The 144,179-nt window shown below is 39.5% G+C and overlaps 1 protein-coding gene across 2 annotated transcripts; it reads left to right on the forward strand.

The window, feature by feature from the left end:
- Nucleotides 1–12,274: 12,274 nt before the first annotated feature.
- UHRF2 (ubiquitin like with PHD and ring finger domains 2) lies at nt 12,275–110,097 on the forward strand (the record flags this gene model as incomplete). Of its 2 annotated transcripts, none has more annotated exons than XM_082013478.1 (16): nt 12,275–12,427; nt 27,640–27,882; nt 32,908–33,170; nt 49,435–49,653; nt 74,217–74,326; nt 84,523–84,709; nt 88,593–88,716; nt 89,095–89,202; nt 93,734–93,838; nt 101,945–102,051; nt 104,087–104,249; nt 104,773–104,910; nt 105,735–105,858; nt 106,266–106,429; nt 108,093–108,191; nt 109,502–110,097. In XM_082013478.1, the coding sequence occupies 16 exons, from the start codon at nt 12,275–12,277 to the stop codon at nt 109,646–109,648; spliced, it is 2,454 nt and encodes an 817-aa protein (XP_081869604.1). In that variant the 3' UTR covers nt 109,649–110,097. The 2 variants fall into 2 exon arrangements, with proteins under 2 accessions (XP_081869604.1, XP_081869605.1); XM_082013479.1 differs by having other exon boundaries at nt 106,269–106,429.
- Nucleotides 110,098–144,179: the final 34,082 nt, after the last annotated feature.

The following is a 144,179-nucleotide window of genomic DNA, read 5'->3' on the forward strand; positions in this document are numbered from 1 at the left end:
ATGACTAGCAAACTGGCAACAACAGATGAGAAGGCTGAGGTACTCGACATTTTTGCCTCAGTCTTCACAGGCAACCTCTCTTCCCACACCTCTCGAGTGGATGGATTGCAAGGCAGGGACTAGGGGAGAAAAGTCTGTCCCACTGTAAGAGAAGACGTGGTTCAAAATCATCCGAAGAACCTGAACATGGTCTATGTGACCTGATGAGACGCACCTCAGAGTCCTGAGGGAATTGGCTGGTGCAGTTGCCAAGCCACTCTCCATGATATTTGAAAAGTCCTGGCAGTCAGGCAAAGTCCCTGGAGGCTCGAAAAAGGGAAACATTGCACCCATTTTTAAAAAGGGAGAAAGGAGGGCCCTGGGAACTACTGACCTGCCAGCCTCAGGTCTGTGCCTGGGAAGATCATGGAACAGATCCTCCTAGAAGCTATACTGAGGTGTATGGAGGACAGGGAGGGGATTTGAGACAGCCAGCATGGCTTCACCAAGGGAGAGTCCTGCCTGACCAACCAAGTAGCTTTCTATGATGGAGTGACTACATCAGTGGACAAAGGAAGAGCTACGGATGTCGTGTATCTGGACTTCTATAAGGCCTTTGACACGGTCCCCCACAACATCCTTCTCTCTACACTGGAGAGAGATGGATTTAATGGCTGGACTGTTGGGTGGATGAGGAATTGGTTGGATGGTCGCATCCAGATGGTAGTAGTCAATGGCTCAAAGTCCAGATGAAGATCAGTGATGAGTGGTGTCCCTCAGGGGAGCAGTTCTCTTTAATATCTTCATCAGTGACACAGGTGGTGGGATCGAGTGCACCCTCAGCAAATTTGCAGATGACACCTAGCGAAGTGGTGCAGCTGACATGCCTGAGGGATGGGATGCCATCCAGAGGGACCTGGACAAGCTCGAGGAATGGGTCCGTGTGAACCTCATGTCGTTCAACAAGGCCAAGTGCAGGGTCCTGCACCTGGGTGCAGGCAGCCCCTGGTATCAGTAAAAGATGCGTGATTGACGGATCGAGAGCAGCCCTGCTGAGAAGGACTTGGGGGCACTGGTGGATGAAAAGCTGGACATGAGCCAGCAATGTGCGCCTGCAGCCCAGAAGGCCAGCCGTATCCTGGTCTGCATCCAAAGCAGCGTGGCCAGCAGGTCGAGGGAAGGGATTCTGCCCCTCTACTCTTCACTAGTGAGACCTTATCTGGAGTCCTGCATCCGGTTCTGGAGCCCTCAGCAGAGGAAAGACATGGACCTGTTGGAGCGGGTCCAGAGGAGGGCCACAGAAATGATTAGAGGGATGGAACACCTCTCCTGTGAGGACAGGCTGAGAGAGTTGGGGTTGTTCAGCCTGGAGAAGAGAAGGCTCTGGGGAGGCCTTACTGCAGCCTTCTTGTACTTACAGAGGGCTTATAACAAAGATGGGGACAAACTTTTCAGCCAGGCCTGTTGCTATAGGACAAGGGGTAATGGTTTTAAACTGAAAGAAGGCAGATTCAGACTAGGTAGAAGGAAGAAATTTTTCACAATGAGGGTGGTGACACACTGGCACAGATTGCCCAGAGAGGTGAGAGTTGCCCCATCCCTGGAAACCTTCCAGGTCAGGTTGAACGGGGCTCTGAGCAACCTGATCTAGTTGAAGATGTCCCTGCTCACTGCAGGGGGTTGGACTAGATCACCTTTGAAGGTCCCTTCCAACTCAAACTATGCTATAATTCTGTGATCAAACTCTGCATGTGCAAGCACTAGCAAGAGCACATTTCAGGAAACCAGTTTCACGTCTAAACCTAGGCCTAACGACATGTCTTAATAATCTATAAATATGTAAGGAACCACTATTAGGATGGATCACATCAGTCTAATTCTAGGTCTTTTTCTAGCTCAGCAATGCCTGCTAATCCTCCCTGAAATCCTAGGGCAGCGAGTCAGCTTCCAACCTGATCTAGCCTTTCACCCACGGCAGACCCAGGCTTTACCATAGAACATCACCTTTTGCCACTTTATTTCCAAACTGAAAAGCTAACCTCATTTTACTGTCTTTAATTGCTTCTTATGTGTCCGTTACCCTAGCACTGAATGTTCTGGTTTTGCAATTATGCTAGTGCATATCTTTACCTCTTAAAATTAGTGCTGCTCTGAAAAAAACAGCAGGACCTGCTTGGCCCCATCGAAAACAATGATAAAGTTGGGAGCTCTCAAACAATGCATTTGATATTTTACCAGTTTACCCAGAAACAAACTTAAAAATACTTGAAAAATCAGGCACTCATATTAAATCCTACTTGCCTAGCAGCTTAAAATAGTGAAAAGTGCAAAAAGGAGAAATATTTCAGGTAATTGTAGCTTAATAATAAATATATATATTTATGAAAGCTGAAGAAATTAGTCTTCATTAGGGAGCACATGCTTGCCAAATTATTGGATTTTTTAAGTACAGCTGGTTTTAGTTCCATAATAAAATATATTAAATTTGATCTGCTGAAAATTTATTCATATATAAGGGTGTTATTCTCCTTATATAGTAGTCAGCTTATTAATTAAAAGTCAAAGAGAAAACTACTTCAAAACAGAAACTGTGTGTACCAAGGCCAGAATTTTTTTCTCAGCAGGATAAGCTCCAGAAAACATAAGTTAGCAAATGAACTAGAATGTCTTTCATAATCAGTTTGTCCCTACTGTATATTGCTTCAGCATGAGGAAATACAACAATCAAGATAGCAAGGATGTGTACTCAAAAAGACTAAATGCTACAAATATTTGAGTAATATAAGGTCAGTTGAATTACACTATGCCTATTCTTGCATGTTTTTAAAGAATCATAGAATAACAGAAGGGGATTGGAAGGGACCTTCAAAGGTGATCTAGTCCAACCCCTGCTCACTGCAGGGACATCTTCAACTAGACCAGGTTGCTCAGAGCCCCGTCCAACCTGACCTGGACGGTTTCCAGGGATAAGGCACCTACCACCTCTCTGCGCAACCTGTGCCAGTGTTTCACCACTCTCATTGTGAAAAATTTCTTCCTTCTACCTAGCCTGAATCTGTTGGGATAACCCTGCATGGCTCAACCTTAAGGAGAAGGAGCTGTGGCGTTGATCTGCACGGCTCGATCTTAAGGAGAAGGAGCTGTGGCATTGAGAAGCTGGTAAACAGCTGGACATCTGCTCGGCTCAGCCTTGAGGAGAAGGAGCTGTGGTAAACAACTAAGAGGAAGCAAAGGAGTGCAGGAACACCTGCAAGCAGCGAATCCTGACTGTGTGAGAGGTGCGTGGACAGCGTGTGATATTTTGTATACAGCCAATTGCAATAGTGTGTGTAACAAGCTGTAACCAATCATGAGTGTGTGCACAGTGACTAAACAAAAATTATGATATATATTGGAGTCAGACAAGACAATAAACGGCTTCGGAATATAACTCTCATAGAGTTGTGAAGTCCATCCTTTTCCCTCTTTCAGAATCTATCCTCTTTCAGTTTAAAACCATTACCCCTTGTCCTATAGCAACAGGCCTGGCTGAAAAGTTTGTCCCCATCTTTGTTATAAGCCCTCTGTAAGTACAAGAAGGCTGCAGTAAGGCCTCCCCAGAGCCTTCTCTTCTCCAGGCTGAACAACCCCAACTCTCTCAGCCTGTCCTCACAGGAGAGCTGTTCCATCCCTCTAATCATTTCTGTGGCCCTCCTCTGGACCCGCTCCAACAGGTCCATGTCTTTCCTCTGCTGAGGGCTCCAGAACCGGATGCAGGACTCCAGATAAGGTCTCACTAGAGAAGAGTAGAGGGGCAGAATCCCTTCCCTCGACCTGCTGGCCACGCTGCTTTGGATGCAGACCAGGATACGGCTGGCCTTCTGGGCTGCAGGCGCACATTGCCGGCTCATGTCCAGCTTTTCATCCACCAGTGCCCCCAAGTCCTTCTCAGCAGGGCTGCTCTCAATCCCTTCATTTTCAGCTTGTGCTGATACTGCGGGTTGCCCGGACCCAGGTGCAGGACTCTGCACTTGGCCTTGTAGATTTGGTGTACTAGGATCATAGTTACATTAATTTAGGAAGAAAGTTTAGGACTGATGAGCTAGGGTTAGTGCTGTCTTACTGGGAGCTGTTTTAACAGTTAGGGTTAATATTGTTTTTTTGGCTGACCAGATCCAATTGACATCCAGACATACCTAGATCCACAAGAAATTGCTGACTTGGGTTAAACATGGTACCATCGCTTCAAGCTTGGAAAAGAACACTGAATTTGGTCTAAGTTGATGAGGTAGGGTTATGCTGAGATCATGGGACAGCTTCAGTCCTATAGTGATAATTTCATAGAGAAATGGTGGTATCTTAGGTACTAAGAGTACAAGCCACCTGAATATTTTTAAAGAGAAAGTGGCACTTCAAATTCAAACTGGAAACGATTTTGTAGTGAGAAGTGTTTTGCCACAAAGAAACGATGGGATTCTGGGTCTAGCTTAATTTTCTGGGTTGATCTACAGTTAGCTGATCCAGTTTGACATAGCAAAGCCATCAATCATGCAACTCCTTTCCCTATTAAATTATCTCACATGTCTTGGAAAGGTACATATGTTGAAAAAACATACAGAATGCTACTGCTGCATGATAATCTAAATATAAAGACCTCCCTTCACTTCTCAACTTCTGCTCATTAGAAACCAACTCTTAGTTGCTAGCCGTCCCAGGTACTTGCCCATCCTATTCCATACATCCTGCCACTCATAACTATCCAGCCTTGGGGTAGATCTCTATGATATTCTTAAATAGTTGTTTAACTTTAAACAAGACCTGAAACATACTGAGGAATAGGAGTAACAGGCACATGCTAGTTTGAACAGCCCAAGGATATTAAAAATTCTCAAGATTCCTTTTGTATGTATGGCAAAATAAGTCCAGTAGAAAAAATAAGATTTATATGCTAAGTTATGCCTTCCTAAACTTTGGAACCTTTTCCTGAGGGATGTGAGTGACAAGGCTTCCACACATCTTTTTTTCTTAATATAACCACTGAAAAGATTACTTTCTGATTTGTTTTTTTATAAAGTTACCTGCAAAACTGCTGAAATACACTTTTTTTTACATTACTGGGAGTACAGAAGAATGCAGGGGTCCCCTGTTACATGGATAAAACAGTAATTGTCCAAGAAGTCTACAATAGCTTACAACAAATAAATTCTTAAACTTTATTGAAAAATAACATTAGCATTGGATATCACAACACCCAGGTAATTAACTTTACCTTGATGTTTCTACTATTAGCCTGGTTTTGTACGTTTATTATCTTACAGTAGAAATTCTCACTGTGATTATTTTTCACATACTCTGAAGATGGAAATATATTTCCACATTTCAGCAAATTCACTAAGTAAAATACAGTTCATCACAGAGTCTTGAGGGTGAGATGAGTTTTTTTTATTGACTATAGAAGAGTTGAATGGCATGCCTAGAGATTTCAGAAATATGAAGGAGACCATGAAAGGTTCTTCAGTGATCATTTTTGCAGGATCTAGTTCTTTAATCTAAACTAAAGTTTTGGAGTAATCTTTTAAAACAATTGGGAAACTGAAGCTGAAAGCCCTGCCATTCTACATGTCCCACATATAATAAATCTATCTTCTAAATTTCTTCTACTTCATGAATCCAACTTCACTGAAATGAAAGGAAATGAACTATAGATTTGCCACTTTGGAAAATTCAATACGAATGCTCCACTGGTTTTCAAGGAGTAATGTTACCAAATTCTAAGTCAAGGAAGCTTTATAAATATTCTACTGATTTTAAATGAGCTTTTCTACAAAGCTTGGTTCAGAAGCAATACAAATTTTCCTTCGAAATTAACAGAATATTTCTATCACAACACCCTAATTTATGATTCCCTGAAAACGTTCAAGTAAAACTAATGGAGGACTTGATTCACTATACTTCTATGAATTTTACATAAGCTGCTTCCAGTTGCTAATGCTCCAGATTCAGTTATTCTGTCACAACAGTGTCTCTTTACTTGTGCAATGCCAACAACAGTGGCATGTACACAGCCGGTACCACAGGGTGCTCACGTGAAGCAAAAAATGTATTAGTGCAATAGAAATTGATTATGTAAATCATACAGGTTCAGATGGAAATAGAAATATGGGATTATCAAGAAAATTAATGTTTTTTATAAATCCTGCAATCGAACAGTAGCTTACAGTAAAGTTCAAGTATTAGTCATATCAGGACTCTATCAATTGCTATCATATTTATTTATTTATTTTGCTAGCCTGAGTTATCTCATAAGATCACAAGCTGCAAATTCAAATAGCTTTAATTCTCACCAACAGTAGAGTGACAGCATTTGGGAACAAGGCAATCTATTAATACTAACTCCAGGCCTACCACAATAAATTCTATAGCTTCATAAAAGGTTTCTGAATTTTCCTTTGTAAAATTTTGTAACTTTGGAAAATATTCTGTCACATTGAGAAAAATTTAAGAAAATATCATTAAAAAGTATATGAAAAGAATCTCACAAGTCTGAAACCATGGAGAGGAAACATACGGACTTCCAAAAAAACCCAAGGCTTTGGTGTTTTTTCTCCTAATTCAGCCAAGTTTTGAGGACGGGATACAACTGTAGGGTAACACTGTGATTTACACCACTCTGTCTTTGCTACAGAAAACTGCCTTGCTATAGAATACTGGCTTTATCATACATATAAAATACTTCTCTATATTATAACTATACACTATAGAACTATAATTACTATATTCAACACCATAGTTTTGCTCTTAAGCATCTTCTTAGAAGGATGCATATAAAGAATGCAATATGGTTAGATCTGGACATAATATCACAGAATTTATAAATAAAAATTTGAGGGAAAATATAACGTCTCATTACTCATTTCAGTAATGCAGGATCTGAAACACAATTCTAATACAATAATTCTTGATAAAATCACTGTGTTTCCATTAAAAAAATCAACTGTTCTTACACGTTGTAATATATCATATTTATACCTGAATTGAAATGAACAATTCAAACTAAGAAAAAATCTCAAATCACATACACAGAAGAGGCTGTAATCTCATGAAGTGTTACTTTTCACTGTAGAAATTACTGACATCTGAAATAATTAGGGATGACAACCTTACTAAAATGAACTAGCTAACTTTTACAAGACAAAAGCATATACTGAGATAAATTAATTCATAAAGCACTTTGCTAGAATCAGAAGAATTACATGAGGAAACAATGTGGACTTTTGACTTAACTCTGGTTGGGGATTATTAGAATGATTTACTTCTTTTTATCTTTTTCACAGTAGAAATTGTATAAAATTATATCAATACGATTATATAAAATATTATTTAAGGCTCACTTCACTGTGTTTTAAGTACATCACTCCATGAACAGGTACAATGTATTAATCTGTTCCGGGCTGTATGGTCCTTTGGACAGGGACTTTTCTCACTGTAAATAAAAATAGACACTTATTTCTTAATCAGGGCAAAACACTCACTGCTTTGTTGCACTGAACTCCTACCCTGCTTAGGGAATGTCTCTTCTCATGCCAGGTGCCATAGAACTCACACTTTCTAAATGCCTGAACCCTTCTGGCACAAGAAACATTGCTACATATATCATCTTTAATAAAGCAGAGTTGTTAGCAGCCCTGTTCCTATCATAGTCAAATAAAAATATTTATGTTATGAACTCCTACTGTCACAGCTTTGCTGTCTTTCACAACTCCCCTTGCACAATGGAAAGAACAGTCAGCTCTACATATAGGATACCATTCTTATGCATGTTTGCTGCATTATCCGCAACAATTATATTCCATTTGCTTTTGCCCTCTTCATCAAGTTTAAATAAGGTGAATTAGGTCAGCCAGGGTGGTTTTCTCTCCCAACATGTTTATGCTGGAATAATCGCATTGACTTCATGGGAGTTAAGTGACACATTTCTACTAAGTTCAGTTGATGGATAATTACAATTTCCTTCTTCTCTTCCCCTTCCCTGGAAGGTACACCAGCAAACCTGAGCAAAATAGTAACAAAACATCCACACAGGTTATTATACTGCCTACAGGTCATTAAAAGGCTCTCAGCTGTAAAGCTCACTAGAAAAGTAAGCCTGTAAAAAGATTTCCTGTCTTCTCCTTCCTGGCTTGCTGCTCCTCTTGCACAGCTCCTTCTTGAAACTCAGTGGCATGCATTTCCCTCTTCTGCTGGCTTCTTTCTGCTTCCTTCACTTCGTATTACGCTTCCATTCTTGCACCCCCTCCTCCTGTGCCCTACACATTTGTCTGTCAAGCTCATCTCTGGCTGCTTCTGTCTATCCCTATGACTTTATCCACATTAACGCCATTCAGTCAAGAGGTCCACTTCTGACAAACATAAAATATGTAAGACAATCTCCAGAATTTTTAAGAATTCAGACAGAATTTCAAATACCAGAACAAATATAATCTCAAGCAAGTGATTATTTACATGCTACAGCAACCTACCCATGGACATTATGAAAATGCCTGCACATGCAAAGGCCCCATTCTAGCAGCTCCCATATTACACCCCATAATTTTAAACCTTTGACTATTTTATCTCACCAAAAAAACCCAATTTGTGTCATGGTTTTGTCTTGAACATTTAATAATAAAAAAATCTCTTAACTTCAGAACAAGTTCATGCTTACCATTATGTCATTCTCAATTTATTTAAGTTTAATTTTATTTCTCATTCTTGTTCTATAGTTTTCCTCTAGGAAAACTAGCATTGTCTTTTCTCTTAATATCTCATTTCAAATTTTTCTTTCCTATGCACCTTTATGCTTTTTTGCCACCAATTTCTGATTTTGTCTCCAGTTAGAACTTTGCACCCTCCTCACTACTTCTATGTTTTACTTTCATATTCTTGATTCCTTTCCTCTCTGTCCTGCTCATTCTAGTAATTCTTCTGCTACCATCACCCCAGGCTATCATGCATACTCTGCTGCTCAGTCAGTTTCTCCATAGCGTTACCTAATTTCCTCATCAGCATAACCCTATCCCAAAGAGGATTTTATTGACCTCTAAATAATTAGCTTTCTTTTCCTCTAACCTCCTCAATAACTGCCCCTTTTCACATCCTTGTTCAGACACCCAAATGAGAATTTTTACACACTCTTTTTGGTTTTTCTGGTATTTGAAATTCTGTTTGAATTCTTAAAAATTCTGGAGATTGTCTTACATATTTTATGTTTGTGAGTAGGGGACCTTTTGATTGAATGGCCTTAATGTGGATAAAGTCATGGGACAGAAGCAGCCAGAGATGAGCTTGACAGAGACAAAACTGTAGGTAGAGTTTTATCAGCTAAGGTAAACCTGCAGACAGCTTGATTCACTCCTTTTTTCAGATGGGACTATTAAACCACATTCTTCCTGTACTCCTCTGTGTCAAATTATCATTGAATGTTTCAGTGAACCCACGAAGGCTGGTGTCGAAAGATTGCAAAAGGTCATTTGTGCTACAGCCTTTGAGTCTGAGCCTGTGTTACTACCAACAAACTGAAAACCAAACTCTGAAGTTGTGTAAAGGGCGATTTCGTGACATGCTGTGACAGCGGCAGTAAAGAAAGTTCTGCACTATCACAAGAGCAGAGGTAGATTAGCAAGGGTGAAGAGGAAAGGAACAGATCTGCAGAATAATCAAGAAAATTTTAATTGTTCTGCTGCCTGTGCACATGCTCAATACCTCAAAATCAAGCCTTAAGAAACTCACTCAAAACTGCAGTGGGAATTCTCAGACCGGAAAGCAAAGTACAGGAATCTTTGCTGCCATACTGTGTCATAAAAGCCGTGTTTGTGCATGTGGGCTCTACAGGTGCCTCTACGTGTGGATGGACAAATAGTTACCAGACAACAGCAGGACGAAGAGAGGAAAAATACATGCTGGGAGACAGCATATGAAAGCCTCCCAAGAACTCATAGTTGTCTTGGAGCAAAAATTGGTAACCTCGGGAGAGTGGGGAGCTGCTGAGCCTGCCCAAGGCCTCCAGCACACACTGGTACTCATGACAGGTCATTGTAAGCCACACCACATCCAAGAAAGCAGCGGCTGCTATAGGTGGATGAAGACTACAGGGCAGTATATGTGCACACAACTACTGAAATGAAGGACTCTGTGTGTGATATCCTGGAAACCCCCGGAGTGTGAGTATGAGCCGCTGCTCCTGAGTGAACTGCTGGGGTTGGCCTCTCTGCTGCTGCTCCAGCTGGGCGACCGTGAGCGTGTGTACTACGTGAGGCAGTAACTGCATGTTCAACGCAAACAGTTATCTGCTATTAATAATAACAGTCTAATTATTACAATGTTCTAACAACTCTTGGTTGTGATCTGTTTCTTTCCCTGACTTAATACTCTATCAGCAATATTTACACCACCTGCTACAAAAAAGCCACAAAAGTACATAGGAGTCAACTGGATCTTGTAAGTCTGTATTTTAATCCAGCTGCCAAAGTCTTAGACAATAAAGCTGCTCAGAATTCCTCCCAAAAGCATCCATTATTACATCTCCTGGTTTCTAGTGAGCCCTGTATCAGATACATACTTATAGTATTTAACCAGTATTCATGTGTACTGATTTTGGCTGGGATGGAGCGAATTTTCTTCATGGCAGCTGATACGGTGCTGTGTTTTGGATTTGGGGCCAAAACGGTCTTGATAACACTTGGATCTTTTAGCTCTTGCTGAGTACACAGGATCAAGGATGTATCAGTTTTTCACATCACCCTGCCAGTGGCAGACTGGGGGCCTGCAAGAAGCTGGGAAGGGACCAAGCTGGGACGGCTGACCCCAGTGATATCCCAGGCAATACAATGTCATGCTCAGCAACAGAAGCTGGGAGAAGAATCAGGAAGGGTGGGAAGTTTGGAGTTATGGCTCTTGCCTTCCCAAGTCACCTTTATGTGATGAAGCTCTGGTTCCCTGCAAATGGCTAAACATCTGCCTGCTGATGCAAAATACTGAATTAGTTCCTCATTTTGCTTTGCCTACGTCCACAGCTTTTGCTTTACCTATTAAACTGTCTTTATCTTGACCCATGTTTTTTCACTTTTGCTTTTCCGATTCTCTTTCCCATCCTACTGTGAGGGAATGACCGAGTGGCTGCATGGGACTCAGCAGCCTACAGGGGCTAGCCCACAACATCATGGTAAATCCAGGTTTTTCTAACGTTAATTTGCAGAATTACCCAATTTAGAAAAATACAGAAAGCTGAAGCCACATCAGATTTTAAGGTTTTTAATCATTTATATGAGGCTTGCCTTTTTTTTTCTTGGCCCATGTTTTCATATATCTAGCGTAATGGGCACAGCCAGACTTAATCCGTTATTTTTTTGGTAGAGCTAAATCTGGCTGGGGCGAGATTTTACGTCGTTGGAAATGCTGGGGCCCGGATTTCACTAGTGGACACCCATCTCCTGGCTGCCAATGGATACTTAGCCTTTCTAACGCCTGCCAGTCTCCGGGACGGGCTACGCCGCAGGCCCCGCGGGCCCCAGAGGCCAGGGAACACTGCCCCGAAAGGCGGCCGGGGAGGCCGTCCCGCTTGGCCGCCATGGAGACATTAACCGCCGCTTCCCCAGCGCGCCAACCCCTCCCCCTCGCAGGAATCGCGCCAGCCAGCGGCCAGAGAGCGCGGGGGGGGAGGCGGAGCTCGCGGCCGGAGGGGGCGGGACCACGCGTTGTGCCGAATGCGGCGCGAGGGCTGCCGGCCCGAGCGCAAGCGGGAGGGGGCGTGGTACCGCCCGCTCGCCTCGCTCCCTCCCGCCCCCGCCCTCGTGTTGTTGTCTCTTTACGGCCGCGGCCGGCGGCTCTCGCGAGATCGGCGTTGGCGCCGTGACCTCCATGTGAGAGCGGCGGCGCCTGGTAAACACTCCCCGGGGTCGGGAGATGGCTCCCGGAGGCGCCCGTTAGACCTGGCCGCGGCGGTTCCCGCCAGACTCCGCCTCGCCTTGTGCTGCCTCGGGGAGCTCGCGGCGCGGGCGATCGGGAAGCGGCGGGGCAGCGGCTCAGGTCTCCTTTCCTCCCCGCGCCCCTCTGAGGGAGGACGGCGGCCCGGCGGGCGGCGAGGCTTGCGTCCGTTCCGCGGGATTTAAGAACCCTGCCCCACTGAGCCGAACAAAGAGCGGGGGAAGCGCCCGGCCCCCTCCCCTTCTCCCTCGTACGCCGCAGACGCACAGCGGGGGAGCGAACCCCTTCTCCACCTCCTGCCCCAGCCCTCCCTCTCTTCCCTGTGGCTGGCTGAGCGAGAGGAAGGGCGCGCACCATGTGGATCCAAGTCCGCACCATCGACGGCACCCAGACCCAGACCATCGACGACCTGAGCCGCCTTACCAAGATCGAGTGCCTGCGGGAGAAGATCCAGGAGACCTTCCGCGTGAGCCCCGACCGCCAACGCCTCTTCTACCGGGGCAAGCAGGTGAGGCGGGAACGCCCCTACCTGGATGGCAGGGGTGGAGACGGAGGGGGGCTTTCCCCTTCTCCCGCCCCGCGCATCCCCTCTTGGTCTCGGCTCTTTGTGTGGCCCGCCGCGGCGGTACCCATCCCCGCCCATGTGTCGTTCTCTCGGCTTTTGTTTACTCCCGTCCCGTCGGGCCTAGAGGGAGGTGAGGGGCAGGAGGAAGCCAAGGCGCCAGGCCTGACAGGAGGCTCTGGGTTTCTTCCGCGCCATCCTGTCCGCCTTTTTGCCCCGAGGGTGAGCGGCTGCTGGAGAGGCCCTTTGTGTGTGTTTGTTTTCCCACCTGGACCGCGGGAGGCTCCTCCCACGGCCCCTGCCGTTACCGCACCGAAGTGACAGGGCGGCCGGCGGGGTGCCGGCGGAGGAACCCTCTCCGCTATCCTCTCACGGCGTCCCCGCGAGCGCCCAGGCCGCGCTTCGCCCGTCCCGCTCCCTCCGCCCGCCCTGCCGCCGCCGGCGAGGGGGGCAGCGCGCGGCGTGGGCGTACCGCGAGGGGTTTCCACGGCGGGACGCCGCCCCCGGGGCCCGCACGTGGGGCGGGGGGCGGTGCGAAGCGCGGTGTCCCGTCACTACCTGCTACGGGGCCGAAGCGGCGCCTCCCGCACCGGCGTCCGGCGCCGCGCGCGAAGTAACGGTTTTCGGGCGCCGCCGGCTGTGACTCCCCTCCCGCCTCCTCGCGGGTCCGCCCGCCTTCCCGCATGGGCGGGGCGGTGGCGCGGGGTTAGTTGTGCGGGCACAACTTGCGCGCCTCGGCCCTCCTCGGCACGGGGACTTAGTGTGTCGCGGGTGGGGCACTCCGGCGAGGCGCTTCGTCCAGCCGGACGCCCAGTGGGAGTGGAGTGACTGGCGGAAAGGTCCCTGTGAGCTGGTGCTTCCCCTCCCCTCCCGTGCCGGCTACGCGCGGATCTGAATAGATTGCCCGAGGCTGCGTCTTTGTTGCTGAAGGGTGTAACCTTTCAAGCTGCATTACATAAACTATGAGGTGTACTCGGTGCTTGAGTCGTTAAGTGAGGCACAGCTGTTACCTGACCAGAAAGGTATCAGATGTGTGGTACATTTCTGTCAGCGTGGCTCTAAGATGCACCTTCTTAAAACAGATGAATGTTGCAGTGGCTGCCTGAAGTAAGTAATGCGAGGCAGTGAGATTTCTGCCTCAAAACAGGTGAAGTGTGTACCTTTACAAATAAGGGGAAAAAAAAAAGTAGGAATTTAAGTATGACCAGGAAGCACGCATTAGTGGCTAGATGCTAAGCCTAGATTGTGAACCCAATAGCAAATTAGTAGATTTTTGTTTTCTGCAGATTGGTGAGAGTGAACCTGTGTCTATTAAAATCGTTATGGACAATCTCATGTTTCTCTGCAGGGACCGAATCAAGGAACATCAGTCCTGAAGTTGTGTAACTTGTTTAGCTTTGTGCTGTGCCAGCACACCTCTTCTTCCAGCACAGTGCTTGATGTGGGACACAAGGTTTACCTGAGAAGCAGGGAAGATGAGCATGTAATGAGTTGTGCTTTTCTGTGTAGTCTGTCAGTGGCCAGACCAATTAGCTGGAACGTTTTAGTTAACAGATGTCCTGCTTAAAGAAGAACAGTGAAATATTGTAGCTCAAGTTACCTATATGAGCAGCATTTGTGAGTTTGGTACTTAGTTTATCCAGCTTAGGACACAGTGGGATCATGTTCAGTGAAGAGTTAGGATGTTCTTTTTTTATTGCTTCACTCACCATTTACATCCATTTTCTTGCAATTACTGTAGTTAATTTTGAAGTTTCCTTGGTGGTTATGAATAACTTTTCTGATCCCATGGTGCTAGTAAGTAGGAAAAAGGTCAGAAGGATTGCTCTTGCACAAGTAAAACTGGATGTTGAGAGAGACAAGGAAAGGAAACTGTGAACAACTTCAACACTCACAGGCTTGTGATAGAATAAAAAAAGGCATTTCAGTTAAATGTGAGGTGACTAGAAAGCAGTATACTAAGGTAAAAAACATGGAAAAACTGAAGATTTCTGCATGTGTTGGAAAAAGCATTATCTACTCCCAACTGTCTTCCTATTTTGTCTGTTTAGCACTCAGTATGGTTAAATCTGTGTGGTCTGCTAGTAGAACTGCGATCTTGCTACTGAGTACTGCTTACTGTAGGCTATCTGGGAACTTCTAGAAATACTTGGACCTTGCAAGTGGTGGGTACCAAAAGACTGGCTAAACAACCTCCTTTCTTCTAAAAATGGGAGGTGTATGAAGTTATAAGGGTACAGAAACCTAAGTGAGTTACTGTTTGCGGCTGGATTTCAACAACTTCATGTTCTTAGCGTGCAGTAGAGAACAGCTTCAACTAATATTTTGAGTTAGAGCAGTTACTCTGCAGTTCTTCAGGAGTCTCGATGTCCAATTAACGTAGTTTGTGTGGTATACTGTAATTTGCTGTTGTCTGATCTTCAAGCACAAATGCAGAACCTCAAGTGAGCGGTACTTCACGCTTCTGTTCTTAAGGGTTAAAATACCCTAGAACGACTGATGACAATCTAGTGTTGTGATTAATGTAGCATTTTGTGTTACTATTTTTCTCTTGTAAAACCAGGAAATGCACTACTTGGCTGAAGAGACTAGTTTCTGGTTTTTAACTTACTGCCAGGAAGACCTACTGTTCACATCTGGCACTGAAGATTGAGCAAGATAGTATTACTGTATAACTTGGTCTGGTCTGTGAGGACATCCTGGACTTCCTAGAGATCCACACTTCTGCAGAGCTGAGTAACTGTCTGTCAGCCAGAGAAATCAAGTCATTCTGTAGGTTGAGGTAGAATTTTCTGAGGTAAGGGAATAGTAGTGCATGCATCATTCTTTCCTGTGGTGCAGTAATACAGTCTGCAGTTAGCCAGGGAAGTCTACTGAACATTGAAATCCATGGTGATGTCTCTCACTTTTTTTTGTTGAAGAAGTTGGATCATTGGCTGGAAGGAGTGTCTTGTAAGGACACAAATACATCCTTACACTGGAATAAATCATATTTTAACCTTGCTCCACCATAGACTGTTCCTATCTAATGCTTTATCTGTGCTGTTCTATGCTAACTCTGAGTAAACTCTTAAGTTACAATGCATTTTGTGGAGTCCCTTTAAAATTCAGAAAAGCAAGAGAAGACAGTCTGTCTTTTGGCAGCATACTCTCTGTCCTAATTGGAAAACCTGTATAGCACTACTGGATAAGAATAGAAGTTCTCAATTTCATTCATGAAAGTGAAGGATATGTTATAGTAGACAAATTCTTGGCATCTTGACCTACCAGAGTGGATTTTCTATAAGAGCAAGCTATAGTCACTGTGGGGTTTCTAGCTTTCAGTTACAATGCTGTAAAAATTGAGCAATAAAGGTATGTTGAAGTTTATTTAAATTTGAAAACTTGCCAAAGGACATAAGACTGTAGAGGTATTAACACAACTTACGTTTCACATAGAACTAAACATGCACACTGTTGTATTTCAGCAATATCTCTTGTTTATGGAATAGATAAAATAAAATAATCTTGTGTCAGCTTCTTCCGTAATCCTGTCCTACCTTTTGGAATTTGAATTCAGTGAAAACTGGTAAATGGCTATTGTTGTTAAAAACCCCGTCATCTCAAGTGGCTTTTCCATAATCCTTACTTACCAGAGTCAGGGAAGAAAAGGCACAGGAGCCCAAACATTTCTTCCCAGTATATGTAAAAGGCAGTGACTGAAATTGCTTTTGAAATTGTTAATCTTGTTGGTGAGGAAGACACTCCAAACCTGTTTCGTGATAACTGAAGTCAACAGGTGGAAATGAGAGTATTGAAGCCATTTATTTACTTGATGTGAAAGTTGTTGCAAATCAGGCTTACTTCATTAGAAGAAACTCAGCTCTGCTTTTATGCACAAAAAAGTATGGTAGTATGCATTGTGTTACTTAGCTGTGCAAGTTGGCTGTTAAGCATAGTTTGTCAGGTCTGTGCTGTAATGCCCAAGTGTTTAGGGTTTTGCTGCAGTAAATTGAGCTGAAACAATAGGGGGGTAGGAGGGCTAGAGGAGCTGCAGTTTTGCATGAGAGCATCCTTGTGATAAAGCAGCCCCAGTAAAACACCGTTATAAGTCTGTCAATAGGACTTGCCTTTGTTTACCTACAGCCTTTCTTATGCAAGATCTCTAACTTCTGCTGACCTCGGCTGGCATGTGAGCAGTGGGTAGAGTTTCCTGTGAGTTTGAGCTTTTAAGCGTCAGTTTTGTAAACTGTATGTTTAAGGGCTTCTTAAATACTTACAGCTTGGGTGAATTTCCAGAAGGATAGAAAAGCTTTATTTGTGGAGTCTTTCCCCAAAGAATGGGAGTGCTAGACCTGTTCGTAAAACAGTTCAGTTTCTTAACACAATCTCTTCCAAGCTTTATTTTGTTTGGAAAATGGTAAATGTTTTCAGCTGAAGCTGTCCAAACCCCATCTACTTCAGGCAGAATCTGGGTGTGAGAAATCCTTAACTGGAGCAGTTGAGTTTATATTTTGGAGAAAATAGTTTGAAGAAGTCTTAGAAAAGAAAGAATTGACATTCTTTGATGAAGCTGGTAGCAAGTAGCTGTGTAGCTTGATGAGAGTGTGTCATCTGGAGTCTTAGGACAGCTGTGATCAGACTGCATTCCAAAATTCCGGAAAGGTTCATGCAGTATACTTCAAACTTAACTGGCAGTAGGTTTGGTACCCTATTAGCAAGCTTTTAATATGATTGCAGTTATTGTTTACTGAAATTACCTTCTTCTTAAACTTTTATTGTAAAGCTACTAATGCAACTTACCATTCCCTTGGTACCTTTATCTTTGTTATTCCAAGCACCTAAACAATCGGAAGGAAAAACTGAAGCATATGTGAAAGTGTAATGCTTTATACTGTTTTACATGTATGAGTTTAGTATTAGGAAGCTGGGAAACCATAATATAATGTGTAAGAAATTGCAGACAGCTTTAAGGCTGTATTTTGTGGCATGTATATTTTTTCATGTAATGTAGTTAGGATAGTTTAGTACTTGTGCTTTCTTAATTAATCTGGAAGCTCTTGGAAACTGAATGTTTCTTTTTATATACAGCCCCCCCCTCCCTTTAGATGCAGAACACACCTGATGTGTGGCCTACACCGACAACTAGATCATGAGAATTTCCAGTGATGAAATGTAATCAAATGTTGGTATCATTTATGTTAATTGAAGTTATGAGATAATCGTTTTCTTTAAAAGTCATTAACTGGATCTCTATTCCTAATTATTTAACTGTTAAATTATGTTAAAATAACTAGTCTATTGTGTTTATTTTTTTAGACTGTTGTCAATTAAGGTTCAGATAAGGTTCCGATAATAACCAGTTCTTCATTACAGGTATCCTTACAACCTGCAGATAGTCATTTTCTCTCCTTGATGTCACTGTTGCTGAACTTCAGTTGCCTGGGCTAGAGAAGCCGATCCATCATACAGGAGGCACTTGACCACTCTCATCTAATCAGCACAGAAATGGAATCAGCACAGAAACAGAATCAGCACAAACAGCCTTTCCATGCTTCTAAGGATTTCAATGCAGCTTTATATTTTGACTTTTTTTTTATTACAAAAGTATCAGGTAATCCTAAATATCAGCCAGAAGATGCCATGAACTTTTATTTACTTGATCAGAAGACTCCTGGGAACTGCAAAAGAAGAGAAACCTTGCTGCTCTAACTTAATCTTCCAGCTAGAATTTAATGAGCAAGTGTTCCTTTAATAGGATTTAGAGTTGCATCCAAGAAGAAAATGTAATAAATTTATGTAAAATAATGCTTTTTTTCCTGTATCTCACCTAGTGATAAAGGAAAAAAATAACCTTCAAAACCTGAACTTCTTATTAAAAAGTTTAACTTGCAGGAGGTGCAGACTTTTAACCCTGTAGAAATCATTAGTTGAAATTTCTTCACCGAGAGGGTGGTCAAGCATTGGAACAGGCTGCCCAGGGAGGTGGTGGAGTCACCATCTCTGGAAGTGTTCAAAAAACGTGTGGATGTGGCGCTTCAGGACATGGTTTAGGGGGCATGGTGGCATTGGGTTAATGGTTGGACTTGATGATCTTGAAGGTCCTTTCTAACCTTAGTGATTCTGTGAGACTGAGAATGTCTGCCTTCACCTTGATCCTCTGATTAAGTAAAGATGTATTTTCTTATAGCTCTTGACTTTCATCTGTTTTCATGTTGGCACTAATCTTGTACACTGGAATCCTTTTTGGATTGTAGTAGCCCAGATCAAAAGGTAAAATATGCTGGTACCACCTGTACACTTTGCAAATAATTTTGTAGTAATGGGATTAAAAAAATGCTGTTTTGTTGGAGAATGTGGCCTTAAAATGTAGGCTTCTATACTTAATTTTAGTTACAGAACTTCAGGAAAAGTGTGAATTTCTCCTTAGAGAAAGCTAAGATTGAATATGGAGATGACTAACATGCATCTATCATGGTGTTTGTACTGAGATTGATGTGTGATTACAGACAGTGTCAGCAACAAGATTCTGTAATTTCTTCCTAGGTTGTGTGGCTTTGTGTAGCATGCCAGACTTCCTCTTTGTGTGGAGAGTTGGAGAAGCACAGCATATTCACGCTGCTATGATCAAACTCATTGGTTGTCACTATTAATTGTAGAAAAGCCTTTCTCGGATACTGGAAGCTTTCATGTTTTTCTTTCTCTAGGAGTTCCTCTTGCTGTACGCTTTCTATTGAGTAACGTGGGAGTCTCTTGAAGACTATGTTACTGATCTAGATGATGATTTATTGAGAGTAAGACATCTGATACCATCCAGTGTCATGACCGCCTTTTTCCTTGAGTCCAGGGCAGATAATTAGCTGTTGTATAACAATAAGCAGTCAAAAGGGAGCATGCTTTCTGATATAAAGACTAATTCCTGATACCGTGTTGTTGGGATTTTTATTGGCCTAATGGTCATGTCTTCAAACATTGTTGTAGGCTGCTTTGCTTGTGGCAAAAAATCAGCAGAACTGAGTCTAATTTGGACCATATTCTCCAGACACTAATAACTTGTTTGGTTACTGGTTTTTAAAATGTTGTGATCTGCCTGTATGCTGTTTTGGAGGGACATGGATCTAGAGTCTGTCACAGAACTTCTTTGTCCAGATGTTTCAATGACTCATGTGTTCCATTATGATTTCATCTCTGAAGAGTACTATGAGAGAGTGAATAAGACAGAGCAATGATTTTTATCTTTTTTTTTTTTATTGATGAGTAAATTCTCCTTCGTGAAATGAGGGAATGATCTGCCATGTGCGTCTGTTTATTTTTAATAGCAAGCTATGAAGTCCAAACTATTAAGAAATAAAGTTAACATGCATCTTGGAGAACAGATTGTCAATGCTAGGACTTCTAATGAAACCATGTAAATTGAAGTGCTTCTAGTGGCAAGCAAGAAATGTGTTTGTAAAGTCTCAATCTGTTTCTATTTGGGCTTTCGTTTCATTGAAGAACTTGTTACAGCGTGAGGGACTGACAGCACTGATAAGGGAGGCCTAGGGTCTCTTCAAGCGAGATTAAAGTTATTTCCCGTTTAGGAAAGTATTCCTTTATTATAAGTCATTTTGTATGAGACTGATAGGTGTTGCTGTTTAGTTTCTGTTAGGATCTTAGCTAAAAATGCTAGCAGCAGTACGGAAGGGAGAATTAGGAGAAGACATTCCGGAGTGCCAAGGTGAAAACAGTATGAATGGGGTGTCTTTAAGATTGCACAGTGTATATGCAAAACACAATTTAAAATGCGGAGATAATACAGTTAAGCCTGCACTTCAGAAACAATCTTCTGTAGACATGTGAGAAGGAGCCACTAAACCTCGTGGATGTGCAGTCTTTGCTTGAAGATGTCTGCATGTGGTTACTTGCCTTTTTATTCTCTTACTATAATGGATTGTTGGAGTGGCTTTTCATTGTGCAGGGCCAGGAATATCTTTTTGGACCCTCACCAATTACTGATACATCACTCAGAAAATGTGACTGATAGCAGCAGAACAGTCCCATGTGCAGGAAGATGGGATGTTTCAGTAGAGTGATCTCTAGACAAAATTTTTTTTTGATGGAGCAGCCTGTATTGGGAGCTGCAACAAGTGCTATTGAAATTAGAGTTGCTTGAGGAGGAAGTGGATCTCCTAGAGTTCCAAACACTTTAAGGCAACACATAGTAAACATTCCAATTTATATAAAGACAGTCACTTTCTTTATGTGGTTGGCTACTAAATTCCCTTTTATTTAGTTTTTGTCTCTGTTGCAATTGAGACAACTGTACTTGCTTGGGAAACAGTTCCAGTACAGTTATTGTAAAAACCCGACCATGTGCCTACTACTCTGAATGTTGTTAACACATGAATTTAAAGATCCTAGAATCCTGAAGCATTCTCTTCAGATAGCAGATAATCCAGGTGTAGGCTACAGTTTTCCATGTGGAATAAAAAATATTGTTCAGGTTCTCTTTCTCTTTTGAAAGTATAAGCAAACTTACATGCTTTGTGAGTGGTTGAAGTCCATGAGCTAAGTGTCTAATGTCATGTAGTAAAGTTACTGAAATTTTCTTGACCTGAGTTGGTTCCATTGGCCCAAAACTTACTGTTATATACCGAAAAGCTGATTCTGAATTTACAGTTAGGCTTTCCATTACTAGATGCTGGTTGGAGATATGTTTCAATGTTTCTGTAAAAATAGTAAGTGGAATTCACAATTCCATCAGCCTTCTTGCAGGCAGGAAGAAGTTATGTTTGTTCATCAGTCTTGAGATAGACTTCCAGAATTTCTAATATTCTCTACTTTGCTTGCTTTCAGTGAATCCTCAGCTGGAACTTAAGTGTTCTTGATTTCTTCAGACTAATTTACCCTCTGGGTTACTCCTGTAAACAACTCTTAACCAAGCTTTTCTGCTGAACTTGAGCTTGAAGCTCTTTACCCATATGCATGTCTTTTTAACAAGAAATTTGTACGGTGCATGTAGTAAAAGATTGTGCAGAATAAAAGATTGATGTCACTTAACTTTTCATCATACTGTGTTAATTAACGAGCTTTTCTGTATTCATTATAGTTCCTTTCATCTTTATTGCTAGATGTAGATTCTGCTCTAGTTTTTGGAAAATAAGACCTCAGAAGATGCTAAAAGGCACACTACCATAAGTGATTAAAGATCTTGATTGTCAATTGGTATGGCTGGATTAAGGTGACCCAGGAACTTACTCTCTTGGATCACGCTTTAAGATAAAAACAGTGGGCAGTGTATTCTTACAAGAATGATTATGTGCTTGTTTGGGAGGCCTCTGTACATGCCATACAACCTATAATGAGCTGTGCTTCTGCTGGGACTTGTAGACAAGTTAATGTGATAGTAATTGATGAATTACTTGTCGGGCATATTTTTTTTTCCAAGTAATGTAGTATCATACTGCACTCTTCATGATCATTCACATTTGTCTAAGTGCAGATTCTACATGCTTTTAAAGTCATTTGTGGCTTGATGTTACAACACAGTTTTCTAACAGTCATAGTAGATAGGTATCAATTCCAATACTGCATTGCTACTACTACTCTTGCGCAGTAGTATAAGCACAGTGTTACCATATCTTTTTATAAAAACCTTCTCTAGAAGTATTTTGAAGTTGATAGTGTCTATAACACGTGAGCTATGAAGATATTTGAAAGATGTAACCTCTTTCTCTACTTAGGGATATTTAGTATAGTGAAAGGGTGTTAGATACAGTAGATCTAGCTGCTCTTTAGTGTCACTTCATTCAGAATGTGTTAATGAAGCTTTAAATGTTTTTGAAGCATGCCAGTCATTAAGAGGAAGAAAAATTGAAAGGGAAATCTACTTCTAAGGAAATAAATGCATCTTGTTTTAATGACAGTAGGATCAGAAGAGCTAGCAAAATTTCATAAATGAAATTGCCTGTTCAGTTGTTTTTTTGCTTTAATACATGTTCCAATCATCCATTAAGACATCTTAACTGACTTGAATAAGATACAGCTTGATTATCTGGTACTTGCCTGATTACTTTTGTTTCTGGTTTGCATGTGTAAACTTGTGAATCACAAGTGTCCTTAAATGCCTAGTGAATGATTAAGTAAACGTAGTATTTCTTTCTTTTCTTTTAATACAGCGTCCACCAAACATATTCTCAGGGAATCTTCTTAGAATCTTTATGCAGCAGAATGGGATGAAATTGTTTATATAAGTAACTATTGTTAGAAGCATACCATAAAGCTATCAGTGGGACTGGTCAGCACCTATTCCCACAAATTGCCAGACTGTTTTTGATGAAGATTTCTATCTTTCTAGGTTGAATATTTAACTTGTTTGTGAGGTTGTTTGGGAATCAATTCAGTAATCCTTTCATGAATGTCGATGAGATAGTAAGGCAGTGTTTGCTGGAAAATAACAGATGTGGGTGTGTGTGTGTGGGGGGGATATGTTTGTGCATGCTGGGTTTTTTTTGGGGGGGGGGGGTGTCTTTTTGGTGTGGTGTGGTGGTTTTTTTTGTGTGTGTGGTTCTTTTGGGTAAGAAATACTGTATTCCAGAATGGAATTAAAATGCTAGTTGTCTGTAGAAGGAAGATTTCGTGCTTTTTTTTCCAACTGCTTGTTCATATCCAGACATAGTGGATATAGATAGGTCCTGAATTTTCTGCATCTGATACTTCTTCAATAATGTAATTTGAAAAGTCATCTTAGAGTCCCTGGCCAGCTTGGAATGGAGTAGGAGTTATTAAGCTATCTGGAGGGACAGGTACACTGTAGAGTGATATACTGCATTACTGCTTTCTTACTCTAGTAGTCTGTGAGGTTACAGCCTTACTTCGCCAAGATCCCATTGTTGTATTAACAGCAGTATAGTGTCAGTAATTCAAGAAACAACATTTTATAGTTCTTCTCTCCTTCTGTTGTGGAGTGGAGTTCTTCAAACACTGGTTAATTTCCAACTTTGTTACTCTAGGCGTTTCAACTGTTGGTGATGCAGTAATGCTGGGTATAGGTATACTTGTAGACAGACAGATTAGATCTTGTAAATCAGATAGCGCGTGAACTTGATTTTACTAGTTGAGGTTTTTGTGTTTCTCCACTTTGTTCCTAGAAACAGGCAGTTGTTGCAGAGTCATTGACTTGGTCTAGAATTAGACGGTTGCTAGTACTCTGGGAGTATATTTTTGCTCATGTTGTAAACAAGTGCTCTTTCCCTATCACATTGCCAAACACTCCATCCTGCCTCATTTAGAGTGTGCTTGTAGTAGTCTTATGTCTGTTGCTGTGCTTTCAGACTTAAGCATGATACCACTAGTTATAGAATAGTCTGTAGTCATAAAACATTCCTGCAAAGAATACTTACTGTAAAAGCAAAAAAAGAACCCCCACAACCACCTGGGTGCTAATTACAATGCTGTGCTAATTAATTGTAAATTAATACTGTTAAGTAGATGACTTTGCAGTCACCAGTTTATTCTGCTGACCATTTAGTTCATGTTCATCAAAGCTGCCACCTTTGATTCCGGTGGTGGTGGGTGGGTGTGTGTGTCATTAGAGAAGGCTTCTTACACAAGGCCTAGCTGAGGTGTGTCATGCTTTCTGAACATGTTAAATATAACTATCCCTGGGCAGATGGATTTTTTTAAGATGCTTTTTGCTTTTTTTGCCTCTTTCTCATGCTAATAGGGAGGCTTCACAGTTGTGAATCGAAGATATAACTTACTCTGCAGTCATAACTGATGAGTACATCACAAAGACTAGACATAGGACATTTTTTATTTGAGTGTTAACACTGATTACCTAGTTATGGTAGATCATTCAGGCTGTTCAGATTCATATCTTGACTGAATTGGCTTTAAACTGCAGTACCTCAAAATATTTTCCTATCAGCCTGCACATGACATGTCCTAAGAAAGAGAACAATGATGGTATTTCTTTGCTGTCACTTGAGTTGCCTACATACCTCAGTCTACCAGGAGCAAGGTTATCCTTTTCTGTCCACTGCTTTAGCTTTCAGAAGATTTCCTCATACCATAGGATTCTGGAAACTGCACACTGGAATCTCTGCCACAGCTTGTCCAGTCCAGTTAGAACAGAAAAATGGAGCAGAAATTATGTTGTCTTCAATAACATCAAATTTATTCATGATTTCAGAATTGATCTATTTTGCAGATGTACTGCTGAATTTTTTTAAACATTTTGCAACAAAAAAAATCACTTGGTGAGGGATTGAATCTTCAAAGTGGGCCTGGAGTAGTGCTCAGAAGCAGTAGCAGCTCCCGAAGTGTTGATCCTCTCCTCCCCCCTGTATGTGTATTATTGCAAGGTGATTCTTTGTCTCTGGTTTGGGTTTATTTGTACTTTGAATCTAATAATAACTGTTTTTAAACTTATTTAATAATCTTAACAGCAAACCCAGAAACTTCCAGTGGTGTGAAAAGCCCCCAAATCTGGATTTTTGTAGGGCTGCAAGAATGCTTTTGTCCCCTTCGTTAAAGAGTTGTCAAAAGTGAAGGAATGTACAACATGGTGGGTCAGGGAAGGTTACTTAAACTTGCTTAAAGTAGCTTGCTACCCAGTATGAAGCCCTAACCTAAAACAGTGTTGGTAGTTATCTGTAGCGTAATACTTTCTGGAGACTTCCATTTTAAGACTTGTGTTCATTTAGTTATATATGACATTTTAAGACTTTGTGTTCATATAGTTATATATGTTCAAATAGTTAACAGCATCAAAATCTTCAGCACAGTTTCATCTGCTTTGTGTTGAACTGGTTTGAAAACAGTCAGCTGAACAAGGGTCTTTCCCATAGCTGTTGACCAGACAGCTGGGTCAGATTCAATTACCTTGAAACTAGGAGTACTTCTGTTTACCCATCCCAGCTGTGGGTACAGTTAGTGTCATGGTTAACCTGTCAGCCAGCTGAATGCCACACAGTGTTCACTTACTCCCTGCTCCCTGGTGGAATAGGGGAGAGAATTGGGTGGAAAAAGAAGTAAAACTTGAGATAAAGATGGTTTAATAGGACAGAAAAGGAAAGTGAGGGAGAAAAAAGGATAAAAGTACATACAAAACAAGTGATGCACAATGTAATTGCTCACCACCTGCTGACTGATGCCCAGCCTGTTCCTGACCAGTGGCCCTCCCCAGTCAACTCCCCCAGTTTATATACTGAGCATGATGTCATATGGTATGGAATATCCCTTTGGCTAGTTTGGGTCAGCTGTCCTGGCTGTGCCCTCTCCCAGCTTCCTGTGCACCCCCTGACTTCTGGGTGGCCCACCAGCATGAGAAACCGAACAATCCTTGACTCCTTAGCAACAATTAAAAACATCAGTGTGTTATCAACATTATCTTCATCCCAAATCCAAACCACAGGACTATACCAGCTTCTAGGAAGAAAATTAACTCTATCCCAGCCAAAACCAGGATGAGCAGTTACCAGCAGTACAGAGAGTAATTTTGTGGTGTGGTTTTTTTTTTACACAGATCTTAAAACTCACAGAAGAACTGATTAATTTCTTGAGTGTCAGTATATGTCGATAACTGTCCTTTGGCCTTTAGAGTTCTTTCGAAAAAGCAGGGGATGAAGGAAGAAATGTGCATTCCACTTTTGTCCATCCTGGGATCACCTGAATGTTACAGAAAACTGTATTAAGAAGCTGGAGAATTCCTTCCCCCTTCTTTATTTTTTCTGTTTCTTCTGGCTCCCTGTGTTTTCTTGTTGTGTTTATACTGCCCATAAGCTCATGAAAACAGATCTCTCTGATAAGATTCCTGAAACAGCAATGTTGAAAATAGCACCTACTGTGTAAAAATGTCAGGTCATTTTTTGTTGCAAAAGTAGTTTGGAAACAGGTGGGAGTTTTTTAGTCATTCATGTTTTTCTCCCACTGCAACATGAAGTAAAAGGTAACTAATCAAATTCTAGTTTTGATGTCCCAAAGCAGTGCATTATACTTTTAGGTAAATTAAATCTAAAGCATCTCTTCAAAATTGCTTTAGGTCATTAAGAATGTTTAAGTGAGCAAAGCAGCAGTGGTCACTGCTGTGGTTTTTTTTCTGTCCTAGCGTACAACTTGACTTTTTTGGTGCTAGTTGCTTAGCTTAATTGTAGGTAGATGAGATCATCGGGTAGAATAAAGATAACAACAGGTATCTTAAAGCTGTGCAGAGTGCGGCCCAAAATAATGCTTAGTAACCCTGTGCTATATATTTAAAAAGTCTACTTCTATTTATATTCTGGTGTTCTGTAGCATCTGATTGCATCTGTAATATCATGGGGCCTGTACAAAGTTGTTTGAGGGAGTGCTACCCAGTGCATGTTTCTTCAGTTTTATAATAGCTTTTAAACTGACCAGTTAAAAGACTTACTTTCTGTGAATAATCTTGTTTTGATCTTGGGGATGGAGAGCTGGGAAGTGTGGAACCTGGCTAAATCTGGAATAAAAATGATTTTGCTTGTTCACAATTTAGGAGATTTCCTTTCATAAACTTGAAAGCCCAGTACATTTTGGTGTTGCTTCCCTCTAAGTGTAGTTGCCCTTGCAAAATACTTTCAGATATTGTAGTTTTGAAAAGTAAATGGAGTTGTGGGTGTATGAGGTTTTTTGATACCTAGATGTTTTATCTAGGAAGTAGATAAAACATCTAGATAGAAGTTTGCAAAATATTATGGAAGTATGAGGTACTGCCTTGCTTTCTAGAAAAGATTGAGAAAGAGCAAATTGTGAAATTATGTAGCTGAAATGTACACAACACAATAATTGTTATTTTAAAATTTCTCACATGTATTTATAGTTATTGCATATATCATGTAGCTTCTGTGTTGCCACTTACCCGTTTTTTTTAAATAGAAAATCACTGCATTATCTTGGATGTTGACACATAATTAAAAGGTCCAAAGTCTGTAAAGGTGTCTGTTTCTAATTTTAAGTCTTTCAGTGATTTTTTTTTTTTTTTTAATTGGATGAAACCATGGCTGCAGGTAACATGATGAGAGTTTACTATTGCATATACTCAAGACATAGGTTTTTATTTACCTGGAATAACTGGCTTACCTCTTCTAGTCTGTAAAATTATTGTCTGTAAAAGGAAAAGATTTGTAAACTACTTATGTATCTCAAGGTAGAATTTTACAAGTATACCTTTCTTTTGACAGCTTGAAGATGGACACACTTTATTTGACTACAATGTTGGGCTAAATGACATAGTTCAGCTTTTGATACGTTCTGAATCTGAAGCTCCTACCACTGCTGCTGTGATGGATCAGGATGGAGAAGTCAATCCTTGTGCTGTTTCCAACTGCAAGATCAAAGTAAAAAAAACAAATAGTGGATCACCCAGTCAGCCATCTACATCATCTCGCTCATTTCTCATTGATCCTGGCATTGGATTGTACAAGGTATGTATAAACTTTAAAAGCTGGAAACTTACCTCACACTTGTGGGTTTAATCTTATTGTTAAAAAAGTTCATTGTTTTGTTGTATGAAAGAGTGTATCCATATTCCTTTCTTTCATGATTTGACATATCTCCCCAAATTGACGTAAGTCAAATTGATCTCATTTAGGCTGATTTTTGCAGAGTAATGAAAGCGTCTCTGTACCAACCTCACTGGTGTTGCAGATTTCAGAAGAGTTCATAAACTCTGACATGTGTTCACCAAAAAGTTCGGAATATCTGCAAACCAGAAATACTTTCTGTGAACAGAAGAAGCTAATAAAAAAAGTCAGTGGAAAAGTGCAGCGTTTCCCCTACTTCTTTTATTCAAGCTTGCCAAATATCTATTTTAATACTAGTGTTTCCGTGCTGCATTAGAACTACATAAACTATGGAAATACATAATTTCTTTAAATTGTATGTGATATGATTGCTGTTTCAGTATAAGTTTTTTGGAATCATATGCATCATATTCATTGTTAGTTTTGTACCTCATTGAATTTTTTGATATTGTCATGTAGGATTAAATCAGAGTACCAGAAGTTCAATTTAAACAGAAAATGAGCAGTTTCAAGATTGCTAGCTCATTGGATATTTAGTAGGATGTGTATGTATAGGGAATAGTAGCATTTTACTTCCTGTTTGGGTGTTTCTCTGAGAAAAGAAATACACGTAACAGTAATTATTTTGCTGGAAAATGTCCAAAATTACAGAGAACGAAAAGGAAGTTGAGGCTGCCATATGTATACAAGTTAATTTAAGTTGGAGGAACACTATCATCCTAATGGGAAGCTGTCTTAGTTTCATGTAGGCTGTTACTTAGTATTTCGGGTACTAAGGACGCATGGTAAGTTAAGTACTCTCTGTTCCTGTAGCATTCTGTGCAGTCAGTTTTACTCATTCTCTGAGGAGCTGGGGAGTTAAAAATTCAGTACCCTGAATATGGAGACACAAGCTTATGTACTTCCTTTTTTTTAATCTCTATTTATTACAGTGGAAAAAACCCTAGTTCTTCAATTCTGATGCTTTACAATTAATCAATGAGTGTAAAAGGTAATAAGAGAAAGGATGGGGAGAATACTGGGGAGATGGGAGGCTGCACAAGATCAGTTGATCAAAGGAAAGGAATATTAAAATGTGTATTTTCAAGGACACTGAAAACTGTATCAGGTAGTCTCTTTGCTGTTTTGCTCAGGATTAAAACAGAAGATAGAACAGGGAATGGTGATCTTTGCAAACACACTCAAGGAAACCGGCTCTGTTGAGTCAGCTGGAATTTTTGCAATCTCTAATACTAGGGACCTAATACTTTCTCCTTCATTACCTGTGAACTGGTTATTTTTTTCAGCCAACCATATATTGTTTAATACGTGTGTGTGTGTGTGTGTGTATATATATATATATATAAAAAAATAAGGATACAGTCATTGCATTCTTTGCTAGTTGTAGATGACAGTAGGAGTGTATAGAGGATTTCTACTTGCAGATTCAGGAAACTTTACAGAATGTAATTCCAAGGTAGTAAACTTGTTTTGATGTCAATAAAAAAGGCCATAAACTAAGCTGTGTTAGATGGCTAAATAGATGGATATATTTAATTATTTTGCATTTGCTTCTTTGTCAAACAATAAGGAATTGTCTAGTTACAGGAAGGAATAGTTTGTTACAGTTTTTTTTTCTGTCTGAGGTAAATCCTATGTATCACTGGATCTGTATCCAGAGCTAGACCCAACAAGATGCCTGTTACTTACTCGTATGTTATGAAAAGCGTCAGCCTCTGTGCCCTCCGTTCTCTTTCTGATTTCAACTACTGAAAGGAAAGGTAGCCAGTATGGAACCTATAATTTAAAAAAAAAAAAAGTGGTAGAGTTGATATTGGAAATAGTTATTAATAATTTATTTTAGCTTGTTAAAATAGTGATTTTTACAGAGTTCCTGTGTGTTGTCATTGTATATTATGTAAAGCAGAATGCTGTAGCTTGTTTTATATTCCAGTTATACCTGACATGTGATCTTTAAATGGGCTCTGAAGGACTAGTAGTGGGTAAAGTTATGTTAAAAGTCCTGTTCCTTGTTACTAAGACTGAGAATTGTTAGTGGTGTTTGATTTAAAAACTGGATGGGGTCTGTCCCAAGATGGATGCAGTATGTGTGAAGGACACCACCTCAGCTAAGCAGGCTACCCATGGCTGGTGTCCAATGACAAAAGGAGGAATGCAAGACAAGTTACAAGAGAGGAGTTACAGTAACACTGGTTGGGCATGCAGGAATGATGTTAGGAAAAAAAATGGATTCAGAAGCTTCTTCTGATTCTCCCAGTCCTTGTAACTTTTCATCCAGGAATCTCTGGCTGCTGTAAAACCAGTTTAGCTGACAACTCTTAACTAGCTTGAAGTAAAAAATAGAAACTGAATCTGTAATTAAAATCAGTATTTGTTTGTTTAATACTGTTCACAAAGACCTGCTAATAACTCAGTTCTCAAAACAGACACCACTAACATAAAATAGTTCTCTGGTATTCCTCAGTGGTCTGTGATAATTATTTGCCCTTACTCTTTGCAAGGGTGGGAATTCTGTTCTGTGAGTATGCACATCAAATTATGGCAGGGTGCATTGGAGGATAATGATTAAGGGAGTTTGCACTGATTTTTTTTTTTTGGTTTTTTTTTGTTCTGTATCTGAGGATGACTTTTGACTTGGATAACATGGCTTCTCTGGCACTTTCATAACTGGTCACAAGAAGTAGCAGCAGATGGGGGAATGCTTAGTAGCATGTGTCTCATTCAGCTCTCTTTTTGAGAGGAGGAAGCAAAGAAGCACTTTGAGCTACAACTGATTCAAACATGTAAGGATGTGTAGGGATGCCTTCATGAGAGTTCCTTCTAGAAATGCCAGAATCCACTGTTTATGTTTAAAATAGATGTAAAATGAGGTTGTCCTTCTGATTTGTTTATTATGTGGCTGAAATTTTTATCCTGGTAAAAATCTGTACTTTGAATACTCCCTCAGTAAGTTTGCAGATGACAACAAGTTGGGTGGGAGTGTTGATCTGCTGGAGGGCAGGAGGGCTCTACAGAGGGATCTGAACGGGCTGGATCGATGGGCAGAGGTCAACTGTATGAGGTTTAACAAGGCCAAGTGCCGGGTCCTGCACTTTGGCCACAACAACCCCATGCAACGCTACAGGCTTGGGGAAGAGTGGCTGGAGAGCCGCCGGGCGGAAAGGGACCTGGGGGTGCTGGTTGACAGCCGGCTGAATATGAGCCGGCAGTGTGCCCAGGTGGCCAAGAAGGCCAACAGCGTCCTGGCCTGTATCAGAAATAGTGTGGCCAGCAGGAGCAGGGAAGTGATTGTGTCCCTGTACTCGGCACTGGTGAGGCTACACCTCGAATCCTGTGTTCAGTTTCGGGCCCCTCGCTACAAGTAGGACATTGAGGTGCTGGAGCGTGTCCAGAGAAGGGCAACGAAGCTGGTGAAGTGTCTGGAGCACAAGTCTTATGAGGAGCGGCTGAGGGAACTGGGGTTGTTTAGTCTGGAGAAGAGGAGGCTGAGGGGAGACCTTATTGCTCTCTACAGCTACCTGACAGGGGGTTGTGGCGACGTGGGCGTTGGTTTCTTCTCCCAAGTAACTAGTGATGGGACGAGAGGAAATGGCCTCAAGTTACGCCAGGGGAGGTTTAGATTGGATATTAGGAAAAATTTCTTCACTGAGAAGGTGGTCAAGCATTAGAACATGCTGCCTGGGGAGGTGGTAGAGTCACCATCTCTAGAAGTGTTCAAAAAACGTGTGGATGTGGTGCTTCAGGACATCGTTTAGGGGACATGGTAGTGCTGAATTAATGGTTGGACCTGATGATCTTGAAGGTCCCTTCCAACCTTAGTGATTCGGTAATAAAAATTTAAAAATACGTCTTGGTATTTTACATAGGAGAAAAAATAAAGGTTTGAGTTTTGGAGGTTATTTTCAGAAGGTGAATGAAAAGAGTAAAATAAGAAGTATCGCTTTTTGGGGATAAACTTGTTAGCTCAAATTGCTGTCAATTGCACTTCCAGATACCTAAGATCTTCCTCACTCTAAATACTAAAAATTACTGACCATGTTATTTTGGCTTGCTCCTGTGAAAATACAGGATTGTTCAGTTTACAGAAACTAGCCCTTGGGGTTAGTAAGAGGAAGTATCTGTGTGCTGCTATGTTGGTACTTAACAGGCTGTGGCTTAAACCAGATATATATCTATATATATATATGTATGTTTCTCATCGGTTATTACAAATGCTTTCCAATTTATTGCTGTGCAATAGTTCTGTTGTAATAATTTTTTTGTACTTGGTGTGCTGTTGGTGAAGTGTTCTTTAAATATCTTTTTCAGTGTTCTCAGTATTATTAAAGGAACATCTACTTAACTAGCTGAAGACTTGAGAAAATGAAACATGATGTAGAATAGTAAAGTGGTTTGGCTGCTTAAGACCAGTATTATGAGTACAGAAGGGAGAAATTCTGGGGTATTTCCATTTCTTACAGTCATAAGATTTTGGCTGACTGTGTGGTGGCAACCTTGTTAAACTTGTTTCCTCATTCTATCTCCTTGAGTCTTTGAGCTAGTCCTTGAGCTAGTATTTTAATGCTGTGTGGGCTTATTTTAGCCATAAAGAATAACTGATGAAGCAAGAGGAAAGAACAATGAAAGAGATCTACCTTTCAGGGTGGGTGGGTGGAGAGGAAGTAACTGAGCCTTTCTTTTTAAAATTACATGCAGATTATATTCATACTAGGCTTTAATGAGGGAATAGTAATAAAATAATGAAAGTGTAATATATTCATGACTGCATGTTGCTTAGACTTGCTTAAGCTCAGCTAGTTACTAGAGTTGATTAACTTTGCTATCAGTAAAACAAACAGTAGCATAGTAAGTTGTTGTATTTATTTTTTTTTCTTAATTGGGATTATGTAAAGTAAGCATAAATTCATTATTGAATTTTCCTTTTAGATAAATGAATTGGTGGATGCCCGTGATGTCAGCATTGGAGCCTGGTTTGAAGCTCATATAGAAAATGTTACCCGAGCAACAAAAGGACATAAGAATGCTAAAGCTCAAGGAAAGAGTGGTAACACTTACAAAAGGACTAATGGAAACTTAAGTCAAGATCATTCTAGAGAAAATGCAAATAATTTGGACAGTGCACCATCCACATCTTATTCAGACTGTATGGACACTGATGAAGAAGCTATTTATCATATCAAGTACGATGAGTAAGTGCTCCTGATACTATTTTGAGGACATCACATATTGTTATTTGGTTTGTATAAACCAAGAATTTCTTGAAGAAGCTTGGAATCAAAGAAAGCGAGTTCAATATTGCAACCAAGAAAAAAAAATTAAATCTATAACACTTTTCGGTTGGATATAGTGAATCTGCTGGGAGTAATGATTTTTTTTCATGCCTAAATACTTGTCAAGTATTCATTTCTTTGTCTTTATGAAACTTAAAATCCGTCCTTTTTATATAAGAAAAAGAAACTATATAACTGAATTTTTACTGTGGGTTTTTCCAAGTAAAGTATTGTTTTAATTTTTTTTAACTATTCCCTGTGTATAGTCAATTCCTCTCATTGGAAGGAGAACCCACACGAGAGCAAATTTTGTTCCTTAATTTAGTTCATTTTTATTCCAAATAGAACGATTGTGCACAAAATTGCAGGTCTGCACTTACAGTAAAGGTTTGTTATAGAGAACTTTGTGACTGAGGGCATGAAACTGATTCAGAACTGGAGAGGAGGCATTAAGGGTGGGTTGTGGTTTTCTTGGTTTCTGTTGTTTCTGTAGTAAAAACAAATTCTGTAGTAAAAACAAATTGCAATGTGTGGGTGGGAAAACCTGAGTTTGGAGGGGTTTCTTATATATGAACAGGTTTTTCACCACTTCATTTGCTTGAGAAATTAGTCTGGATATTTTTTTAAGTAACATCTGTAAAAGCATTAAGCTAAGCTAAATGAATAAAACTGAATGAGTTGAGGGTTTCTAATTTTTGGTACTGAGATTAGTGAAAATATAGTAGTTTGTTCAATGTAAGATTAAGGTAGAAGGATGCAGAGTATATTCGGTGTTAACTAAATGTAGATTTCCAAAATACATTTTTAGACCACCTATTTGAACTTCAGTTACTTTAACATGTAACTGTAACTCTGACTTACATAGAGCACTTTTTTGTTGCTCTTACTAGTAGCAGATGCAACTGAATGCACTTTTTTAACTCACTAAGTTCAGATTCTATGTCTGCAACTGTAAGTTTTCTACTTAAAATGTTGGAGAATTATGAAGGTGGAAGTAGAAATGTAAGTATTTAATTGAATATAGCAAGAAATATGTGAAAAAAAACTTATTCAACCAGTATCATCAAAATGAAAATATTTCTCTCTTGAAATTACATGTCTATTGTGGTGTGATTTCAAAGACCTGGCTTTAAGATTACCTAATTTTACAATCCCGTGCATATTTGTAAGTTAGCCAGGGGCAAACATTTCTGAGAAACAATGTTTGTAACTGTTGCAGTAAAATTATGTTCCATTTTTGTAGATATTGTTGTTTTTCATGAGTTAAAGGTATAGAAGTAGGGAATGTTTCATTACAGGTTTGATTTTTCTTTGGCATATTTGTACTAAAGAAAAAAGATTGACCTCTATTTATATATACTGCAGGATCTAGCCATTACCTTTTAGCAGGTGGAGACAGTCTTTTTATTCTTGCTATGAGATTATGTGTAGCAGTTTTATATTCTTAGCCAACAAAATTAGCTAAGGCACAGAAACAATGTTGCAAGGTAGTCATTGAAGTCACAGTTATTTAACTGATGAGTCTAAAGTTATTGGAAGTTTGAACTTGTGGAAAGAAAAACTGTTTGAAGGCTTTGTGGAAAATGGGACTTGTACACTTACTTACCAGTGATTGGGTTTTTGGCGAATGCTACTGACTGTTGTTATAAATCTTTCAAGGTCTCACTTTTTGCTTTTAGTGTTACCTAATGTGCATATTCATATGGTAGCTATGTGTGCACTCATGTGACTTTGTTTTCATGCATTAGTGTTTACCTCTGGTGTCTGTAGACCACGTGTATCCTGACACCTATCTGCTTGATGGGGGTAGGTCATGGTGTGCCTTGCCACACAGTTGTTCTCTGCTCCAGAAATTGTTTAATCTAATTTATCTCCTGTTCTTTCAGGTTCGTATTTTACTGGTAGCACTATCTTCTGCACAGTTACCTGTTCCTGGGTGTTTTGCTCTTTAGATTTGGACTGTGCATTTTGCTGCTGGATGTACTTGGCGTTCTCTAGTCTGTCCTTGCTGTGTTGTTTTGGAGAAGCTCTTTTCCCTTTTATCTCCTAAAGAAGATGATTCTCTTGGGTGGCATAATTTCAGCTCCGCCTTGCCTACAACAGGTATAGTCTTACAAGACATGAAAACACTTGCCATTATCTGAAACGGAATGAAAATGGCTTACCAATGGATGACATGAGACTCGTGCCTGTAAAGCCATGAAAATTACTTGAATACATTGGAAGTATTATGTATCAGAGGTAGACGCAGGTCTGCAATTTTTCAAATTGTCACTGATGCTCAGTTTCCAGAGTGGTTCTCCCTCTCTGCCTGTTATATCCTTCCAGTTTGGAAAAAAAAATCACCAAAAAGAAGGTTACAGCTGAGGGATAGGTCACCTGTAGTGCACTGAGTTGTTCTACTCCAGCCTCTTGAAAATGAAGCCCCAAGGCTTCATTGTGGTGAATAGTAAATATACTTCACTGTACCATGTGTTACGGCAGACTTAATCTGAGCCTCTGCAAAAAAAAATTTCAAGCAACATCCTTTTTTTTCCTTTTTCCTCTTGATATCTGGAGCCAGTAATACTAATTGTGATGTTTATGTAGGAGATACTGAAAGTCTGTGCAACCCTGTCCCAGGACCAGGTATTCTATCATCATAGGCCTAGTTCTTGCAACAAAGCCCTGTAGGGCAGGCCTGTCTTGCCTCGCTGTCTCCAAAACATGCAAATCCACACCTTGGCTCAAATGAGGGCCTGAAACTGTTCTTTCCTTTCTTTTCTTAGTTGTCCCATGGGTATTCACACTGTATTGATCAATGGTGTCAACCAACACATAACTCGTTCCTGAATCTATCTTGGAACTGTGTAGCTGGGAACTTTATCCAAAAGTGAAGCTTCACCTCGGTAATTATGTCTTGGACTGCACTTGTCAGGAAAGTTCACAGTTAGCCTTAATTGCCTTACTAATTTGTACTGGAGCCCACTTCTGTCTACTTAGAAATTTTTGGGGGTGGTAAGAAAATCTGTCAAAGAGCATTAGAATTAATTAAGAATTTTCATCCAAAATGTGCCCAGAAATTGTGGTGTGTTTACTCTCCCTCCACCAGTTTCAGTGAGGGATAATGCTGCCTTAGCTAGTGGTTCTATGTAGTCCTGTGGCTGCATTGAGGAGGCTGGGTCGGTGCTGGCTTGCTTGTATGTTCTACATCTGATTCTTTGAAAGTAGTTAGAACAGCATCAGCAGATCTGGTATTCATCTGGCTTTGGTTTTCTAGCTGGAAATATTTGACAGTCCCATCAAGTGAAGAATCCAGTAACTCATTAATTCTTTCTCAGAAGGGTAACTTTCAGGTCATTATGCTCTCCTAAGAACAGCTGTTCTTAAAGGATGAAGCAGGACTTGTCTTTCCCTTAGGTGAGAAAGCAGGTTCTAGCAGTGGTGCTGCTAGATTTACATATCACAAGTCCTGTGCAAAACTTAAAAGAAGTTGTTTTGCAGTTTTAGGTTTGGTAAAACCCATTTTCTTCTAACCCTTTTTTTCATAAGACTGTACCTCCTTTAAGGGGCTGAGTTTTCATTTCTTCCTGTCTTTCCACTTCTTGTTTAAACAGAATAGTTAACAGCGAATGTGAAGGGGAAGAATATGGCAGAGCATATTTTTTGGTCTTCTAGCAAAGAGTATGATTAAGAGAAATTTAACCTTTCTGGGCAAGAGCCTAGTTATAATCATTTCAAAGGGGTAACTACCTTATGACTAAACAGAGTTCTCTTACCAGCTGTGACTGCTACAGATAGGAGGTACTACATGTCCCTCCTTGATTTTGTAGGCAACAGGGTAGCTGAGTTGTTTCTGGTTTTGTGGTTTCTCCTCTCTCTCCCTCCCTCCCCACCTGAGGCTGTATGCCTAGCATTTAACTAAATTGCTGCAGTAGTTGTAAGGCCTATGTGTTTTTGCAGAGAGATGGTTTTGCTTATAGAAAACCTGGTGCCATTTGGAGGAACAGAACTTCTCAATTCTGGTTTAAACTGGAGTCACAGTTCTTGATAAGCTCAAAGATTTAAAAGGTTTGTGGTGCTTAAGAGACCAAAGTATCAGTTTTATCAATGCAGACGTTCAGTCAGTACCAACTCTCTTGGCATCCAGTTGTGGCAACTGTCTTTTAATACAGAAGGAGATGTGAACCTGTCTTGAACAGAAGAAAGCCTAATCTTTATTTGAAAAGAGTCATGAGGAGTACAACACATGCTTAGATCCTAAAGTTAACTGAGATAACTGTAGCTAGAATCCTTGCCACAGCTTGCTTGAGAATCACTTCTAGGTCAGGAGCAGGACATTTCAGTAGTCTAATGTGGCGCCATAAGGACATGTCTTACAGTGCTGTGTCATGTGAAAGTTTGCCCTTTCTTCTTATTTCCTTTCATATTTGTTGTTTGTAGAGCAGTAGATATAGTCTTAGTTTCAGGAAGACAGTTCTCTCACTTCAGGCGTTAGCTTCTTGATGGCTAGCTCTTCCATGAAATGGTGGAAAGACTTACTGATTTACAAACAAATGCTGTCTTTTCCTGTTTAAGTCATTTGTAATGAAGGTATTCTATTTAAGAAGGCTCTCAAGGTAGTCACAAGAAGGTTAGACATTTCTGCAGCCTGGGAAATGTCAGTATGCCTACCTGTATGCAAGTATAGATTTAGCATGCCTCAAGTGTAGGTGACTTTTTTCAGGGCCATCGTGCTTGGCTGATATACCCCCCTCAGGTTTTATATCAATCAAGAGAGAAGTTTGACTTAAACCTTGAGGTAATAGCTGCATGATGTGTCATAAAGTACACTGTGGCTAGTTATTCTAGGGAACCAGGTACTTTAGCGAGAGGGATCATTTATTTACTTAATTCTTAATATGAGCTGTGGAGTGATGCCCTCTGAACACTTTCAGATGTGGAAGTAGTCTGAGGTCTCTTTGTTTCTCAGCCCAAGGTATTATAGTCAAGTGTGTGTCTGTGTAGGATGTGTGTTGGATGTTTTTATGGTCCTTAAGAATTTACATGGATATCTTGTCTTTAATGCTGTAAAGAGCTGGTCTGAAAAGCAATGTGAGGTAGCATGCACCCTCAGCAAGTTTGCAGATAACGCCAAGTGAAGTGGTGCAGTTAACGCACCTGAGGGATGGGCTGCCATCCAGAGGGACCTGGACAAGCTTGAGGAATGGAGCTGTTTGAACCTCCTGAGGTTCAACAAGGCCAAGTGCAGGGTCCTGCACCTGGGTTGAGGCAACCCCCAGTATCAGTACAGGATGAGAGTTGAAGGGACTGAGAGCAGCCCTGCTGAGGAGGACTTGGGGGTACTGGTGAATGAAAAGCTGGACATGAGCTGACAGTGTGTGTTCATAGTCCAGAAGGCCAAAGGTGTCCTGGGCTTGATCCAAAGCAGCGTGGCCAGCAGGTCGAGGGAGGTGATTCTGCCCCTTTACTCCTCTCTGGTGAGATCCCACTTAGAGTACTGCTCTGGAGCCCTTGGCACAGGAAAGACATGGACCTGTTGGAGCGGGTCCAGAGGAGGGCCCCAAAAATGATCAGAGGGCTAGAACACCTCTCCTCTGAGGACAGGCTGAGAGACTTGGGGTCGTTCAGCCTGGGAAAGAGAAGGCTCTGGGGAGACCTTACTGCAGCCTTCTTGTACTTACAGGGGGATTATAAGAAAGATGGGGACAAACTTTTCAGCAGGGCCTGTTGCTATAGGACATGGGGTAATGGTTTTAAACTGGAAGAGGGTACATTTTTACTAGATAGAAGGAAGAAACTTTTCACAATGAGGGTGGTAAAACACTGGAAGAGGTTTCCCAGAGAAGTGGTAGAGGCCCCATTCCTGGAAACCTTCCAGGTCAGGTTGGACGGGACTCTGAGCAACCTGCTGTAGTTGAAGATGTCCCTGCTCACTGCAGGGAGGGTTGCACTAGATGACCTTTAAAAGTCCCTTCCAACCCAAAAATTCTGTGATTCTGTGCACTATAAATGAGTTACAAGACCAGCCTGATTCTGGCAATTTAGGTAGCCAGATGGCCATTACTATTCATGAGTATTCCTAAAAGCTTCACCAAGTTCCTGGATCTGTGCAGGCAGAAGTTAGTATTTCTAATAGTAGATTTATTAAGAGTAGATTTTTTTGTTATAGTTCTTAATATTTCATTTTACTAAAACAGACTTTATCATTGTTGGTGAACAGGAAGACTTTAACGTGGTGGACTTAGGTTTCCAAGTACATTAGGGTTCTTGCCCGTTAGTGTCCTTCAAAGAGAAGCTCTTTGGTTGATACTTTTGTTTGCCTGCTGGATCTTGAGGGTTATTACATTAGTCCTTGCTTCTATATCAGTACACCATCTTTCGGAGAGTTTCCCAGGCTTCTCTCCTTGAACTTTACTGAAGTTAATGTTTCTTCTGGGTTTGGTGAGAATGCTGCAGTCTCTGAGGGATCCTCATCATTAATGAAGTAGGAAACTGATAGTTGTTGTTAACATTCAGAGCTTCTGGCAACCAGCTTGCTATGTCTGTTCTTCAGCAAGATGACTTCAGGATTTCTCTCACTTCTGCGGGGAGAATGACAGCTTGCATGTGGGTTTCTTTTTTTTTTAATTTTTTTTTTATTACAGATTTTCTTTTGGGACTAGTCTAGGTTTTGACTTAAACTAAGATTCAGCGTGCTTCTGATTTTGGTTAGAAAACTAGTTTTCCTATATTCTTCTATCTTTCCTATATTCTTCTCCTTAAATTGTGTAGCCGTTCATAAGTTGGATAGATTAGGTGTCATCCAACTTGCTTGGGACCAGTTACTTCATGCAGTCCCTATGTCTCTTTCTGCTGCTAGCTGGAAGATCAAAGGGTACAGTGGTCTTAGCAATGGTCTCCATAGATGCTGGTAATCTGAAAATCTGTTGCAAGACTGCTAAGGCAGAGCTTAAGTTGCAATATACTTTTAACTGACATTATTACAGAATGCCACCATTCTGGGTATCTATAGAATATTAGATGTGTTTAGAAACTATGGTGTCCTTACAGATTACTGTGTAACGAAGAAATCTGAAGCCCACTCTGTCTAAACTGGGTGTGGGGAGCTACTGACTGTGCCTGTAGACTGGTGTGTAGATAGTTAGGAAGGAGTACTTAAGGGCAGCTGGTTTCTCTGAGGTGTGATTTCCATGTGCATGCTCATCACTTACCAATCCTGAAGCCTGTATGCTGTTGGGGTTTTGAAGTCGAGTAAGAAACCAACAGCTGTTTCGTGCAGGCAAAACAGGTTGCTTTGAGTGAACTTTGTTGCTCATAGCCTGGTAAACCAGGCATGATCGTGAATGTGGCTTTCATAGGGTCACACACTCATGCACTCTGGGTATGCTGACCCTTGTTTCTAGTAGAGAACTCAGTTATGTAGTTGCTGCTAGTGATGCATTCCTGTGTACTCCCTGTACCAAACATATAGGGCAGGAGGAATGGGAAAAGGAGAGTGTGGACAGATCTATGCCTGTTATGGAGGCATTTTTGTTTACAGAATAAACAAAAAAACCCTGAGTAATGCATTTCTAAGAAATAAAATTATTGATGGATAATTTCTATTTCATTCTTCAGTGTGAAGAATTAAGAACAGCATTGATTTTACCTCAGTATCTAGTAAGATGTCTGTTCTTACTGGTTCTGTCCTTAAACTGCTGATGCTCTTGCATCCAAATAAAGAGCTTGTATTGGTGTACTATATATACTTTTATCAAATACTAATTAGGACCTGTAGTCCTCAAGAATAAATGCACCTGTTGTTGTGCTGAATTTCGTAGAATCATTTAACAAAATTACATTCTTTATCCCCAAGAGATTACAGCCTACTTTGAAGGTAAAGGCACATAAGAACATGCCATTACCATACATGTATGCCTCAGTCAGTACATCTTTCTCATTAGCCAGTTAGTCTTCCATAAGATGTGTAAAATGTCATAAAAGTAAAAATTATTGTAGAAAATACCACAGTAATTTTAGACCCTCAGATCATAAATGGAATCCAGGAAAAGATTAGTGTATGTGGTAGCTTGTAATAAAAGGAGACTGATTTCAGTGATCAGTGGGACTGCTGTTCATTACACTCAGTTCCTTAGTGTAAATTGAACTAATTTGGCTGTATCAGACTGTCAGTGGTAGCTTTTATTCTGAGATGGAAGATTTGCTGTTAAACACTAGTAAAATGCATTGACCTGTCAACTCAGTACTCCTGTGTTTTCATTTTTGTTTCTGCTGCTGTCTGAGAAGCATTTGAAAGTTTGGCTCTCTTTTTTTACCATTTTAAGCTTATTTGCTTCTGCTTCTGAAGTGTTTGAGTCATGTTAGGGTCATAGGTGACCCATGCGACCTGAAAGAGATACAAAAATAGGAACGTGGGCAACGAACTTTATTTGGACAGATAGGATCCCTCCCAACCTTTTTCCCTATTTGAATACTTTTTTTTTCCCCCAAATGTTTGTTCATTCCCCAGATCTCATTCTCCTCAAATGGAAGACATTTATTCCTGTATTATTTCGTGTTGTAGGAGATTTGAAAAGTTTTTAAGGGAAGATCTTTGAATACAGGAGGAGTTCTCATTGTCAGGAAGGTTACTTTTTTAATTTAATTTTTTTTCTTACACATGTATTCTGTTTATTCAGGACTAATCAGGGTTGCAGACAGTAAGAGAAGTTCACCTTGAAAGTGATGTGAGGAGAAACAGTTCCCAATGAAGGCTAAAGGTATTACTGATCATCCTTTTTATAAAGGGAGGAGACAAAAAAAAAAAAACTATAAGGAATTCTGTTTGAAAGACTGTGATAGCCTAGCACTCTAAAATGCTCTGTCCTGCTGTAGCCATTAGCTTTGCCAAAAAAGTCTTGCCTATTTCAGGTGAGCTTCGCTTGTCATTTGTAGTCCAGACTGTCATTAACCTTTGAAAAACAATGTGTTTATGCACAATTCTGCCTTTTCTTTTAAAGTGTATGTGTATATATATACACATATATGTATTTTCATAATATGTATGTATATTAAGAAAATTGGGCTTTCACTGTGTTGTCATAGAGGTCAGAAATTTTAGTCATCCTGTGTGCTGCATAAGTAACGTGCAAGACACAGGTTGATAGTTGGGGAGCACAGAATATTTTGAGGAAATGAGAAGAAAAATTCTAAGTACTACCTGGTCAAGAAAAATCATCATTTTCTCCTTGAAAATGTCTCCTTAGCTGAAGAGCTTGTCATGAGGATAGTCTTAAACTTGTTATTCCGTTCTCAAGGATGGTTTGAAGATTAGACTCGCTTAACAGGTTTTTTTTTTCCCGAATGTTTTTAATGTGAAATGTTCAAATAAAAATATTAGACTGGGGTTTAATAGAATATATCTGAGAATACACACAGGTAGCACTGTTGATAAATTGATGTTGGAGACCAAATGACATTATGGGCAATTGTCAGATGAGGTGGCCACTGTTTCTTCCTCTTACCTTACTTCCTTACTATGTACACCTGATAGTTAAGTTGCATTGAATTTGGTGGTTGTGTGGCTGTACAGTGAAGTGTTCTTGCTTCCTAATATATCTAAAAACTATTGTTCACTAAGTGAATATTACTGTTTTTTATGTCACTGATCCAATCAAATGCTTTTGCCACTATGATGTAGGTGCACGGTGGGGGCAGAACAAGGGAAAGTATCACTGCTTTTTTTGAGAGGTAGCTGCTTTGGGCAGCATTAGTGACAGTGCGTGATGCACACAGTTCTGTTTTGAAGAAATGCCAAAAGCATACAATGCATTTCTCAAATACCCCTTGTAAACATGTTTACTGAAATATTTGACTTTTTTCTTTATATACATTAAGCACAGGAGATCATGAATAAGAGGAAGGTGTATGCTGTCTAATCCCTGGCAGTAGTCTTGACAGGTGAAGTGAGGAGACTGGGATGTGATTTCTTTTGAAGGACACTAAGTTAACGGCTAGAAATATGAAGAAGTGTCAGGAGCTACAGATCATAGCTTCATTATGGCACCTGTTATCTTCAGTTCATGTTGGCCACTTCAGAATTTCAGAAGAGGAAGAGGAAAGAGAACTGTATTGTCTGCCCAGTAGAATCTTCTCTTAAGACAATCTTTTCCTAAGGCAAATGTGGTTTTTTGATGTTCTGTCAATAACAAATTTCTTTTATAATTGGTCTGAATGACTACTTGGAGCACCTCTCCTAGCTGCATAATTTTGTTTTCTAGTTTCTAGTATTGGTGATTTGTTTACTCATTCGAAACTTTCTCTCATACAGTTTATTAGACAATGCTAAAACAATAAGACCTGCTAGGTCACATATAAGTCTTCATTCTTTATACACTCGTTAGAAAAAGTGTGCCGCTATGATATGGCTGTCTAGGCATAAGAGTTCAAACTTACAAGTATTTTGGGGGAGTAGACTGCATGCTACTGTGCTTAATTTCAAGAAGTTGATTCCTTGTAAGTTTCTTTGCCCCATTTGCAGTGGATTTCATGACTGCATAATCTATCTTTTATAATCTCAAAGTACTTGCATGTATTAGTTTTCAGCATTTTGACAAATGGCATTAACTGTAAGGCTTTGATTTCTAAGGGTGTAGACACTTTCCACAAACTGAAAAGGCAATTGTTGAGGAGAAAATCCAGGTGTTTCTTGTGCCTCTTTAGAAAGCATATGAAATGAAGGGAGGAAAGCTTTGCTGTCCTAGTAGTTTGAGATAACTGAAATGTCAACAGTTAAACTTTTTTTTCCTTTAAATCTGATACTTGGCTGAAAAAAATGATATGGTCAGTGAGAATGTGGTTGAACTCTTTCTACTTCGTATTCTAGTAGAAGAATACTTCGTATTCTACTACTGTATTTCTACAGTCTTTAGCTGTAAGTCTTCTCCTTGCATAGTCACAGGATTGAACACCTGAGGAAAGGTTTTTCAAAAAAATAAGTCAGTAATTGTGTGACTTAGCACATAGCATGACATGTAGTGAAATAAACCTGTTTTTCATTAAATTCACAGTATTTAGACTCGTTCTAAACAGTTTTGTATTAAAAATTCAGCCTTACATGTATTTCTTACAGCTTTTGAACATCTGATTTGATATTCCTGTTTCCAGTTTGTCATCTTTCAGACTACCTGTGTTGTCCACACACGGCAATAGTTTAAGTCTAGCAGTTAATTTTTCTCAATACTCAGGACAAAAGTAATTAGGAAAGTAAGATGTTTCTTTTCAGGCTCTTAATATGGTTTCTCAGTGTTTAAGCTGCTTAATTCTGTAATTCTTGGTTGTTAGGTAAGGTTTTCAAGATCTCGTTTGTGTTCCATGTGACTTGATTTTTATCTTTATTGACATTCATTATTGCTTCCAGTTTGTCTTTTGAAATATGTCACCTTTTTTCTTGTAATAACAGACTATCAGACCTACTCGTCTTCTTTTGGAAGTGCAGACTCACACTTTTATTATCACAGTGATTTTGGTTTTTTTTTCTTTCGTAATTGTGGCTTAGGTGCTCTTCCAGTATAGTCTCATTTGCTTTCTCAAAATACTACAGCAAAATTATGCTCATTATTTCCTCAGGTAGCAAATTGTCAGGGGGTGGTAGTGGTGAAAATGTAGTTTTTATTCAGGTTTACCTTCTTAATCAGATTTACCTCCCCTTAGAGTTCATTCCTTTTTCTTTTATTTGTGCCCTTCTATTCCTTCATTTCTGGGTCTATATTGAATGACTCTTTTCTGAGTTTGTTGATTGGGAAAACAAATAATACTTTCATTCTATTTATATTTGAAAATAACGATTTAAGAAATTGCACATCTGCACTAACATTCCTTACCATACCAATATGGAGATCGTTTGGGGAAGTCTTGGCTATTTCAATACTGACCATAGCCAAGAAACACTGGAATTTTTGCTTCATAGATAATTCTTTGCTTTGGAAACTGTCTGTACAGATAGGAAGTCCTAAGAAATCCTTGCTATGCTAGTGTTAGTATTTGCTGTTAGAAATATTACAGGGAAAAATTAAATTATAGGGCAGTACAGCTTAATGATAAACATGAGACTTCTTTATGGGTGGTATTCATTAAACTGTTATGATTATGCTTACTGTTATTATGTCTGCTTTTCTTAATATTAGGTGCCAAGTGTCATGAAAAACATGGAAACCCAAGGAAATATTTACAATTGTTTTAAGTTTAAAGGTTGGATTGTGTCATATAATCTTAATTTCAACTGTACCAAACTTATGCTAGTCTACTTAGAACACTGCTGTGAAAATGTTTCTGTTTTCCCTTCAGGGTCAACTTAGGATTTTAAAAGTAACTCAATAAATAAGAAAACACTTTCAGTAAACACTTATGTCTAACAGTAGTCCTTTATTACAGCTTGCTGGAATGGGATTTTCACATCATTCTTGAAGGCTCTTGAAAAATCACATTTGTTCTCTTTATGTTTTGGTTTATCTACGTAATTCCACATATTCCAATTTTGTGGTACTATATTTAAATACTTCTCTTGCATATTTAGGAGATAAGATTTTAGGTTAATGTGAGATTTTTACAAATAACATGTTAAACTTTGGTAAAATAAACATGGAGGTAGTAGCATTTTCTAATTCAAGTGTGTGTTTTTCCTATACTTAGGTAAATTGTGGCATTAGATACATCTGAGGGCATAAGTTTACTGTGGAAGTAGTTTACTTATTACTTCCTATATTGAGGAATAGTGGTACTGTGCTTAGCATATGTAGTGTGACTCTGATTTGAGCCTAACTCAAAAGCTTGTGACAAATGCTGCTTCTCTGGTTCTGCCTGGGGTGCCAGTTATGGACAAATGTGAATGTTAAATATCTGCTAGCATTCACTGATGTCCATAAAAGCCTATTTCTGTGATGAAGGCACAGAAGCAAAACATTCATGGTCGGGAACCTGATGCAAAAGAAGGGTGAATTCTGACATGGGAAATCTCACCTGTAAGCTGCTTTTTTTTTTTCCTTTCAAACTTTCCAAGTGTAAGTTTCTGACCAGCCTGTAAGAGGAAAAATTCACTCAGTGAAGAGTCCCCTTTCTTGTCTCTCTTTGGAAAGGAGTTAGTTTCTTTCTGTCTGTAAAGGGAGACTTTGGGCCTCTATTTTGGTAAGTGATCTTGTTCAAGTCATGCTGATAAACTATCTTCTTCGGGTTCTTTAGTCAGATACCTCCAAGAACAGAGGTGGAGTCATTGTTAACAATGACAATCTTTGAAGTTCCTCAGCAGTACAGTAGGAAAGATTCTGTTCTGAGTTGTGTAGGGTGGGAAAGATGAGACAAATCTTAATTTGGGAAAGAAAATATTTCCTATTCATTAAGTAAAAAATATATGTGCCCAAAGGTCTCCCAGGAAAAACAGAACCTGAAGGGATTTTATTTTTGGAAGAGAATAGATTTTTCAGATTAAAGCTAAGTTTCTATGAATATAAACTCTTGCAAGTCACACTTTTTTTTGATAGTGACACTGGAACTTTTCTAATGTGTATTTAATATTTTAACAGTCTCATTGATCTCATATGTACTTCTTACTTGATGGTTTCACTGTATACAAAAATTACCTCTATTTATTTATCTTCTTTAGTTTCCTGATGTTTAAACCCTATTTTTGTTTCGGAGTTCAAGTAAACTGAGTCTCCATTTACTGTGTGCTACTTGCTGTCTTCTCCAAACTTTAGGAAGGGTTTATTGTAAGATGATTGGAACTGACTAGTAGCTTAAACATAGATGTCTTAAGAGTTCAGTAGCCTGTTGTACTGTAATGCGATGTCATTATTCAGGCACTCAATAAAATAGACATTATCTCTGTAGTTGCTTTTTGCTTTGTCTTATTACCTGTAGATGAATCTGTCTTAGGGTTTTTCTGGGTATTACAGTTACAATGTTTATAATTATTGTAGTAGAATTGTATAATAGTTCTTCTAAGGGAAAGCTGCACTACGTAAAGGTAAAATAACAAATGTTAGCTTTGTAGTACACACTCAAATTGGATACAAAACCAAATAAAATGTGGGAACTGTGGAGAGTTACATCATATGAGACTGTCATTTGAATAATGGCTCAATCCCAAGGACCTGTCTTTGTATGATACAATTCCTGTCATGCAGATTTTTATAATTAGGATCTGAAAATGTTGGAGGGAAAAAACCACTCTTTGTATTTAATTTTTTGTAAATAGTTATAGATGTGTTTTTTTACTTGGCCATTGGTTTATGTAAAGCTACAGCCACTTTTAAACTGTTGTGGTTTGTGTTTCTTAAAAAAAAAAAAAAAAAAAAGGATAAATCTTCCCACAAATTTAAGACACATTCTAGATGGCTGCCCTCTTTCCCCCACCTTATCTGTAGCAGCAAACTGGTGTGTGAGATTTAATAGAAGGCATAACACAAAGCAAAATGAACTTGTTTAAAATGTCTTCAATTACATCAGTGGGCTTTGTCGACTGTTCAGGAGCAGACATTCTGATTTCAGGCTGTAGTCTATCAGAGCCTCATGCTGTTAATGACAGTAGTTTTAGTATTTCTCTATGTAGTAATGTAGTAAGTTATAATGTGTGATTTCCCCAAGACCTTGAAATGATCTTGTTCACCACAGGGAGGCAGGCTAGAAAGTGGCAGAGCCATGCTTTTGTTAGTAAGAGTAGGATTTTGCCATTAAGATTTAACAACACTGTTTGACAAAAGTATATTAACTATACAGCATGAGTGCCCTTGCTAAAGTGCCAATAATTGTATGATGGAAATGTAATTTAAGATATATCCTCAGCAATATTTGTTAAGAAGGAAGAATGAATAACTTTTAATAGTACTTGTTTATAGGTAGTAGACTTACTTTCATTTTCTCTGTTAAATTTGTACTGTGACATCATCTAGTACTAGTTAAATGATGGAGGATTCTTTATTTGTTTACACACAGTATCAGAAAGGAACTTCATTGTTTCAGTCTAGCATCTTTTTACTCTTCGTAACAGGCCAGCTTTTTTCTTCTGCCAGCAGGGTTTTCATCATGTCCATATTGTACTGTTTTTCCAGCACATGCACAAACTATACAGGCTCTACTATCATTAAATAATTGCCTTATGCAGAGGATTTAAGAAGGCTGTGGTGTTAAACTGAGAAGTTAACATCTCAAATCTTAAAAGCTCCTCTTTCTTGCATTGGGATTTTAGTTGTAGTGCTGTCAAATATTACTGTCTTAATTCTGCTAAATGAGTTTTTCTCAGCTTGGAAAGAAATTGGAGCTCTTCAGAAATTATTCATGACTCTATTTTTTTATATGTGCTGTGGTGGCATACACCAACACAGGATGAAGAAAGCAATCTCTTCCAAACCCTAGCAATTTGTGGGCAATATTATGTAAAATACTGTGTAAAAAGCTGCCAAGCTTCAAGGAAAATAAATCAACCAAAATTTCTTAATTATGATGTAGTGAACCGTTAATTTATTTTATTTTGCATTTTATATTGCACTTCACACTTCTCTTGGCAAGATATAGTAAGTTGTCTGGAGAAGGAATGATTTCCCCATTTATCTTTCTAGATTTTTTTGGTATTGTAATTTAAAGGGAGAAACACTTTCAAATTGTTAGTTCATGTGTCTCATTAAGAGTCTTAGTTGTTTCTCACTTACTACATTTTGTAGTAAGACTTTTTTTTAAACATGGTGCAAAGAATGTGGACTTTGACTATATGCACCACATTAATTTGATACGCTGTGTTTGTAGGGTCAAATTTTTAAAAAGCACTGTCTGTGGTGTTACTGAAGTTAGTGGAAATGTAACAAATACATGAAAGCAAAGCTAAATTAGAAATGTGCAGAGTTGAGAAATATAGTTATATTCATTACTTTTTCATTGGGAGTAAACTGGTGTGTGCCAAAACCTTGAACTTGATTGCATTCCAATCAAAAAAGTCATCCTGTGCTTATAGACTTACTTAATTATTTAAATATTTTTTTGAGAGAGAAAACTCCTGAAAGGCTATTTTCTTTCATCTGACATTCATCAAATTCCTGGTCTGTGTTTAGATAAAAACTAAACTTTCAAAAGGGTATTAGGTTAGATTTTTATACTATGTTTCTTATATGTTGTCTGTGACTTCTTACTGCTACAGGAGTCATAATCATTACTGTTGTTGGTTTTACTTTTCAAGGTACCCAGAGAATGGCATAGTAGAAATCGACACCAATAATCTTCGACCCCGAGCAAGAACCATTCTGAAGTGGAGTGAACTAAAAGTGGGTGATGTGGTGATGGTTAACTACAATGTTGAGACTCCAGAAGAAAGAGGATTTTGGTTTGATGCAGAAATTACCTCTTTGAGAGAAATCTCAAGGACTAACAAAGAGGTTCATGCTAAAATTCTGCTGGGGTAAGATTTATCTGACCAACTCATAAAGTCTCTACATATAATATAAAGTATGTTTGTTGTTTTTTTGTGTACTAGTCATCACTAGATTAAAATTAATGTCATACTTTGATTCCACAGCTGCCTGAGTCATGGAATTACAGTGCATGGTTTTTATGGTGTGCAGTCTCAGCTATGAATCAGAACTTTTACATTTCCCAAGATTGCTGGAGGCAACCATAATGTTTCATGTATTATCTGTGATTCAAACTGATCAGAATGTGGTTTTATTTATATTCCTTTATAGGTTATATATTTATACATTTATATTAATTTTTATATATTATATGTTCAATTCTATTGAAAACTGAAAAATCTGTTTTCAGTAATTCTTTAGATAATTGGGAACCCCTAGGTCTCACTGAGTATTAGTCGTCTCTGAGAATAAAATATTTATGTGGGTATTGTAGCTTCTGATAAGTAAAATGTGGAACTGTGGGATGTGGGAATTATGAGTTTCCGTGTGGCTGAAGTCACTTAAGTGTCTTTGCTTTGTTTTCCTATTCCATTTACAAAATTTTGCAGAGAACACTGTTGCTAAAGAACTATACAGAAATCCATATGATATTACTGTCAGTAAGCTCTGTTTAACTGCCGTCTTAGGGATGAACAGATGACCAATCTTTATTGGTAGTCTCCTTGAGGAATTCACTGTAACCTTCCTCCTCCTTCTCATTAGCTTTTCTTGTGGTAACTAAGCCTCCCGTGGCTGCTCGCACACTCCTCATGCACCCCCCACCCTGCCCCACATGTTGGGATGGAGAGGAGAATTGAAAAAAAGGTAAAACTTGTGAGTTGAGATAAAGGGAGTTTAACAGGACAGCAAGGGAAGACTAATAATAATGATGGTGATAAAAGAATATACAAAGTAAGTGATGCACAGTACAGTTGCTCACTACCTGCTGATAGATGCCCAGTCAGTTCCTGAGCTGCGGCCCCCTGACCAACTCTCCCCACTTCATACACTGAGCATGATGTTATATGGTAGGGAATATCCCTTGGTCAGCTGTCCTGGCTGTGCCCCCTCCCAACTTCTTGTGCACATCCCCACTGGCACAGCATGAGAATGTGAAAAGTCTTTGACTTGGTACAAGCGTTGCTCAACAACTAAAACATCAGTATGTTACCAACATTATTCCCATAATAATCCAAAACACAGCTCTATACCAGCTACTAGGAAGAAAATTAACTCTATCCCAGCCCAAACCAGAGCAGCTTTCCTCGTTACCTTAATATTATCCTTTTCTGATAGAAAAGAACTAAGAGCAAATGGATTCAGTCTGCCACCTCCATCCTTGCAGAAGAGGCACTTCTACTAACATAGAAGTACTATGTTAGGAATGAAACTGATGTTAAAATTAAACTGGAACTAAAGTGAAATTTCTTTTTACTTAAGAGGTTATTGATTTAATGTTGGCATGTCCCACACTTAACTAGTAGTATTGCTCTGGGAGTATATTCCTAAAAATGAATTGGACTGTTTACATGTTAGTGTAGTTTTCTTTATGAGAAAGGAGAATTTTTGTATTTGTGGGAGGGCTTCCAGTGTAGGATGTGGTTAATTGGAAGAGACATACAGAAGACATGATCAGGTGCAATTGAAGATTTTGTGTTCAAAAAAAGGCAGTCATACCTAGTACTGGGAAATAGGAAAGACATCGACTTGGTCAATCATGCAAATGAATGAAAATCTGTTTTGTGGATGGTTTTTAATTTTAGAATAACAGGAGTTTCATTAGACAATTTCAGTATATTATGGTTGTCTTGTATTAAGTAGAGCAGGCATATGAACTTGTTTTGTAGGCGAAGCAAAAAAAAAAAACCCTCTTCAAATGTAAAGCAAGAAGAAATTGAGTAAGTAGTTTTGAATTATTAACTTGGAAGGGAGAAGAGGTTAAGAAATAGAGGCCAGTCTAGAGAAATGAAGGTTTTCATTGTATGTGCATTTAATATTTTTATGGCCTTTGGTGAATCAGAGGTGGACTTACGACCTTCTACAAAGAGAACTGTCCAGGTATCAGTTTACAAAGTTCAAATGTCTATTGATAACGTTATTTAAAACTGTTGTCTGCATGGATTCTTTCAGAATTTTTCCCATTTACTAAAATAGAATAATCAAGGATATGTTTTATCATGGCAAAAGCAAGCCTGCGGTGGCTAATAAAAAATTCTGTTCATGCTGGTTGGAACTCTATCGGGTACTCTTTTTTTAATATAAATAAGCTGATAGTTGTACTTCACATTTGAAGATGATAACTTCAAGTACCATGGGTACTGTGGCAAGTACCATGGGATTCCCCATAGTATTGACACTGTCCTCTGAAAGGAGTTGGGGGAAGAAAGGCACAGCTGACAAATATCTTATTTTAAATTGGTGAATTTAAGTCCGTTTTTCAAATAAAACATTATTGCAGCTAATTTTCTTCCTGACTAAGAATTCAGGCTTCATTTACATGTGGATGGATTGCATATGCAGTAACCAACTAGTTTGCAGAAAGCAAGGTTATCTGAACTCTGACATTTCTGAAATTTATCAAGGAATAATTCTGTATCACTTGCACTACTTAAGTCATTCCTCTCAATTAGCAGTAAAAGTACAGGGTAAATCTGCTGGTATTCATAAACTTGTGCAAGGAACATGCAACAAGAATCACTTTACATTTCAGGTATATTGGTTTGCAAAATAAAAACCGATCTCGTAGTGTTTCAGTGTTTATTAATATACACTAGCTTAGAATTATAACCATGTTATGTTGTAATATTTTAATCTAGAATAATATAATTAATATATGACTATTCTATAATTTAATATATTATTGATATGTTATCATGAGTTCTTACCATAATGTTAGCATTAGTTAACTGTTTTAAATAAAGGTGAAATCTATTTTGAATGCTTAATGAGTATATGTTAGTGATTAGTTGATTGTATGTTAATGACTAATTATTTGTGTACTACTTAAGAACAACATCAGCAGGCAGTAAAGGGAGGCAGAGTTCTTATGGTTGCTTCAGATATATTCATGGCTTGGACTTTTCCCTTTCTGGCATTATGTCAAAAATTTTTGTGAAACGGTTGGCACAATGACAGGAAAGAACATGTACTGTTTGCAGTAATGCCTTGGAGCTGGTAGAATATGTGACGAGTACTTCCTTTTTCTGTATCTGTTGACATGGGCATTTGTTAGGTGTTACTTTTACTTGTCTCAGTCATAACCTAAAGGAAATGTCCTGTACAGTCTGTCATCATTAGATCATCTTTTGGGAAACAGATATGGATTAGAGAATATTATCAAAGAGAAGAGAGATTATCAGGGGAGAAAATTACATCATTATACCGAAGAATTGACCACATATTAATAATTCTTATTTGTACTGTATTTGCATTGCAACTGAAATTTGCAATTGCAGGATGTCTAAAACCTGCCCAAACTTGACTTACTGTGTCTTAGATACAAATACTAGGGAAACAGCAGCGCTTTGACCATGGAATATATACACGAGCCTAGGACCATAAGTGTCTCATGACTGTGTGTGCATGCTTACAGTTCCAAGTGGTCTCTCTGTCTGGTACCCCTGAACTGATTTTAACTGAATTTGCAGAGTGTACCTCTATTTTTGAACATCCTCTATTTTTCTTTTTCAGGAGTATCTTCTGTTTCATGATAAAAGCAGCTATTTGTAATCCAGAGTAATATGACTTGCCACCTTTGCACTTAAAGGGCATGTATCAAATGTCTGTTCGTGGTGGGTAGTTGTGAGGCAAACTGTTCACAATTTATTTTAATATTAGAGCTCGCTGACATGATAAAAATCACCACACCAAATCAAAGTAGTTCAAATGGTGCTTTGAGTTTTCTCCTTGCTAGACTTGAAGTCAGCTCTTAATTTTCTTCAGTCAGCCTTTGAGAGTTTGAATTTGGCAAGGACTCTATCAATACCAAGGCTTGTATTTTGTTTAAGCCTTTGAAGTTATACAAGAATATCAGAAAAATCTGTTCACTCTGCAGATTTTATACCTCTCTAAGTGAACATTTAATGAATTTGAGGCCTTTACCCAAGCAGTAGTAATGGAAAGTAATAGAAAGGGTACTAAATTTTCAGTTTTATATTTGTCCTTTTTTTAGTTCTGCAGGTTTTTTGCGTTGAGGCTTCCTGCTCCCAAAAAAGGAAGGATTGTTTTGGTTTTGGATCAATCTCTCTAGCTTTTAAGTATGCTAATTTAATTCTCGTTTGAAAAAAATTTTTGCTTTTTTCTGTTATTTTTTGTAGGATACATTCCTGTTCATCTTCTTTTAGACTCCTTTTATTCATGTCTCAGAAGGCAATATGGTGTTTTTACGTGGTCTTGATGCTACCTGTACAGATTTTACTTTTAGCTGCTCCTTTTACTTCTTTTGAACAAGTCTTTCAATTTATATTTAACTTCTGATTTTTGAAGTCATTCATAATATTTGTTTTTATTGCTTTGCAAAGGTACAGAATTTAAACACATTACAGAATGGTGAGCTAACAGTGAAACAATTCTTGCATGTTGTTATGGATGATGTAGAGTTTTGTGCTTCTGTGGATTTCTAGCTAACTGGTCCAAAAAAAAAAATTATTGGCAGTTGTATGTTGTTTTGACACTTAAAAAATAACAGTACCAAACCTCCTGTCCCTTTCAAAATGTATTGTGACAATCAACATGCCACTGTTGTTGTCATACTTTGTAGGTGCCCAGTAGTGTAGTTCTTGTACTATGTTTTTTCTTTAGATGCAGAATTTTTATGTGGTTTATCCCTTACTGATGCTTATATACTTTTGTGGTAGAATCTTCTACCCAAAATATCTTCTACCCAAAATAACTTCTCAGTTTATTGGTTTTAATGTAACATCTTTGATTGTTGCTGGTTGATCTGGGAAGACATTGTTCTGCTGATATGTGGAATATTAACAAGATATACTTGGAGCCATTTTTAAAAATAGCTTTCGTGCTGTATGAGCAGGTATCCTAATAATAAGAATTCTAATTGCTGAAGAACTTGCCTGCAGCTTTCTTACACAGACATAAAAATGGCATATTTCTTCTAGGCACAAAACTTCTGAAAGGGTGAATTTGCATCTCCCTCTCTCCTCTCCTCTCCTCCTTATGACTTCAGTGGAGCTGGTGACCACCTTTTGAAGAAGAGACCTCCTTTTGTATCAATGCAACTATTTCAGATCGAGATAGATACTGATTGTCCAAGAAGCTGCTGGGATTTTTCATGGTGATTCTCAGGAGGTGATGCCTAGAACTTTTTAAGCACTTCTGTGAACTGCTTTTCCATGGTCTCTACAGCTAGACATGGCTCTCTTTGTGATACACAGCCTTAGGTAATAGTCTTGCAATTATTAACATGAAGGTCTCTTAACAACAACAACAGGAGTATTTTGGGTCCCACTTAACTATCCTGCTGAACAAAAGAACTCATGTTTGGGAGAGGGGGTGTAAAAATAATTATCTTCTTGCACATAAGAAGTGGAATTCACTTGAAATCAAACTGCTTATTTTTAAATTCTAGATTAGGTTTTTGGTCTTACTTGTGATTTTATTCTTGAGGAGAAACTCAAGAGTTAAAAGATAGAATGGACATGAAGATAGAATATTATTAAAGAGACTTTTGAGTAGCATACAGTGCCACCTCTTGCGCAATAAAAAAGGAGTCTGGGGTGCAGGACAAACTGCCTAGAAGATACTGGAACACACTGTCAGCTCCTGGCACTGGAGAAAGATTGGCCTGCTGGGACTGGAGAAAGGTTGGTGTCCAGGATGTGTTGTTTCGGTCAAATCTGAGACTGAAGAACAGTATCTGACTGAGAATAGTTCATGAAGAGAGCATGAACAGAGTGAATCTTTTAACCACTCACTGTGGTAATTGACCTCTCCAAAGTCATAAATGACATATAGTACCTTGGTTCAGCACCTGTGAAGTCAAAACCAGCAAGTTTTGAAAGAAATACTACATTTTGAAGGGTATTTGGCTGACTAATTATTACAGATACCCTTTTCATGTTTCTTCTTTCTGCTTTCCCTGCTTTCTGTTAAGACAAAAATTTCTGTTTTACAAACATTCCTGAATAGGTATGACAGCGAGGTTATACACAGATTACAGCTATTCCTACATGGGCTTTGTTTTCCTGCACACTTTGTTTTCTTGCTTTAAAGAGGACAAATCTTCAGGAGGTTCCGTTGTGCAGAGAGGAGTGGAAGGATAAGAGTTCTGAGATTGCTGACGCATAATTATTTCTCTTACATGCAAGACTGATTTTTATCTCTTGATACTTCCCTCTTCCCAATTCTTAAAGAGAGAGCATGAAGAGTAATTTATTTGTCCATTGTGCCATTTCCCTGCACATTACCTGTTCTTAACTGGCAATATGGAGAAACTGGTATTTGACTGAGTGTTTCAGTTTGCTTTCCCAAATTGGAGGGAAGAGAGACTAGGTGCTTGTAATTCATGGTGAGTCTTTTGGACTGTTGAATGTATTGTTCTTTTATCTTGAACTTTAAAATTTAAGTTGCAAACCAAGTCTTACTTAGTAAAAGTAGTGTCATCTCTCAAGCTAAAGTAGCTCAGTTATGTAAGAGCTTCTCAGTCCTGCTAGTGAAAGGGTAAGACTTTGGAGCACAAATCCTTCCAAGGGAGAAAGGGAGCAGGCAAATCCTGTGGATCAAAACCTGGTTAATTGCACAGCTCATGTCAACAGGCATTTGACTTTTAATACCATGGGTCCCGTAACTGGTTTCCCATCTGTCCCTGAAGGCCCTTGATCCTCAAGTGGGACAAGAGCATCTATGCCAACAGGCTGGCCAACCTGGTGAGTAGAGCTTTGGGTGTGAAGGGACATTATGACCCATGGTTAAGGGAGGTATTGGCATCTGCATGGAAAGCAAAGGGTACAGGGTGGTGGGAACAAGTGCAATCTTGGGATTGGTAAAAGAGGGATATCCATGTCAAGTGCATCTGTGCAAATACCTACAGCCTGGGAAACAAGTGGGAGGAAGTAGTTCTGCATATAGTCACAGAACTATGACATTTGGTATAGTGGAGACATGATGGGACAGTTCACGTGACTGGAGTGAGATATGGATGGATATAAACTCAGGAAGGGTGAAGATAGAAGGTAGGGCTGCCATGATGTGAAGAAGTTTGGATGTAGGGAGCTTTTCAGTGGGATGACAACAGTCTCTGGTTGAGAGCTTGTGGATGAGGATGGGAGAGACCAAAAAGGATGACATAATGGTGGTGGTTCACCCAATTGGGGTGGGGAAGAGGACAAAGCCTTCTTTAAAAGTCTTTGAATACAGTCACTGATTTTCATGGAGGACTCAAATTCCCTGACATCTCCTGGAATGCAAGCAGTCAAGAAGCTCTCTGGAGGATTTCAGGGATAACTTCTTACTACAGGTACTGGTACAGATCAACAGGGTGATACACAACTGGATCTGCTGTTTATTATCAACAGCTGCCTGGTGATCAGATGATCAATGGTACCCTTGGCTATACTGACTGTGAAATAGTAGATGCCAAGATCCTGCTGGAACAGAGGAAAGGGAGTAGCAGAGCAGGGACTTTGGAATTAAGTAGAGCAGCATTCAATTTCATTCAAGGAACTGGTTGATGGAATCCCATAGGAGGCAGCTGTGAAGGGTAAAGATGCTCAGTAGAACTAACAGGTGCTTCAAGACAAGCTCCTCCAAATGCAAAGATGGCTCATCCTGGTACTCAAGAAACTAATAGATGTACTGGGAGACTGACAAGGCTGAGCAGGAAACTCGTGACTTTGCTCCAGTGCAAAAAGTCAATATATAAAAGTTGGAAATGGGGGCAGTGTAAAAAGGAGGAATTTTCACAGAATCACTAAGGTTGGAAGGACCTTCAAGATCATCAAGTCCAACTATTAGCCCAATGCCTCCATGCCCCCTAAATGATGTCCTGAAGCGCCACATCCACACGTTTTTTTGAAGACTTCCAGAGATGGTGACTCCACCACCTGCCTGGACAGTCTGTTCCAATGCTTGACCACTCTCTTGGTGAAGAAATTTTTCCTAATATCCAATCTAAACCTCAACTTGAGGCCGTTTCCTCTCATTCTATCACTAGTTAGTTGGGAGAAGAGACCAACACCCACCTCACCACAACCCCCTTTCAGGTAGTTGTAGAGAGTGATAAGATCTCCCCTCAGCCTCCTCTTCTCCAGACTAAACAACCCCAGTTCCCTCAGCCGCTCCTCATAAGACTTGTGCTCCAGACCCCTCACCAGCTTTGTTGCCCTTCTCTGGACACACTCCAGCACCTCAGCATCCGTCTTGTAGTGAGGGGCCCAAAACTGAGCACGAGATTCGAGGTGCGGCCTCACCAGTGCCAAGTACAGGGCCACAATCACGTCCCTACTCCTGCTGGCCACACTATTTCTGATACAGGCCAGGACGCTGTTGGCCTTCTTGGCCACCTGGGCACACTGCCGGCTCATGTTCAGCCAGCTGTCAACCAGCATCCCCAGGTCCCTTTCTGCTGGGCAGCTCTCCAGCCACTCCTCCCCAAGCCTGTAGCGTTGCATGGGGTTGTTGTGACCGAAGTGCAGGACCCGGCACTTGGCCTTATTAAACCTCATACAGTTGGCCTCTGCCCATCGATCCAGCCTGTCCAGATTCCTCTGCAGAGCCCTCCTACCCTCCAGCAGATCAACACTCCCACCCAACTTGGTGTCATTTACTAAGGGAGCACTCGATCCCCTCATCCAGATCATTTATAAAGATATTGAACATGATCGACCCCAGAACTGAGCCCTGGGGAACACCGCTTGCGACCGGCCGCCAGCCGGATTTAACGCTGTTCACCACAACTCTCTGGGCTTGGCCATCCAGCCAGTTCTTTACTCAGCAAAGATTAAACCTGTCTAAGCCACGAGCTGCCAGTTTCTCGAGGAGAATGCTGTGGGAGATGCTGTCAAAGGCTTTACTAAAGTCCAGGTAGACAACATCCACAGCCTTTCCCTCATCCACTAGGCGGGTCACCTGGTCATAGAAGGAGATCAGGTTGGTCAAGCAGGACCTGTCTGTCATGAACCCATGCTGGCTGGGCCTGATCCCTTAGTTGTCCTTCATATGCCTTGTGAGCACTCTCAAGATGAACCGCTCCATGATCTTCCCCAGTACGGAGGTCAGACTGACAGGCCTGTAGTTCCCAGGATCCTCCTTCTGCGCCTTCTTGTAGATGGGCATCATATTGGCAAGCTTCCAGTTGTCTGGGACCTCCCCTGTTGACCGGGACTGCTGATAAATGATGGAAAGTGGCTTGGCAAGCTCTTCCGCTAGCTCTCTTGGTACTCTTGGGTGGATCCCATCAGACCCCATAGACTTGTGGGTGTCCAGATGGTGCAGCAGGTCCTTAACTGCTTCCTCCTGGATTATGGGGGGTTTATTCTGCTCTCCATCCCTGTCTTCCAGCTCAGGGGGCTGAATACCCTGTGGATACCTGGACTGACTATTAAAGACTGAGGCAAAGAAGGCATTAAGTACCTTAACTTTGTCCTCACCCTTGGAGACAATGTTCCCTGCCATATCTGGTAAAGGATGGAGATTCTCCTTGCCTCTCTTTTTGTTGTTAATATATTTGTAGAAGCATTTTTTGTTATCCTTTACGACTGGGGCCAGATTGAGCTCTAGCTGGGCTTTTGCCTTTCTAATTTTGTCCCTGCTTACCTAATGAGATCCTTGTACTCTTCTTGAGTTGCCTTCCCCTTCTTCCAGAGGTGATAAACTCTCCTCTCTTCCTCGAGTCCCAGCAAAATCTCCCTTCTCTGCCAGGCTGGTTGCCTTCCCCGCCAGCTCTTCTTATGGCACATGGGGACTGCCTGCTCCTGCGCCTTTAAGATTTCCTTCTTGAAGACTATCCAGCCTTCCTGGACCCCTTTGTCCTTCAGGACTGTCTCCCAAGGGACTCTCTCAACCAGTGACCTGAACAGACCAAAGTCTGCCCTCCGGAAGTCCACTATAGCAGTTTTGCTGACCCCTCTCCTTACTTTGCTCAGAATTGAGAATTCTATCATGTCATGGTTGCTAAGCCCAAGATGACCTCCAACCACCACCTGTCCTATCAGTCCTTCTGTGTTCATAAACAGCAGGTCAAGTCGGGCATCTCCCCAGGTAGGCTCACTTACCAGCTGTGTCAGGAAGTTATCCTCCACACACTCCAGGAACTGTTTCTTCTCTGCCATGTTATACTTCCAGCAGATGTCTGGTAGATTGAAGTCCCCTACACGAACAAGGGCTAGCAAATGCAAGATTTCTGCCAGTTGCTTATAGAATGTCTTGTCTGTCTCTTCATCCTGGTTGGGTGGTCTATAACAGACTCCCAGCAAGGTATCTGCTTCATTGTCCTTCCCCCTCATCCTTACCCATAAGCACTCTACTTGGTCTTCACAATCATTGATTTCTATACAATCAAAACACTCCCTAACATACAGAGCCACCCCACCACCTCTCCTTCCTTGCCCATCCCTTCGGAAGAGCTTACAGCCATTCATTGCAGCACTCCAGTCATGAGAGTCATCCCACCATGTTTCTGTGAATGCAACTACATCGTAGGTGTCCTGCTGCACAATGGCTTCCAGGTCCTCCTCTTTGGTGTCCATGCTATGTGCATTGGTGTAGATGCGCTTGAGCTGGGCTATCGATTTCACCCCCAAATCTGGCATGCCACCACTAGGCTTAACTCTAGTGAGCCTGGTTTTATCCCCTTCCCCCTTCAGATCTAGTTTAAAGCCCTTTTGATGAGGCCTGCCAGCTTGTAAGCTAGAATCCTTTTCCCCCTTGGAGGCAGTTGCACTCCATCTGCTGCCAGCAGGCCCGGTGCCATGTAAACCACTGGCATCGGGTACATTTTTGAACATGTAAGGATGGAGTTATGAGAACCAAAGCTCATCTAGAGCTGACACTGGTAAGAGACATCAAGGACAACACAAAGACCTTTTACCACAGCTTTGGCTGTAGAAGACTGAACAAGGCAAACAGGGATCAACTCATGAAAAAAGCAGATGATACAGTATCAATGAACACTATCTTCATTGCCTTAGTTTCCATTGAGAAGCTCTCTCTGATAGCTGTGCCTAGTGAAAACAGTCAAAGAGAGCCTGATGCTGTAGTGATGCTCCTCTGTACTATATTTGGAAAGCCATGGAGATTGAGGAGGTCCCTGATAAACTAGAGAAGGGCAAATGTTGCACCCGTCTTAAGGCCAGTCAGCCTTAGTTCAGTCTGAGGAAAACCATGGAACAGTTCTCTTGGAAGTGCTGGCAATGTGAAGATGACTCAGAATAGCCAGGGTAGATTTTTTTTTTTTCCCCAAGAGCAAATTATGCCATACAAGCCTGTCTGCCTTCTGTGACAAAATGATTAGCTCTGTGGCCAAGGGGAGAGCAACAGATGTCAATTACTTCAACTTGTAGCACGTCTTTTGTCTGTGTCCTGTAATATCCCATCCCAATTAGGATGTTGTGATCTGGGTGGATGGGCAATCAGCTGCGTTTAAAAAAGGGTAAGATTGAATGATCAGGCTCAGAGGATGGTGGTTAATGAGTTGTACACTACCTGGAAAGTGGTAGCAAGCAGGGATCTGCACTGGTGTATCCTGGGACCTGTACTGTGCAACATCTTGAGCAACAGCATGGCAGTGGCAGTGCAGTGCACTCTCACCAAGTTTGCAGAGACACCAAACTGATGGAAACTCAAGGGTGGCACTGCCAATCAGAGGGACCTGAACAGGCAGGAGGAACTGGCTGGCAGGAGCCTCATGAAATTCAACAATGATAAATGCAGTTTTCTTGCACCTGGGAAGGCAGGGCTGCTTGCAGCAATACAAGCTGGGAAGTAGCGCTGATGCGAAGGACCTGTGGGTCTTGGTGGACAGCAAACTGAACATGCGCCAGCAGTATGTAATGAAGGCTAACAATATTTGGGCTGTATGAAAAGGGGTATAATCAGAAGACTCGGGCAAGTGCTTTATTCCCCTTTACTAAGCACTGATTAGACTGCATCAAGAGTACTAGATTCCACTCATCCCCAAACACCATCTCACTCCAACACACACAAGAGACACGTAAAGTAGAGTGAATTCGGCAAAGGGCTGCTGAGATGGTTTAGGGAGCACAGTGGCACATGGAAGGCAGACCAGAGGTGATGGACATAAATTGCAACAAGGAGAGAGGGGGAGAAGCTTGGTTCTTTGGATTGCATTCAGTAGCTTAACTTTTCAGTTAATTAATTATGTGTTAAGGTATTAATTGCTTCAACAGAAAAAAAAGCATAAGTACCAAGTGGGAATGTTTTGGATTTCATAACCGTGCCATAATTACTGTAAGATAAAAGTATGTTTTGAAGATGAATAATAGGTTGACTTGGATCTTGAGGATTTTTATTTGTTTTCCCAGAAAATAAACTATATCTTAAGTGTTTGTAACACTGTCCTTTCTTTAATAAACACGTGGACTTGGAACCATAGAGTCTTTTGACTTGCTTTCTAGGGCCTGATTTTTAGAAGTGCTCTAAAGCTTAGTTTGTTCCCACTGAGGAAAGTAAATCCAAACAGAAGAGAAAGTACAGAAGAAAACAGACAAGGGCAAAAAGGCAAAGAGTGTGTGTGGGGGGTGTGTGTGTAAAAATGGTGATGAGCATGATATTAGGAAAAGCATTAGGAAAATAGAATTAAAAAGGGGTGGTGTTGAAATATATACATTTAAGAGAGTCATTGAGGATGGAAAGGTGCTTTTGAGATTGCTCAGGCAGGGTCAGCTAGATCAGATTGGCTGGGACTATGTCCACTTGGATTTTGAATATCTTTATGCGTGGAGACTCAACAGCCTCTCTGGACAATCGTTATAAAAAGGTATTTTGTGTGGTCACTGGGAATTTCCTGTGTTTCTGTTTGTGCCTGTTACCTCTTGTCCTGGCTGTAGGCACTAGGGAGAGGAGTCTGGCTCCCTGTTTATATAAATGGATAAGAGCCCTCCACACTCAAGCCTTGTCTTCTCCAGGCTAAACACTCCCGTATCAAAGATGTTCTAGTACCTTAAATTTTGTGGCCCTTCTCTAGAACCACGCCTGTAAGCCCATGTCTGTCTTACCCTGGGGAGTCCAGACCTGGCCTGACCAATGCTGTAGTGAGGAAAGTTCACTTTCCCTCTACCTGCTGGCAATGCTGCTCTTGATGTAGTCCAGGAGGCTGTTGACCACCTTTGCTTACAAGGGCACATTGCTGGTTTATGGTCAGCTTGTTGTGTATGAGTTCCTCAAGGTCTTTCTCTACCAAGCTGCTTTCCAGCCAGTTGGCAGTCAGCATGTACTGGTGCATGGGGTGCTCCCTATGTACAGTACTTCGCATTTCTCTTTGTTGAACAAAATTAAATTCCTCTCTGTCCAACTCCCCAGGTCACTCTGAAGGGTGGCACACACATCTGGTATATTGGTGGCTGCTTCTGCTTTTTATCTTCTGTGAACTTGCTGAGGGTCCACTCTGTTTCCATCATTCGGGTCATTAAAGAGGATGTTAAATAGTACTGGCTGGGGTTGCCTCCAGCTGGACTTCATGCCATTGGTCACAATCCTGTGGATTCAGCCAGTTTTCAGTCCTCCTTACTGTGCACTTATTTAACCCATACTTTGTTAGCTTATATGTGAGAATGTTACGGGAGACTATATCAAAAGCCTTACTAAAGTGGATGTGAACATTGGCTCTACTGTCATCTTCCAAGCAAGTCACCTCATTGTAGAAGGCTGTCAGGGTGGTTAAGCATGATTTCCCCTTTGTAAGTCCATGCTCACATGTCCCAGTCATATCCTTGTGTCTGGAAATTATTTGCAGGATCACCTTCCCAGGGATTGAGTTGAGGCTGACCAGTCTGTCATCAGATCTTCCTTGTTGAAAGCAGGAGTGATGTTTGTTCTCTTCCAGTTGTCAGGAAGGTGTCCCCATTTTCATGACCTTTCAAGGATGACTCAGAGTAGCCATGTCCAGACATCAGGCAGCTCTCTCAGCACTCATGGATACAACCTGTTAGGCCTCATAGACTTAATATATGCCCAGTTTAAGTGCTCCATAACCTAACCCTCTTCCACTGAGGCTGTCTTCCTTGCTCCATCTGGTCTTAGGGGCCTGGGATTCCTGAACATTGGTCTAACTAGTAAAGACTAAGGCAAAGAAAGCACTGAGTACCTTGGTCTTTTCTGTGTTTGTTGTCATCAGGGGCCCTGCTATATTTAGCAGTGAGCCCACATTTTCTCTAGTTTTTCTTTACTGTTTTTATAGCTGTAGAATCTTTCCTTGTTGCCCATCACATTTCTTGACAGATTCAAATCAAAGTAAAACCTTGACTTTCTCAAGTCTATCCCTACAGTATTGCAGAGGAACTCCATACTCCCCTGGGGGTCAGCTGCCCCTGCTTTCACCTCTTATACACTTCCTTTTTATGTCTGAGTTTGGTCTGCGAGCACATTGCTTGTCCATGAAGGCCTCCTGCTGCCTTTGATTTCCTGCAGGTGGTGACAGACCTTGAGCTTAGAGGAGGTGATCCTTGAATGTCAACCAGCTCTACTGGACCTTTCCTCTCTCCAGGGTTGTATCCTGTCAGATTTTTTTCAAGCAGATCTCGGAAGAGGTTACACTGTCCTGTCCTGAAATCCAGGCTTGTCTTGCTTTTTACCTTGCTCCCTCCTTGAGGGATCCTCAACTCCATCGTCTCATCATCATTGCAGCCAAACTGCCCCAATTTAATGTCCCATGACCAGTTCTTCCTAGTTTGTACGTATTTGATCTAGCAGTGCAGCTCTCCTTAAGCACCTGTGTCAGGAAGTTATCACTGTACTCCTCAAATTTCCTAGGCTGTGTTCTGCTCTGTTGTCCTTCTAGCACATACAGGAGTGCTTCAAGTTCCCTGTGAAAACTAGGGCCTGTAAACATGAAACTTCTTCCAGTTGTCTGAAGAATGCCTGATATTCTTATCCCTGATTAGGAGGTCTATAGCAGACACTTACTACAGGATCACTCATGTTGTTCTGTCTATTATTCTTGACCTGTAAGCTCTCAACTGGCTCTTGACCTGTCTTCACATAAGGGGCAGCTCCCCATTGTTGCTTTTCTAGCCTGTCCTTCCTGAAGAGCCCATATCCATTTGTCACAGCACTCCAGTCATGTAAAATATCCCACCATGTCTTCCTGATTCCAGTGAGGTCATGGACCTGCAGTAATTACACAAACTTCTGTAATTCTTCCTGTTCATTCTCTGTGCTGTATGCATTGGTGTATACATGTTTCAGGGAGGCACCAAAGTGTGCTGATTCCCCATAAGGTGCTGGAGCACTTTCCCCGTAAGGCTCTTATGCTGGCATTTCTTTATGTGCTTACACTTCAAGTCATTGCACTTCTGCTTTTTTTTTGTTGTTGTTGATTGCTATGTTCCTTCTCTTCTGATCACCCCAAGCCTTTTGCTTGCCTACCCCATCTGCAGTTTCCTCACTTGTTTGAGGAATCTCTCCAACAGCTTTACTCAAAAGTCTATGAACACTTGTATATATCTACATAGAAATGAATAATAACAGAATCATCACAGATTCCAAACACACACTTAAGACCTAGAAAAGCTGTATTACCATTATGTAATAGCCATTGGGCAGTTAAATGGGCCATTTAATATCATGCACTAAATTGGACATCATGGCACAGGTATGTGATGTAATTTGTCTGAAGAGAATTGGGCTATGTAAGGATTCAAGACATTCCAAAATGAGCAACTGCCCTCTAAATATCAAATTAATTAGGACTTTGTCTCTCTGTAGGTCACCATGTACTTTCTGACTTTCAGGAATTCCTGGTGAGATGAGATTCATCCTGTTCTGAGCAGGATCATCACTGACTACCAAGCTTTTTCATTAAATTAATGCTGTCATGTACGTTCAAGTTATGATAATCTATTCATTACTAACTTCCAAGGCTAGAAACGTGTTTTTGGCCTTGTTTGCAAGCAATTCTTGTTTGCCTTTTGTTCAATATGAAGGATACTGGGGAAAATGTCTTTTTTTATTTTGGATGGTTTTTGTTTTGTTTTGCTTTGTTTTTGTTTGGTTTTAATGCACCTTAAATATATTTATTTATTCACTTAGTATTGTTTTCATTATTGTACAGTCTACTTACCATGTTTCTGTCTTTGCAAGACTCTTCCTTCACTATCTTTTGTTTTCTGGAAGGCCTTTCCATCCTGATAGTATCCCTCTGAGGTTTTGTTGTGAAGGGAGCTGGTGATTCTCATGCCTTTTTGAATTGAGATTCTCACTTAATCCAGCTGATTAATCTCCTATCACTGTATCTAAGCTCATGATGAGTATGTGTGCTGCATCTACTCTCAGAATTGTAACATAATGTAAAATCTGGGTAGAGGCTTATAACCTCTTCTAGTAAGAATCACCTGTTTGTAGCTCTGTCTCTTTCTAACATAAAAGAGCTTATGGAGCCATCCAGACCCCTGGAATAATGTCTTGAGCAGACTCTTTTTATTGTTCTGAGTCTTACAATTTAGTCCACAAATACACGGAGCCGTGGACTGAGCTTAGACTATGCTCTGTCATGCCAAACACAGCTCCTGTAGCTTTGTTCTTCATATATGAAGCATTTTGGTGTTTCACCTTTGTGGGTCTTCAACCAGCTCTTGTTACCTGGTTCTTTATGGTCATCCTATCAAGTAGGCATTAACATCTGCGTGTTTGACCCTGGCTTTGGAAACTGTGGATGCCCATTTAGCATGGTGATAGCGACAGCCACAAACTTAATCGGGGTCAAGAAGGGAGTAGTTGTAGTAATTGGCAGGTCGCGGTTCCGCCCCTGCTCGATCCAGCGGCGTTCCTGCAGTACCATGGACAGGTCCGCCTGCGGCCGCGCTGCCGGCCACCGGCGCCTCTCCCGTGCGGGCGCGGCTGGGTGCGCGGCGTTGGTCTTCATCCGCTGCCGTTTGCTCTGTCTCCTCAGCTGGGTTTCACGGCATAGGGCAGAGTCTTGCTCCTATGGTAAACAGATCATTAGGATCTGACAATGTGATGTGCTGTTCTCTCAGACCAGTGCTTTCCCCTTTTCCCAGGTGCTAAGTTTATGCTTGTTTTTCTAATGTTCATCTCCTTCACAGATTCCAGGCTGAGGGAAAAAGGATAGTCCCTGCATCCAAACCTCAGCTTCCAGAGTCTGGCACTATGAACTATAATACATTGTTTTGTAAATGCATCAAGAATTATGCCCACTACTGAGATTAAAAAAAAAAAAAAAAAAAAATCCTGGCTGCCTTTTCTGTGTATCCACAATGTGAATTTGTAGGTTTGGTAGTTGGGTGTGTGTTTTGTTTTGTTTTTAAAGGCCTTAATTTGTATTAGATTATGATGTCTTTGATACTAAGGTCTTCAACATATTCTGGGAGATAGTTTTGGAGTTTAATTTTTTTTTTTTTTTTAATCTTAGAGCTATATATGTAGAGTAATAGAATCTTTGCATACTTGAAAAGTTGTCTTATGTCTTTCTCATTATAGTGGCTTGTGTAATAAAAATAAATAAAGTTGAAGTAAAAGCACAGCCAGTACTGTCCCATTTTGTACCTGTCCATTTGTGTTTTCATGATAAATCAAATGGGTGTGGAATATTCTGAAAAAACTTAAAAGCATTGTATTGCATGCAATACAAAATAAAAGACCTCTATGTAATTTGGTGCAATCTAGAAGAATTTGGTCAAATTATCCATGTAATATGCTGTCTTCATGTGGGAAGATTTTGTAAGTTACCTTTAAAACAAGGCTGTTCAAAGTAAAATCTCCAGTCCTGTTTGGTGAGGATTGTAATTGTTTTATGGGTATGTTTTAGCTTTTGTTTCATTCTATATAGACAATGTGTGTTTGCAGTTTGTTGAAACTACAGTTTAGCCTAAGTTACAGGTAATGTTTAAATGTAAAGCAAACAGTAATAATTTTAACATTGCAACATTAGATATCAGATTGAGATTTTTTCCATTTAACATATTTTGAAATATGCATGCTGTTACATATATTTGCTTTAATTTCAAAACATTCTTTTGCCTGATAGTGACTTGGAGTGAATATATTGTAGTGAACGTCACCACATAGTTCTGTTTTTCCAGAGTAGATTTCTGTAGAGATTATTTGTTACAGTAGCACATATTTAATTCTCTAGCCTAACAATTTTAACATACTTGTAATTTAGTATTTTATAATAAAAGTTGATAAACAATTCTTCATGAGCTCAGTTCAGGAACACAGTTTCTCTTGTTTCAAAGGCAAAGAAAAGTGTTTTTAAAAAGTTCTCGCTTTAAAAAGTGTATATTGAGTAAGCCAGGGCACAAGTTCATGCAGCTGTTAAACGTGAAAGCACAAAGTGTAGCGACTCAATGAAATGCTGTTGATACATACAGTAGACATGAACTGTAGAGTCTCAACTGCTTCTAAGGGGGTGATAATAAAAGTTCTAATAAGCATTTTAAATGGTAATATTGAAAAGATTGTTTACATATTTCTGAAGAAGTTATCCAACTGTTGTTTGATGATGTAGGAGAAAATAAAAGAGCTGCTGGCTCAAAGCTTTGCAAAAGCAGAATAGAGGCTGATTGATCATAAATGGGATGTAAACAAAGTAATGTATATGAAAAGATAGATACCGAAAATGGTAGTATAGGTACTGAAAGTGGTAGTACATTTGGTTCTGGTTTGATTTTTATTTATTTGTTAACTGAATTCATACATTTGGAGAGTGTATGCAACATTCTATTCTATTAGGTTTTATTCTGATTATGGCTGTTTCTCTGCTGACCAGGACAGTACCCTTTGACAGCAACTATAGAAGCTGACAAATGAGTTAGTTCTCCATGGCAAACAAGATTTAGCGTGAGTAAGGTTTTGCTCATAGGAGGCCTGAAGATGAATTGTCATTAGACACTTTTCCTTATGATTCTTGGTGTGAATTTTTTTAATAGTAATTTTTTCCCTGTTTTTATTCAGCTTTGTATTTTGACTCTTAGTGTCTGTTGAAATATTTTTCTTCTAATTTCAATATGGTAACGTGATAAAACCAAAAAAAGCCAGAGAGAGATCTAGCAATTGTAACTGAATCTGTCAGACAATAGGAACTGATAGTTTTCATGGTATGTTAATTGTCATCTAGCAGCTTTTATTTTCTTCATTGTTGACCTTTGAAATAGCCACGGTAACGCCCAGTTGTCATGCTTCTAGTCAGCTGTGATTATGTATGTCTACAGTGTTTTGCAGCCTGAAATTTAAAAAAAAAAGCGTGGGGGGAAAATGTACAGATATAAGAAGGTTCAGTTGAAAGTTTCTAACTGACTATGGCTAACTTGTCTAAAAGGAAAGCTTGTTTTAGGAATTCTGTTGTATTGAAGGGTCTGGCTCTGTTCTGGCATTTAATTTCTTTAAAAGATTTAATGTAGTTACATGAAATATGAAATGCAGCCCCATTTAACTGTGCATAATATCTAACTCGATATATTTTTTTAAGCTCATTTTTGGTATGGTAAGGTGAAGAAATGAAGGTGATATTTCTTCTGTATATTTGACAGAATAATATAACCTCAATTTTACTAGATAACCATAATTTTTAAGACAAATGATGTGTAGCCTGATCTTTATTAAAGATATTGTATGTGTAATGTGGCAGAAGAATTAGTCTTTTAAGTGCAACTAGCTGAGCAGAGTTTTTTAGTTTTGGTAAGGCTTAGCCATTTATTGTTAGCCATTATTTGTCACAATGGTAGTTGATCTTCCTCTGTAGTTCCATATATGCAGCTGGAACATACCAGCTTTGTGAAGTTATTTGGTAGTATTTGCTTGCTCCTTATGTAACTCATAGCAGAAAAGAAAATATTTTTTCTGGTTCAAATACTGGATATCTTTTAGGAAAAACTTAGTCTGAAAGTTACTTTTTGAGTGCCTTTATCCCAAAAGAAAAATAAAGGAGATGCCCAAAAGAGAAGGAATGCCTACCATGACCTAATATGTGATACAGAAATTATGAAATCCATCTGTTTTATCAGTTCCATCTAGATATGGGAATAGTATTGCTTATGTCAGTAGGACTGCAGTGCTATGAGAGAAAAAATATGCTTTTACCAGTTGTTACCTCCACACAACTGAAATTTTTTTTATTTTATTTTGAGAGTTCTGTGTTTTCTGGTATTAATTAGAGGAGTTGTTTTATTTAACTAGTTCTGTTTAAAAAAGTATGTTGCACTTCAGCACTTCGAGGTTGAGATAATATACATGTGATTTTTTTGTAATAAAGTTGATGGTAAAAATCCATGCTTCTGCATACTTCACAAAAATGTTTTGCTATGTTGTCCTTTGGAACACTAACACTATTGAGCCAACTTACAAATATTTTCATAGTATCTTTCAAGAAAACAATGTGGTAACCACTGTAGTTAAAAGTAATTTTAACAGCTTAAATTGACACCACTGGAATTTACCCCTAATAAATATTCTACTGAGCTCAGGTTTGGCTTGTTTCCCCAAATATATGGATAGCAGTAGCAGAAGAGTCAGTACATTTGTGAATACAGATTTGTGGTGTTTTGCCACCTTCCTTCTTATCTGAAGACTGTATGCAGACAATTAGATGTGATGAAAAGTGGTTTGTTTTTTTTTTAAACAACTACTTTCTGTTTTTCTAGGGAAAATGCAGTAAAGAAGGGGTAAAGTAAAACAGCTCTAAACAATAAGGCAGTGTAGAGAGAAGGGAGGAAATGTTACAAGTTTTTCCTAAATGCAGATTTGGTCATAGTAGGGATAGTGTATTTAGACTACACACATGTTGAAGATTTGCAAGATGCAGATATTGGGGAAAAATATGCTCTCTAAATATGCTGAAATTTGTCTGAAGCGTACTGAAATTTGAGATCTCTGTATCCCATGATGGGTAGTCATGTTTGTAGCTGCTGTATTGAGACTGTCACTTGTTTCTTGACAAGATTTTACCTTAATAAATTACACTTCAGATTTTCCGCAGAGGCACATGTAGTTGTATACTTACTAATATCCAACATATTATTCAACTTTATAACTATTTTGACTTTTCCATACAGATCTGCTTGAAGTTTAAGGTGTGCTTGTTTATTTGTTATCCTCTGCTTTGTATGCATACAGATATACAAACCAATGCACGTATTTTTGATATGAATGTAAACTTTCATGTTACTTAGCTGAGAGAAGGCATGATTCTGTATTTTTGTTTTAAAATAGTTTCACTGCTTTTGAGTTATGTTAGAAATAAGTCCCAGAGGAATCAAGCTGGATAGGTAGGCAAGCAGTGGTATAACTAAGGAAGGTCCTAACATAACTAGTTTTATAGCATTAAAGAGCGTCAGGAGATTTGTTTTGGTTTTAACTTTAAATAATTGAGGACTAACAAAAAGTATAGGACAGTTAAGAAAAGACTCTCCAAGGTACAGAAAACAAGCAGGGAAACCTTGATGCTTTGAGAACCTCACCCTGTATTTGTTAATTTGGTTTTCCTGCCCAAGATTGTTTACAATTTGTCCTCTCTATATTTGAATGTGTAGTGCTTTTATGACTATGAATTAATGGGTATGTGTTGCAGGTAATTCAAAGTGTCTTTGCATGCTACTGCAGAAGAGAGAAGCTTCCACTCTCACCTTCTCTACAGAGGTGTACTGGCACCCACAGTCCTTTCAGAGGGGTAGTTGTTCTTGGGAGTGCTCTTCTATCCGTCTCAGGGACAATTTTCTATTTAAATAATTCACTTTAAACCAAACCTGGAAATTGTGCTGTAAATAGAGCTGCAGGTTTGGTAACAGCTGGAGGAATTTAAGTGCTGTAGCCATTCACAGACTGGGAGTATCTCCATACCCTGATGTTGTCAGAGGCATTCTTTGTCATAATAGAAGCTGGTGTCTAGCATTCTAGTATGGGTGGTTGGGTAAGACCATGTGGTCTCATCCAGACTGAGGTGCAGAAAATCAGACTTCCTGTGTTCACTACTCTGTATGGAAACCTAAATAAATCTGAGGACTGCAACCCACAATGGCCAGAACTGCTTTTAAGTAATACCCCCTAGTGTGCAAATGAAGATTATCTTAAATACATGATTTTCCTGGTCAGGAAAACAAACTGTTATCTGTCTGATGGATGTATTTGCATTGATGTAGCATTTGTTTGTTCTCTTGAAATATCCCAAATCTTTGAAAATTGGTAGCATTGCTGTTTATGCATATGACCAACAATGGGGAAGGTTTTCCCTCCAAAAACTGCAAGGAAGAAAAAGGGTCAAAATAAATACATATGCCAAAATGAACATCTGTTGATGATACACTTAAAAGACAACTACAGTGAATCAAGACACTATCAGAGCCCTCTCAACTCCAGTTCCATAGAGACCTAATCACTGCAATGCTCAGGGCCACCAAAAAGTGTTTTGTTGCTTGTGGTTTTTTCCCTGGCTTAGTTTTTTTCTGCCTTAGTTAAGTCAACATGTGGCAGAGTCCAAGAACTGGAGTCAGCACAAGAGAAGTGGTGGGAGCAAACAAAGTAGTAATGCAGGGAGCAACAGATCCCAGACTGAAGCCCGGTGTTTCTGGAGGTGCTCTGTTACTGCGGTTATCCTTATTTAAGATGGACGTAGTTTCCCTACCTGTCTATAGTTTGAGTTAGTTTCGCAGCCTAGATGTTAGTTTCACAGCCTAGACCTTTTTACAGGGATATGCCTCCTGGCTCACTTTCTTCATGAGGATTTTTGAAGTCACCTCTTACTGATGTCGTACAAATAGGACTTAGAAGACTTGTTCACCTGATTTAGACATATTCTTAGGCCTTTTATCACTGTAAATATTTGGGGAAAAAAATAGCATTTTAACTTATTGGTGGTCTTCACCTGGCAGATAATCTCCAGTGTGGCAATATTTAATCATTATCATTACAGTTATTAATTTTCATTATTTCCCTGCTTCTGAAGAGGCACTTGTAATGGTGCAGTGCACTTTAGCTCTGCTTAGCAGAATCTTGCACAACCTCCTTCAAGTACTGAACAGTAACCAATACAATAGTTTGTTTTTTCATTCATAATAAAGCCTTCAAAAAAAACTATAATCTTCACTCTTCTGTAACTTGGAATTAGGCTGACTGTGTACTACTAGCTATGCTATTTCTTGTGTTGCAGGATGCTCACTGGACATTTTAACTACAAGCATCACAGTCTTGGTAAAATGCTAAACTTCATAATCTTAATAATTCAAGCTATGGTATTTGTGGCCTGTATTCATGTAGTTGCTTTTGTAGTTTCAGATTTTGAAGTGCTTTTCTAGAGCCAAAACAAGGACTGCAGCAGTACAACAGAATTAGATTAACTTTTGAAGAGGAAAGTAGTTCAACAAACCCAAATCTCCTTCAGATTTTCTGGGTTTTTTTAATGGCTGGATCTCACCCTGGAAGAAATAAAGCTCTCCAGCTAGTAAATTCCTTTCTCTTGTGTCAAACTGCTCAATAACAACACATGTGATTCAATGAAATCAGAGAGACTTCATTCAATAATTAATACTTCCAACATGGGTTATACTGAAAATTCCTACTTGGTTCTAGATTAGGTAGTAAACCGAAAATGGTAGGAGAACAGGCAGTTGAAGAAGGCATAATGTCATCCTGAGGAGGGAAGAAAAAGGAGTGTTTTAAAACTGTTGGCGTTTTTATGGCCTTTTCTTCCTAGATAGGTTTACATTTGAATTAGAATTTTAGGAAATACAAAGAGATTGTATAAGAGGAGGTGAAAAACTTTACGTTTAGTGTTTCCTAATTCTTTTCTAGAAGTCTTTCAGCATTAGTATTGTGGAGTCATGGAGTATTTGTTACTCATTACTGAGATATGGCGACATTAACAGGACTACTCACACTACATACATAATTCAGTATTGTAGGTGTATTTGCAAGATTGAGGTTTAGGTTTCCAAAACATTTAGAAGTTGTAGAAGGGCTTTTGAAGCTTTCTATTGCTTTTCTTGCTCTGTGGGTTCCAAGTAGCATCCATTACCATGTCTTAAGTCATGTTTCTGGTTCATTTCTGACACTCTACTTCTATAGTAATGTTTGATATGCTGTATTCAAGAAAATATGATTTTGTCTGGTCTGTGTGTTCAGCCAAAAAAACATTGAGAGGTAGAATTACAAAGTTATGGATGGCTGTCAATAAGGACATACTCAGGTGCCAGGTAGTCTGAGGGTAATGGAGTAGTCTTTTCTTTATGCAAGTTTTAAGTGTGTGTTTTGGTTTTCTTAGAAGTTACAGTACTAGGCTGAATTTTGTGTGTGAATTGAAATAAATTATCCTATCAGTAGTGAAAAAAATAGATGCTAGTTAGCTTTATCTCATTGGTTAGGATTCATAAAGTACGGAACCTATGTCTGAGGAACTAAGTTGAATGTACTTTTTATTCTTTTTGTTTTGCAGAGGCCCAGAAGATACAATAAATGATTGTAAAATCCTTTTTATAGAGGAAATGTACAAGATTGAAAAGCCAGGAGCCTATCCATTGACATTTGGGGATGGAGATTTCAAAAGTATGCTTTTTTAAATTATTTGAATAGAAGTACAAATTGAATGATGTTTCTTTAAAAAAATAGAAGGATCAGCATGCAGAGGTAATAATAATTGTTTTGTGTGTTCAGGAAAATAATAACATAGAATCCTTTCTAGATTTCTTTTCTAAAAGTATATATACTGTAAGGTGGCTCTATTACTTGACATATTCAGAAACTGATAACATCTTAGTGCTATCAGTCATAAGCAAGGAAAAAGGGGAACCGCTGATAACATTATGAATGAACTGTGCAGAATGAATTTGTAGTCTTCGTTAAGTTCCTAGACAGGTGTCCAGGTCACCAAAACTGCTACTGAAATTGACATGTCATTTGAACTTTCAATAAATTAATAAATGCCAATAGAATCAGTCTGTAGTGATGCACTTTAACCCTGTCATCGTGTCAGAATTTAAAAAAAAAAAAAAGATAATGGTCTTTGTGCCAAAGCTACTTGTCCCATGAAAAAAGGGATAATTAATGTTTGGATTATTATTTGGCCCTGCATGACCTTCTACAAAAATAACTATGCCATACCTCCTCATTCTACTCACAACCACAGGAAGGAGTTAGTGGCAGCTTATCTAAAAAGTAGTGTAATACTTTATCCTAAATTTAAAAATATATTAAAGTGATAAGTGTTTGTGGTAGCAGCACTGAGAGATTGGACTGCAGCCCTAAGAATAGGTATTTATTAGATATAGATATAGATATGTCAGACTCCTGACTCCAAGGCACTTTTTCAGAACCTTTGTAGGTAGCTCTCAATGCACAAGAACTAGTCTGCTTACTGTTTATTTGCTGTCAAGAGGAGCAAATACCATTTGCTGTGGTGTTTTTAAAAGTAAAAATATGAATTTCTGTAAATGAACTTCTCACAATTCATTTTTCATTATTTGTGATTTACTGTCCTCAGATTACTAAAAAAAAAAATTAACCATCCATTCTGTTTATATTTTATTGGCCATGTTAAAGGTTTTTTGCAGTATCTTAAAACATGGTTTTATTTTTAAAAAATTGTAGTATGAGAAATTTTTAAAATGTATAGATACTGCTTTGCAATTACATACCTACTTATTTTGCAAGTCTAATTGTTTATGAAACTTTTGAAAGGGCATATAAAATTATTACATTTCATTTATTTTTTTCCTGCAGCTACTGTGTAGTGAATTAGTTTTTTAAAATCACATGTGTGTTAAGGAAATAAAAGATTACTATATTGCTGACTATACAAAATTGTCTACAGTGGCAGCATTTGATCTGACATGAGTATTTATTTATCATAGATTCATAGAATCGTTTAGGTTGGAAAAGACCCTTAAGATCATAGACTCCAGCCGTAAATCTCACACTATCAAGTCCACCACTAAACCATGTCCCTAAGTGCCACACATACATGGCTTTTAAATGGATGGTGATTCAACCACTTCCCTGGGCAGCCCGTTCCAGTGCTTGACAACCCTTTCAGTGAGGAAATTTTTCCTAATATCCACTCTAAACCTCCCCTGGAACAACTTGAGGCCCTTTCTTCTTGTCCTATCTCTTGACTTGGGTCAGGAGACTGACACCCACCTCATTACAACCTCCTTTCAGATAGTTGTAGAGAGTGATACGGTCTTCCCTCAGCCTCCTTTTCTCCAGGCTGAACAACCTCAGTTCCCTCATAGGACTTCCTCATAGGATTTGTTCTCTAGATGCTTCACCAGCTTCATTGCGCTTCTTTGGAATGCTCCAGCACCTCAGTGTCTTTCTTGTAGTGAGGGGCCCCAAACTGAACACAGTATTTGGGATGTGGCCTCACCATTCTATACGTCCAACACTGATTACCACCTTTATTGTTTCAAAGTTAAGCACTTTATTTTCACTTACAGCTCTTTCCCTCATATTTTGACAGCTCTTTCCTTATTTGTAACCTCTTTGCTTAAACTACTCAGGTATTGCCATCTGTGTAGAGATTTGCACCTGTATATATGTTTTGTTTCCTTCTCTTCCTAGTCACTTTTGTTTACGCCCTTCATAAATAAATGTAACACAGAAATACAGTCTGTAAAAATGTAGTCCTGAAAACATAATTGATCTGTCCATTTAGCCTTATTTCTTGTTGTGAACTGCCTTTTTCCTGAGGCCAGCTTTCTCACCACACTGCCCTTTTCATTTCTGTTCATGAAATCTGTTTCTGATTATTTTGTAAGCTGTCTTGCCTTTGTTCACCTGTGCACACTGCACATCAGTTGATCTGTATGCCGTAAGCAGTATACGCTTTACCTCTGGACTGTATTTATATCCCTATTCATACTTGGTATTTAAAATTTTAAAATATATATGCATGTATATATAAACACACACAGGCCTACCTTAGCTTATATGCTTTGAAAAGCTGCAGATTTTTGTTACAATAATGGCAGATGAAATTCAAAGAATTAATTGGCCTTGCATACTCTATGACATTGTTGCAAGCACAGTCAGAAAATGCACTGGCTGTATTTTTGTCTGTATTAAGCTTCCCTCCATGTCCTTTCCAAAAGATAGAATGCCTACTTTAGAAATAATCGTCATCAGATAAACAATGTAGGCTACTTCTGCAGAAAAATTGAGCATTTTTCTTGAGCATGACCATATGTTTGTCAGATTTGGATGTATAAATTAGATAAAAATGTGTATGACATGTCAATATACGTCTAGCAGTTACAGTTAAAAATGAGGTAGTAATTTTCAAATTATTTAATGGAAATCTAAATTTCAGCTGTCAATCAGCAGCCCAGAAAAAGAGGAGGGCTAAACCTATTAGAAAATTAGAAAACTAAGAAGCAACATGCTTGTAAATACTTTTCAAGTATTTATATGCAAAACGGAAATAAGACATAGATATCAACATACATTACTTCCATCAGAATCCAAATTTGTGCTGTGAACATGAGATAACTCTTCATGCAAAAGAAGAGAATATGAAGTGCTTTATATGCAACTAAACTCTACAGTGCTGGTCAGGGTGAACATACTTGTATTCATGTGACCAATTATGCAGGTATAATCAGTGCATTTGACTTACGACATGGTTAAAGCAGAAGTGTGGAAAATTAAAGTCATTCCTGAAAATGATGGTTTGTTGTTTGTTTGTGTATTGAAGAAAGTTGAAAGCTCCAGGTGTTATTTAACTGAACTAAAACATGTAGACCTTTTTGCTTTTTTCTCTTTTAAAAAAAAATATTATTAGTAACCTTTGACCTAAGAAACTGGTCTTTTAGCAGAAAGCAGTAAATTACATAGGTCTAAACAATCTGTGGTGGTAAGAGATACAGAAAAATATGCAGTTTCTTTTTGACTGTTATTTATTTGATTATGTAGACAGTATAGTGAGTTTCTTTAGGGAGTGCTCAGTCATCACTGTTAAAATTTTTCAAAGGCGATACCAGTTACCTGGGATATTTTCAGTCTGACTTGACTTGAAATTGGTGTTGACACCTTGGACAGATGGTGAGTTTTGCTTAGCTGTGCTGGGAAATCCACAGATTTGTTCATGAGCACTCTTACAATGTTACCTTTCTCTTCAAATGAACCCTGAGAGAGAAGTCTTAAACGAGAAGGCTGCTTCCGTTTGGATAGTATGCAGATAAGCCTTCTAGGCTAGACTTCGGTAGAAGCAGTACACTGAAAAATTTTGGCTTTCTTTTTAAGTGTATCTGACCTTTGCCTTTGAGGATTTGTAAAATAACTGCTGCTAGTAGCCTTATGTGTTTGCTCCTCATATTTTCCAGTCAGTACATCTCACTAGACGTTCTATCTGCAGCTGCTAATTTTCCCTCTTCAGTGATTCTTCTTTTATGTTCTTCCGCTTTTGTTTTTCCCTTAAAAAGAACAATACAAAATGCAGTGTTCTAGCACTTCTTATCATAGAATGGTTTGAGTTGGAAGGGACCTTTAAAGATCATCTAGTCCAACCCTCCTGCCATAGGCGAGGATGTCTTTCAGCAAACAGGTTGCACAAAGCCCCATCTAACCTGACTTTGAATGCTTCCAGGTATGGTGCATCCACAACTTCTCTACGCAACCTGTTCCAGTGTCTCACCGCCATCATCATCAAAACTTTCTTCATTGTATTCAATCTAAATCTACCCTCTTTCAATTTAAAATTTTTGCTCCTTGTCCTGTCACTACAGGCTCTGCTAAAAAGTCTTTCCCTGTCTTTCTTATAAGCCCCCTTTAAGTACTGAAAGGTTACAATAAGGTCTCCCCACAGCCTTCTCTTCTTGAGGCTGAACAAACCCTGCTCTCTCAGCCTTTCTTTATAGAAGTGTTCCATCACTGATAATTTTTTTGGCCCTCCTCTGGACCCACGCCACCAGGTCCATGTCTTTCTTGTACTGGGGACCCCAGAGATGGACACAGTACTAGAGGTGGGATCTCACAAGAACAGAGTAGAGGGGCAGAATCTCCTCCCTCGAGTTCCTGGCCATGCAGCTTATTATGCAGCCCAGAATGTGACTGGCTTTCTGACCTCCAAGTGCACATTGCTGGCTCATATCCAATTTTTCATCCACCAATATCCCCAAGTCCTTCTCAGCAGGGCTGCTCTCAATCCATTCATCCCCCAGTCTCTACTGATATTGATTGTCCTGTGCAGGACCTTGCACTTGGCTTTGTAGAACTTCATGAGGTTCGCATAGGCCCACTCCTCAAGCCAGTCAGGGTCTCTCTGGATGACATCCTTTCCCTCTAGCGTATCAACTGCACCACTCAGCTTTGTTATCCACAAACTTGTTGAGGGTGCACTCAATCCTGTTACGTCATTGATGAAGGTATTAAATAGTATTGGTCCCAGTATGGACCCTTGAGGGACACTGCTCGTTACTGGTTTCTACTTGGACATTGAGCCATTGGATGCGGACCATCCAGCCAAGTCCTTGTCTATCTAATAGTCCATCCATCAAACCTGTATCTCTCCAATTTAGCAGAAAGGATGTTGTGAGGGACCAAATCAAAGGTCTTACAGAAGTCCAGTTAAATGACAACCATAGTTCTTCCCTCGTTCACTGAGGCAGCCAGTCCATTGTAGGTCACTAGATCAGTCAGGCATGATTTACCCTTGGAGAAGCCATGTTGGCTTGAATGTCTTGAATCACGTCCCTGTCTTCCATATGCTTAGGGATGTCTTCCAGGAGTCTCTGTTCTATGATCTTTCTGGGCACTGAGGTGAGGCTGACTGGTCAATAATTCCTAGGGTCTTCCTTTTTATCCTTTTTTAAAAAGGGTGCAATAGTAATTTTCCCTCAATCACTGTGGACTTTCCCTGACTGCCATGACTTTTCAGGTATGGTGGAGAGTGGCTTAGCAACTACATCAGCCAATTCCTTCAGGACCCTAGGATGCATCTCATTGCGTCCCATGGATTTGTGTATGTTCAGGTTCCACAGATGATCTCAAACCCAATCTTCTCTTACAGTGGGAGGAACTTCATTCCCCTAGTCCCTGCCTTGAAGTTCAGGGACTTGAGAGATGTGGGAAGAGTGGTTACTAGTGAAAAATGAGGCAAAAAAATTGCTGTCTACCTCAGCCTTCTCCATGTCAGGTGTTACTAGTTCTCTGGTCTCATTTATGGGGTCAGACAGGGGGATGGGGGCGGGGAGGGCATGTACATTTTCTTTATCTTCCTTTTCTGGCCAACATACCTGTAGAAGACCTTATTATTCTTTGCATCCCTTGCCAAATTCAGCTCCAACTGTGCCTTAGCTTTCCCAATCCTGTCCTTACACATCTGGGCAATCTATTCTTCCCAATATAGATGTCCCTGGTTCCACTGCCTGTGCATTTTCTTCTTGTGCTTCAGTTTGACCAAGAGGTCCTTACTCGGCCATGCTGGTCTCTTGCCCTCCTTGTTTTATTGCTTACACATGGGAATCGAGAGCTCTTGTGCTCTGAAAAAAATGTCCTTAAAGAGCTGCCAGCTCTGTTCTGCTCCTTTATCCCTTTATGTGCATTTTCCCAGGGGGTCCCATCCATTAATTCCTCAAACAACTAGAAGTTCAGTCTCCTAAAATTCAGAGTCCTGTCTTTAATCATTGTTTGGCCCATATCACTCGAGATTGTGAATTCCACCAGACCATGATCACTGCAGCCCAGGCTGCCACTGATTTTGACCTCTCCAATTAGTTCACAGAAACATTAAGGTTGGAAAAGACCTTTAAGATCATCAAGTCCAACCACCAACCCAACACCACCATGCCCACTAAACCGTGTCCTGAAATGCCACTGCCACATGTTTTTTGAATACTTCCAGAGATGGTGACTCCACCACCTCCTTTGGGCAGCCTATTCCAGAGTTTGACTGCTCTCTCAGTAAAGAAATTTTTCCTAATAGCCAGTCTAAACCTCCAATGGTGCAACTTGAGGCCATTTCCTCTCGTCCTATTGCGGGTTACTTGGGAGAAGAGACCAACACCCACGTTGCCACAACCTCCTTTCAGGTAGCTGTAGAGATTGATGAGGTCTCCCCTCAGCCTCCTCCTCTCCAGACTAAACAACCCCAGTTCCCTCATAAGACTTGTTCTCCAGACCCCTCACCAGTTTCATTGCCCTTCTGTGGACACACTCGAGCACCTCAGCATCCTTCTTGTAGTGAGGGGCCCAAAACTGAACACAGGATTCGAAATGCAACCTCACCAGTGCCGAGTACAGGGGCACAATCACTGCCCGACTCCTGCTGGCCACACTATTTCTGATACAGGCCAGGACGCTGTTGGCCTTCTTGGCCACCTGGGCACACTGCCGGCTCATATTTAGCCGGCCGTCAACCAGCACCCCCAGGTCTCTTTCCGCCGGGCAGCTCTCCAGCCACTCCTCCCCAAGGCCGTAGCGCTGCATGGGGTTGTTGTGACCCAAGTGCAGGACCCGGAACTTGGCCTTATTAAACCTCATACAGTTGACCTCTGCCCATCGATCCAGCCTGTCCAGATCCCTCTGCAGAGCCTTCCTGCCCTCCAGCAGATCAACACTCCCACCCAACTTGGTGTCATCTGCAAACTTACTGAGGGAGCACTCGATCCCCTCATCCAGATCACTTATAAAGTTATTGAATAAGACCGGCCCCAGAACCGAGCCCTGGGGAACACCACTTGTCACTGCCCGCCAACTGGATTTAACTCCACTCACCACAACTCTCTGGACTCAGCCATCCAGCCAGTTCTTTACTCAGCAAAGAGTAAACCTGTCTAAGCCACGAGCTGCCATTTTCTCCAGGAGAATGCTGTGGGAGATGCTGTCAAAGGCTTTACTAAAGTACAGGTAGACAACATTCATTGTTCATCTATGTTGGTAAGCAACAGGTCTGGTAATGCTTCTCTGGTTGGGCTGTCTGTCACCTGGACAAAGAAACTATCCTCGGTGCTCTCCAAGAGTCTCCTGGACTGCTTACAGCTTGCTATGCTGGTTTTCCAGCAGATGTCAGGGTGACTCAAATCCCCCTTCAGAGCCTGCAAGCGTGATGCTTCCTGCAGTTGACGTAAGAGCACTTTGTGAACAGTCTCCCATCGACTGGGTCGCCACTAATAAACATCAACCATGAGTTTTCCTTTGTTGGCTTGGCCTCTAATTTTCACCCACAAGCTCTCAACCTGTTTATTGCTCTTTTTGCAAAAAGAGCTTTGTGCAATCAATCCATAGAGGGCACATCACCTGCCCCTCCTTCCTTGCGTGTCCCTTCTGTACAGTGTATAGCCATCGATTGCAGTGCTTCAGTCATGTGATTTGTCCAGCCAAATTTCAGTGATGGTGATTAGATCATAGGTTTCCAGCTGCACAGTTGCTTCCAATTCCTCCTGCTTGTTGCACTGATGCCACATGCATCGGTGTAGAGACATTTCAGTTGAGCTACCAACTGTGTCATCTTTTTACAGGAAAAAGCCCTGTGTGGTTTGGGGCATTTCACAGGTGTTTCTCTGTTGGTTCCTAGTACATCAGCAGCCCATGACTCTTCTTTGACACTCAAAACTCCATCCCCTTCCCTCCCTAAGTCTGGTTACCTCAACCTTTTACAAGTATTCTTCAAGGTGCTCCAGAAAGAATGCAGATATAATACAACACTTGGCATTCCAGCCCCTCCTTCTTATAAGACTTGCAGTCAGGAGTTTTTCTCCACAGATATTTTACACTGATACATTATCCATGTGGATCAAATTTTCTGTAAAGTCTATTCAGTTGGGAGAGCAAGTATTTCCTCAGCAGGAAGGGACTGGGATTTCTGCAAACCCTTAGTCATTCCTTTCCCTCTCAGTACGCTTAGGAAAAACATAAAAGTATCAAGAACTCCTCTGGAAACATCAGGGATCTACCTCATCTTTCTCGTCAAGAATCACCTCCTAACAAATATTTACTTTGATTGCTTTTGTTGTCCAAGCAAAGTAACTTAAAAGGATCTGATAAGCTATACAGTTTCTGAGGGCAGCAACTTAGACAATGACTCATGGTGAAGAAAAATAAAGCTGAGAGAAGATGGAAGCTTCTCCTTGAATATTGTTCTCTCATGCTAGTCAGAGAAACCTGAGGTAATTCTCCATGTTTGGGGTTTGACAAATTCTAGTCTCCCCTAAAAATGTATCAGAAAGGCAGCAGTCCTTTAGTATAAAAAAAATTCTGTGGGTTAAATCTTGCATGAGAACAGGCAGTGTTTTCTTAAAATTATGATTTGTTGATTGTGCCTGTTTTTTTTTTTTTGTCTAATATTCTTTCTGCTTAGCACCTCTGGAAGAATCTGATGTGCATGCTGCTTCTGAACAGCTGTAGGGGGGCTTGGAGGAGTTGTTTGTTTTCATTTTTGTAGTGAAGCTGCTCTTCAAATTCCTTATTAATGAACTTGATTGTGACATCATGGATATATTCAGTAAGGTTTTGTCCCAGAAAATGAATATGTTATTTTTTGTGCGACTGATGACTTTTGGGTATTTTTGGCAAAGTTTATGACAGGATAAGTTTGTCTGCCCTTATCACACTGTCCTAGGCCAATTGGCCTTTTAAGTAGACATTGTCAAACAGTTCAGAAGTTCCTCAGATAGTTTTCCTTGGACTTACAAAAAGTTTATCCCAAGTGTTGGTATTCCAGCTGCAGAAATTTCTGAACTTCTGTAACCTGTGGTTATTTTTTCTTCCAGAATGGTACTCAAAAGAACATTTTCTGGCCCATTCTAAACTTTAAGAAAAATGTTCTATTCTCTCAGATGGCTAGATTCTTCAGCTTCCTACTTCCAACTCCGAACTCTGAGATAGTCTCTCTAGTCTTCCTTGTCTTCTGATTCAAAGCCAATTACTTCTTTCAAATAAAATACTAATTCCACAGAAGTTTGGAAGTACTCTATTATTGTATTAGACTAGTTGAAGCTCAAATTCACTTACTTGGCATTTCTAGATGAGTTTTGCACAGAACCTATAAATACATTTTTTAAAAATTTTAATCTTGGAATTTTTTTGGCTGTGATCAAGTTCTGTTCTGAATTCTTCTCGCATTTCTCTGGACCTTCTATTTGTTTCAAACATTTCTCCTGTAAGTGTTAACTCTGCTACAAATATTCAATGTTTCTTCCGTCTCCTCTTTCATATCTAGTTTAGGCTACTAAGTGTTTTTCTCTTGTGTAAAAGCATTTTCCCCTGATTGAGGAACCAATGCCAATGGTTTTGTTTCATAGTGGGGTTCATGGGTCCAAATTTCCAAGTGAGCTGAAACAGCAACTTAGTGTTTCTTTGTGTGTAAACTAAACCGTTTCTGTGAAACAACTGGTAATTTGGGGTTGTCTGTGGTCTCAGACTACTAATTCTTCTATCCAACTGTAAATTTAATTTAAGGGAGAGAGATGTTCCAAATTGTAGTTTCATCTTCATTTGACTGTTACCAGTTACTTAACTGGAATTTCTTCATGGTTGTATTAAAGAAAAATCCAGCTAGAGATTGTGCTGGTGGCACGTTGGGAACAGGAGGGGAGAAAATAAGAGAAGCTGCTGATAAGTAATTTTCTTTACTGCTTGTTTATGCAGCAGAAGAAATCCCATTAACCTAGACAGTCAAATACCTCATTGTAAAAAAAAAGCATTTTTAAGAGGGCAGTGTTCATGTGCAGAAATATTTTTTTCCTGTAGATACAGTAATGCATTTTTCTATGATACATGGCATTTGACTTTTTCTTTGTTTTTGACAGGAAAAAGTGGCCCTGAATGCAAGCACTGTAGGGCTGATCCAGATAAGGAGTGCCGGTTTTGTTCATGTTATTTGTGTGGTGGAAAACAGGATGCTCACATGCAACTCCTGTGTGATGAATGTAATATGGCTTATCATATATACTGCCTGAACCCTCCCTTAAGCAAGATACCAGAAGATGAGGACTGGTAAATATACAAGGATGATTTACTTACCTATATTGCCATTCTATACATGGTACCTTTTTGTTACCTGCACTTCATGAGAGACAGTGCTGAAGAATTTTTTAAATCCTGCTGTGTTTTTCATCTATCTACTTAATATAAACCTTATGTTTTCTGTCAAGGTAATTCTTTTAAATCATTCACAAAGGATTAGTAGTAAGCTTTAATTCAAAACTGGTATGTTCATTTTATTCATTATGATCACTATGATCTTCTGTGACATTTTCTGATCTGATTGTTTTTATCAACAGTGCTTGTTCCCCAGCCTTTTAATTTCATTCAAGCTTCATTGCTTGAAGAGTTCTCTTACGCTCACCCTTCTCTTTCACTTCATCCTCTGTCCCTGTTGCTGCCCCTGTGCCCTTCCTGTATCTTCTCGTTGCCTCTACTCCATTCATTTCTCCTGCTGTGGGAGGGCCACCATCTTGCTACTCTTCATTTCTACTGTCCCTGGCTCTGCCAGCAGGAAAACCAAGCTAACTGGCATTGTTAAATCAAGATAATTGTATTTTGAAGTGAATCTGCATGGACCCATTAGCAGCCCATTAAGTTATCTTGGGCTCTGTATAATTTTTTGTCTTTATTAGCTATTTACAATTTACACTGTTCATATTTTATCATCTGCCTGTCCTTTATAAAGGAGTAATAAATAGAACTTTATTCTAATGAATTTTTCCATTACATAGACATCAATAAATGTCTAAGATGTCTATGGGTACATTTTATGGAATCTCTTTGGACCTTCTGATTAAATTTTATGTAAAAATCTGTGTAAGTGCTTTGGAAGTTTTAACATTTTCTGGAAATAAATAGCTCAATCTCCTGTACCATAGTGGATGCCATAGTAGACTTTTTTATTGGGCAGTGCCTAGTAGTCTGCATGTTTTCTGGTGTTTTTTTCTGACCTCCTTCTGTGTTTATGCCAACGTGTGATTTAGCGATCAAGACCATTAACATTGGTAGGTGTTTTTCAATGTGTACCTTTGGCCAACAGGGATACTGTCATTGGAAGCTGAGCTTTTTCCCATGAAATTTATGAATTGAAAAAGTGGTATTCATTATTTTTGGAGGAACTGCTGGCTTGAAACACTAAGAAATATTTTCAGTACCTACTAGAAATATCTATGGGTCATTGGAACTAAAAATAACATTTATTTGAATAGTGCTTATGTGCCTTCCACTTCTTGCATATGCAAAATTATTGCAGTGTTTATTCAGCAGTGTTTATTACATAGCATGTTAGTCTGAACTATCCTCAAATTTTCTACTGTCAAGGCAGTCTGGTCTTCTGTGCATGACATCTTCTTGCTTCCTTACTATTTGTCAACATAAGTAAGTTGATGTCACGTGTTGGAAACCGCTCTCATCACCTGATTGCACCTGACCTTTGGATATAGCATCTGAGAAGTTCTTTTTTGGCTTCCTTCATTCAGAATATTCAATGAGACTGTCTCTCTGGAAGTACACATCTGTTCAGTCCTGCCATACTTCAGTTGCTTCTTACTCAGAACAGGCTCAAATCCCAACTCCAGCACCAGTAAAGTCCATCTATTTTCTGGAATTAGTCACAGGAAAGTATCTCATAAAGAATTTATATGCACTTCAAGCCAGTGACCCCCTGCCACAAAACCCACAAATCCTTTGTTCTACCCTGAAAACAATTTATTCTATTTTATTCTACATCCTCAAATACACAAAAGGTTTGATAGGCACATCAGGATACTGATATTGAAATTGCACCAGCTGTCATTTAGCTAGTGTGCTAAGATTATCTTGGCCTGCTGAGTGCTCCAAATGATTTTTCAGGTTAGGTATTAGTGTTCTAGTCTTCACTGGCACCCATTCTTTTTCAAAAGCTTCTTATGAAACATTCTTATGAGTTATTCTCATTGTATTTCAGATGGCTATGGAGAAAATTTGAAGAATAGAATTTTTTTCAAAGTGTAGACATTACTGCTCAGCTCTCCTTACACTGTTCCGTTAATATCACTGTTAACAGTGCTGCGTAGGTCCCCTGGACTGTTTTCCTCCATAAAGAATATTCAGTGCTCCTGAGGCTACCACACAAGAATTAAATTGACTGACAATATGGTCTTTATAGGCCCTCAGGTCATATGTTAAATGCAGTTTTAGACCTTTCTGCTTACATTTCTGTCCAAAAAATTACAAATTTCCGCAAGTAGTAGAAGCTTAATTCATGTAATTAAAATGTCTTGAAAAATGGCTGTCAAGCTTTTTAACTTGTTTTTGATTGCTCTGTAACAATGTAAGTCTTAAGATTTATTACTCTAAGTAGATAGCTGCATCTGTGGGTGAAATCACTGTGTGGGAGAGGTACTGTTATGGAGCTGACTTGTGACAGTTAATTTTGGGATACTTAGTGGTGCCAGCCCTGTGCAGTCTTAATGCTTGGTCGTGTGTAGAAGGAATGTGGTTGCACTGGGCAAAGCTATGTTGCCTACCAAAGAGGAGGTCTATGTTCTCCCTTCTTCTTGCATTCTAGCAAAAAGTCATGGCTGTCTGATCCTTAACTTCTTGACGGAAAAACTTTGCATTTAGTATTTTTATAGTGTAAAATTTGGCAAACTCTGCAGGGGCTAAGCGTGCAATTTGGGAAAGGATGATAAATTTCTCTTGCGGAGATTAAACCACTCTGTGTGCGAAACAGTATTTAATATTCCATACAAAACTCAGTTTAAAAAATATTAAGGTAATATGGTTACCCTAATAAGAAGCAGGGAATGCCGTAGTTAATTCACTGTGTGAATTTGCATTGTGTCGTGTTCCTTCTTTTAATCAGTCATTGCATACTGTTTTTTTTTAAACAACTGTAATATCATTCAATGTCTTAGTGTTAGACAATTTCAACATCTTGTATTATTTTTAATTTCTTTTTATCTAGATAGCTGCATTGTCTTAATGGTTCAGCACCTTTATTGACATAGTGAAATCTGTTCCTGTGGACATTAATCATTAATTCTTCTATTCATATCCACATACAAAAGTTAATTAATGAATACGAAACAGTGGTAGTAGTAGCAGTGCTAGTGGTAGTTATCTAAACTAGGTTGTCAATGTTACTGTAGATCAGGCTTCCTCCAGTAGTGGCGTATGCACCAAATCCAGCCCATGGGAGCCAGAAACATGGACAATAGCCTTTGCATTGGCATCCCTAGAGTGGGATAAAAATGTTATTAGAAGCAGCGAAAGGACTGATGTACTCCCTTGCTCTCTCTGCTGTAGGTACTGCATACTAATATCTCCTACTTTCCTACCAGGATGGCATTGTGTTACCTGGAATGACTCTCAAGTGCTCTATTCTTAAGTGGCTTCAGTGTCGTGGAGTGAGAGAGTGAGTGAGTGTGTGTGCATGTGTGTGTGTCTATGCACATTACATGATACCTTGGCTCGGATATTTAGCTGTCTGCAGTGAAATTTATTGCACTAGAATCAAAAAATAAGGGTGGAGTGGGCAGGATGTAGAAACAAACCATGAGTACTGCTTAGCAGTGTCCTCTCATCTCAGCTATCTTCTCCTTACATGATCTGAATAAAAGAGGACAGAATGAAGAGACAATACAGGAGACATACCATGTGAGAAAGAATAGTTAAATGTTTTGCCTCTAGCACTCTACCTTCAAAGATACTGAAATGCCCTTTTAAAAAAGTTGACAGTATTCATGTTGGGTTCATTTTTTAAGCCACAGGCGTCAGCTGCTTAAGACTGGTATATGTTTGCTAGCTTGAAATATTCAGTCAAGATAAAAAAATTGACACTATTTTGGCTACAAGAAATGCATTGCCATTATTATGAAGTAATTGAGAATTTACTAAAACCTTTTTTTAGGTATTGTCCTTCCTGCAAAAATGATTCTAATGAAGTTGTAAAGGCTGGAGAAAAGCTCAAACAGAGTAAAAAGAAAGCAAAGATGCCATCTGCCAGTACTGAAAGCCAGAGAGACTGGGGCAAGGTAGAGTGTATTCTAGAAATAGCTGTTACTCTGATTGTTCATGTATGTGCTACATCTATAATTCTACATATATATGCACTACACAAAATTCAGTACTGGGTTGTACAGACAATAAGACAATGTTTAATCCTGCCCACTATCTACTGGCAGTTGAAGAATTATTAAGGTGACTAGGTGTAAAAACAAAAAACCACAACCCCTGATCCCTCCCCCAAACCCATAAACACATATTACTTAATTAACATTCCTTTTAACAATTGTTAACATATTGTAAAGTATGTATTTGTAATAATGATCAGATTTTGTGATATCTGCATTGAATTTGCAAATAGTCTGCAATATTATAATACTAATACATTTTGTCTGATATATTTTTAGGGCATGGCCTGTGTTGGTCGAACTAAGGAATGTACCATTGTTCCTTCAAATCATTATGGACCTATACCTGGTGTTCCTGTTGGGACAACCTGGAAATTCAGAGTTCAGGTATGTTGTGTCAGAATTAGTTGTAGTTGAAGTAAGTAAGATTGGTTGAATGGGTTGGGCACTAAAATAATTTTAGGTTGACAATTGCCATTTTCACCAGGACTAAACAAGGCAAATACATGAAGATTCTACTCCTGGAAGTGATGTTCATAGTAGTGAAGGTTGAAGTAAACTGATTTTACAATACAGCTTAAGAATTCTGTTGTCATTAGGATAAACAAATTTCACATGTTAAAACTCTAAATGGGATACTTAGTGAATAGAGTCAAGTATTTTCTGAAGTGTACTTCACATGAACTGATTATCCCACTTATGAGGTGTAGACTGTAGATTTTTAAAACATTAGGTGATAGCACTGTAAATTGATTCCCTGTTGGTTTTTTTGGTCATATATAACAGATATCCAAATCTTGTTTCAGGCTGATGAACAGCTTAAACCAGTGTAACCCTGTACTCCTACTGAAATTAGCCGTCCATTCAGCCTTTGTTGTTTCTTGCACTCATTTTCTGTTGCAAATATTCTTTAGGCTGTATGGTAAATTAGATTGATAAAAAAAGAGGCAGAAAAATAATCCCATCTGGGGTAGGAGGGGAGTTAATTTTCCCTGTCCATTTTACTTTTTGGTTATATACGCACAGTATACGCCAATACTCAGAGGGGCAGGAAAAAACAAAGCAGGGAGGAAAAAACAAAGCTTCATTTTGTGCCAGTACTGACTTTTTGTGGTTTTGAAGTGTCCAGCAAACTTACTTCCTTTTCCTCCAGCCTTATATGATAGCACTGATTTTTGTTTTATCTTTGATTTTTAATTGCTGTTTTTAGTTGGGGAAATAGATACTTCTTTATTTTTAAAATCAGTTATTTCTTTGTCTGTTGCATGTGTAAAGGATTGTAATTAAATGTATTCTATCATATTTGGAAGAATAGAAACAGGTTTTTCTAAACTGCTTGAGGAGGGGCAAGCCAAGAATCAAAAGCCTCTTCTGATTACTTTTATGAACTTTTAATCACCTGCTTTCTCATGAGAAGAAAGCAGATATTTTATTACTGAATTCGTAGAAGAGAACACTTAGCAGGCAATTTTCCTCTTGAAGTTGGTGTCTTCTAGTACTGTGTGAAGAATTCTGGATTTGCAAGGCCATGCAAGTTTTAAGGCTGATATGATTAGCAGCAGACATTTTCTGCTTAGCAACAGTTTTCAGTTTGTCTCATTGGTAGAAATCACAGTGAAGCAGTTGAAACTGAAACTAGTTCTTTTGGTCCTGTCTCACCTTGATGTCCATCATCAACACTACCATCAATACAAGTCTTAGATGAAGCAAATTTAATTTGTAATGTAACATTATGCCATTCATCATACCAGTGATTTTATATAAAATTACTTGCTTAACAGGAAAATTCAATTTTGATACTTTGGGATATTTTGTTGACATCTCCTGTGTTTAAAGAACTTTTGTTGTGAATGGTTAGCATTAAAATAAATGCTAACAGTTAATGGTTAAATGGTTAGAATTAAAATAAATAGTTATCTTTTTGTTGACTTCCAGATTAAGTAAAATCTCATAAGTAAGTGTAGTTTCTGAAATCACTTACGCAAACTCAAAATCAAGTTTTATTTTCACTGCTTCAACAATAATGTTAATTATATAGTTCATCTTTTTGTTAGGAATTCCACTGATAACACAAAAGCTAATAGTTTTCAGATCTTTCTAGTGCTGGTAGGAAAAAGGAACAGAATTAGAGCCCTGTTTTTGTCAGAAAATTAAGCAGAGAATGTTAATTTTTATATATATTTGTGTGGACTAGACATCAAAAGTCAATTACCATTTCTACATAATTATTTAATTTTGCATACAAATTAGATACTTTTTTTTTAAGATTTAAATGTTTTCTATGTAGAAAGTTAAATTACACTTTCATTTCTCATATGACTAGTCTTTTGTATGAGAAATGAGTTTGTCTCGGCAAATCTATGAGAATTTAGAGACTGTAGTTTCTTCATTTCTGATTTGCGTAGTTTTTTATGACACAAACTCTCTTTTCCCTAGAAGGAAATTGACTAAGTATTGCTTCTGGAGAGAGCATCTGAAGAGCATCTTTGGCATGAATTACTTACCAGAGTTCATCTTTGGGGTGAATCACCTACCAGAAACCTAAATTTAATTGATAAAACCTGGAAATGAAAGAATGGAGGGAGGAATGAATGAAAGGATGTTTGATACAGCAGGAAAGAGGAGCGCAATAGTGGGGCCTTTTTATTCAGCATACTCATAAATGGTCTGGAAAAATGGGCAAATATCTGATCAAGTTAGGCGAGAGGGCTAAGTTGTTGTGCATAGTAAAGATGGGGTGGGAAGAGTTCTAACTATATAATTTGTAATGGGCTTTCAGCTACTTATTATTTAAGAAAGAGATCCTGCAATAGCTAATTTTGAAAATATGTCACCTTAATCGTAGAATCATACACTAACTTGAATTGGAAGGGACCTTTTATGGTCATCTAGTCCAAACCCCCTTCAGTGAGCAGGGACACCTTCAGCTCCGTCAGGTTGCTCAGAGCCCTGTCCAACCTGACCTGGAAGGTTTCCAGGGATGGGGCCTCTATCACCTCTCTGGGCAACCTGTGCCAATGTTTCTTCACCCTCATTGTGAAAAATTTCTTCCTTATATCTAGTCTGAATCTGCCCTCTTTCAGTTTAAAACCATTACCCCTTGTCCTATAGCAACAGGCCCTGCTAAAAAGTCTGTCCCCATCTTTCCTATAGGCCCCCTTTAAGTACTGGAAGGCTGCAGTAAGGTCTCCCCAGAGCCTTCTCTTCTCCAGGCTGAACAATCCCAACTCTCGCAGCCTGTCCTCATATAGTATAGTGATCAAAAAAACCAAATGTTAAATTGTTGTGACAGGAAAGGACAGGAAAATAAAATACATTATTATGAACGGCACTATTAATAATTAACAATGTATATTATTAATAATATAATATATTAATAATCACAATTTAATAATGTTTTGTTATGATATATTATAATATCACTTAATTATAATTAATAAATGATATTCTATTAATATATAGTGTTAGTAATGTATTAATACTCAATACATTATTGTGATTAAAGGGATGGAATGGTTTTAATTGGACAGGTAAGATTTTTCATTCTGGAAGAATGTTGAAAATTTGGTGTATTGTAGATGGCTACAGAATGATGTACAGTATGAAAAAATGTTTAGGGACCAATACGCATATTTTTGTAATGCAAAAAGGGGTCATAAAAAAAAGTCAGCTGCCCACTTCAAAATGAACAAAAGTAGTATTAGTTCATATGACAAGCAATACTAATGTGAACTCTTTTCTCTCTTGGATACTATGGATCCAAAAGTTTTAAGTAGCTTAGGAAGTCTAAGCCACAGACAGCTGGATGCTGAGAAATTGTGTGAGGAAGTACTATTGTGTCCGTCTATAGTTTTCATACTGTGCATAGCTCTTGTCGGTTGTTAAGAGACAGCTTTTTTGCCCGTCTGGACCTTTGATCTGATGTATTGTATTATGAAAGTACAATACTAGAGGTGAAGAAGGTAAACTTTCACAGAAGTTGCTTAAAAGTGTAGGTTGGGCAAACGAGTTCAGGAGTGGGAGAGGCAGAATGAGAAAAACAGGCCAAGTCAAGGTGTGAAGGAAGATAATGAAGGTAGGAAGAAGGATCCTAATGGGTTTTCTGCTGGGAAGCTTCATTTTAATAGTAGCATTTTTGTCATCACATACTGCGAAAATACGTATTTAATATGCAGACTTTTTTATTCACAAAGGTGTGTTTTTTTTTTTAAACATGATTTGGTACTTTGAAACAATTTAATAAATTTTGTGGGAGAGATATTTCCAGCAGACCTTAATAATGTTTCCAGTTTATGGTACAGCTGCAGCTCTCAGCTGGTCTGGTTGCAGCTTAGTTGCACGTTCATTACAAGAGAGTTGTCCTGGTTGGAGAGCTAGCTTATGGTCCATACGTTGTTGCAATTGCTTCTTCTGTGTCCTTAGGCAGTGTGATAATATTACTCTAAGTTGGTCGCCTTTACATGTGTTACTTTAATAGTACCTGACATCATTGTCTTTACAGGGGTCACTGTGATCTTCCTTAGTTAAGAATTGTAAAATTTTAGCAAACTGGCAGATCTCCATCTGCTTTGGTTTGTTCTAAATGACTGTGCAAATGAAGTGTAGCAGTGAGTACAGTCTTAAATACTGCTTATGGAAAGAATCATGGAGATTTTTCCCAAATAGGAAAGTGTACCCTTAGATCTTCCAGTGTCACCACTGTCCTACATTGTCCTCCCTTTTTTGGGGTGTCCTTACGTTTGGCTTTTCTTCCTTAAAAACAAATAGAATTCTCACCTTTAATGGCAGTCTTACAGTAACAATTTACACAGACACTCCTGTACAATATTTTAAGCAGAAAGTTGATTGTTAAAACTGATAGTAGATGGCTAGTGGTTTGAAAAAAATGCTAGAAACTGGGGTTTTTTTCTGTTGCCAGGTGAGCGAAGCAGGTGTTCACAGACCACATGTGGGTGGAATCCATGGACGCAGTAATGATGGAGCTTATTCACTTGTATTAGCTGGAGGATTTGAAGATGAAGTGGTATGTCATTTATGCAAGCAAAAGCTTTGCTGCTGTAATGTATCAATGTTTGTAAAGATAGAGTTATGTTTGTTGATCCTAAAACTAATGTTTATGCAAATATGACTGTGAAAAAAATAACTGCTACTGATAACAAATTGAACAGTTTTCAGTCTCTTAGGGAGAAGTAAGCAAGACTTTCTTAAAGAATGCTTATCCTCATACTCAAGCAAAATATCTCAATTGCAGCTGAATTTTACATTGTTTAGGGTAGTTAAATTTCAGTGTAGTTGTGGAGTCTGAATTTAGTATTATGTAAAATCTGATAGTGTAGTTATATGCAAATAATAGTTTTATGTTCTGCTTTGATCATGATTTTTATTGTTTTCAAAATACATAGATGCCTCCTCCTTTGGATTTGTTATGTTTCTAAGTATGTGATACATTTATTTTAATGAAGCAAGAATAACAGGTACATGTTACTTGATTCTGTGAAGTTCTGAAGGTTCTTGACTCCTACTGATGAGCACTTTCAGAACTTCTTAGGAAAGTCTCAATATTTTGTATTATGATCACCAAAGGTCCTGGAAAAAAATTGTACTTTGATGTTAACATCTAAGTAGAGCAATAGAAGCAGTTACGCTGCTAAACAAAACAGTAACTGCGTCTGACTTCCATCTCATGATGTTGACCAAAATTTATTGATGAATAGATTACTGTTCTCTGCAATTAAATAATGTTTACAGAGGTTACATTCCTTCCTGCAGTTCTGCTTCATCAGGTGGAATTTTGAATCATGCATCAGGTGAAGGATAAAAGCACTAAGCAATCCAGTTTTTTAAAACATGCATAGCTGTTAATCACAACGAAAAAGGCACTGGAAAAAGAAATAAGCGTCTGAAATAGCATCAGCATGTAGTGTATTCTTTGCCAACAGCACCTACCAGCTGCTGCTGCTGCTGCTGAGTATTGCCTCTGAAGGAGTCTGTGCCTCTTTTTGAACAAGTCACATAAGGAGGTACTTGGTGTTGGGATACATTACTTCGTCCTTACAGTCAACCACAACTCAAGCTTGTAGGGCCCTTAGTCAGTGAATCTTAAGAATACTGTTGCTTAGTAGCTGTACCTGCTATGTTGGGATGCTGCAGACTCTGTTTGTTTTTCTTTTTGATGGTGATAGTGATGTCCCCTTATTTCTGCTTTATTGTAATTATTCTATTCAAAATATTTAATAAACTTAATTGGATTGCATGTCTTTTCCAGTTCACCTAAGTGACATTGTTACCATGTGTTTTTGTGGACACCTAAGTCCTGTCATAGTCTAGATGACACATATGTAATTTTGAAGTTGGGGAGAAGTATTGCAGAAGATAGCACAAATTTGTATATTGTCAGCTTTTTTGTGGTTCTCTAAACTAAGAATACAAGGGGGAAATTTTTTTTACAGGTGTGTTTTTGGAATTAGTTTCTCGTCAGGTTTTTTTTCATATATCAGACTTTATTTCCCAATTTACTTCTGTTTCCTCTATTTTTTTGAAAAGGTTGAAATTAAAGTCCTATAAGAATATCCACAGAAAACTCAAGTTCTGTACTTATAAGTATCCTAAGTGCAGTATCTCATTCCAGGAACGAAGTTTCTAAATAAAAATTCAGATAAAATCCTCTGCTCACATCTAGTCACTTTACTGTATGAGAACATGAAAAGAGAGAGATGACTGTTATTTGAATTTCAATGAGATTACATTGAATTTCAATGGTATTACATAGGTACTTGTGTGTAAGTTTTTACAAAGTTGAGAAATAAATTTTGGAAGACTTTTACTGTAGGTTTATAAACTTTATGCATTATTTATGCACACTGCTGACATGTGCTGTCTTCATGCTCTTCTTGTGGCTTTAAATAAGGAGTTCTCTACTGGGGTAAAATAATCGCAAAAATATAGTGCAGGAAATAGAATTCACTGTCTAACTTTCAGATAATTTTTATGCTGTGCCTTTGGAAATTTACAATCCTGTGGACCCAGACTTGTCCGCAGTTTTGCTCAGGTTGGGATGTTCTGGATGTATTGGAGTGCTCACTTACAACAGGTTCTGTGAGTAGAGTATCTGCCCTCAAGATTGAGAAGGTGTACAGTCATAGTTTACAAAATGAGCACTGGGTGAAGTTGTTTTGTTCATGAAGCTTAACCTCATTCTTAATTACAAGCATATAAAATGTTTGCACATTAATCTTTCTCTTCTAAACATTTAATCTTGAATTTTAGTGACAAGCTATGTGGCTTACCGATTCAAGATACGGTATTGCACTAGTAATTAGTATTAGTAATAGCTTTAGAGTCTTGAATATGTTAATATTGCTGATCTCCTGGTCTGGTTCTTGATAGTAACCATAACAAGAACATTAGCTGAAGAAATTAAGATATCTTTCAGGAATTTAAATTCTAAGAAATATTTCAGAATATTTTCAGAATAGACTAACATTTAAAAACTAGATATTGGACAGTAACAGTGATTGTGCAATCACAATGTTCATGAAATATCACTTTTGTATTGAAAAATTGCCCTCCATTATTTTTATGTATTGGGTTCAAAACTGCTTTTTATTTTCAAAAACGTCAAGATCCATGTTTCACTGGATTGAGGTAGTGTTGCAAAGATGGTAAATTAATTGTGTGGTGTGTTTAGTTTAATCTGAACAGAGATTGTTTCTTCCTTAAGTGCTTTTACATACAGGATAATATGGGAAATTTCTCAGCTGAGGTTCAGAATCTCTTGGAGAATAATATCTGCTGTGATAGTTTGCATCCTCTTGTAAAAGATCCTGAGAGTTCATTCCCAGTTCATTCCCAAGTTCGTTCCCAGGACTTTGCATACCCGGCTGTTTCTAGCATTGAAGAATCCATTTGACACAATGATACAGCACATTAAAAAGTAGAAATTAATGTTGCCAATGCTTAGTGGAGCACCATTTAGGTCTTTTTTATATTTCATGCTTTCTAAGAAATACTCTCTCTAGAATAGTTCCTTAGGTCAAGGACATAGGCCTTGGTTTCTGGTTGTGAGTGCCTAACATACTAAAATACTTTCATGTTAAATATTATTATTCCTAATAAATATTTCAGGAGAATTGGGAAAAAAGGTAGAACTTGTGGGTTGAGATAAAGACAGTTTAACAGGACAGCAAGGGAAGATAAAATAATAATAATTATAATAATAATGATAAAAGAATACACAAAGCAAGTGATGCACAATACAATCGCTCATTACCCGCTGACCGATGCCCAGCCAGCACCTGAGCCACAGTGCCCCAACCAACTCCCTCAATTCATATACTGAGCATGACATCATATGGTATAGAATTCCCCTTTAGGCAGTTTGGGTCAGCTGTCCTGACCTGTTGAGTCTTGCTGGCAGGGCATGAGAAGCTGAAAAGTCCTTGGCTAATGTAAGCGCTACTTAGCAACAGCTAAAACATCAGTGTGTGATCAACATTATTATCATACTAAATCCAAACCACAGCACTATACCAGCTACTAGGAAGAAAATTAACTCTATCCCAGCTGCAGCCAGGACACTTACTGTTAAGAGATCCAGATTTGGCTAACACTAAAATGGTTAAATGTTTTCATTGTGATGGAATATGCCATGATACTGTCAGGTTCTTGCTGTCAAGGGTGGTTGCGGGGAAGACTCAGAAACACCAATTATGATATATTCAAGCTCTGCACTTAATGCAAGGGGTTTTTGATTGATTTATGAATGAAATACATAATTGACCCCTTGCTTTTTAATTGGCACCCTTTACTGCAGTGCTAAACCATGAAATTATTACAAATAAATCAGACAATGGGGCAGATAAGACTAATTCTGTCAGCACTTACAAGCATATAGACTTGTGAGACTTTAATGGAGATGAATGATGACATGATTCGGTTTCAAGTATCCCTGAAACCCTACTAGGTTTCTTTTCTCTACTAGGGAAAGAAAATCCATTCAAATGTAATTGTCTGATAGTTAATATTTGTCTTGGCTTTAATAATTGCATTTTAAAAGGTTTAGTGCTTTTTTATTTTGCTTTGTCATATTAATCAAAATCTTAGACTTTATTCATCATGTTTTACTGAGGAGAAACTGATGAATTGAGGGGTTGGGTGTTCTGATGAAATTTTGGGATTTCTTGTATCAAAAAAGACAGTAAGACTTTTTTTTTGTTCAAACTGAAGGTTGAAGCTCATCTAGAAAATCTGTGTGCTCATAATAGCGTATCTTGCTAATTGATTAATGCAGGTTTTGTGTATATGCTGGGACCAAGCTTTGAAATCTGAGCATAATACCAAAGGTGTTAATGGGAAGAGAAAATGAGTGAGAGCTATCCTGAGATAGCTGATACTCCCGTAACTTGAAGTAGCTAATGCTCCTGTCAGCTGCTGCATAAAAGCAACCCATAGAAATAATGTGGTCGAACACTTAGGTGGAATTCAAAATCTTACTTTTTTCATTCTCCATTATCTCTTTGTTAGACTTAGACCTGATTATGTAACAACACTGAAATAGTGGAGTATGATTTAATACAGCTGACCATCTGCTTATGTTGTATGTCTGAGGCTGACCAGCTTGTAGGACTAGAACTTCGGGTTCAACTTCCACTCAAATGCCTCTGTATGAGATACTGGCTCAGTGCTACTGTGTCTGAAGCTTATTTGCTCTATAATGTGATCAAACTTTACAAACAGGACAGTTAAGAAATAACTTTATGGAGACAACATAAGAAAAAGAGACATACAGAAGGCATTAAGAGAAGACAGAATAACAAAGGTCTTACTAGCTGTTGAAAGAAAGTTTTGGTGCAAGGAAGTTGAATTAAGCTGTGGAAAGCAGAAGAAAAATGGCAGAATTACATATTTTAAGGTAAGAAAATGGGGAAAAGGTAGGAAGAAGGAAGAGAAGAAAAGGGAAAAGATAAGACTGTTTTAATACCCTTTTTGACAGTTATTTTTTTCTTAATGAACATACGCCATCAATAACTTGTTTTGCCAGATATTTTATTTAACAGTTCAATGCAGAATTTACAGCACTATCAGTATCTTAAGCTCTGCTTTCTGATCATCTTGAGAAAAAAATAGCTTTCCATCTTTACCTGTCACATACAGGCTGTCAGTTGAACATCGTTATGGGTGGTAGGAAGATTCTGCGTTGTCTATAGATAGACAAAGAACTCAAAACTATTGAAAAATTGTTTCAGTGAGTCATTACTCATCAAAAGTTCCCAAATAATAAGCTGTGTGAATATTCCTGGCATACTCCACTTTCAAAGTAAAACACCGTAACCGTGATGGAAGTAGGTTCTGTAGGTCTCCCATTATGTCTCCAGACTAACAGTACCACTGTTACACTTATACTTGTCATGGGCTGTATTCATATTCACATTTATTCCACTGTAAGGACTCTATGTCTGTGCATCGCTTACTCTTGCCATTCTAGATTTTCTCTCTCTACAAACACTTACGTATTCTCCCGAGCTTTCTTCCTCTCCTTGTTTAGGAGTTGCTGTCATGTCAGAGGTGCAAGTGTCCTCCCCATTTCTCTTCACCCCATCCAGATTAGTGCCCTGTGTGGAAAGATCTCTGTCATTTCCTTCCAATTCTAGGAATTTAATCTTTGTTCCCCCCCCTTTTTTTAAAAAAAAAAGATATCTGATGTGAAATAAGTGAGTGTAGTTCTTCTGGATAGTAAAGCAGAAATGAGAATTCCTTATGCTGGGAGGTGTTAAAAGATGCCGTTTTCTTGTTATTTGACCTGTAACAATTCTGCTCCGTAATTGTTCCATTTCCCCTCCATTTGCTTTCCCCTGGATTTCCAGTTTCCCCCAAATCCAGGTATTTTTACCTATTTATGCATAGAACACTTGGATAAATAAAGCAAAGCAAATGTAACCTCTCAAGTGTGGAATCTGTTCAAGAGGTGTGCATGTATGCATAAGGCCTTATATCCATACTGTCTCTTCAAGCACAATGTCTTCTGGTTGCCTGTTAAAGAGTACCACTCAGAAAACCACTCAGTCTTTCTCTGAAGACTTTGGAAGTTTGATGTTTTTAGCCCTTTTACGTTTAACCCATTTTCCATAAAAGTGTGTTCCAGCAGGTTGCTGTGAATACTATTGCATTTATGCCTTCCTGCTTGAGTTTTTTTGATTAAGCCTGTGGCAATTTGTCCTTGATTTATGTTTGTTATGCCAAAAAAAGCCTATTCGGTATTTTCTTCTCATGAAGATTGTTCTACCCAGTAGATAAACAAAATAGTTTGTCAAGAATGTGTCTTGTGTTGTAAATAATTTTCTCCATCTTGCTTGAGTATGTGGTGTTTCTGTCTTTTCTCTATTTTTTTACATTCTTATATATATTATTTCAATATTTTTGTCAACATTTTGTTCTAAAAAGATGGAAAAATCACCATCCAGTGTTTAGTGTATTTCTCCTAGTACATCAAAAAACTGCCTTAGCATTTTCCCTGTCTGCCACACCATGAATATGTGTTCAGTTTCTGCTTTGTTATGAAACCCAAATCATTCTGGATTCATGACTTTCCAAGATACATCTTTCTGGTTTTCTGAACTTGGCACAAACTTCTTATTCAGTGCTAAAATGCGGTTTGTTTGAATGGGCCTGATCCATCAAGCAAATACATCCCTTTTTCATATTATTATTATCATCGCAATCATCTTTCTGTGATCTGCACATTTTGTTTGCCTTGACAATAACTGAAAAATTAAATAGCTCAATTTGATACCTCATTTTATACAATTTATTTTACATCCTTTCTTAATAAATAGTTCTTGTCAGTCTTTCATTCTTTCCAAGTTGTTTCATATATTGTCCTTGTACAACATCATTCTATTTCTGTTATTTTTTAGTTTCATTGAGCAGAATCAGTACATTTCTTTGTTAGATTTTTGAGTATTTTTTTAATTTCATACTGCTTGCTTGTTATTATGTCTAGATAAATTTTGAATGAGGAATACCCTAATACTGCAGCTGACTTTCTGTTAGGTTTTCCCTACACAGAATAAAATAAACATAATTTCTATAATTAATCTAGGGCCTTGTTCAACCAGCATTTCTCTTTCTAACTTTCTCTTTTTCTGCTGTTGTCAGTCATGAAATATCTGTAACAATCTTGCACTGGATCCTTAATAATGTCAGCCTTTTAATAGTGGTAAGAAATTGACTGTATTTTACAACTGCGTACAAGTATGTTCAGATTTTTGCAATGAAAATATATGTAAAATTTATTTTCCTATTAAGTATTTATCTTCTACTATTGCTTCATGCTTTGTACAAAATTTGCATCTCCAAAGAGATATCATATTAAACATATTTGTAGAATATATATAATTCTAGAAATACTTGAATTTGCCAGGAGTAATATGAATTTCGGTGACATTTTTCCTAAAGAAAATAGTAATACTGGCTTTACTTATGTACGTGTAGATTTTGACTGTTTTTACGGTTCATGGTAAAAGATTTTATCAAACTTCCTTCAATTTAAAGAAAATTCTATTTGGAAATATACTACAAAATTATATCAGCTTACAAAATGGGAATCTAAATGAGTTTAAGCTCTTGCTAGTTCAGAAGAGCTGGCATTATTAGTGCATTAAAGCACCTGCTCTGTACCTAGGGCAGTGCTGTTTGTACTTACTAGCACTTAGCCCCTTGCAGAAGCTGAAGTGATCCCTACAAGGTATTTATGTGTATTTTACAAACATTCTACTCTTGTAAACCAAAGAAAAGCTCTAGAGCATATAACCACTTGCTAGAATGTGTTCCCTTCCTCAGATTTCCCCCCGCCCCCAAAAAAACCCAGCTTTTTAAAAGATGCAAAAGTCCAATCTTCTAAGGCAGGCAATTTTTTAATAAGAATTTTCTGGTGAATATGTTACATCCAGACCAGTAGCTTTGTGCTGCACAACTACTGTAGAAAGACAGTGATGCTGAAATTGGAAACATATCTTTCCACGCCTTGGATTATACATTTTCTCTGAGTAAACAGAACAAATGAAGTCGCATTTTTTTAAATTAACTTGCTTTACTTTGGAGTGTTAAAGCGAAGGATAATCTTCTTGCACAGGATCGAGGAGATGAATTCACTTACACTGGGAGTGGAGGTAGAGATCTTTCTGGCAATAAAAGGATTGGAGAACATTCATTTGATCAGACATTAACACACATGAATAGGTAAGTTTTGAAGATAAAATTAAAAAGTATTCCAAAAGAAGGAGTTGGGTTGTAGTGCTTTAATTTAAAATTAACATTTTGATATATTCATTCACTGCTGTACATGCTGCTATTGTAAACATTGGTGCCTCTTGCTGCTAAGAGGTGTTTTATCAAGCATTATGTTTTGTTGATTTAAAGAAACATGCACCTCACTGAAATACATTGCTGTATTGCTGGTGCAAATAGTAGTCATGTCTCTGGGTGAAATTGTCCTACAGTTTCCTTCAGAGGACCCTCTTTTCAGTGAGAAGTTTGTCAAAACTCTTGGGTGGAAGTTTTCTATTCTGGGTGTTTCTTTTTAAGTTTCTTTTTCAATGGTTAAATGAGTTATTAAATTTAAGTAGGAAGAAAACATGTTCATTTTCCCATGTTAAAAGAACTCTCTCCTGTATTGCTAGACCTTTCTTCCATCATGGTTTTCTATGAAAAGCAAGGAAATTGGGTGTTGCTTTATCAAAAGCAGGTGCTTGAAAAAGAAAATACATGTTCAAAAGATGAATTAGACATCTGCTTACAGTCTTTTTACACCCCCTGAAGGCCTGACTGAACGAATAGTTCTCCATCCTTTTCTATTTCTAAGAGCATAATCTCTGTTACGCAACTGACCACTTAACAGCTGTGGGGTGCTGAGATTGACCGAGACCTTACTTTGCCAGGTCTGCTTTTAGATATGATCTGCTGCTGTCAAGCAGACTGGAGAGGGATCCTTTCAAGCTTTTTGGTGGTACTTAGAGGAGAGGAAAAGCCTGACTTGGCTGCTTAGAAAAGGGGGGAGGGAGAGAGAGAGCAGGCGTGATGTGAACAAGAACAAGGAGGGAAGGAAGATGGAAGTGGGTTAAGCAATAGGTTTACAAGCATATTTAGTGAATAGAGCAAACTTGCTTTGGGAAACAATTAAAAGCTGGACTCCTTAGTCTCAGCATTTCCCTGGTCTTAGCAATTCTCTTAGAAATCCACTGGCAAAGCTTGCCTTGTAGCTTTGCAAGCATTAGTGTGCATGGAGTACAATAAGGTGCTCCTCTCAGTTACTGATTTTGATACAAGTTTTCAAACACATTAATACTGCAGATTATCATGATTTGATGTGGTTGAATCAGTGTTGGTTTTGCTTGTCCAGGTATTTTTCCTTTTTTAAGTGTTGTTTTTATATAAGAAACATTTCTAAAACCGGCATTGTATGCCTGTCTCTTAGTGTTCTGTAGAGCATGGGTTTTATACTTGTGCCATGGCTCTTTGTAAACAGTATTATTTCTTCTGTTCTGTGATCCATGGTTTGGTTTGAGTCTGATTCTGAAGGGTTTTCAATCCCTGGTCAAATCAGGCTGTGTTAGTAGAAACACTGTTCATTGCGGCAGCTTGGATTAGTAGGTATTCGCACTGTCTTGGTCCAAGTTTCTAGAAGAGGGTCTTCATGTAGTGGATAAAAAGGTTTGCTTGACCTTGGGTTAGCTGCTATTATTTAACTCCTACTCTGAGGCAATTAATGTGTTGTGTGAGAGATTTCAGTTTCTTGGAGTTTTTTTGATGGTCACTGTGTACTCTTTTTGTCTCTAGTGTTTTTCATCATATTCCTTGCTTTTGTGTACACACTTAAAAAACCTTAAAATCTGCAGTTAGTTAGAATAGTGATGGGGAAAGTTTGCCTTTTGTTATAATTTTCTTGTAATTCCCTCAATGCTATTTAGGAAGTGATTATTTTTAAAAATGAAGAATATTAAATGTAAAAGATTGGTTTGTTTTATTTAGCAGTATCAGCTGAATTTTCATCTTGGCAACAAAATATTTTGTGTTCCCATTTTTTTTCTTTATACATGGTAGCATGGATCTCATTGCTTCCATCAGTTCCACAGTTAAAAAATATACTGAAAAGTTCTATGCTGCTTGATAAAGCATAAGTAGACAAGGGAAATAGGTATGACTTAATTACATTAATTCTTAAAAATCTGTCGTGTGAAGCAATCCAGTTTATAAAGGTTTTAAATCTCTTTTCTAGGGCATTGGCCCTTAACTGCGATGCCCCACTGGATGACAAAAATGGAGCAGAGTCGAAGAATTGGAGAGCTGGCAAGCCAGTCAGAGTAGTGCGCAGTTCAAAAGGACGGCGAATCAGCAAATATGCCCCAGAGGAAGGCAACAGATACGATGGCATTTACAAGGTATTCAGATTTCTACTGAAAAAGAAGCATTTTTCTTCAGCTGTTTTAGTCATATGTGTTATGTTGCAAATTCTTTGGCATTCCTTAAAGAATTCTTTTTCCCCCATGATTGCTGTTTAGGCTTACCTTATTCTGCAAAGAACTGCAATTAAATTATTCAGAGCAGTGGTAATAGAACATAATCCATAATAGGATATATAAAGTTGAATATGTTAGCTACTTTGTATGTGCTTACTGAGTCATATTCATCACTGGAAATCAAATTATTTCTTCACTCCTTCCGAATATGTCCTAGCTTTTTGTGTGTTTAATGACTTCTGAGTATCTAAAATAAAGGTGTGTGCATTTTAAGAGCACTGTATTTATCAAAGATACAAAAATTTCACACCTGAGGGAAGACCTGCTGTATAATAGTAATGTATAACTTAGTCTTTTAATTTCTTCTTGAACAAATAAAGTGTAATTGTATGCATGTGTTTGGCTTGTGATAAAATAATGCCAGTAATTTTATATTGTTCTTCAGGTGGTGAAATATTGGCCAGAAATTGGAAAATGTGGATTTTTAGTTTGGCGCTATCTTCTGAGGAGAGATGACGTTGAGCCTGCACCTTGGACTTCAGAAGGAATGGAGAGGTCAAAGAAACTGGGTCTGAGTGTACAGGTTCGAATCAGGACTTGCAGAGTTGTTTTTATTCTCAGTTCCACTAAATTAATTCCAGAAATAGAAATCAGTTAAATTAAAGCCCTCCTTTTTTTTTTTTTTTTTTGGTACTTTGCTGTGGCAGGATTTAGTGCCAAAAAGCACTACAGATTATCTGCAGAATGAAAGGAACCTGTAATAGTGACACAACAGAGGGCATGGTGGATGAAGCTTCTGCCTTGGCGGTGAATTGCATTGCATATATGAATTGAAAAATTAAGAGTTTGAATCCAGTTTTGTGATCCTTAGGCTGGAAAGAATTTCTACAAGTGATTATTGTTATAGCTGAGTCTGAGAAATCAAAAAACCTGTGCATTTTTATGTATTTTTCTCTCCATGTGAGTTTGTATAGAGAGTTTATTTCAGGCACAGCAAGAAACTAACCCATGAGAACTTGGGCACTGCAGAATCCATGGAAGATGGAAAGCATTAATGTAGTGGTTTTTTTCTCAGCAAAGCAATGGTATATCTTACAGCATACCATCATCTTCAACTTTGTCTAACTGATTTGTATAGTTGTAAGGGCATAGATATGGATATCGGGTTCCTTTTAATACAATCCAGTCTGGATTAGATTCTTTGGCTTCACTACACTTTTTTAATAATGGATACTAATTTAAATTTTTTCTCCATCATCTGGGGTTTTAAAAATTATATTGTAGTTATTTCAATATGTTTATTGAAATAAAAGGGTTTAAAAGTCTTTCAGAAATTAGTGTTGTTGGTATTTGAGAATTCCTGTATGCCAATGGGTTTTGTTCTAAATCTATGCTTTCTTATTTTAGTATCCAGAAGGATATTTGGAAGCCATGGCTAGTAAGGAGAAGAAAGATAAGGTTAAAAAGCAAACTGTGAAACAGGAGCCAACCAGCCAGAGTAATGGAAACCAGAAAAGGACAATTGATGATGGTATTTCTTCTTACTTTTTTAGCATTCGTCAGCGAAGTCTGTCATGTTACATTTATTAAGCCAGTAGCATGAAAACTTTGCAGAAGTTGCAATGAACTCATTTGGAATACTAATGTAAACCTGATAAGCACATGCTCTGTAATTAAGTGGTAGTGTAGGGATCTTATTCTACTACTCTCACAGGTTTTTTATCTCTTAAGCTCTGTAGAAAAATGAACAGTCTTCTGTGCAACTGCATGTTGCAGTCCAAAACGATGCTGACCAGTGTGAGTTGGAGTAGGGATTTGATTGCTGCATTTCATCACTGTAATCCATGTTTTAGCCTTCTAGAAACAGTTTTGTCTTCCCCTTTTATTAGTTCAGACTAACACTCTGTTGTTACTCTGTCTGATGGTCATAATCTTAAGCAGGTATAGAGGAACCTACGAATACACCCAAAGCCATGAGGATGGGAGATGGAGGGAAAGGAGAGGCTTTCCAGCTGACCCAAGAGCAGCAATGGCTTATTAGAGAAGATTGTATGAACCAGAAACTGTGGGATGAAGTACTTGCTTCTCTTAAGGAAGGACCAGTATGTTTGCTGCATGCATAATTTTTAATGTTTGCCTTTTCTTTAGACTGTTAGGAGAAAACTTGAGTCTCTCTTGAAACCTAAGTCACTTGTTGAACCTTTGTTGAATACCCACTGTGTCTAGCATTATTTTTATTTGTAGGACTTTGATTTCAAGAAAATAATCCTCGCTTGTACAATTTGCTATTGATGGCTTGGTTTACACCTGCATAATAGAGATATTTTCTTGCTCAAAAAACATTCTGAAGTTAGAAGTACCTTTTCTTCTTTTCATTTTTGAAGAGAGCATCCTTTCTCTGAAATTATAAATGTATTTTTGTGCTGTGCTGTTATGAGAAATCAGACATGAAGAAAGATAGTTCTAGTCACTACTTTTTGTTCAGACAGAAAATTATGACAGAAAATACAGCTTGCTTGCTTTGTTTAAAAAGATAGAAGTAATGTCATCTTCAAATTTAGATATGAAATGAAAATATTTTCATCCAAATCTAGATTATGCCAATGCATCAGTAGAGATCCTTAAATAAGAGAGAAAATACTTTCCTCCCCCTAAATGTCAAGCAAATAGCAAGAATAGCTCAAGAATGAAGAGACTATAGACACTTACAGTACTACTTTTTGCTAGAATGCTACTGCAGTTGTCTTTGTGTAGGAACAGATAGTGTAAAGTTATTTGCTGTTATGTGTCTTCTATCCAGTGTCTTGTAATGACTAGAAGGAATTTCAGCTCTTAAAATTGTGCATGATGACAGGGAATAGAGATATGTGTCTGTAGGAAGAAGAAAACAGTAATCTAAAAGCTTCCCGAGAAGTCATTTTTCTACAAATTCCTACCCATAATTTTGGTAAGATTTCCATTTGGTTGCCACTAAAGGCAATGGGAATCACTGATAACTTTGGGTCACTACTGTGAAAATTTAAATCTTTCTTCTTGAAACAACCACCTTCCCATTTAGCTAAATAAAATGTGTTTTAAGATAAATCTGGTATTTTAAAAAATATTACAAAGAAGCAGATTTTGATTACCCATAGATCTGATTTTTTTTCAATACTCAAGCTTGTATTCTTGAGATGTTTGGAGATCACGGACATGCTGGCGATAAGCATGCTTGTGTGTGTAAAGCTTGTGTGTGTCTCTTGATTCCTCAAGAGAAGTTCTGAGAAGATTTAAAAACCAGGGAGGTTGATTTGCACACTGCAGAGAATTTGACCTGAGGAGAGAAGAAGCCATAAAGCTAGCCATAATCTGTAAGCACAGGAGGAGGTTCAGAAGTGCCTGTCTTAGCAGAAGTTCCCATGTCAGAGAAGCAGAGATCTTTCAGGGACATGCAAAATTCTAGCAGCAGTTACTAAACACAACTACTAAATTTTCTGACCTGTGCCAAGAATCAGGCATGAGGGGCCCTCCAGTCTGTTTAATTTTGTTAATAACAATACTCACACAAACAAACAAAAAAAATCTTTAAAACATTAGTTCTCTGATTTGTGGAAGAGCAGGAACATTAAGCAGTTACTGGCCTGCTTCCTGATCACTTTTAGAAAGCTGCACTCATGGATATGGAGGACTTACGAACTTCTGGCAGTTCATCATCTTTATGTAATAAATGGCATTTCCGAGAACTATAATAGAATTTGTCTTTTTTATTCCTTTGCCTTACACCAGAATTTTCTGAAGAAACTGGAACAATCCTTTATGTGTGTCTGCTGCCAGGAGCTGGTTTACCAGCCAGTGACAACAGAGTGCCTCCACAACGTCTGTAAAGTAAGAATAAACTTGGTCCTGCTCTGGGCTGTTTTCTTGGCTCTGAGACACCAGTCACCAAAGCCATATGTATTTTAGAAAGACAATAAATATTGCCTAACATTCTGAGCAAAAACATGCAACAAATTTGCATTCAGTGATGGCTGTGCAACCGTAATTTTATGTAATAAAGAGTGGAAGTACATTTAGTATAGTTCCTGATAGACATAACAAGAGAAGTTTACCATTGCTGTCATTCCTTTGTGATCAGTGGAATTGCGCTAGGAATTGGTTTGGTCCAGGAGCTAGACGTTGGTACAGTAACAATAATTTAATTTTACATAGTTAAGGAATAAAATCAGATGTTATAATTGTGTAACCCTCTTATTAAGAGCTGTTGAAAGGATACAGGGTAAATACAAGGAAATTATTTGGGCTTATTTGGAGTAAGTTATATTATCTTGTTATTCTTGTTGTATCTTGAAGATATGCATCACTCCAATGAAAATCAGTGTTGTTATGGATGGCCTGCACACACAGAATCATTATGTCTCTTTAAAAAACATAAGTATTATGAAGGGGTTAATACTTAGAATTATGGAAATTGGAAGACCATGGAGGAGAGGAAGCTGAATGGCAACAAACTCAGAAAGCACGGAATTTGAAGATGTCAGTAAATATTTGGAAAGACAGAAAAACATCCAGTTAAAGTTGTAAGGAACAGTTTGATAGTAAGCTGCTGTTGCTGTCTGGGCGCAGATCTGCCCTGACAAGTTTCTGATACTCAGCTCACACGCTTGGGCCATACGCAGGCTGTGGTATCGCCGTAAGGGGCATCACTGATGCTAATGTGTTAGAGATTGAGTTGCTCTGTGTGTGTCTTTAAGGCTTAACTGAATCTCATCTGATGAGGTATATGGAGATTGTTACATAAACAATATAGCTGGTATACTCACCTTCCTCTTGAAATTAAGGTTTGGAAAACTGCAGCAATAAGCGGGAAACTAGAAGGAAGCTGCAGACGTGGCTGTGAGTCACAGGAAGGCATTAGTGGAAATGAAGGGGAAGTATCAGTAGTGATTTGTTTTAATTCCTCCCGAGCTCAATGTTTCACATCCCAGCCCAGAGCAGAGTTCCTTTGTTAGGACATTTTAGTCATAGAGGCAGAGGGAGGTGCCAGAGGTCTTGGTAATGACTTCCTTTTTTTCTGGTAGTGCAGCAGATGCTATAAAGCATTTTTGTGTTGTAGTGATCCCTTAGTTTTTGCTGGTTAAGCTGTCAGTCTAAAACAAAGCTCTCACGATGTACTTCTCTGTCTTTGCATGTCCTAGAGTTGTTTACAGCGCTCCTTCAGAGCTGAAGTCTTCACCTGCCCTGCCTGCCGCTATGACCTGGGAAAGGGCTACACCATGGTTCCCAACAAGATACTGCAGACACTACTGGACCAGTTCTTCCCTGGTTACAGTAAAGGACGATGATGTGCTCAGATCCTTCCGTACTTCTCCCAGTGACTTTATAGACAGTAAAGGAGAATAACCATGGGAAATTCAGCAGCGGACCAGCCAGCTTGATGGGACTCAATATATTGTCACATTTTGAAGCAGCTAACCCTCTTCCCCTCATAGCCATCTTTTTGGTGTAGTGAGAACTCTAATTCTCAGCTGTCTTTTAACATCAAGGGTAGTTTTGGCCAGTTAACAGATAGTTTTTAAAGGAAAAAAAAAAAAGAAAAGCCTCAGCTCTTACTGGCCTAGCTGATGCTTAATTTATGATTTGTTTTTTTTGTAACTACCTCAGGACAGAGGATAATAAATTGTGGGGATGACAAAAAGTTAGTAAAGTTTTAGCTACACACTGCCTCCTGAATATTAGTTGTGCCTGGTCCATGTGGTTTGATTTACAAAAAGAAACCCAAACCAAAACAAAAACCCACAAAAAACAGCAAAAAAACAGAAACAGCACTTAAGCCAGCTGGATTAAAGAACAGCAAATTCTGTGGTGTGCATAATCCTTTTTTTGTCTTTTTCTTCCATTATGCTGTATTTTTTTGCAAGAACAGGCTGATTTTTAGTCTATTTTTGTGAGCTTCATTGTGCTTTTCTTGTATCTTATGCAAGTTGACTACTAATGACTAATGAGAACAATATGAATGCATTGTTGCTGCATTAGTGTAAAGTGATCTGTGTTTTTTGCACTTAAAGAGCGTATTCAAGACACTCTAGTTGTGTAAAAAATATTTCAAATAAAAAAGCCACTTCTGTATTAGTTAAACTGTATGCTTTTAGTAGGTCTTGTATCAGTGGCAATACATCTACACGGCATTGAAGGCAGTGCTAGCTTGGAGAGGGTTCAAATCGCTTCATATTGTGATCTGAAATTTTATATACAATATATCCCCCCAAATATACCTTATTAAATATTTTATGATTCAGAAAAGTTGCTAATTTTGTTTTTACTATTATCCACTTATTTAAATTGTAACATTTTTATAGAAATTTTTTTTTTTTCAGATTACTAAATCCTTTCGTCAGGTGGGCTTCTCATTTCTCAGACATGAGGCTTTATGTTCCTTAACTCATTTCTCAATGAAAAAAAACGTTGTTAATGAAAACAAACAAAACAACTTGACATCGACGTGCATGGGCTCACACACGCTCCGTAGCAGCAGTAGCAGCGGCTGTCACGTAGCTGCTTCCATCTCTACCGAGCATTTGGAGGAAGCTTGTTAGTGCTGAATCCACGTACCGGGGCGGGGGGGAGCCCTTCCTGCCCCCCTGGCTTCGGCGGTGCGTGCTGCCAGAGCCAGGCGGGCGCAGCTGGGAGCTGTGGGTGCCCTGCACGGCCACCAGCCAGCGACTCCCACCGTGACCACGGGGCTGCCCCGACAGCCCGTCGCCTGCAGCCCGCGTAGCAGGCGTGTACAGAAGTACGTATGGAAGTATGTACATCGTTCTCAGTGACTGAAGGTCTTGCCCTTACAGCGGTGTTGGTCATGAACCATTATGATGCACGTGGCAGTGCTCTTTTTTGCAGCTGAAAGTTAACTTAATGGCATTGCTGAACAGTTTAGAAAGGTGTAACTGCTCGGTTTTTGCTGTGCTTACTGGACTGAGGATTCAGCCTTTGTTCACCAGTAGGTGAACTGGTATTAGTGTTAAGCATACAGTTTAAAAGAGCTGTAGGCAGGTCCTTAACGTCCTGCTGAACTTCTGTGTTTTACAGAACAGTAGCCCAGTATTTTATGGGGAAAACAGGTGTAATTTTACCTTTATAACAAACTTTGCATCATTGTGGCTTTTTACTTCATAGTTGAGTGCTGTGAAATATTTTATATCTTCTAATGTTTTTTTCCATTTGATAGCTTTTACCAATTAATTGATGAGATGAATTTGTCAGTTTGAGATCAGCAATGGGAAGTTTTTTGCTTAATACAAAAATGTGTAAACCAATATTTTAATATATCTTTCCAGTGACAGACACAATTAAGTAACATGAAACTGCTTTTAACATTAAAGTAGCTTGACAAGATGTTGTGAAGTTAGATTGGCAATGCAGACTGTCCTTTCCTCACCTTACAAGTTGGGAGTGTTTTTCCACAGTTTTTTACACCCTAGTGCTATATCAGTAACTACCGAAGGATGCCCTTTTCAACAGTAAATTCTAGAGTATAAAATTCTAATTTTCTTCATTACATGTTTAGACGTTTCAGGACCTAGGTGCAGCTTTTCACGTCAAAACTGGTATCTGGCCTAACCTTTCATTAATGAAATCTATACCATCTCCTGTCATCCGCAGTCTCTTTGTGTAATTAAAGCCCCCACTGAAGTATGAAGGTAGGTAATGAAAAGTTGCAATCTCAAAACTTTCACTGTAAAGGACAGAGAAGTACAGTACTTGGAACAGTGCTGTGAACAGTAGCTTTATTTGTGTCACCTCAAAGCAAGCTCCCAGGCATGAGTGTGCCTGTAGGCCTTCAAAGAGTTTGAGTAGTTGCTGTGCGGTCCTTTCCCCAGTCGGAGTCTTACCCTGGTACCCGCCTCCTCGTTCACCAAAACCCGGCTTGGTGTGGCTGAATGAGTTTGTCTCTGCCGGGGCGCTGACTTGCATCAAACGCAAATGCAGACTCCCTCTCGGGTTCCTTTCAAATGTGCTTGTAACATGTACGGTCTGTTTGTGCAACTGGTAGAGAGATCGGTTTTATAGAAATCTGACTGGAAGCAGACTAGGAGAGGCTCCTGTTTTAAGGTCTGCGCTCCGGTGACGGAGTCATTGAATGTGGCATCGTGTGTAGCAGCAGGGCTCTGGTCTCAAGGTGCTGTCGGTGTCCTTGGAGAGCCAGAGCTAAAGCTGTGACTCTTACGTGTAGTGTGGGTATCATCTCATGTGTAGTCTTACATGACAAAGCAAGCAAAATTGAGTGCACCGTATAAACCAAAGCCAGTATCCAAAATAGAAGATTTGAGAAACTGTGGAAGGAGAATACTTTGTTAGACAAGATCTAACTCATACTAAGTATTTCACAGTCTGTTAGAAAAGGTTTCTAACTTACACAGTATGGACTGTGTAAGAGTCCATCCAGAGAATTAGATGGAACTACAAGGAAAAATTGATGTGACACAGAAAAAAGTTAAGTTTGTTACTGCTCAGTAAACTGATCATTTGAGCTTATTAAAAAGCAGAGATTTATTTCCATATTAATCTCTGCCAGTATTTTGCTTTGTGCAGAAGCTGTTACTGCTGTGCAATTCTGACAAATCAGAACTTAAGCTTCATAATTTCATTCGGCTCTGTTGGATAAATCCAGCTGAGAAGTCAAAATCCAGAACATGACAGCACGTAAAATTCTGATCAATTTTATTAGAGTACTAACATCGTTAGGTAAAAAAAAACAGTATGAAATTACCATTAGCAATGCTAGTGGCATTACGTAAAGTAAATTAAACAATCTACTTCATCTTTTTTACAAAATATAAACCATTACTCCTGCAGTTAATATTCATTACTATTGCCTTATGCATCTGCAACTTTTCTACTTTAACCGTATCTTCCATGCCACTAATTGTTAGAACTTTAGCACAAAACAGACAAAATGCTGAATCAAGGCAACTTCAACATCAGCTGCTGTGGAACAATCACGTTTTTTTTACACCTAACATATTGATTGTATTTACATTTTAACTGAGCAGTGATTCAATTAACAAAAGTGCTGATTATCCAAAATATACATAGTATATAAATCCCCTATCAGGTCTGGGAAGAAAAGGCCATTCTGATGGACTCAGAAATCCAGGCAGGTAGAAGCAGTCTTATGAAGATGCTCTCTTCTGTTCAGAAAAGGGAGATTCGTACGCTTCCATTGGTGGGCAGGTACAAACCAGATGCTGATCTCCATAAATGTCATCAATGCGAGCAATTGTGGGCCAAAACTTGCTTTCAGGCTTCACAAATGGCTAAGTATAAAAGAAAAAACAACTATTTTAATTTTTCTGCCAAGCAAATCTACATAATTGTAATGGACATCATTAGAAGTTTGAAGAATGACAAATGCTGGAAAAGTGGATTTTTTTAAGTGAAGTCATGCTTCAAATCTATTTGAAGTCCCTGAAAGTTAACAAGCACGTATGATAGAGTTGGCAGTCAAAAGAAGCTTTAGATTTTAAAAAAAGGGCAGCCACGTCCTCTAACAAATGCTTGCAAAGCAGCAGTTGTCATGGGGTAAAGGCACACTGTGTCTTATAGATAGGAACGAAGAGAAGGTGGAGGAGACCACCTGAAGACCCGTGCTGTTCAATACAGTTATAAGATAATATATAAAACAGGGTGGCAAACTTCATAGGTGCAGTTAAGTTCTGGCTCTTTGAAGTGGTACGTAGCAATAAAATACATGCAATTCAGTTTTAGGTGAGAAAAGTTAGTTACGTATGTAGTTAGTTACGTATGTATTTAGCTGTTAAGGTTGTGGAAGCAATTTTATGTAGTGCTCTGAAGAAGTCTGATGTATCCAGTTCCAGTTTGACGTTTATTTGTAGCACATTGATGTTTCTTGCCCCATGCTGACCGTGCATCTTGTCAAACCCTCATCCAAAAGTTCTTTGGAGCAGAGCTGTGAACATCAGGACATGGGACTCTGTTTTGGGAGCCCCTGGTGCAGTATGTCAGAACTGAACGGCCTGTTTCCAGTAGGAGTATCCAATATTAAAGGGCTGAGATTTAGAAATCCAAGTCTGCACTTCGTGTGTAGAGACTTTTTTTCAAGAGCTTTTTTCCTTGTCTTGGAAGAACAAAACTAATGGAACTACTGTAGGGCTCACACACATAAAAATTGAGCAACAGTAAAAAAGGCTATGAAGTTTTTATTCTTACCAAACTACTTCATCTCCAACTGACCAGAAAACCACAGAGCAGAAAGCACATTTATGTATTACCACACCATCAGGATCCCATTATTTACTCACCAGTGGGAATGCTGCCACTTCTCTGGAATAGGGACGATCCCACTTGGAAGAAGTAACACAGTTCAGAGTATGTGGTGACATCTACAAGCAAAAATACATGTTTAGCACTTGAAATTGCTGAATTCAGTTGAACGTATCAGTGTGAACCCTCCTTCGAGTTCACATTACTACATATAAATAATTACTGTCAAGAGAGTCTCTCAAGAATACCATTTACCTAGGGAAAAAAAGTCAGAAAAAAAAGGCAGATTTAAAACAGGAAGCAAGTCAGTATCTAGATTTTATTTCAGTTTTCCTGAAGACACTACCCAAGGTTTGAACGTGCTTCCAGCTTTTCACTAAATCCCCTCATATTTAAAAAGTCAGTACAGTATTACAAGAGTTGAACAGAAATCGAGCCTATAGCAATTTTGTGCTGCAGTTGCTAGAATAATTCATTTAATCTTTCTTCTACTGTTAGTTCTAAGATCATTCCACTTCCCTTCTTAAACCAGATAAATAAGCATCTCTTCTTTATTACTTTGCGATGGCCTTGAAATTTATAGATGATGTGCTTGAGTAAATAACTTCTGCTCTGTCGGCAAAGACCAGAATTCTGACTTGAAAAAGTCAAAATTCAAATTCTGAGAAATTTTAAGGTTTCTAAAAAAAGTCAAATTTCAAGAAGTTAATTTGTTCACTGTTGCACACAGTTGTTTTCAGAGTACTGAAAGACCAGGAAGCAGGCTCACATAGTTTCAAGTAAGTCTCGAGGGTTAACCTGATGCTGGTAACTTGTTCTACACACCACCTTACCTTTAGTGGATTAATTTGGGGGTCCATCCTGCCCTCCTCTATTTCAGCAATTTCCTGCCGAATACTGATCATTGCATCACAAAATCTGTCCAGCTCTGCCTTGTCTTCAGACTCTGTTGGTTCAATCATAAGCGTCCCTGCCACTGGCCAGGACATGGTTGGAGCGTGAAAACCTGATAAAGAAGAAATCAGTCACTGACAATAGGTTATGAGTTAATATATGCATAGCTAGCAATCGATTCACAAATTCAACCCCTTCTATAATCTTTACAGGACTGAACTCATTGGTAGTGTTGGCAGAGGTCAGACAGACTTTTAAGTATCTCAGTTCTTAACACTGAAGGGTAATGCAATTGTATTATTTACAACAGAATTACACACACTGATTTAATGAAACGTCCATAAAACCTGCTCTTTTTGTGTTGTTACTTTTCAGACCGAAGTATATTGCTTCTTTCATGGGTTATTTCTGTTCCTGCTGCTCACTCGTTTTGTCACTTGACCTTCTTATGACAGGCTGAATGGCAAAATGAGACAGGTACAGATTTCTGCACTGGTAAACAATGTAAAAAGAAAAGGTGATCTCTCACGATGCCCTTCCTGTACTACTGCTCATTACAAGCCTCATGAGACTTCACTTTCGGCCGCAGAGGATGGAACTTTACTAAACTTACTCTGTAACTCACCTCCATACCTACTGAAAAGTCTATTTGAAGTAGCGCATGCTATTTAAGACCATAGCAGCCCACTTACAAAGACAAGAAAGAGTGGGTTTTTTGGGTATCACAACTGGGCTTTAGATTATTTCAGTGATGAGGTATTACTAGTTAGAGTTTTGACAACTTTTATACATATTCATTAGAAGACCACTTGCAGAGGATCAAGCAGTTAAATGGGTCATCTTCTCTGGCAGCCAAAGAGTAGCCATGGTCAGATTCTTCAGAGCGTGTGTACAAAACTGCCTAAACTGTAACAAAATGGAAGTGTTTAAATCCTATTGTCCTCCCTTTTTTTTTTTTTTTTTTTAATCTTATGAAGCTCTTGGCTCCAACCCATTTGCTCCAATGGTTAAGAGTCATGTCATCGCAAATTTGAAGGGGCAGTTGACAAAACTGGGGAGGTAGCAGCAGACTTGTAAGTAGCTATTACAACTCAGTTGATGCAGATATCTCTCTAAGCCCTTAATAGAGGAGACCTGAAATAATTGTGATATTCACTATCCATAAACACAGGACTAGAATGTTTCTGGCTCCTTTTAGAAAAGATTTAGGAAATTCTTGCTTATGCTACTATTTTTAAAAAAAGGCATTTGCCTTACCGTAATCCTGAAGTCTCTTAGCAAGATCTACAGCTTCAATGTTTGCTGTTTTTTTGAAAGGCCTTGTATCCAAAATGAATTCATGGGCTACATAACCTGTAAACAGAAAAGTGTATGCTATGTTTACTTATTAGGAGAATAAAGTAATCTAGGAAGCAGTCTATTCTGATTGGTTTTGTGGAGAACATGGCAAAAATTAAAAAATATCCACTTGGGCAAAAACTCAAACCTGAGAAATTATCAGGTAAGCGATATTCAACTCAGTATTTGAAGACTGCCCCTCTGAGTCATGTCACATTAAGAAGAGGCTTCATTTCAAAGATCAGAACTAGGAAAGGGTGGTCACAGTAGCTCCTATAATTTAAAAGTAGTCTGAATAATAATTGCATTTGTCAGTGGCCCAACACCATTTGGGTCTTAGGCTATCTTGAATTAGCCATGTACAAGATAATCAGTTTCATGTTATGCCAGCGAAAAGCTCAGATGTGGTGTTACGGGTAGGCTAAAGACATAAGTTATCTAAATTTATATCCGTGATCCTGGAGAACCTTGTTCCATTTAATTGCTGAATCCTCCAAAATTTGCAGTGTCCATTCACTTCTGTGAGAAAATAATACATTCTCTTAAAATGCAACCTGCAGGTTTAGCCAAGGTGTACTCCATTAAATTTAAGACATATATTTTGAAGAGCATACACACTGTACTCAAATGTTCTTTGGTGTCATTCAGCTTAAACAAGCAAAATAGCATTCTCTGATAGTTACTCTACTAAAACAGGTAATTTTTTCACCTCTTATTCATTACTTCTGTCCTGCTGCAAGACTGAAGGGAGGGCCGTAGCAGGGAACTAGAATGTAGCTAAAGTATTTTGCATTGCCAAGGGGATTCTCCCCTGTCTCACAAAGGAGAATAGGGAGCGGAAATGAGAGAAATTTCAGTTTGTTTGTTTGGGGTTTTTTTCCAGAGAAAGTGTGCAAGAGAAAGTACAGATCCAAAACCTGCTTCCAGTTCTTAAATTGTTGTGCATTGATTGTGGGAGATCTACAGGTCACAACTTTGTTTCTTCTCCTTTTTCTACTGTTCATTAATCTGCTACTAGACTTCAAGGAGAACAATCTGATGCCAAGGTTTACTCCATCTTTTGTCATCATTTCATCTAATTACAAACAGGCTTTTTTTTTTTTTCCTTCTTCCAAGTATCTCAGTTTCATTGCAATACCTCCACTGAAGCAGTGTGGCAGGTTATTTCTCTCCTTGTGAACAACACCAAGAGAAGTTGTGATGTAGCATTAAAAAAGAACCATATTACAAGCCAACTTCTACACTAGGAAAAAAAAAAGTCAGCTTTGTAGAAGAAAACAAATTGTCCAATACTTGCCTCCTGCTCCTCTGAAAAGGATTTTGTAGTGCTTCTCTAGCCTCTTTGCCATGTAGTTTGCATTTAGTATCGCAATCTCGGAAGCGTGTTTCAGACCCTTTGCTCCCATTGTCTGAAAGAGACATAACATGAAGAAACAGATCTAAAAACACTCCCAAGCAAGCTAAGTGTGTTCTTGTACTGGCAAGTATGATAGACAACAGCACCTTAATGCAGCTGGCTATCTTTAAGGCAGTCACACCGCTATTACACTTTTCTACACTACACTCACAGAAAAGCACTGGGTATTACTTGAGAGCAACGTTGGTGTGCATATCTTGTGAGACTGCTTACTGTATAAGGGTTTTTGCTTAAGTCAGCATGTGAACAACCCCAACTTCTCCTCCAATTGAAAAGCTGTGAAGTGAATGGAAAAAAGTGAGCAGAACTCAAGAATGTCATCAGCACGCTTGTAAGAAATCCACACTTTGCCTGTCACCATCCTTACCCCCAGGGAAAAAGCATCCAGAGGGCTACCCAAAAAGATATGTGTGCTCTCTCTACAGATTATCCCAGCAGCTCAAACCCTGCTTGCTGGTGTCATGTCACGGATGATACTGTGCGTTAACAAAGACCAGAGCCAAATGAACACAGATGCACTTATTTCTTTGTTAAAGCACTGTGAAAAGGACAGTGCTGGAATTGAGCTGCGTTTGAATTTCTTAACAGTGCACTTAGAAGTTAACTTGGCAAAGGAGAAAGCCAAAAGAGCCTTCAAGGTAGCCCCTTTAGATGGGACGGTGTAAACAGATAGCCCTTTGCATTGTGAAGAAACAGCTTCCCTTAAAAATTTACTAGACTTTAAGTATTCTGTAATAGGAACCAGCTTATAGTGACAAGTGATTTTTACACACAGCTGAAAAGCCACCATGGAGGTTGTACAAGCTGATATTCACTCATTTCAAATTCCAGAAGAGCTGGTTTCCCCAGGAGTGGAAGTTCCTATGGTTAGAGTATCAACCTGGTGACAGGGTACTCTGAATGACGTTGCCCTGACACTCGTCATTGGAGTTGGAACTCTTTCTGTCACTGAATGCTTTAAATGTTGCTCAGAGTCCCAGCACACCCTCTTCTCAAACACAATTTGAATATACACTCATGTCTGTTGGCTAAATACTTACGAATTACTTAAATATGTATCCATACATATATGTAACTAAGTATTTGCAGGCTTATCACTAAATTGCAAGGCACTAAAAAATTACATAGGTCATGATCAAGTTGTCACACATCCAAAGCCAAAATTAAATTCAGTTTTCAAATTCAGTGAAATCCCCTGGGATTTGAGCATAACAATAGTGCAGCATATAACCACAAATATTCTTGGAAGAATAGTAATTACCAAGCAGCTTTTAAACTTGAAAACTTTGATGTCAGATATAGTGGAGGGGCAAGCCTTATTGCAGCTTTATGCCTTGTGTCCACTTGTCTGAAGAGTTACTACAGACAAGAGACGGAAGAATTATGCAGGTTGCATAGACACAGCAGTTGTCCTGCCATCCTTTCCTATTGCAACAGATGGCAATACGCTGTTCCACCATCCTACTGGAAAACAAGGAGGTTCGAAGGTTGTAAAAAAAATATAACCATGCTGTAGTCATATGCATTCAGTCTGTGCAAACATCTTACGATGAGTTGCTCTTAAACCTGTTCATGTGGTTCCAGTGGCCCTCAGACTTGCTGAAACAGAAACAGTCTACACACCTTGATATACACCCAGGAAATTGGCAATATAGCACTGGAACCCCACGGTGCAGCACTGACAGTACCCAAAGGACATGCATCCTTATCAGGCTGTATTCTGATGACAGGGTGGGTAGGCAAGTAGGGAGCCAAATGTTTCTTCCTAAAACAAAAACGTTTATATTAAAACTTAAATGTGTGTTCCTCTGTTACCACTTCTCGGCAGTTTCAGCAGTAGCTTCTCTCTCTTCACCTTTTTTCCAAACAGAGTCCTCCAGGAAGTATGGTCTATTCCAACAGAAAGTTTATTAACGTAACTGGTGACAATGGAGGATGGCACTCAGTTTTCAACCCAACGCAAGATATTTATGCAGCTATCCAAATCAATTTTCTTTTTTTTTAAGAGTAAGGTTATTTTCTTTCAAAGGGCTATGATTGTCCTATAGGATATATTCACATAGTCCATGGACTGCATTCTGGACTACATACAATATCAGACCTCACAGTCTACAGATCATGTCTGCATTTACTCAGGAAACAGACTGATGAGCAAGGTCTACCATACACACTAAAGGGCCAAGATGAAAGTCAGTGTTTGGGAATACACGTGAACCTCACCATTCATGAGATGAGCACATCTGGACTACCTGGAGAAGGACAAAAGTTTACAAATAACAGTACACCTCTCCCATTCACGCATTCATGGCTCTGTACTTAAGTGAACTGCCAACCAAGATTCACTAAGGGATTTTTTTTTTTTTTTTAATAAAAGGCTAATAATACAATACCCACACTCCAATTGGCCCCATTCCAGGTCCTCCTCCTCCATGGGGAATGCAAAAGGTTTTGTGAAGGTTTAAGTGAGAGACATCAGAACCGTAATCTCCAGGACGACATAGACCCACCTGTGAAGGGAATACTCTGTCTCAAAATATTCTTTACATGTGATTTTAAAACCTATTACTTCATTCAAGAAAAAACAGGTTGAAAAGTTGCTATATGTTTTTCCATTTTTCTTTATCATGATGCATCATGAAGAAGAATTGATGCAAACAAACTTTTGCTTTAGGAATTATTATTCATGACTGTAAAAAATGTTTTTGACAAACAGTAGGCAGACTAAGCCAATTTCAGTGAACAACTCATTCATCTTACAACACATTTCAGGGAAAAATCAGGTAAAAGAGATTTATTTTCACCGTCTAATTTTTATTACTGTTCTTGGAAGGCTCACCTCCTCCCCCAAACACTGTGCCATCTTGCAAGGAAACTGTGTTATGGTCTGAACTGAGTACTGCTGTGCTATATTTTTATTCCAAGGATATATACACTCCCAGTTATAATAAATCTACCGGGGATATTTTGTACCTGGGCATTCATATTTGCTCCGTCTAAGTAAACCTGGCCTCCATGTTTGTGAATCAGGTCACACACATCTCCGATCTCCTCTTCAAACACGCCGTTGGTGGAAGGGTACGTGATCATGATGGCTGCCAAATTCTCTTTATGCTTGTCCACCTGGTGGCAGGGAGGGAGGGAGGAAAAAAAGGTCATTGAGGCTCCGAAAACTTCTTAAGAGAAGAATTTTACAAAAACATGTAATTAAGATCATAAAGTGTTTTACAGGTGAGAAATAAATCTATCAGCAGGTAGTGTAAGTCATTTATAGTCAGCAAAAGATACTGGGCTCTTTCCTTCAGCAATACCTATGGAAAAAAGAGCATTTTCTCAATAAAACAGAACTTTACATCAGGGAAGAAGGCATGGTATTAAAAGATGTATGCATAATAGTCACTTCTGGGACCAGCAACCAAAGTGAAACATCTGGCCTTCAAGGTAATGTGAGCTAATGACCATTCCCCTACTTTCAGCAATACAGTTCCATGACTACCATAAAAGCCTGCTCAAATATGTATTTTTGGAAATGTGACCGGCTAATCCCTTGGAATCCCAAGATCTGCAGCCAATCTACTCAAAAAAGTGAAAAAAGTTGCCTAGCAACACCTTCCCCAACAGAGGTGGGCTTGAACTTCGCTAAGCAAAGGCTAAAGTGCAGTTTCAAATACTTCACACTCATGAACATGCTTCATTCATTTAAAATACTAGATGTTGACCAAAAAGGTCTGCTATAAAAGAGCCTACTGTGTAGAAAGACTCTCTGAGCCACTCCTACTCCAAAGATCCTCAAATTAAAGGAAATCTCACAAGTGTTACATGGCTAGTGTCTTGAGTGAGCAAGAAAAGGAAAGAATTACTCAACCTTTTCAAGCATGTATTCACTATTATTGCCCTATTTTTCCCTCAAAGAAAAATCTGATTCAGCTGCCAACACTATTACCTGTAAAGGCGGAGTGCTCCTGCCTTGAAAAATAAAGATAATTAAATACTCACCATTGCTTTTAAATGGGAGATATCAATGCTCCCATTTTTATCCACTTCAATTGGCTGAATCTTCATCCCTGCCATTTGTGCACTCGCTGGATTTGTACCATGAGCAGATTTAGGAATAAGGCAAACCTTAAACGGGAAAAAGAAGCAGGGGATAAAGTATAACTAGTTTAAAAATCTTAAAGCATTATGGTGTACACTCAGCTACAACTCATTATCAAATTTTTCAAAAGGGATCCTGGGGGAATGTTTACTGGCAAATTGCCACTTGTACTGAAGGATGCGATGCAATTTTCTTTGAAGAAAATCAATTCAAGTATCAGCATCTAATTACTCATTAGGAAAATAAAGTTGTATTTGCTGCATAAATCATATTTAGGGCTGCAGTTCCAGAATACTAACTCAGACACTCACATTTAAAATCCTTTCCTCTCACCCCCCTTTTTTTAAAAAGACTAATTTTTTTTTACAGTAATCAGTGTCCATATGTACAATGACTTAAAAGGAAAAACTGCCTAATTCCAACTTTCTGCTACATCTTCAGCTGACTTCCAAAGCATTTTATTCTGCATTCTATTCAAAAGAAAAATTTAGACTGAAACATTTTGGATACAGCTAAGAAATTTCATGCTCTATACAGTTCATGTAAAAAGAAAAAAAAAAAAGTACTTTTACTTAAGTAAATGTAGGTTCTTGTTAGGAAAATGGAGCTCAGGATATTTCCAGCCATTTGCTAGGAACTCCACCCCTTCCGAAGACAATAAATATATCTTATCTGAAAAAAAATCCTTTGCTACTACTCAGGGAGGATATTGAAACATTTGTCTATTGTGATTCTCTTGGAAGGATTAATTTAACTATGTTTATTAAGTTACTCAAACTTAGCTGCATTAATCGACTGACAGTAAAGCACTTTGTTTTCATGAAAAAGTACGCGATGGTCTCTACCTCACGTTCCACAGAGATGCTGAGACAAATGTTAATTACTGTAAACGCTGTTCCAAGGAACTGGCCCATCTGTCTCAGCACCTGGATATTGGCTCTTCTGGCAGCAAACTGCCCATGTTCTACTGTGCCGCTGCGCTGGAAGGGGAGGCAAGGGTCCCAGCCCCAGCGCTGAGACGCACTGTGGCACATCTCTGGTCATTTTAGCCGCACAGCAGAAATGTAGCGTGAGGCTCGGTTGCCACCCAGTCTTGCTGGGTTGCATCTGCAGCTGCTGGGTACAGAAGTGATTGATCTGGAAGCAAAGCAGGCAGACGCGAGCTGTCAAGTTAATGTCGGCACCTTTCTTCCCACGAGAGGGCACCAGCTCCAAACGAGGCTGACTGGAAGGTGCTTGATCTGCAGGCTCGCTTACTTTCTCCAGCCCCGGAGAAAAGGTCACTTCAGTTGAAAGCTCAACATTTCATGGTCTTTCTCTTCCCCCCACCCCTTTTTTCCAAGATTATCTTGATTTTACTGTAACATATGAAATCTCTTCAGTGTGAGTAACCGCAAGTACCTTGCAGGCTCTCTCCTCTGTGTAGTTAACCTCTGGGTATTTCTGAACATAGAAGGACCACAGACACTCACAGAAGCCCAAGGATCTTGCACAGAATAAGAGAAACAGCAAAGCGTACGTGGATAATCAGAAGATAACTGCCCAAGAATAAAATTTCAACCCAATTTCACTTCCCTCTGAGTAAACTACTCACAAAACAAAGCTTGCAATTGTAAAGAGTGGCTGATTCCCGAGAAGTTTGAGGTGATCTGGATGCAACAAAGAAACAAAACAGGCCAAGACAACACTCACTGTTCAATTTTACATAGTTTCCTCACAGAGAGGCTACAGCTCCGAAGAGGTCAGGACAATGACCCTTCCATTTTAGGAAGGCAAATGAGTTCCAAAGCCAAGTATAAAATCAGGCTCAGGAAACACAGATATTACTGCACTAAGGACTTTTTTCCTACCATTTAAGGCCAACTCTATGAGTATGTACAAGAGGAAGATCTAACTAATGTCCGATGTCCAAGAAGGTTTTGATGTGATACCCCAAAATGCTCCCAAACTGCTTTCCAGTGGGGTAAGTGGGAAGAGTCGCAGGAATAAATATTTCATGAAAACACAGAAAAGGAGAAGGAGAGGGAGAGGGAGAGGGAGAGGGAGAGGGAGAGGGAGAGGGAGAGGGAGAGGGAGAGGGAGAGGGAGAGGGAGAAGGAAAAGTCAGTTTTCACTGTGGAGAAGGGCCATCCTAATAGAACATTATAAATATTTGTGCTGGTTCCCTAGCATTTAAAACTTACTCATAATTGGTTTATATTGGAGACATACAGTGAAATGCCAAATACCCTGTTAATACAAAATCACCCAGGTCACCAGAAGAACTCATTGCATAGTTCAGAAAATAACCCACATAAATATAAAATATAAAATAACATTCAAAATAGAATATATTGGAGCCAAACAGATCTAGAATATTACACAAGAAAACAAATCTTAACAATACACAACTGGTATTGTAGTTTTGAACCTATTGCCACTCCAAAGATCTTGCAGTGTTGGGGCTGGGGGGGACACAACTGCATTGAAAACTAGAAAGGAAGTAGAGAACAAAGAAAAAGGAACACAGAAGCTCTGAGTATAACCAAAGCTATGAGATGGCTTATTTGATGAGAAGGATGGACAAATTAACTGGGATCCAACTAGGAAGACAGAAATGGGGATGGATAAGGCTATAATAAAAATCTCAGAATTAACTCATGATAGGCCAAATGTGAACAGGGAAGAATTGTTCATTATCTTCCACTAGTGAGAGGGTATTAGATGAAATTGTAAGACGGTAAGTTCAAAAAATGAGAGGAAGTATTTCTAATGAAGAAATATTATTTTATGATAATGGCTGATGAAGCCACAGAACATATTCTCCAAGATACTGTAAATATTAGAAGCTTCCTAATAAAAGGTAAAACGGTTAGATTTAATTGTAGAAAAATGCAGTGCCTTTGGATTCCTTTGGGTTGGGAAGTTCCCAAACCACAAGAAGCTGGGGGCCATGTGCTGGGTATTTTTATATCTTTGTATACTTGCTTTGTAATCCTTTTACTCCTCATTGTAAAAGGAGTCTATCAGTTTGCTGTTGACTGCTGTAAGACTGGATACTGGGACTGACAGACTTTTGGTCTGGGCTAATCTGAATGTTCTTATATCACAAACATACAATCATCTCTCCAAAATAAAACTTGCTACCACCAACTTCCCACATTTACATATTTCAACCTATTTAACTTCCAATTAAATTTATAACTAAAAGCTAAAATTAGCATAGCTTTTCTTCCAGGGATCACGTTTTGTTCAGAAAGAATTCTCTTTAAAAGAAAATGAGAACTCAAAATTCTATTAAACTTAGTGTACTAATAAGAATCGATTCTTCTTTGGGGTTAACTACAGTTGTATCACTTGTATCACAGTTTACAAGAACTTTCTTTTGTCAGATTGCAAAGGTATATCTGAGGAGTGACTCCTTGAGGTCAAAGTTTCAGGTAGTTAGTATAGAAGACGATACAAATCAAGCCTTTAGACCCTAGCGTCACCAACTGAAGATGATCCTCAGTGACTCAAAACTGCTTTGCATTATTCATCTACAGTTTTTGTGGACGTTGTGAAGGCAAGGTTACCTCCATATATCATAGAGAGATTTATTTGGAACAGTTTGAACGGACAAGAACGGGACAAATCTAGAGACTTCTATGAGTAGGTACCAGGGCATACCAGAGGTTTGTCTGCTTCTCCTGTCAGGAGTGGCTGTACTGGGAACCAACTGATGTTATAAGCAGTATAAGCTTTAGATAATCAGTTCCTGTTCTCTTTGCAACTGAAAAAGCTGGAGAGAGAGTATCGTACCACCTTGAATACGCAAAAAACTGTCATTGCCCATCTTTAGAAGCATGGACGTCTGGGCTTAAGTTCTATCTCACTGAAGATCTGAATCTCTGTTTCACATTCATGAATAGCCTGTGTGATGACTTCAATGGATAGGTCCACCCCTTGATGATGAGCCCATCTGTAGGTTTTAACGTCTCTCTCTAAACATCCTGATGTTTCATGGGCCCACTCAGCTATGAATAACTCATCCCTAAGTTCCCCGTCCAGGTCTACCTGAGTAACTTCAATTCTGGCAGCCTGGTCTGCTTGCTTGTTGTTTTGACATTCTTCAGTGGTGCTGCCCTTGGACTTGTGAGCACCTATATGACATGTAATGTTACAGTAATGCTTTCTACCTGGGCAGCAATGTCTTGCTAGAAGGCAGCAGTCTAGACGGGTTTACCTCTGCGCTGCCAGCTGGTCTGTTTCCAATGATGCAGCCACCCTCACAGGGCATTTACCACCATCCATAAGTCAGTAGTGACATAAAATACTGGCTGCTTTTTTCGTTCAGCTATCTCTAGGACCAACTTCTGCAAACTGTCTCAACTTGCATTCTCCTTTGGTAACTCTGACAAATTGTGTAGGACTCTACACAGCAGCCTTCCACTTCCAGTGTTTCCTACAACATAACAGGGTCCACTGGTAAACAGACCATACTGCTTTTCATCTTCTGATAACTTATTATATGGTGGCACTTCTTGTGCATGAGTCACCTCCTTGAGTGATGCTCTGAAATTTATGCCTTCTGAGGAGTCTATGATCTCTTCCAGGATTCCTGGGCGACTGGGGTTCCCCATCCAAGCCTGTTGCATGACCAACACTACCCACTTACTCTATGCAGCATCCTTTGAACATCCAGTACAGCACAGGCAATCATGGTGCCAAGAGGAGCTCTGCTTCCATACCAACAACTTCTGAAGCAACTCAGCCCCCCTCATACATTTTCAGTCAGGGTGTAGTGGGCCTTGGATTCTACATACCCTCAGCTCCAAAACCCTAAAGGTTGACCTTATATTTCTCCAGGTGTTTTCTGTCAGAGGCTCCAGCTGAGGCCCTGCTCCCTGGCTGCAGTGTACAGTACATTTCTCACAGCTGGTCCCATCTGGATGGGCCCAAGGGCTACCACACAAACTATCTCCTCTTTGATCTGTTCAAAGGCCTGTTGCTGCTCAGGGCCCCACTCAAAATAGTTCTTCTTTAGGGTCACTCAATAGAGAGGACTCACATGACTGTAACCTGGTATATACATTCATTCTCCAGTAGTCCATGATGCCTAGACAAGACCGTGTTCCTTTCTTGTTAGCTAGTGGGGACATAGGTATTATCTTATTGATTGCAGCCCCAGGGGTGTGACAACGTCGATTTTGCTGTTTTAGTCCCAAGAACTGCATCTCACACGCAGGTCCTTTGACATTGCTTTGGTTTTATGGCAAAACCAGCTTTCCAAATGATGTGGATTATTCTTTTACCCTTCTCACATGATTCCTCTGCTGTGTTGCCCCATACAATGATGTCATCGATGAATTGCAGATGTTCAGGGGCTTCACCTTGCTCCAGTACAGTCTGTATCAGTCAAAAACTGATAGGTAGGTAGGACTGTGCTTCCAGCCCTGTGGCAGGTGGTTCCAGGTGTATTGAACTCTCTGCCACATCAAAGCAAATTGTGGCCTGCACTCTGCTGCCAAAGGGATAAAGAAAAATGCTTTGGCAGTATCAGTTGTGGCATACTGCTTGGCCACCTTTGACACTCATTCATACTGAAGTTCTAGCTTGTCCCACACGGCAGCACTCAATGGTCGCATCACTTTGTTCAGGCCATGGTAGTCCACTGTTAACCTCCACCCTCTGTCAGACTTTTGCACTGGCCTTATGGGACTATTTAAGGGTTATTGTCTTGCTTATCACTCCTTGTCTCTCCAATAGTCAAATCAACTTACAGATGGTAACCAGGGAGTCTCAGCTGGTGCCATACTGCCACTGGTGTACCATCATGATAGCAACCAGCACCTTCTGTTCTTCGTCATGCAACAACCCTACAATGGAGAGGCCAGGCAAGGTAGACAGTTGTTTAATCTTTATGTTTGCTGTGGCTACACCAAAAGCCCACCAGTACCTTCTTGGGTCCTTAAAATACCCACTCCTAAGGTAGCCTTTGCAAAGGATACATGGAGAATCTGGGCCATCACCATAGGATGCTTCTGCCATTTGTCCCTCATTAGGCTCACCTCAGCTTCCAACACAGACAACTGTTGGCATCCTCCTGTCACTCCACAAATCCATATGGGTCCCAGCTCCTCCTGCCCTGATGGCATTATGGTACGCTCTGTACCAGTACCCACTGGAGCGTTATACCCCCAGGGATCTGATGTGCCAGGCCATTGAATCCATACGGTCCATTAAACTTTGTTATCCCATTCCTCTGCCTATCCAGAGGCAGGGACACTTTATTCCTGTTGGAGTATTCACTCTCTGACTCCCATGGTGTCAGACCAGAAGTCACTTCACCAAACCTGGGAGGAGAGGCATTTTCAGCCCTTATTCTGTGTCTGGGGGATTGCTGGTTGCCTTCTACTGTCTTGGCAGCAACTGGTGCAGCAGCCTTCTTGGCTGGTCCCTTCTTAGTGGCTGTCTTCCACTGAAGTTCATGTACATGGGCTTCTAGCTTCAAGGTGAGTGCATGACCCTCTTCTTCGTGTCTCACCCCAGCCATGCAGGAAGAACCAGAGGGTGCTAAGTGGTGTGCACCTGGGTCTCCCTTTTCCTCTGACAGGAGAAGGCTGACTCCATAGAGGACCTCTGACAGCCAAGACACTGTCTGTGGGGATAAGAAGTGGAAGGACTCCTTTTGAAACACCCTGGCACTGGCAAGAAAGTCTTTCCACAGTTGGTATCTCAAGATGTGGCCAGGCCATCATCGCCAGTGAGTTGGCGTATGACACCGATGCATTTTCCACAGACCTCCTCTACATGGCCCATGTGTACTTAATGTCATGCAGATCTGTGGAGACCTGCTTGCTGTTCAGGTCACTGTAGACCATCTCCACCACTGCTAATTCTCTTAGATAATGAACACTTTCCTCAGCATGGGTTCAATTGCCTCAGTAAGTGACAAGGTCACCCTCGAAAGGACACCTCACACTTAACAGGAACCTCCTGCAGAGGTTACAGTTTGTTAACTCTCTTCTGATTATTTTGTTGATTCCCTGCTCCCTAGCGAGGGATCCCAGCTCCTGGGCTTCCCTACCCTTAATTTCTGACTGTCCCCTCCAGCATCCCAGCATTTGAGCAACCGAGCAGCAATATGCTTGCCTGGCTGGCAGCCGCAATTTTTCTACATATCTTGGAGCTTGCTCAGGGTTAGTGATGGGGTGGTCTCTGCCTCTTGGATGACTTCTATCACTTCCTCCTTACATTTCGTTGGCAAAGGACTGGCTTCCTGATCAGACCCTTCCTCCTCTACTAAATGATGTACAGTCCTGTTGACCTCCACTGCCCGTGCTTCCTTTTTACTACTGGGCAACCACTGCGGTTGAGGTTTGGCTCCCTGTCTCAACCATCATGTCCTTAGAGGCAGAGGCCCATTTTCCCCTGCTGCTGTGACGGTGCTAGGCAGAGGCCCAACAGGCAACAGGCCAAGCCCCAAAACAGTGCTAAGAGCTGCTGAGTCTCACTGGGGAAGGCAAGGCACCCTTCCATCAAGCAGTGTGCCAATTCAATGGGATTGCATGCATGTTCAGGTGTAAAATCCCAGGTTATAGGAGGGCATAACAGCCCTAGGCACCTGCCCAAACCTTCCTACATTCCTTGTCACCGAGGGGTCAATTGCCTGGAGGCACATTCCTCTGTCAGTTCAACAACAAGTTGCTTACTCTTACGCCAGGTTCCACACACCCAACAAGCCAACAGTGTTAGATAATAGGATTAAACATCTTACATAATGATGTACAAAAAACTTGGGAGCCCAGAGCTGGGCACATGAACCCCAGAGAAGAAGAGGGATGTGTAATCCCTTGTTCTCTCCACAAGGTAGCTCATGCAGCACAGGAACACCATCACAGCCATGGCCATATGCCAGTCCAGGCATATGGCCATTGCTTTTATCAAAACGTTTCCAAGCACAGCGAAATACATTGATAAGCAGCACAGCAAACAGCAAGAGCCAAACACACCCATTAAAAAGCCCTAGACTCTAATACAGAGTTAAGAAACCTCAAGCCCCATGGTGGGTGCTAAAAAGGACTGTGATGGACTGACCGAGCCAATGGCCAAACACCCACAAAGATGCTCACTCACTCCCGTCTCCCGTGGGACAAGGAAAAAATAGAAGTAAGGTGAGAAGACTCATGGACTGAGAGAATGACTGTCTAATAGGGAAAACAAAAGATGCATGTGCAAGCAAAGCAAGAAGACAAATTAATTCATTACTTCCCATGGCCAGGCAGATGTCCAGCCACTTCCTGGAAAGCAGGGCCTCAGCACATGTAATGGTTGCTTGGGAAGAAAAATGCCACAACTATGACCTCCCCTGTTTTGTCCTCCTCTCCCTGAGCTTGTCTCGCTGAGCATGCCATTATATGGCATAAAACATTTGTTTAGTCAGTCTGGGTCAGCTGCGTCTCTCCTAACCTCTTGCCCACCCCCAGCCTACTCCTGGGGGGGGGGGGGTGGGCAGGGCAGAGAGGGAAAGAGAGAAAGCCTTGACACTGTGCGAGCACTGTTCAGCAATAGCCAAAACAACCCTATCAACACTGCTGTAGCCGCAATCCAAAGCGCAGCACCATATGGGCTGCTATGGGGAAAGTTAATTAACTCCATCCCAGTCAGACCCAGTACAATCACCCTTTGAGGGAGTCCCCTTTCCTCATTCCCACTGTCTGTAAAGAAAAACTTTTAAGATGGAACCCATGATTCATGAGGAGAGCAGGGAATACTGAAAGCTTGTCACAGATGAGGATACACAACCTAATTTCTCTCTAGGTGAGTCCCAGCTGCTGAACCAACTCTCCTTTCTCCACTTGCCACCCAAAGCTCCTCCCCACATGAGCGTTGACACTTACAGTTCTGTGACGTTCTCCTTTTGCATTTAAATAAGCTTTGATTGCAGCCAGACCCGCGTACTCTCCTTGGGCTCCACTGCAAGAGGAACACAAACCCTGTTACACAAGCACACAAACCAGAAAGTGCCAGCTCTCTACTGAAACTTCAAAATTGTCCAGCCTTAATCCTTCTGAATAGCTTCAGGCAAGTGCCAGCAAATTAAAAGAAACACATCCCATGGATTAAATTACAAATGCACAAGCATTAATTAACAGCTCTTGTCTATTTTGCAAATAGTAGATGAAAAAAATTATGCCATTTTATGTGCTTACACTATGAAGTTAAATCGTTTTGGTGACTTGAATTTATCCCCATTTCTGCACCTAGCAGGGGACTATATGTTTGACTACAGAGAGGCAAACTAATACTGAAATGCAGAGTACAGTGTATTTAGTGAAACATAAGAATTCTTTCAGTGACATCCTAAGAGCAGAGTATGTCCTTGCTGCTCATTTTGTATCAAAACTACTAACAGGCATAAATAGGCTGCAGCAGTACTCATTCAACTCTGCTTTATTTACTTCAGTGAGCATGCAGATCCTAGGCATTCTTCAGTCAAACCTACTGCATCAAATACCAGTTTCAACAAATATAGTTGCCAGGTCATACAGCTTATTCCTATTTCAAATCTTTAATTTTAGCTCATAGGAGGAGATCAGTAACATCACCATTTTAAGCAAGCAATGGTGGACAAACAAGCCTTTATAGAGAGGAAATCATGTGAAAAAAGATTAAAATAATAGAAAAAACCAAATCATTAAACTTTTAAAGAAGACAAAATAAGGTTCTACAGTTTTGAAAAAATAAATCTTGTTTTCATAACCTTGCATTCAAGGCTTCCCTTTGTCAAATCTAATCTTAGAAACTTCTTCCATTTTTGGCTTGCACATTTTCTTTAGAGAAAATTTTTTGCAATTGTTAAGGAACAAACATTTAGAAAAAAATTCCTACCTGTTTGGTTGGAAGGAGATTTTGTCATAGCCAGTAATCTCACACAGGTCCTTCTCTAAATCCTTGAAAAGCTGCTGATACCCTTGAGCTTGATCCAGGGGCACGAAAGGGTGGATGTTGGCAAATTCTTTCCATGAAATAGGCTATTAAAAAAAAAAAGAAAGAAAAAGCATCTGCTGCAACTAAAAATTCTGCTGACAGCCCTGTTTTGTTGTTACATTCTATGAAGGAAAGAAGCTGCCCTGTCCTCAAATAAAAATCAAATATTTCTTGTGCAGCAAAACAAGTTTCCAAACTCATTGTAGGATGTGGCCTGGCTGAACACTGAGCTTTGGCTAGAACTCAGTAAATAAAGGAAAGTTTATGACCTGAAGAGTCGGGCAACTCAGGAGGACTACAAGAATGTCATGAGGTTATGCAGGGAGAAAATTAGAAGGGCCAAAGCACAACTAGAACTTAATCTGGCTACTGTTGTAAAAGACAAAAAGTACATTAGCAACCAAAGGAGGGCTAAGGAGAATCTTCATCCTCTATTGGATGCGGAAGGAAACATAGTGACAAAGGATGAAGAAAAAGGCTGAGGCACTGCCTTCTTTGTCTCAGTCTTTAATAGTAAGACCAGTTGTTCTCTGGGCAACCAGGCCCCTGAGCTGTAAGATGTCGATGGCGAGCAGAATGAAGCCCCCATAGTCCAAGGGGAAATGGTTAGTGACCTGCTACAGCACTTAGACATGCACAAGTCTATGGGCCAGATGGCATCCACCCAAAGGTACTGAGGGAGCTGGCAGGAATGCTCACCAAACCACTTTCCATCATTTATCAGGAGTCCTGGCTAACCAGGGAGGCCCCAGTTGACTGGAGATTACCAAATGTGGCACCCATCTAGAAGAGCTGGAAGGAGTAGCTGGGGATCTACAGGGCTGTCAGTCTGACCTTGGTGCCTGGGAAGCTTATGGAGCAGATCATCTTGAGTGCCATCACACGGCACATGCAGAACAACCAGATGATCAGGCCCAGTCAGCATGGGTTTATGAAAGGCAGGTCCTGCTTGACCAACCTGATCTTCTTCTATGACAAGATGACCTGTTTAGTGGACAAGGGAAGGGCTGTGACAGTTGCCTACCTAGACTTTAGTAAAGCCTTTGGCACCATTTCCCACAGCATTCTCCTGGACAAACTGGCTGCTCATGTCTTGGCCAGGTGTACTCTTTGCTGGGTAAAAATATGTCTGGATGGCTGAGCTCAGAGAGTTGTGGTGAATGGAGTTAAATCCAGTTGGTGGCTAGTCATGAGTGGTGTTCCCCAGGGCTCAGTATTGGGTCCAGTTCTGTTTAATATCTCTGTCAATGACATGAACGAGAGGATCCAGCACACCCTCAGTAAATTCGCAGATGACACTAAGTTAGGTGGGAGTGTTGATCTCCTTGAGGGTAGGAAGTCTCTACAGAGGAAGGCTCTAGAGAGGACAGGCTGGATTGATGGGCTGAGGTCAACTGCATGAGGTTCAAAAAGCCTAGGTGCACTTGGGTTCACAACAACCCCATGCAACTCTTCAGGCTTGGGGGAAAGTGGCTGGAGAGCTGCCCGGCGGAAAAGGACCTGAGGTGCTGGTTGACAGCCAGCTGAACATGAGCCAGAAGTGTGCCCGAATGGCTGAGAAGACCAATAGCATCCTGGCCTGTATCAGAAACAGTGTGGCCAGCAGGAGTAGGGAAGTGATTGTGCCCCTGTACTCGGCACTGTTGAGGCCGTACCTTGAATAGTGTGTCCAGTTTTGGGCCCCTCACTACAAGAAGGATGCTGAAGTGCTGGAGAACAAAGCTGGTGAACGGACAAGTCCTGTCAAGAACCTCTATGAGGAAACTGGTGTTGTTTAGCCTGGAGGAGGCTGAGGGGAGACCTTATGACTCTACAACTACCTGAAAGGAGGTTGTAGTGAGGTGGGTGTTGGTGTGCTCTCAAGTAACAACTGATAGGAAAGGAAACAGCCTCAAGTTGCACCAGGGGAGGTTTAGATTGGGTATTGGGAAAAATTTCTTCACTGAAAGGACTGTCAAGCACTGGAACAGGCTGGCCAGGGAAGTGCTTGAGTCACCATCCCTGGAGATATTTAAAAGAGGTGTAGATGTGGTGCTTAGGGACATGGTTTGGTGGTGGACTTGGCAGTGCTAAGTTAATGGTTAGACTTGATGATCTCAAGGATCTTTTTCAACCTAAACAATTCTATGATTCTATGACTTCCAGTAATATTTTTTGTAACATTCAGAAGATGCTTAAAAATCCTTAGTTTCTCCTTCTAGGTCGGAAGGAGAACCTACCTTTATGCAGAGCTGTGGGATCACATGGCAAACAGAGAGGAGTCATGTGAACTCAGTTTCACACAGTTTTGCTGCTATCCATTATAATTAGAAGGGAGTATACAAGACAGAAAACAGCAAACGGAGAAGACACAAAGAAGGCAATGAGAGAAAGGGGAAAAAGGAAACCCAGTGAAAGACCAAAGCAAGAAACCAACAGGGAGAAAGGAGAGGAAGCTCGTTTTAAGTCAAAAAGCCATTTGGTACCAAATAGCCTGGCTAAGGCTCTGTTTCATTTGCTACTAGCTAGAAAAATGAAGATATCCATGGACTGCAGCTCCTCATGTGAGAAAAAGGAGTGCTACCCTAAGAAATAGCAAACTGATAGAAGCATGAATTGCCAGTTCCACCTGACTCCGTATTTCTGAAGATTTGACTGTAAGATAAAGACTAAAGCAGATAGAAGTTAGGTACTGCAGCCACAATGAGGGAACAGGACTGTGGTACCTAATTCCAAAAATTATTTTAATTATTTTTTTAAGAATGAAATCTTCAAAGCCACTCACTCTCCTGCTGTTGTTGCACTCCTACTGTGCTTTTCAGAGCTTTTTTCCTAGCGGAAAAGGAAGCCGATGCCTTTAGCTACTTCTGAAACTGTCTCCTCAGCTGTCTATCTCAACTAGACCAAAAGCAGTCTTTATTTCTCTCCAATGGCACTGTCTAGATAATTTAGTTATGTGGATCTCAAGTAAGACAGTATTACCGCAACTTACTGTAAGTTCAGCTGAACTATTAAGCTTCATTGTGCAGGATCCCTAAAAATACAAACACATTTGTCAGTATTTATTGAAATATATAAATATGTATGTAAGTACCTATTTTTTTCTCTCTTTAGTAAATACTTACCAAAGGAATCATGCTGTGAACAAGGGAAATATCTTTGTTTTCTAATCTTTTCATGTACCGCACAATATTTGTCTCAGAGTGATAGCTGGAGAACACAAAATGTGGTGTTAAGGCAAGCAGATTAGCTATACCAGCTGGTTGATCTGTGCTCTAATACAGGAAAAGCCATAAAAAAAGAATTAAGACTGAGGATAATTTTTAATGTATACTAGGTACTTCTTTCCAAATCAGTACTTTATGCTTGCTAACAGCAATGTGGATGAAAAATGCCTATTATCATTCACTCAGAAATGTTATCAGTAAATATGGAATATAAGCACTTTAGTAAGTCTGCTGATACTATGTACTCAAATAATAGCTTGTACAATCTGGCAGATTAATGGAAAAACACGTCCCCCATGCGACCATGAGTATTGCTTTGCTCATTTAAAATGTGAAAGATACTTAAATATGCTACTAAGTAGATAATTTCAGCGTAATGAGTGACTGTGTGAATACGGCTGTAAAACTGTCCTCAACCAACTCCAGTATGACTTTTGAAAGCAGATAGCTTCAGATTCCATTAAAATATAAAATATAAAGCAATTTCACAAACCTGTTGAAAACCTGATGTGTCAAGAATTTGGAAGTTCTCTTAAATGGGGTGCTAAGGATGCCTTTGGTTTCCTCGCCCATACCCTCAGCAATTAGCTCCTTGACACAAAGAAACATGGAGTCAAATACTTTCACAGAAATTTCTCTTTTCACAGTTATTATCAGAACTAGCTTATACTACCAGCTTACCTCATAATTTAACTAGCTTGATGTGAAAAAGAAGACTTATTAGTATACATACCTGTACATGTCTAGCATGACAACAGCATTGTGTTAAAACTGGGTACAGATGTCTCAGTAGTCCTCGTCTTGGAAGTGTTGCTGCTAATTACCAATGACACGCAACGAGAATTCCAGTGGGAGAGAAATAATTGACCAACATGTCCTACCCCTCACAAAAACAGTAACAGCCTAAAAGCAAGATGTCCAAGCTGACTGAAAGGACTAAGTGTCACAATCAGAAAATGGCATTACTCGGTTACAGAAATCATTGTTATCTCATGCTGCCTCTTTCTTTAAGAGAGGATCTGAAATTCTCAGTATTTAACAAATGGTCATCCTATAGACACCCACTGTCCCAAGAGCAGTTTTGCTTTTCAATAAACTTCTGAAACGTACAGATAATTTAATCTCTAGGAACTACTGCCTACTTACAGCTGAAGACTCGCAACCAAAACTCCATAATATGTCATCTAGGTCTTTCTCATTTACAGTTTCATCCAGCGATACTCCAAGCTATGGATAAAGGTAACAGTAATTACTCAAAACCCTTAATTAATTTGTTCTGGCTGAGCCAAAATATTCCAGAACACATGAGAAAATAAAGAAAAAAAATCAACCTACCCAACAATATGTAAATGTAATTTCATTTTATGTAATGGATACATAAATCTATTTTATTTACATAAAATTTTCCAATTCCTATCTTTCCCATACTAAACCATCCAAGACAGATGGCTCACAAGCTTCAAGACTTGTGACCTCACTTCTAATGTTTCTAAGTGTTTTCCATGAAATATGAAAATTGCCCATTTTGCTACACCGCCCCCTCCCCCCCATCCCATTTTACAGAACATATTAGACTCTGCAAAAAGTCCTTAGTGCCTACTAAAATGTGGTTTAGATTTTAACCTGTCTTTAAACACTGCCACAGGACCAGAATTCTGTAAGCCACCTTGCATTTCATCTGAGTCTCTCCACTCTAGCCCTTAGTGGCACATTTAACATGAAACAATTAGATAAACTTTTTAAATAGGCATAAAATGAAAACACAACTATTGTTTCTGGAAGTTCAGTACATCCCTTAACTTCACTCTTTATATTATCTTTATAATTGACTGATATATCTGAGCAAATTACAGTAAGTCTTAAATAATTTTGTTCTGTTTAGCACATGTAATGACTAGAAACTAGAAAAAGTCATGCTACAAAACTTCTGAAAGATTTAGGGAGTTGCTTACTCTGCCATCACTATAAATCCGAAAATTTATCCTTCTAAGAGCTGCTCTGTCCAAAACCTCTTTGACTGAGCATCCACATGTGATCGTCAAGGTATCAAAGAACAGATCATGATGTAGTTTATGACCAGCTCGCCTGAGACCTATAAAAAACAGTAAGTTAACTTTATTAGCTGCATACTGTATTGCTTGCTTACACCATACTTGCATAATAACATTATCAACGTTGTAAGTAAATGTTTTTACATAATAAAGCAAAGTATTCCCCTTGTGTACAGACCAGCAAAATGACCGGCTTTTTAGTGAAATGTCACTGCGCACAAAATGCATCTAAATCAGGTTCAGACCTAATTAATAATGCAGATTGAGTCTAGGGAAGATCCTTCTGATACATCAGATTTGTAATATATACAGTAGCAGAATTGGTATATCAATGCAATAAGGACAAAATCACAAGACTGGAAAGAAAAATTTTGTTATGTAAATGGATATTAACCATCATGGACCTTGCCATAACAAAGTTTAGAGTCTTAGTGGTTTTCACAGCAGCAAAAGGTCTTCCGGCTAAGCTGGCAAATAAAGCATAGATAATTGTGGCAATCGTTCCTCAGTTCCCAGCACTCCAGTTCTGCATAGCCCCTCCTGACAGCAATGATAGTCATGCCAGTGAAAAAAACCTACCAGACCACATAGTCCAGCTGCAATCATTATTTTCCACTACAGATTCTGTACTTTTGGTCAGCTGTTAAGCTTTGGGATTTCGGTGTTCATAGCAGGTATGATACTCCACCCAACTGAACTGAAATGTTCCTATTTCTTTATTTCTTATTTTTGCTATGTTATTAATACTCTGTGCAGATCAGATTTCTGTGTGTAAGCTAGGATGGTCCAGTAAGTGAAGTACAGAGCTTGCAGCTGGAAAACAGCATTTGAAGCTTATCATCTAGAGATTTGCTGTGTAGACTTCTGTTAGTTTCCCAGAGAAGCAGAACTAATGCTTGCAAGGTCATTGATACCTAATTCTTGTATGTCATTATCAGAAGTACACAAAAACATTAGCTATGAGTTTTGTGTTAAAATGTTATCCCTAGAGTTGAGAGAACACACATCAGCTGGCAAAAAACCCCCATAAATTTATTTAAGATGTATTATTTAAGAAGGTGTAAGGATTTAAGAACAGTTTCTGCAAATATTAAATACTCACCTTCAGCCAAGATTAGAGTAGCATTGTGTACCCGTCTTGCAATATGCCTTAATCCATCAGACCCATGGTATACACCAAACATGGCTGCCATATTAGCCAGAAGAGCCTAGGATCCAAATACAATTTATGACATTATTACTATCATCACCACCATCATCAAAGATTATTTCATGTTAGTTTACTGGAAAGTTTCTCCAGCACCAGGGACAACCACATATCATCAGCTGCTGTTATGCTTGATTATGTGTTGCCTACAAAACAAAAGGTGGGAAAGGCAAAATACCTTTATGAAACTGTAAGCGCTGATTATTAATTCAAGACCCATTGAAATGTAATTTTATCAGCCATTAACATGAACTTAAATTCAATTACCACAACAAAGACGTTTGAAGACTTGCAAGTAAAGTTAGTCTCATAGGAAACTCATTGTTTAGGATCAGTACAAAACATTTATGGAATATCTCATGAATACTTAGTAATTAAGCTCCTTTTAATATTAATAATCCCTTCTCAAAATCTGGCACAACACTAAGGGTATGATCAAAACATTGATAGGAGTAGAAAAATTATGAACTTGCCTGGCTGGAGGTCTGCGGAGGCATTCTGAAGATAACTATTTTGGATAATTACTTACTTTATCATGGTATTTTCCTATAAAGATAGCTCTTTGGCAATGTAGTAATTTTACATCACATCACATTGCCAAAATACAAGTTGTGGTAATTTGAACAAGTAGTTTTAGAATTTTAAAACGGATTTTTTTTTTGCCTTGAGTGGGCAATTTCAGATTATTAGAATTCCCCCTGTTTTATTAAGAAATCTGTCTCATTCATCACAAACACAGCACTACTCAGTGGCATTCACCTTATGTGACAGATGGACTCATGATGCCATAAAATTCAGGGCTAAAGTCTTTATTAAAGGAAACAGATATTAATACACTCTTTTCAAGCAGGGTTCCATTTTTCAAAGGACTCCAAACAAATCCACAAACACCAGAATATTTCAATGTTCTTCATTTTTCTAGTAGAAACTCTCAAAAGTAAAGCTAACTCAAATTACTGTGATATTAGGACTATAACCTTTTGGTTTAACTGGTTCCTTTCTACTGCTGAAAATAAAGCGTGACAGGTTACCTGTGCTGTGCAGATGTTGCTGGTAGCTTTATCCCTTCTGATATGCTGCTCTCGTGTTTGCAAAGCAAGTCGGTACACTTCCTTTCCATTTGCATCTCTAAGTCACAAGTGAAAATGTTGCTTCCGTTACTTTACATTTACAGTAATTTAAGACACTGGTCTCTATGCATGCAAACCTGAAACTAGTCACCTATCCTCTGAGACAGAAGGGTGCTAGAGAGAATAAAGCATAAGTCAGGACAGCTGTGATATCAAACAGAGAGTGAGACTAAAGTCTCTAGATTTCTATTTACATCATGGCTGGCAAGTGTGTCGGTCAGGTAGAGCACACAGTGAGTTTTCTAAACGTACTACACCAAAACTTGGTATTTGACTTAAAATGCCACAGATTATTGCAGCTGTTTTAACTGAATAGTAATCCAGAACTTAATTTGAACAAACACTGAGAAGGCAGCATGGCAGCATCTTTTCTGATGATGTTAAGTAAAAGCATGTTGAGTTTGTATATAAAAATAACCCATCCAACAAGGTTGTGTGAAATAACTGAAAGTGCTCTGGCCAATCCATCCTTTAAGAGGTCCTTTTGTAGGGTTCCTAACATGTTAAAAGTGGAGGGGTAAGAGACAATCTAATACCCTTTAAAACTATGAACACTTTCAGAATAGCCACAAAAAGAGATGGAGATACTATGTACATATATATATATGTATATATAAAAAAATATATATTTATGCACATATGTTGGCGTTTGAATAACTAGACTACTTGCCCCAAGTACTTGCGCACCCGTTATATGACATTTAAATAATTTTTACTCTAGCAGTTGTTGGGGATTTTGACTATACAGCTTAGTTTGTCTTCAGTCCATCCAGAGGGACCTTGACAGGCTAGAGAAGTGGGCTGACAGGAACCTCATGAAGCTCAACAAGTGGAAGCGCAAAGTGCTGCCCCTGGCAAAGAACTCCATGCATCAGTACATGCTGGGGGCCAGGCAGCTCGAAAGCAGCTTGGCAGAAAAGACCCTGGGGGTCCTGGGGAACACCATGTTGAACATGAGCCATCAGTGTGCCCATGCAGCGTAGAAGGTGAACGGTATCCTGGGCTGCATTGAGCAAAGCTTTGCCAGCAAGTCAAGGGAGGTGATCCCTGCCCTCTTCTCAGCACTGGTGAGGCCACGCCTGGAGTGCTGTGTCCAGTTCTGAGCTCCTCAGTACAAGAGAGACACAGACATACTGGAGAGGGTCCAGTGAAGGGCCACAAAGGTGTTGAAGGGACCAGGCCTCTCCTCTGAGGAAAGGCCGAGAGAGATGGGACATTTCAGCCTGGAGAAGGCTCAGGGAGGACCTCATCAACGTTATATAAATATCTGAAGGGAGGGTGCAAAGAGGACGGAGCCAGACTTGTGTCAGCAGTGCCCAGTGACAGAACCAGAGGCAATGGGTTCAGACTGAAACACAGGTGGTTCCTCCTGAACATGAGGAAACACTTTTTCACTGTGAGGCTGACTGAGGACTAGCACAGGTTGCCCAGAGAAACTGTGGAGTCTCCATCCTTGGAGATCTTCAAAAGACATCTTGACATGGTCCTGGGCTACTAGGTCTAGGTCAACCTGCTTGAGCAGGGGTGTTGGACCAGATGACCTCCAGAGGTCCCTTCTAACCTCAATCATTCTGTGATTCTGTGATCAAAAACTTAAAAAAATCCATGGCAGAAAGCTGCATTGAGAAAGTACTGTAGCTTTTTCATTTTAACATTTTCTTTTCCAACTTTCTTGAGATGTAGGAAGATGAAAGTAGATTAAAAATATTAAACTAGGTGTAGTCACAGAGTAGCAGTAGCATGACTTTGATAAATAGGGTTAATCTTCTTTTGTAAAAGATTGTACCAGACTTCTGACCAAAGTCTGAATTGGGGATCAGATTTCAGATCTATGAGTAAAGCCTAAGGATACCGTTACAATAAGCAGGATGATTGAAGATCTATTTGAAGGAGTATTACTATACAAATGAAATATTGCTAAGCTTATTGATAACTGTTAATGTCATTATTTATTTTGGTTACTGAAATACTTCTGAATAACTTCTGCGCCAAAGATATGAAGTCTTTCCATTGACAATTACTTCGCGTTTCTACTATTCCCAGTTAGAAATCCTGCCAAAATTCAAAATATGTCACCAATAACAGGAATTAGAGGTAAGTTTTTGCATGCTATTCCTCTGCTTTGTTTAAGCTTGACTAAAATTTGAAGAGAAGAGCTACTGATGTCATCTATCTGGACTTCTGTAAGGCCTTTGACATGGTCCCCCACAACATCCGTCGCTCTAAATTGGAGAGAGATGGATTTAATGGGTGGACTATGGAGTGGATGAGGAATTGGTGGGATGGTCACATCCAGGGGGTAGTGGTCAATGGCTCAATGCCCAGATGGAGAATGGTGATGAGTGGTGTCCCTCAGGGGTCTCTATTGGGACCAGTACATTTTAGCATCTTCATCAATGACACAGACAGTGGCATCAAGTGCACCCTCAGCAAGTTTGCAGATGACACCAAGCTGAGTGGTTCGGCTGACACACCTGAGGGGTGGGACGCCATCCAGAGGGACGTGGACAAGCTCAAGGAATCGGCCCGAGGTGTGAACCTCATGATGAGGTTCAACAAGGCCAAGTGCAGGGTCCTGCACCTGCGTCGGGGCAACACCCCAATACAGGCCAGGGGATGAAGGGATTGAGACCAGCCCTGCTGAGAAGGACTTGGGGGTACTGGTGGATGAAAAGCTGGACATGAGCCGGCAATGTGCGCTTGTAGCCCAGAAGGCCAACCGTATCCTGGTCTGCATCCAAAGCAGCGTGACCAGCAGGTCGAGGGAGGGGATTCTGCCCCTTTACTCCGCTCTGGTGAGACCCCACCAGGAGTACTGCATTCAACTCTGAAGCCCTCAGCGCAGGAAAGACATGGACCTGTTGGAGTGGGTCCAGAGGAGGGCCACAGAAATGATCAGGGGGATGGAATATCTCTCCTATGAGGACAGGCTGAGAGAGATGGGGTTGTTCAGCCTGGAGAAGAGAAGGTTCCAGTGAGACCTTATTGCAGCCTTCCAGTCCTTAAAGGGGGCTTATAAGAAAGATGGGGACAGACTTTTCAGTGACACCGGCTGCAATAGGATGCAGGGTAATGGTTTTAAACTAAAAGAGTGTAGATTCAGTCTTGATATAAGGAAGAACTTTTTCGCAATGGAGATGGTAGAACACTGGCACAGGTTGCCCAGAGAGGTGGTAGATGCGCCATCCCTGGACACCTTCCAGGTCAGGTTGGACGGGGCTCTGAGCAACCTGATGTAGTTGAAGATGTCACTGCTCACTGCAGGGGAGCTGGATTAGATGACCTTTGAAGGTCCATTCCAGCTCAAAGATTCTATGACTATATGATTCTATTTAGGAGGTTCACTGAATTTTCTACTTCTTACATTTATGTTTTTAATGGCTGTATGTCAGAGGAAGAGGTATAGCAGTACAGAACAAGTGAAATAACTTAGCTTGCAAAGTCTCATGCCATCACAACTAACCTCTCTGCTGTTTCGGTTATCGCTTCATCCCACATTGCAGCAAGCACTATAGATAGGTCACAGCTTCATTCCACGCAAATGCAGTTCTTTTCTTTAACCTTACTTCCTAAAAACTGAAGGGAACTTTTTGTCTTCCAGTTTTCAAGAAAAAAGGTGTTCGGTACAACAACATGGTCAGCTGTTACTCAAAAAGGCTGCAGAAGATAGTCATAACGTGTTTTATTTCGATTTTCCCTGAAGACATTAGCGGCGAAGGGAGCCCTTACCTCGTAACGCCCACCATTCTGCCCGGCATCATTCTCACTAGATTTTCCTTGACAGCAAAGAATGCCGCGTGGGGTCCCCCGTAGCAGAGCGGCACGCCAAACCTCTGGGAGTTACCCAGGACAACATCTACCCCTAACTCTCCAGGAGGCTTCAGAATACAGAGAGCCAGGAGATCTGTCGCACAGCAGGTGAGAGTCTGCAAACAGAGGTGCACAGGGCAGTCAGCCTCTTTTCTGAAGGAACGGTGTTTGCACGGGAGCTAAATTTGAGCAAGGCCTATCTTCAGGTGACTCCCTACCACTTGCACAGAGCTGAGATGCAATAGTTGTAATGGTTATAAATTGCATGGAGCTGACGACTAATGCTTTAGATGTTATCTCATGTAACAGTTTCTATGGCTATGGCTGATGGATCAGCTTGAAATCTGAGAGACGTATAAAATTTACTTTACCCCATCCTGATGAGCTCTTTCAACAAGTTCAGAGAAGTCTTCCACCTTCCCTTCAGTGTCTGGATACTGAAATAATACTCCACTGACGTCCTTTCCACTGAAATCCATCTCATGGGGTAATTTG

Source organism: Phaethon aethereus (assembly GCF_964289735.1).
Source record: "Phaethon aethereus genome assembly, chromosome: Z".
NCBI classification, from domain to species: Eukaryota; Metazoa; Chordata; class Aves; order Phaethontiformes; family Phaethontidae; genus Phaethon; species Phaethon aethereus.